The following is a 144,179-nucleotide window of genomic DNA, read 5'->3' on the forward strand; positions in this document are numbered from 1 at the left end:
GAAGATTTTGTTTGAACTGATTCATGAGTAAATCCTCTTTACGCTAGCTATTCATTTTCAGGTCATAATTTTTTTTCAGCATAAAGAGTGGAAATGTGATTATAAGTAACGTATTGAATTGCATTCTGTTCCGGGTTATAAACATATTAATGCCCACTCTGATACTGGAAAACAAAAGCATGAACATGTAATTCAGGAATGCTCATATATCAAACAGCGGTTTTTTTTTATTTCTAGAACTCGTCAATGATGCACAGGACAAAAACAGTTTGGAAATCTAAAGAAGGGAAGTTGGATATGATATTTACCTCAGTTATCATTAATACGTTATTGGTATATCTCTCGTCATATTTGTCATATCATTTTAGCGCACAGTATTTCTTATCATTGATTAAAGTTCCAAAATAAAGCATTAAAAAAATGACGTCATACGTGCTTTTTCCCCTTTTCTGTTCGTTTGTTTGTTTGTTTTTTGTTTGTTTGTTTGTTTTCATTTTATTTTTTTCATTTGATTAAACGTATAGATATTTAAAACTTGAAACTTGAAATTCTAAAACATTGATCGCAAACGTTCTTTTCGTATTAAAATGTATAAAAGCTGCAGGGGAAAAATATTTAGGATATTTCATTTTTGTAACATTCTGGAACCGAGTTCCCATTCCCTGTTTACAATATTGCCTTCCTAAATCCGGACTTGACATATACATGGCTCCTGCCTGCCACACAACCCTACAACTCTCTTTATCTAAAACCTGTGTTTATGATTAATGTTCAAAACTACCTTGCTTTTTCTATTTCTTGAAAGCCTCCTCTTCATTTTTATGTCTGTTGGAGTGCATATTCATTTATTTGAGAGTATAAATGTATTCGTCAAAATCGTGTTAAATTCTAATAAAATAAAACAACATCTTGATAATAGCTACACAACCATAAAAATAAGAAATCTGAAAGACAGGAATGTTACGGAGAAGATAGAGATACTTCAGAGATATAAGGTTTCGGAGGTGTTAGGCACCAAGAGCAGACACGAAGATTAAATAATGCACATGCATTGCATACTTTAAGAAAACGCGGATATACCATTTAATTATTCAACCCCTAAAATGTGAGAAATATGCACTATAGTCTTAAGGATATGTACTACCTTACTGTGACGGTAATCTTCATTTCGAAAGAATTCCGTGCCACCTGTTCAAGAACTTGATATAATTGCTTTAGATGCTGTCGATAAGTTTATAACACATCTAAACGTGCAAAAGAATTAGAACTAGCAGAAGTTAAAGAAGTCTATATATGAAAAAAAAATCAAGGAATTTAACTCTTACATAACCAGAAAGATTATGTAGATTTTCCAAAATGAAAACACTGCCAACATTAAGAATATTTGTTATGTAACATACATAATGACACCTGTCCCAGATTATATCATATTTCACCTTTTGGCCGGATCTGATGATAGCACATCTCTTCAATACGCTTACATAGTATAGGCGTATTGAAGAGATATATTTCAATTAGATTTTTTTTTTATCTAGATTTGCATCCCGGAATACCTGGATCCGTATTCATGAAACCGTAACTCATGCTAATATACGCATTTTGTGCCCAGGCTCAAACAATTTTGAAAAGTGCACTTATCCCGATCAGCTGACTCGATCGGTTGTCATTTCAATGGATTGGCCTAGTTACTTTCCAGTAGGAAGACAAAGGAAAAGAATAATAAAAGCATTATAAGGATTCATTCGAACTGTAATAAAAAGAAAAATGAAGGTATTGAATACGGTAAGGAATTCCGGAAAGAGAAAGACTTAAGATGAGATAAACAAAATTGATAATTTTGGTTTTCTTTTACTGATATGTTGGAAATTGGACGAACAGAAATTTCATGCTTGCTAATGAGATTGGTTTGATGAATACGGCCCTGGTCTTGATCTTGTGGTTTTTGAAGGATCTTCATGTAAGTATATATCTTGTTCCTATTTTGGCCATGTTTTATCGATTTTGAGTTAGAATTACGGCTTCGCTTGCAAAATAGATTAATTCTGAAAAGATTAAAACAAAGGACAACATCAAAAACTCGAAACAACAAAACAAAAGACAAACAAAACTCAGGTGACAATAAAACAAAAGACAACAGCAAAGCAAAAGACAACAAAACAAAAGACAACAACAAAAACTTGAGACACCAAAACAAGAGACAACAACAAAAACTCAGGAGACACTAAAGCAAGAGACAATATCAAAAACTCGAAACAACAAAACAAAACACAACAAAAACTCAGGAGACAAAAAAAAACCAAGCAACAACAACAAAAAACAAAAACAAAAACAAACAAAACAAAAAATCGAGACAACAAAACAAAAGCCAACAAGAAACAGGAGACTCCAGCAGAAAAAGAAAGATATCAAAGGGAATGTGAGGATACACCGAAACCAAAGAAAACACCTCATGAATAAACTGTTTGAGCTACTCCGCACACTGCTTACGTCAAGAGCTTTGTAACTCGGAATGAATTTTCATCCTACCCATGTTTCACTACCATCTTCTCGATATGTTACATATTCTAAACAGGAATGAAGATAAAAAGGAACGGCAGCCAACTAAATATCTGAGGAAACAATCCGAAGTGTAAAGCAGTAGTTCAAACTCTTCATCAATGAAACTAGAATAGAAGGTACATTTTTTGTATGTAACAAATAAGAAGATTTAGAGTAGTGGGGAATGTGACTAGATGTTCCAGATGGGTACATACGTGTTTTACCGACGATACCTGCCATAGGGACATAGGTAATAAACTAACACCTTACCGCAGATAATATCAGCGGAGTGCAATCAAACGGTCCAGTTATGGTCATGGTATCCTGCCTTTAAACTCTTGTTGAAGTAGACGAGATTTCATCACGAAAAATATTTAAAAAAAATCAGTTTTAAATATACGCAAAGCTAAAACAGGATGAAGTGGATTGATGACACTATATCAAAATCGGAGTAAATTATGGTAATTTATAGAACTGTTGGGGAAATGTTGTACTTGTTGGGTATGAAACAATTGTTTACATCATTTTTGGAATAAATCACCTGGATATTACAAGTTATGACGTAATAACAACTTACCTGTCCTTCTGAAGTACATATGCAGTGTGCACTATGACAAGCTGTGATGCAATTCTTCGAATGTCGAATGACGGCATATACAAAATCGGTTCGGTATTCAAAACTCAGAGGGATTGGTATGAGGACGTTTTTTTTATTACGATGATAAAGAAGGATCAATTCCGTACATAGCAATTTCGATCAGTTTTGAAAATGACGAATCGGTTTTGGGAAGGGTCCGTTCCAAGAAGGATCGGATTTAGGAAGTTGCGATGTATTTCCGTTTAGTTTATCATACTGACTGACGTAAAAGAAATGATATACACATCATTATTTATCTGGTGTTTAACAGGACAAGCCAAACCCAGAATGTAAGCTTGTCCTTTGCACCGACCAAGCTATTAGTTGTGGTATATCCATCGAGAGAGATTAAATGCTGGAGAAACTCGGAGCCTGAAGTCAAGATTGAATGACGCAGATTTGGTTTGTCTATGAAACATGTGTAAATATTATATTACTGGTAGTCAACGTGAACGCAAAACCATACCCATTTTCTTTTATTGAAGATAGGACAATCAAAAAAATAACGGCTGAGCGCATATCTTTTAACACATATATTAGTTACTCACTGTAATAATTGATTATCAATTGTTGTGACTTTGGTCATGTTGTCAAAAAACGATTCTAATATGTTTTCTAGAATTGGGTTACATAAAATTGGGCTGCAAATACCGTACTATACATATAATATTTGAAGCGTTTGATCAATAAAATCTGTTTACATCTAAACAATGACGTCAATGATAATTTCCTTGACTTTACATCCCACAATTATATACATTAACAGGTTATGGGTCAATCTACGTAATTTCCGCAAACGAACTTTCGTGTTTCTGGCCCAGGATTAATCACTGCCCTTACAATCAGGAAAATCTTATTGGTCATAGGAAATTATTGAATTAAAAGGATAACTTTCTTTATCCGTATGGAAAATAAGTAAAGGAATACTGATGAAACTTGTGGCTGGTCTCTAGTTTTCAGACAGTTGCCGATAGTTGCTCACAGGTTTGCCAACCACAATACCAGGTTTGGATGGTAGCGGACATATTTTCCTTGGTAAGTGATATTTCCCTTGGTAAGTGATATTTCCCTTGGTAAGTGATATTTCCCTTGGCAGGTGATATTTCCCTTCGTGACATTTCCCTTCGCAAGTGAACATACGTAACAAACAAGAGAAGGGACGACATTATAATATATGTTTTATAAAGGTTTCAGGATTATTCAAAAGTCAAAACGATTTGATTCAACAAAAATAAAAACTTTTATTTCGATTTGGCACAACCACATGAAAATCAATTTCAAAGTAAATTTCCGCAAACGAACTTTCGTGTTTCTGGCCCAGGATTAATCACTGCCCTTACAATCAGGAAAATCTTTCACTTATTGGTCATAGGAAATTATTGAATTAAAAGGATAACTTTCTTTATCCGTATGGAAAATAAGTAAAGGACTATTGATGAAACTTTTGTCTGGTCTCTAGTTTTCAGATAGTCCGACAGTTGCTGATAGTTGCTCACAGGTTTGACAACCACAATACCAGGTTTGGATGGTAGCGGACATATTTCCCTCGGTAAGTGATATTTCCTTTTGTAAGTGAACTCACGTAACAGACAAGAGAAGGGACGACATTATAATATATGTTTTATAAAGGTTTCAGGATAATTCAAAAGTCAAAACGATTTGATTCAACAAAAATAAAAACTTTTATTTCGATTTGGCACAACCACATGAAAATCAATTTCAAAGTAGTGAGGAAATGCTGTGATAACAATAACTATAACATGTTATAGTATTATGATGGTTAACTACTACATGTACAATTGTTTATTTTCATCAATTACATACTAGCTTATACATATTGTTATCTCGCTGACATGACATATACTCCTACTTACACAAAGAGTGACTTAAGATAGAAAGATGTAATTACTAGATTGCTAAAATGTAATATTCACTATTTTATATTTACATATAAATGTTATACAAAACTATGTACTTTAATTAATTTTACTGAAACCCAACTCCAAAATCCCTGGTGATGGACTAGAGAATACAGAATCCCATCTCCAAAATCCCTGGTGATGGACTAGAGAATACTCCAATACTAAAATCTCACAGAAGAAAACACTGTATATATCTTGATCTAGTGGAAATAATATTCACCATGATGATTCTTACAAATTACTAAATTCACATTTGAAAGTGAAGTCCACTTAACCCCTGAAGCAGGTGAAATGTCACTTATATGATCCTGCCAAACACTCGGCAAGCCTCGTGTTTGGCAACTTAAGAATCTTTCCCTCGGGTTGAGATTCCCCTGTCTCACCCCCATGGGGGTGAAAGATTCTATTATTATCTTACCCTGGACAGGGATATCCGCAGTTTTACCGGGTTGAGATTTTCTTATCTCACCCAAGGGAAAAGACAAACTACACATGCTCTTTTCACGTTCTCAACAATTGCATTTCGTCATGTAAACAATACAATGACGCCATGTTGACAAATCAATAACGTCACGTCAACATTTCCTTGCTTTGATGTAACGTCCATATAAGATACATAAGTGGGTAAATAGGGTAAGAGAAAAATAATCATTTACCCCCATGGAAGGAACTGAGATGCCCCTGTCTCACCTCAAGGGGTGAACGATTCTATTATCGGCATATTCGAGATCATATGTCTCCAAATTGGTTCATGAAACATCTGACTCTAATGACATTAGCAAGTATCCTCATTCAGTCCTAACTGAACTTATAGAATTAAGGATTATACTGACTCGTAGTCATTGTTTAAGTTCAAGTTTAAGGGGAATAAAAGTTGCTAAACATCCTATCAACAGCTATGGTCATTTAAGGATGGACTTCTCTGTGTGTGAGCTCCATGAGTGACATTAAATTAAACCACACACGGTAGCATTGAACTGACAAGGTTGTCACAATCCAGAACTATTGAGCATTAGGAGGAGTAGCAACTACCATTTTCATAGACTCTGGTATGTTTCGGCCAGGGGACCCAAAGTTTTCCAAACAAAGGCAAATCTGAACTATAGCCCAAAAGTGAGACAGGGTCAAGGGTACTCCAACTATATTAGAGAACACGGCGAGAAACTTAAGACAGGCACCATTGGCGTCAGAACAAAACAAATAGCCAGATACCTGTTGTTAGCTGAAGTATGTCAAGGGGACATCAGGAAGATTGGTTTGGTTTAGTTCAGTTATGTTTGACGTCCCGTCAACAGCTATGGTCATATAAGGACGGCCTCCCTGTGCAAAGAGCATGCGTGTGGCAAAAATTAAAGGTTATGCTTTTTTTGGGAGGCTGGGGTATATTCGTGTTTATCTCCTTGTGATAGCGCAGAACTGATGCCGACCTCACTGACAACAGAAAAACCAAGGGTCCACTCCCAAAACGGCTGTGTCAAGGGTGGCACAAGGAAATAAGAAAGTTGTTCAGAAACAAGAGAAATGATATGATCTAAAATTTAGTCATTTCTTCAAACCATGACATGGGGCCAGCAGGTACAATTCTTACGCCCTACCAATATTGTTTTTCCATGACATTTTAAGCTTTGTAGTAAAAGCTGTGTAGAAGTTGTGTTGTTTGCTGGACTTATAAAAGACGTTAAAAAGTTCATTTCATTTTCCGTTCAAACAAAGTGAAGATAAAAGGAGACAACATGGCTTCAGGCTTTTCTTTGATTTTTCCTGTTCCTATTCTGCTGAAGATTTAAACAATAAAATATTCAGGACAAAAAAAGGAAGAAAGAACAAGTAAGTAGACACAGCGTGAAAAGTCCTAAAAGAAAGGACAAGAGGTTGTTCCTTGAATTAAAGGAATGTGTGAAACAACCTAGCAGATGTAAGTCCCCATGACATAGCCATCATTAAACCTCACATAGTGATCTGGAAATGCTAGTACAGCCTTTGGATAAAAGATCAAAAGAAAATGTCACAGATCATGTGAATAAAATCAGACTAAAACATTACAATCAATTGTACATCTGGAAGGCAGGGAAGGGTTTCCTGTCTTGAATTGGTGAGTATTGAAAACACGTCAAAACCCAAAACAGGAAATATGCCTAGTCAGATAGGAAAGTCAGCATTGACAGTAACTTCGCTGTTAAAAAGTACGTACATGACACCAAAGCCGTCCAAATTGACTTTGATTGATTGTCATTGGGCCATACACAAACAATAACATATTAACGTGGTTAACAGAAAAAAACCCAGTTTGACTGAAAAGATAAGGACATCATCTGGATATGTCACCAATGTTTGGTTCTGAATCAAGCGGGCCTTATGTGAAATGAATTGTACACCGATTTATTGATCCATAAGTCATCATCTCATATACAGTTCACATCTAAGTGGCCATGTGTTTTACTGGCCAATTGTCTATTAAAATTACACAGAACATTTCCATCAGTTGTACTCTATGATTATGAAGCTATATTGAGGTACATATTTATACTAATAGCACGGTACATTATCAAAACGGGCAACGAAAGGAAATGAAAGAGGAATGTATAAAAACAGCAGTATAACTTGAACTTTGCATAAAAATAGAGGTCAACATCTCTCCTCCTAGAAACAGTGACGCCCTAGTTATTAAAATCATTCAAGTGGAACTGTGGTTTTGGTCCATAGGTTAACCTTTCTTGACTAATAAGATATCAAATTGTTTAATTGTTTTAACCAAAATGGGGGAATGTCCAATTGTTTGAAAAGCTTGGTGCAGTGTCATGGTCAAGTGGAAAAACTGTCAGATACAGCTTTCTCATCTGCAAACAAGATCATGAGGACATTACATATTCATTGTGTATTTGTCTAAAACTTTCAAAAACAGCTTTAAAATAGCCTGATTTAAGGCCTGTCATCCATGTCAACAGAGCCATCACATTCATTGGGCCAATATACACCAAACCATCTTTGGTTGTTACGCAAACAGAACTACGATATTTTACCGGATTCTTCTTTCCACAAGATGATAAGAATTCTACGGTCTTGGGACATCAGGATGAGCGTTTAGTGAAAGATCCCTTCAGTACTTTCTGAGAAATAGCGATAACAAACTTCAATTGTCAAAATCCAAGATGACTGCCTGTCGGCCATGTTGTTTTCCGAATAGTCTCAAAATGCAATATGCATAACTAGGCACAGAGGAGAACCTACATATGAAATTTCAGAAAGATCCCTTCAGTACTTTCTGAGAAATAGTGATAACAAACTTCAATTGTCAAAATCAAAGATGGCTGCCTGTCGGCCATGTTGTTTTCAGATTAGTCTCAAAATGCAATATGCATAACTAGGCACCGAGGGAAACCTACATATGAAATTTCAGAAAGATCCCTTCATAAGTATCTGAGAAATAGCGATAACAAACTTCAATTGTCAAAATCCAAGATGGCTGCCTGTCGGCCATGTTGTTTTCCAATTGGTCTCAAAACGCAATATGCATAACTAGGCACCAAGAGGAACCTTTATATGAAATTTCAGAAAGATCCCTTCATAAGTTTCTGAGAAATAGCGATAACAAACTTCAATTGTCAAAATCCAAGATGGCTGCCTGTCGGCCATGTTGTTTTCCGATTGGTCTCAAAATGCAATATGCATAACTAGGCACCAAGGGGAATCTACATATGAAATTTGAGAAAGATCCCTTCAGTACTTTCTCAGAAATAGCGATAACAAACTTCAATTGTCAAAATCCAAGATGGCTGCCTGTCGGCCATGTTGTTTTCCGATTGGTCTCAAAATGCAATATGCATAACAAGGCACCAAGGGGAACCTACATATGAAATTTAAGAAAGATCCCTTCAGTACTTTCTCAGACATAGCGATAACAAACTTCAATTATCAAAATCCAAGATGGCTGCCTGTCGGCCATGTTGTTTTCCGATTGGTCTCAAAATGCAATAAGCATAACTAGGCACCAAGGGGAGTCTACATATGAAATTTGAGAAAGATCCCTTCAGTACTTTCTCAGAAATAGCGATAACAAACTTCAATTATCAAAATCCAAGATGGCTGCCTGTCGGCCATGTTGTTTTCCGATTGGTCTCAAAATGCAATATGCATAACTAGGCACCAAGGGAAGCCTACATATGAAATTTGAGAAAGATCCCTTCAGTACTTTCTCAGAAATAGCGATAACAAACTTCAATTATCAAAACCCAAGATGGCTGCCTGTCGGCCATGTTGTTTTCCGATTGGTCTCAAAATGCAATATGCATAACTAGGCACCAAGGGAAGCCTACATATGAAATTTGAGAAAGATCCCTTCAGTACTTTCTCAGAAATAGCGATAACAAACTTCAATTATCAAAATCCAAGATGGCTGCCTGTCGGCCATGTTGTTTTCCGATTGGTCTCAAAATGCAATATGCATAACTAGGCACCAAGGGAAGCCTACATATGATATTTGAGAAAGATCCCTTCAGTACTTTCTCAGAAATAGCGATAACAAACTTCAGTTGTCAAAATCCAAGATGGCTGCCTGTCGGCCATGTTGTTTTCTGATTGGTCTCAAAATGCAATATGCATAACTAGGCACCAAGGGGAACCCACATATGAAATTTGGGAAAGATCCCTTCAGTACTCTCTGAGGATTAGCGATAACAAGAATTGTTTACGGACGGACGGACGGAGGGACGGACGGACGGACGACGGACCACGGACGCAGGGCGATTTGAATAGCCCACCATCTGATGATGGTGGGCTAAAAATCAGTTTGACTGAAAAGTAAAGGACATCATCTGGATATGTCTCCAATGTTTGGTTCTGAATCAAGGGGGCCTTATGTGAAACGAATTGTACACCGATTTGTTGATCCATAAGTCATCATCTCATATACAGTTCACATCTAAGTGGCCATGTGTTTTACTGGCCAATTGTCTGTTAGTCTATTAAAATTACACAGAACATTTCCATCAGTTGTACTCTATGATTATGAAGCTATATTGAGGTACATATTTATACTAATAGCATGGTACACTATCAAAACGGGCAATAAAAGGAAATGAAAGAGGAATGTATAAAAACAGCAGTATACCTTGAACTTTGCAAAAAAATAGAGGTCAACATCTCCCCTTGTAGAAACAGTGACACCCTAGTTATTAAAATCATTCAAGGGGAACCGTGGTTTTGGTCCATAGGTTATCTTTTCTTGACTAATAAGATATCAAATTGTTTAATTGTTTTAACCAAAATGGGGGAATGTCCAATTGTTTGAAAAGCTTGATGCAGTGTCATGGTCAAGTGGAAAAACTGTCAGATACAGCTTTCTCAGATACAGCTTTCTCAGATTTCTCAGATACAGCTTTCTCAGATACAGCTTTCTCAACTGCAAACAAGATCGTGAGGACTTTACTTATTCATTGCGTATTTGTTTAAAACTTTCAAAAACGGCTTTAAAATAGCCTGATTTAAAGCCTGTTATCCTTCTATGTCACCAAAGCCATCACATTCATTGGGCCAATATACACCAAATGATCTTTGGCTGTTACGCGAATAGAACTATGATATTTTACCGGTTTATTCTTTCCACAAGATGATAAGAATCCTAAGGTCTTGGGACATCAGGATGAGCATTTAGTGACCTACTGTAGCACTGCTGGAAAGTGAGAATCTGGTTTAGTGTGGGGAAACTTACTAGAGTTATTGTAGGGCACTAGAGTTTCAAATACCTTCAGGGTAATAAAGATACCTGTTTGAAAAAAACGATAAATTTACCGCAGAACCATACTTCATATTAATAAAAGATAATTGTTTGAAAGATGATCCTTTTAACATGACAATTTAAAACAATGGTTATTAAGACAACAGTTACAAAAAATATACAATCTCATAAATGTCTCGGAAAAAGACACAAATCTATAATTTTAGCAGTTAAACTCCATCTAGGTCATCACTACGCCTGCTCTCAATCATTTTATTCTAACTTCAAAATATATATGATCCTTTCACTCTTATTCATTTAAATGCTTACACTCACTCTGATTCAAGCAGAAGCTTTCTGTAACTGATTCAGATATATGTTCACTCTCATTCTCATACACATATATAATGGGGTTTTTTTCTTGTTTTTTTTTTATTCAGACTTTTGGTTAAAACTGCTGCACAAGTGTAAAATCTGAGTCATTTTTATGCTTATTCTCAATGTCTGTAACACATTCATTTAATATCTCCCTGATGCTGATTTAATCTTTTCAATCTGATTCAAATAAATGATTTTTCTCATTCTGATTCAAATATAGGCTTGCTTTCATTCAAATTCCCACTCTTCCTCTTCTCATTCATACTCAGTATATACAAATGTATACATACATACATAAATTCACATTGTAAAGGGTGTTAAGAAAGTCTGTTCCGCAAATGAATTTGCTTAAAATTCAGGTGTGAAGTCACGTATCCCCTTCAAGTTTTAATTGCAGTTAAATTAGTAGTGTGCATATATACCATACTATATACTATATTACCTCCCTTGGTCCAGACTCTTTGGTTGCTATGGAAATGTGTATACACGGAAGTAGCAGATGACAATTTATTACATTTTTGCCAGTGAAATATCAAAAATTATTCATTCTATAAAAGTCATATTTTTCACTAGTGAAAAATATCACTTTTGCTGATTTGACCAATCAAATTAATTATTAGAAAATACCAATATAATTGACCAATCAGAAAACCCGACATATATGTCAGCACCTAGACAAGGGGAACTACTTTTTTGATTGCAAATTATCGCTGTAGGCCTAGTTAGCATACGGGGTAGGTTTTTCGTTGATAAAAAATGTAATAAACAGAATATCTAACGGTGTCTTCAGTAATACCAAATATATTTCACTCGTATGGCTAATATTTTGATATTTTTCACTCGTGCTGCGCACTCGTGAAAAATATCAAAATATTAGCCCCACTCGTGAAATATATTTGGTATTACTGAAGACACCGTTAGATATCCTCTCTATATGAAAATGCCAGCTATGCTGTCGAAAAGTTCATCCTCAGAATGTCCCTCTCCAGAGCAGGAAAGAGCCCAGGCCATGGGTTTGTTAGAATCTAGATATAATGTTAAATATGCGGCTAACTTTCTGCGAAAAACTGAAAGATGTGGAAGGAAGTAGAGGCAGAGGACAGGAAAATATCAGACTAAAAGCTGGAGCCCAGATCTAGAGGGTACGTCCTACGAAAGCGGGCAGTAGGGTAAAACAGGAGATAGCTAAAATGAAATTCAAATGGGGGAAATTGATGAGAAAGCGCTGCACAGACCTGAAGAAGTTTGAAATTGACGTAAATCATGTTTCGGTGTGCAACTATTAAGAAAACGTGAAAAATAACAAGCTGTGTCCACTATTGTCCAAAAATCAACCCCAGAATAGGATGAGGTTTGCTAGAGATCACAAACATTTAACAGAAAAAGACTCGGAGAATTACAAATTCAATGATGAATCTACTAAATATTTATTTCATAGTCCGAATCAACAAATTGGAGGGTCCCAGTCAGATGACTAGCGCCATCAAGTCAAGCATGAAGTCATGATCTGGGGGGTTGGGGTATGGGAGTGAGCGGACTTAGTAAACTCTACATTCTACCTACTGGAAAAACTGTTAATGGACAATATGGCTAGGATAACATACTTAAAAAGTACCTGAAACCAGCTGTATTTTGACAGAAAATTACCGTCAATTATGACGTCGTTTAAGATTTGCGTGGAGTGGTATATCTCAGGAACATGTGTCTTCCTTAATTCACTCAATGCCAAATAGAATAAAAAGTGTTATCACAAAGGTGGTTCTACAAGTTATTTAAGAAATAATTAACGATGATTCGTGTATTATTGCAAGATATACAACGAGGACGAGGATATTTTGCAATTGAATTAATAACGAAGGCCGCAGGCCTGAGTTATTAATTAAAATTGCAAAATATCCGAGTCCGAGTTGTATATCCTGCAACAATACACGAGTCAAAGTTGATTATTTCTATTCTACTATGTACTGTTTAGTTCTGAGATCGACCTCTTTTAATAGAAAAACAGCAAAGAAACCCCGAAAAACCTTGTAATTTATTTCTTGAGTATTGCATTATTTGTTGATGAAATATACAGGCAATACAGTACTACGATCAAGAGCATCTATCATATGGCATTGATTTTGATAATAAAAAAAAAGAAAAAAAAAGAAAAAAAAAGGGGGAGCTTTTGTAGGATTCGAACTCGCGTCGTGATAAAAATTTATTGAAAGACTAACCCATTAGCCCACTCGGCTATGGTAACCTTTTATAAAACGGGTGAATATTAGATATATAAAATTGTTACAGCCGTGACTCCTGACCGTGTATTATTGGCAAGATACACCATTTTTGATTTGTGGAATGGACTTTCTTTTCATCCTTTACATGTGTATGCGTGTAGGTGTGTGTACATGTACTTTCTTAACTGTTGTTGCTTTACATTTCTTTCTTTGATGACATCATCATGACATCACATAGAAAGTTCAAATCAAAACAATAAGACCTCCTATGACGGAGGAAAGTACAATGTGTGTCATATATGAAAATTAAAATTATTAAGTAATAACACAAAATAATAAAAACAATTTGAAACAAAGTAACAGTTCCTTGGACACCATCTCCCAGATGATTGAGGAATAAAAATGCTCCTTGAGTTTTCACATAAAGTATTACAATCCTGAATAAACAAGTATGGGAGAAATTCTCTGGAGACAACTTTTATATGACAATGATAAAAAGATAATTTTCAATTCCTAATCCTCAATAAAAGGCTTGCTCAAAGCCCAAACCACACTTCTGCCGACTCCATCTGATTAAAACACAGATGATCTGATGGTGGCTGGTAAAGATCTTGTAACGATGACTACATTGCTTACCATACAACAGGATTTTTTCAGCCAATCAAAAGGCATCTCTTATATGTACAAAACAGCAGAAATAGATGAAAGCAACAAAACCGCAATTAAAACTGTGTTGGCGGCTTAGAAGCCTCTGATCTGATTGTTTTTCGCTACTTTATCTTCTACTTGAGGAGTTTCAATTGAAACAAATTTAAATTCGCAAACCACACGTTTTGTCAAATAAATAAATCCTTTTATGCATGAAGTGGCTTACTATGAGCGCAACATTTGGGACACATGGAAATCCTTAATTCAACAACTTCACCATGGTTGCCAATGAGAAATTGACCACCAAAATTTTGCCAGCTCTATTTGGATTGGCCGATTACTGAAAGGTCATCTCAACATGATCCCTAACCGGTCACCATCAAATCTTCACAATGTAGTGTATAATGATGATTTCTATTTGAATCAGATTGCTCCACACTCACCTTGACCTTTCTCAATCTCTGTCAGATTAATGCTTGGACCTTTTTAAAGTGGGAATGGGACAATATCAGGTATAAAATATTTCAAAAGCACATCGATAACATGAGGTTTCTATATATAGCCTGTACCTAAGAAATATAAAGAAACACATCCAGGTCCAAGTTGCATCAACATTCCTGGCGATCTTTTCACGAAAGTTCGTAAGTTTTACACTTACAATTATCATAAGTGAAATCTTAAGTGGTTTTCACGAAAGCACTCGTAAGATTATTTTTACTCTTACGATAATTCTTAAGTTTTACACTTACGATCAAAATTACACTTACGAACTTTCGCGAAAAAGGTCCCCTGACCTTTAGGAAATTGCTAAAAAAAAATTCCGGAGACAATCACAATTGGATTTAAGGGGGAAAATCTTGGTTAAGGATCTTTCCTATAATTCTGTAATGCTTTCCTGAGGAAAAGTTTAAAGTAAGGAATATCCTTCAATTAGGGAATGCTGATGTAATTGGAACCAGTAACAATATCAACATTGCACTAATTAATTGAGCATATGTTCAGTATACTTTAAATGCATATATTTAAGTGGTATTCTTATTTTAGCATCTCTCTTTTTTGCGTTAAATCCCAATTTGAGTGCTAAAATAAACATGAATACTTGGTCGGTTAATTTTTTTTTTAGTTTCTGAATTTTTGTCCATTTTTTTTCTTTTGCAAAACACATTTGGTAAAGAAAAAAATTGCCTTAAAAATTGGCGCAACAACTAATGACTGACTGGACAGTTGTGAAGTCTGACCAACTGACCAGTAATAAGGTGTTTGACCTATTAATAGAATTACTGGATCAGGACCAATTCCCAACATTTGCTGTCCTTCCTGTTAGATATGATGCTATCTAGAAATGTCAGTATTTAAGAATCTAGTACACAGTTCTTGTATTGAGGTTCTCTTCCAGACGGTCACCCCTATGGACCCAACACACAGTCCTATCACAAACACTCGTTTCAGGTTCAGTTTGGATTTTCTTTTCTTTACGTCCTTCACCTTATCTGGCGGGGCATATTGGCCAGAGTCCACAATCTGTAAAATAGTTAAGAATATTATGAACTAATATGGAATGAATAAATCAGAAACTAGGAAATGTCTGTGAGACATTAATGCCCCCACTGCCACTTGACACCCTGAAACACACTTTGGTGAGGATCGCATAAGCAGTTACTGAAAATGACATGTTTGGTGGGAAATTTTATTAAAGTGGGAAATTTCATCCATAAGTACATGTATGTATTGTGAAAGGCCTGTATCAACTACCTGCAATCCAATGTTTTTTTTTAAATCATCTCAGCTATGACATTCAAACTGGGTCAATGTCATATTCAAAACATTTTTAAAGAAATCAAACAATTACTTCGGATGGAAAATAATTACTCTCTACACCTTGTGGGTTTAGTTCATTCTTCTGCTTATGATACTTTCAATGTTGGTCATTTACCTAGACAAACTCATTATTGTAGGTGTTATCTCAGCAAACTATCAGCCCTGTGACCTTGAAATTTGGTTGAGGTAATTTATCTTAATAAACTAAAAGTGTTACCTAAGCAAACTTTGAGCTCTGTGACCTTGAAATTTAGTCAGGGTCATTTATTTAAACAAAGTGAAAAGTTTTATCTCAGCAAACTATTAGACCTGTGACCTTGAAATTGAGTCAAGGTCATTTATTTAAACAAACTAAAAAGTGTTATCTCAGCAAATTATCAGGCCTGTGACCTTGAAATATAGTCAAGGCCGTGTATTTTAACAAACAAAAAGTGTTATATCAGCAATCAATCAGCCAAATGCTATGCCTTTTGTCTTCTACTGACCTTCAGAAAATATTTCTCTGGAAGTAGAGCATTGCTCATTGTAAACACAGTGATAATCCTTCATGCAAGCATGCTACTGGCCAATATTCCAATACTCTAGGTATCTTGGAGACATAAACATAACATATGTCACACAAAATAAATTCATATCAGTTTTCAATATCTGATATATTTCCTGTGAGAGTATAAAGGTTTATGATGGTATATATATCATGTCAGACCGTCCATAGACAGGAATATCATTTGTATGAGCCGTCACCCTGCTATCTTCACCGTTGTGAGGACGTAAAACCCCCAAACAAACGAAACGATTTCATGAAGAATGCTTTGAACTTTTTTGATTGAATGCCTGTCAAAATGTGATTTTTATTCTCCTCCAAATTACACCATCATTGCTGTATCACCAGAAGCCATCCATCAGAGTCAGGAGAACTCTTGGCTTCTCGTCTGCAGGGATAGACAGACAGAAGGTGGGGAGGGAATAATCTAGGTGGTGATGGACAGTCGGTTAGCTATAGACCCTTCGCTACCCACCATACTCATCAATCCCACCTGTGGCAGACTCGGTAAATTGTCCACACCAGTATTTATCGGCGATATCGGCTCCAAGTATTATCATGTCGAGAACTGTATTATTGCTTTTTACCCTGACAGGAGGAAGATTATGTAACATCATCCGTCAAGTTTAAAGATAGGCAGGTTCATTCATAGCAGTTCCCCAGTTCTCAAGTCTTACACCCTATTAATATACTGTAAACCTGGAAATATTTGTGAGAGATTTATTCTCTAATGTTAGTCTCCATTCTCAAGCATTACACCCTATCAATATACTTTAGACCTAGAAATATTTGTAAAATATTTATTCTCTAGTATAAGCCTCAATTCTAAAGTCTTACAGCCTATTAATATTCTTTAGATCAACAAATATTTGTGAGAGATTTATTCTTCAATATTACCCTCAATTCTCAAGTCTTGCACCCTATCAATATACTGCAAACCAACAAATATTTGTGAGAGATATATACTCCAATGTAAGCCTCAATTCTCAAGTCTTACACCCTATCAATATACTGTAAACCTAGAAATATTTGTGAGAGATTTATTCTCCAATATTAGCCTCCATTCTAAAGTATTACACCCTATCAATATACTGCAAACCAACAAATATTTGTGAGAGATTTATACTCCAATATTAGCTTCAATTCTCAAGTCTTACACCCTATCAATATACTGCAAACCAACAAATATTAGTGAGAGATTTATACTCCAATATTAGCCTCAATTCTCAAGTCTTACACCCTATCAATATACTGTAAACCAACATATATTAGTGAGAGATTTATACTCCAATATTAGCCTCAATTCTGAAGTCTCCTCTATATCGTAGATGGTACTATGACTTTAGTCACTGTGAAAATGAGCTCGTTTACAGTATACAAATGCAGTTGACATCTTTATAGGAAGTTGACAGGAAACAAAAGACTTTGTGCTCTTCGTTATTTAGTGGAAGCACCAATGCATACTAAAATTTTCCTTTTCAAGAGTGTGATGTGATTTGTGGTGCATTATGATGAGGGTCAGCAAACTACAAAGGCAAAGGAGACCACCTTGTAAGATACCAGTGAATGTTACATATATTTTTTTATAATTACATCAAATATATTGTGTATTAAAACTACATGCTCTTAAAATTACCTAAAATTTAAGCTAAAGCGATCATTCCGAACGGGTGATATGCGTTACTCATATTAATCAAAATCTTTTTGAAGAAACATTTAAAAATAATCAAACCCTGTCCTTACAGATGTTTTGATAAAGAACAATATTTTTTCAACAATAAAAAAATCTAAGACCACCATCACAGATTTTGCATAAATCAATCAAATTTAAATGACTATTCAAACCATATGTTTATCCAACCAAACATCACACGCATGTTCACAATTGCAAATTTTTGTTATAAAAAAAAACCCCAAAGCATTTTAATAAATAAATCAAAGGAAACCTTATATAGATGTACCTATCATCCCTTACTGAACAACACATGTAAATTTTCTTTTATCTGCTACAAACAATAAAACATGCATGGTCTGTCTATATTAAAAAAAGAACTGTAATATTAACACAATAAGATCACGCACTCAAGCAGTACAGGACTCCAGGTTAAAGTATATGATGATATAACAAGGTTGACTGTTCACCAGTAAATACCAGTTACCCTCTCACAGGTGGTCCTAATGTTAATGTACTTCTCTCCATGCTTTAGTAGCGGAAAACTTCAGATATAAAAATATATAAGTGATCCTGTATACTACAACTTTAGTAATCTGAAGTGTTCATGCTTAAGTAGCTGAAAACTTCAGACTACTACTACTTTAGTTTGAACAGCATTATTCTAACATTTGTGATGGTATGAACACAACACATATTGTTTCACGATGTGTTTCTTAGTCTGGCATTCTGTTAGCACCTTATATAATTCATTTTTGACATTGTCCCGTTTCAATTTTTTGAATCAGGGACCTTGACCTTGACCTTAGGTATTTTAACCCCTATCATAAGACCTTGACCTTGACCTTAGGTGTTTTAACCCCTATCATAAATGTGCACATGACATTTTATCACCATATGAAATTTTGGCCTTCTGGATTTAGAGATACTCTGGAAATGAAAGTACCAACCCAAGTCTTATTTTTTCATAATAGTGACATTGACCTTAGGAACTTTTAAAAAATCCTTATTACTTGTCAGACAGGTGGGCTTATCATCAGACATAAGCCTCTCACCAGATGGCTATGGTAGGCACAAGTACATTTCACATTAGATATACATGTATATATATAGCTACTTGGTAACCCTGCCCTGCAGGTAGGGCGTAAGAATTGTACCTGCTGCCCCCATTGCATGATCGTAAGAGGCGACTAAACTTGGGATCTTATCTTTTCTCTTCTTTTTTGATAACTTTCTTCTTCCTAATGTCTCCCTTGACAATGCCCCACTTTTGGCCTTTAGTTGAGCGTTCGCCGCTGTGAGGAAGGTTTTGGGTTCTGTCCCCTAGCCGAGACATACCAGGGTCTTTAAAAATGGTAGTTGCTACTCCTTGCTTATCGCTCAGCATATTTGGAGTGGGACGACTGGTTGGCCCGTTGTCAGTATAATGTGACCGGGTGGGGTGTGCTGCTGGGTGTCTTCGGCAGTATGCTTCAGTGAGGTAGCACTTTAAATCGGCAAAAGTTCCGGCCTATCACAAGGAGACTTAACACGAACATACCGCAGCCTCCCAAAACACACATACGCACCCACCACACTCATACGTGTCGCACGCACGGGAGGCCGTCCTTAAATGACCTTAGATGTTAATAGGACGTTAAACAAAATAAACCAAACCAATACTTGCTAACCATTAACTTTTCAGGTATTAGTTTGCATAGGCAAAAACCAACAGCGATATATCAGGAATTTGTCAATAATTATGCTGTAAGAACACCTCCCTAATTTGAGACAATACTGTTTTAAAATAGTCATCAATCTTCCTTATTACTCTCAAGAAAATATAGCATGTACTAGCTACACTTGAAGCTAACTAAGCCAGCAATAGAAATTGAAACAAACAGAAACAACAAGATTGAGACACTGTAAGGATAGTAATTCTCAATAGTTATAATTTCCTGGGTTTTTTTTTTAAAGTTTGAAGCAAAATGGATCTAATTATTTTTCTCAAAAATAGTGAAAAACAGAACTCTTTGAAAATAATGACTTTTGCAGTAGTACATGAATGAAGAATAGAATTCAACGATAGTAGCTAATATTACCTATTGAAATAGAGGAATTTAAAACAGAGAAATCCCATGATAGTAGCTAGGGTTACCTTTTGTAGTTGTTTGTTGAGGAGTTGTAACTCCTTCTCCAAGTCTGTAACATTTCTACTTGTGTCCTGACTATAACTCAGGATCTGTGTAGGACTTGTACCATCCTGTAAAACAAAATGTCGAAAAATCAGTCCTAGTGTGACATCCGGAGGGCTTGTTTTCGTAAGAATAAATATTTTATTTTCCGCAATGAATTTGCTGTACTTGTTTACAAAAGTACAGAAAAATAACCTGTTTTCTTGCGTTTATTTTTTGGAGAAATCCTGTTACTTATCAGTAAAACAGGGAGATTTTGTTAAGGACAGGTATTGTTTTTATATTTTATGTTTTTATGTACTGATAGTTTTGTATCTTTTATACGTGTAGATGTGAATTCTATGTAAATATATACATGAGGATGGGTGTGTGAGGGTGGGTGTGTATGTATATGTGAGATGTTGTGTATGTGTGTACTAGACCTGTAAAATATCTTGTGATTGTAAAAATAATATATAAAAAAAAAATTAAAAATTAAAAATTAAAAAAAAAAATTATTTTATTAATTTCATACCACACCCCCAATTTATTCATTTAATTATTAATTCTTAGGAAGCATAACTTTTAAGAACAAGTATTTTAGGAATATTTTGTTAGCAGCGCTAAGTTTGATAATTCTTGATATAACACAGAAACAAAATGAGGAAGGAAGACAATTTTTTACTCATCGCCTGTCCGGCAGGGCCTCAAACTCTCAATCGAAGACTTTAACTGTACATGCTCTGCTAAGCAATATTTAAGCTGCAACAACTGCACCACCATGACATCCCAAAAAAAGGTGTTTCAGTGTCGCAGTCCAATACCTCTGACATAATCAGAGTGACAAATCATCTGTCAGATACCACTAATTATATAATTGATAATGTTTTGTACCCTACCTTAGAAGTTAATGTATTTTAATGATGAACCCAGTTGGCTAAACCTCAAGTGTTTACAACAGAAATTCACAATATTTATCATTAGCAACCCTAACAAGCAAAAATTTTAATATTTTCAAATTAAAAATGTTTTTATAGGCAGCTGGTTGTTTTTGAGTTATTATCTCAAACACAGAAGCCCAAGTGGTGCCATTATACAACCATTCCCTCAAAACAGGAACAATTTTCTGATATTCAATTTACCTAATGGTGTCTACACCGAGCAGATTAGCCGAGCTAACAGTAGTGGTTGGGAGTAAGGGGAATGGAGATAATTGATTGGTTGGTATCAGGGTCATTAGGATACTGAAGGAAATAGGGGGATGTTTTTGGCATCAAACTTTGGAATTGTGTTATTTGATAGTCCAGTGTTATATTACATGCATAACATGAAAAAAAAACAAAAACAAAAAAAAATAAAAAAAATTACAGACTACATATCATTTAATTTCATGCATATCGATTTATCAACATAAAATGGATTTTTTTTATTACATGTTCATTTGCATTACTAATCATAGAAAACCAATCTAATACTATTTTACATTTAAATATATAAGAATTCCTAAGCAATGAAATCATGTTTAAAATGATTTTTCATATACCTCGGTTGTTGATTCTTGATACTGCTAAGTTTGTCTGTTTCTATTGTGCAAATTTTCATGGTTTTAGCAAAACTTTGAAGCAAAATGGACATACGTTTTGTGGAATTATGACACAAGGTTATAAGTTTCCTCATATTTTAGTGAACATAGACCTACGTGGAAATTTTTTTGGAGTTATGACACTTTTTGTGGAGGCTATGACACAAGTTTACAATTCTTATTTTAATTTTAAAAAATTTCTAATTTTCAAACAACAGACTTCCATGAAAATTAAAATCTTTTCTGTATATTTCAATATTGTACAACAACTGGACTTTTTGTTTATATGACGCTAAAAAAAGAACTGATTTGTTTTATGGCACATTAGAAACAATTTCTTATTTTTAAATGCTGTCTGTCATGTGAGAAGGTGTGTGATTACTTTGTAATTAACTCTACACCTTTCACTCTGCTCGTTATGTTTATCTTCAGTTAATTGTCTTTCAAGCCCTAAATGTCTAGACAAGTTTGTGATAACATTTATGATAGTTTTAAATTAAAGTTCCATCAGAATACTCCAACACAATATTTGTTTAAGCAAAGTTGCGTTCAATTTCACATTATTGATTAAAATATCTTTAGAAAAAACACAATTTCAATAAACTACACAGATAAATTTGCAAGTTTAAACTTTTTAAAATTCAAGTTCTTGCAAAATTGCTTGAAGCATGGAAGTCAAAAAAATAAATATTTTCCGCAAAAACTGCAGTTTTTTTGTTTGTTTTTGTTTAACGTCCTATTAACAGCCAGGGTTTTCTTTTTTCTTTTTTTTTTTCTTTTTCGTCAACAGACATATCAGTTGTATTAGCAAAGAAACCATCTTGATTCTGATTTTAGTTAAACCATCTTCTTACTACATGCAAGTTCTATACTTTTTTGCTTGTTTGTTTGTAATGTTAATTGCCTCATGAACAGCCAGGGTCATTTTGAGGCAGGATCTCCTTATAGTAGCTGGTGGCTACCTCACAGAATGACACATGGGAGGCCATCGCATTCCATCCAGAGCAATTAGGGTAAAGTGCCTTGCCCAAGGACACAACCATGACAGCACAAACCAGTCTGTTTTGCAGCTTCTCATGAAGTACAAACTGTCACAGGAAGGGTAGTTTACTCTATGTATGCATTACAATCTAGTTATCCATATCATAAACGAACAATGTTCACAGTAATAACAAAAAGCTTCTCTTCTTCAGGGCAGCAAACTTGCTGGGATAGATATGTCAGACATTTGGAATGAATATTTCCATATTTACATAGGTATGAAATTTAAACTTACCTGGATTTCTAAAAACTGTGGTTGAGTTGATATCTGTTCTCTGATAAAACCAACCGTGGAAGAAATGTACTTTATGTGTTTACAAATGTTGGCTACCATGGCAACAGAATCAGCACAACTACAAAGAAAACAAAACAACAGTGATGATTATGAAAAATAAACAATGGACAAATCATAAACAAGCACCCGTTCAAATCACAACAACTTCTTAAATTCACGTACATCAACTAATTAAACAAATGTCACAAATCCCTTAACTCACGTCACAACTCCCTAAACTCATGTCACAACTCCCTAAACTCATGTCACAACTCCCTAAAGTCACGTCACAACTCCCTAAACTCACGTCAAAACTCCCTAAACTCGTGTCACAACTCCCTAAACTCACGTCACAACTCCCTAAACTCGTGTCACAACTCCCTAAACTCACGTCACAACTCCCTAAACTCACGTCACAACTCCCTAAACTCATGTCACCTCCCTAAACTCATGTCACAACTCCCCAAACTCATGTCACAACTTCCCAAACTCATGTCACAACTCCCTAAACTCATATCACAACTCCCTAAACTCATGTCACCTCCCTAAACTCATGTCACAACTCCCTAAACTCACGTCACAACTCCCTAAACTCATATCACAACTCCCTAAACTTACGTCACAACTCCCTAAACTCATGTTACAACTCCCTAAACTCACGTCACAACTCCCTAAACTCAAGTAACAACTCCCCAAACTCATGTAACAACTCCCTAAACTCAAGTCACAACTCCCTAAACTCACGTCACAACCCCCCAAACTCATGTCACAACTCCCTAAACTCACGTCACAACTCCTTAAACTCACGTCACAACTCCCTAAACTCATATCACAACTCCCCAAACTCATGTCACAACTCCCCAAACTCACGCCACAACTCCCTAAACTCATGTCACAACTCCCTAAACTCATGTCACAACTCCCCAAACTTATGTCACAACTCCCCAAACTCACGTCACAACTCCCTAAACTCACGTCACAACTCCCCAAACTCATGTCACCTCCCCAAACTCATGTCACAACTCCCTAAACTCACGTCACAACTCCCCAAACTCACGTCACAACTCCCTAAACTCATGTCACAACTCCCCAAACTCTCGTCACAACTCCCTAAACTCATGTCACAACTCCCCAAACTCTCGTCACAACTCCCTAAACTCACGTCACAACTCCCTAAACTCATGTTACAACTCCCTAAACTCATGTCACAACTCCCCAAACTCATGTTACCTCCTTAAACTCATGTCACAACTCCCTAAACTCATGTCACAACTCCCTTAACTCATGTCACAACTCCCCAAACTCATGTCACAACTCTCTAAACTCATGTTACCTCCTTAAACTCATGTCACAACTCCCTAAACTCATGTCACAACTCCCTTAACTCATGTCACAACTCCCCAAACTCATGTCACAACTCCCCAAACTCACGTCACAACTCTCTAAACTCATGTCACAACTCCCTAAACTCATGTCACAACTCCCTAAACTTTCTCACAACTCCCTAAACTCACATCACAACTCCCTAAACTCACGTCACAACTCCCTAAACTCACGTCACAACTCCCTAAACTCTTGTCACAACTCCCTAAACTCATGTCACAACTCCCTAAACTCATGTCACAACTCCCTAAACTCACGTCACAACTCCCTAAACTCGTGTCACAACTCCCCAAACTCATGTCACAACTCCCCAAACTCGTGTCACAACTCCCCAAACTCATGTCACAACTCCCCAAACTCACGTCACACCTCCCTAAACTCACGTCACAACTCCCTAAACTCAGGTCACAACTCCCTAAACTCATGTCACAACTCCCCAAACTTATGTCACAACTCCCCAAACTCACGTCACAACTCCCTAAACTCACGTCACAACTCCCCAAACTCATGTCACCTCCCCAAACTCATGTCACAACTCCCTAAACTCACGTCACAACTCCCCAAACTCACGTCACAACTCCCTAAACTCATGTCACAACTCCCCAAACTCATGTCACAACTCCCTAAACTCACGTCACAACTCCCTAAACTCATGTCACAACTCCCTAAAATCATGTCACAACTCCCTAAACTCACGTCACAACTCCCTAAACTCATGTCACAACTCCCTAAACTCATGTCACAACTCCCCAAACTCATGTTACCTCCTTAAACTCATGTCACAACTCCCTAAACTCACGTCACAACTCCCTAAACTCATGTCACAACTCCCTAAACTCATGTCACAACTCCCCAAACTCATGTTACCTCCTTAAACTCATGTCACAACTCCCTAAATTAATGTCACCTTCCTAAACTCATGTCACAACTCCCTAAACTTACATCATCAAACTCACTTAATTCAAATGAACTATCAAAATTCACACCAACTCCTTTTATTCATATCAAATCCCTAAACTCACACCAACTTCCTTTTAAACTAACATTAACTTCCTAACCACTAATCAAATGCTGTAATGTATCTCCCCTTTCTAGTATAATTGAGGAAAGACTAAGCAGCAAGCCTGATAACACCATGGCATTACAAACGTAACAGTCAATGCCAGCTGGAATCAAGGACCAGCTGTGTTATAGGGTATCATTCAGACTTCAAAAAGCACTGTATATCAATTAAATTTCTCTCCAATCTCTCAACAATTTTTTGTTCACTTAACAAAAGGTGATATGACAGTATAACAAGGATTTACTATCAAACAATATTAGAATAAAAAGTTTTATGAACAAACAGTAAAAACATAACAAGGACCATTAAGGATTAATGATGGCAGTATAACAAGGTTTACTGTATAATGGTAGCAGTATAACAATGTTTACTGTATAATGGTGGCAGGATAACAAGGTTTTACTGCACAATGGTGGCAGTATAACAAGGTTTACTGTATAATGGTGGCAGTATAACAAGGTTTTACGGTATAATGGTGGGAGTATAACAAGGTTTTACTGTACAATGGTGGCAGTATAACAAGGTTTACTGTATAATGGTGGCAGTATAACAAGGTTTTGCTGCACAATGGTGGCAGTATAACAAGGTTTACTGTATAATGGTGGCAGTATAACAATGTTTTACGGTATAATGGTGGCAGTATAACAAGGTTTTACTGTACAATGGTGGCAGTATAACAAGGTTTACTGTATAATGGTGGCAGTATAACAAGGTTTTGCTGCACAATGGTGGCAGTATAACAAGGTTTACTGTATAATGGTGGCAGTATAACAATGTTTTACGGTATAATGGTGGCAGTATAACAAGGTTTACTGTATAATGGTAGCAGTATAACAAGGTTTACTGTATAATGGTGGCAGTATAACAATGTTTTATGGTATAATGGTGGCAGTATAATAAGGTTTTACTGTACAATGGTGGCAGTATAACAAGGTTTACTTTATAATGGTGGCAGTATAACAAGGTTTTACTGCACAATGGTGGCAGTATAACAAGGTTTTCTGTATAATGGTGGCAGTATAACAAGGTTTTACTGTATAATGGTGGCAGTATAATAAGGTTTACTGTACAATGATGGCAGTATAACAAGGTTTACTGTACAATGGTGGCAGTATAACAATGTTTTACTGTACAATGATGACAGTATGACAAGGTTTTACTGTACAATGGTGGCAGTATAACAAGGTTTACTGTACAATGGTGGCAGTATAACAAGGTTTACTGTACAATGGTGGCAGTATAACAATGTTTTACGGTATAATGATGGCAGTATATCAAGGGATTTACTGTACAATGATGACAGTATAACAAGGTTTAACTGTACAATGGTGGCAGTATAACAAGTTTTAACTGTACAATAGTGGTAGTATAACAGGGTTTTACTGTATAATGATGACAGTATGTCAAAGTTTTACTGTATAATGGTTGCAATATAACAAGGTTTAACTGTACCAGGTATATGATTGCAGAATAATAAGGTTTCCTTTTGCAAACGGTGGTAGAAAAAAGGAGTATCATAGCAGTAGATGAAAATGAGAAATGTTCAGCATGTACAAAACATGCACCGAACATTTGTTTGTCTTGTTAAGAGAATAACTCTGAAATCAAATGAAGTGTTGAAGTGTGTGTTTAAGTTAGAGAAACGATTTGTTTAATTCTATGTGAGAAGGCAGATGCTACAGGTCTGTGTATATTTGAATGAAACGAAGCTGTGTGCTCACGACCTGATCAAGTCTGGTTAGTTAAATTCATCATGTAACAGCACTTCTGTAACTCAATGTGTCTTTAAACTTTACAAATAGTTTTTGTAGACAGAATGAAAATTTATCTATGTACAAGTATGCTGGGTATTGCTAAAACAATACATGTCCCCTACTGGCTCCTGCTAAAGATAGTAACAGTGACCTTGACTTGACCCTAAAACCCTGAAACTCGACATTGATAGCTACTCATACACACATTATATACCAACTTTCACCAACATCCTTTGAAGAAAGGCTGAAAAAAACTGAGAAACTGAGCAGATGGACTGACAAAGGGACAGACAGACAGATGGACGGAGGGGGAGGAAACCTATAGTCCACCTGGTTTCACCGATAGGGGACCAATAAAAAAATTCAAAATGGAAACCTCTATGAGAAAGATTTGAGAAATAAAGACAGAAATACAATGAACATAACAGGACCTATATATCCTGATTCACATTCTGCTTTTCTGATGATTGTCAGGAAGAAAGACCAAGTAACTTATCTTTCAAATTTTTCATATTTTTGTGTGCATGTCAGACTTGCAAACTTTCCCATCATATTGTCTTTTTAGTCTAGACACATTCACATTTCACATTTGAGATATTACTTCCGAGAGAAATTCTGAATCTAAACCTTCAAGTTATAGGTCTTACACTCAACATCTCAAGTGCAGGTCGCTATAAAAGTGTCACTTCCTAATTACAACTCGCCAACAGGTGTCACCACTGTAGCCAAGCAATCGTGAAGTGATGGGGATGTTTAGACGGCAGTATCTAGCATGGTCTGTTTTCTAATGACAAGAAATTGGTCTTCATCCAACTAACCCCACAAGCTCAATACAATGTATGTACATTAATCCACGTTCCACACGTTTGCTGGGTTATAAAGCTTCGGATTCCAATTATTGTGTATGATAAGTTTGAGGTCACGGAGGTCTTACACAAGGAACATTATATTGACCCCTGACATTTAATTACTGTATAAAGGGTAACATTCATGGTGACGTTATTTTTTTGTAATTTGCTAAGTGTAAGGTATAAAAGGGAGATAACTCAGGAAAATGGAGGAATCCAAACTTTGGCTGCCTTCACTTCTGTTAAGGAATTTCTGAAAAGTCATGTTTTCTAATTCTTTAATTTCTGACTCAAGTTTTGTCATGTCTGCAGATTATTTGTGAAATTAATAGATTTATGGTGAGATTTATGGCAGTGTCACTGACCTTGTTGTGGAAAAGTAAGTATACAAGAGGCCCAGAGGGCCTGCATCACTGGTAATTTAAGCAATCATGGCAAAATGCTATCATTAAATCATATATTACAAATGTTTTGTCGATTTGGTATCTGCCACTCAGTATACATTTTATGAGGGATGACTGCCGAGAGCAGAAGATGGCTGACAGAAATCGGTCGCTATAGAAAACAAATTAGCGACCGCCGTTCCGAAATCACCGGTTGTTAGTCACATTAGACAGGTAGTCGCTATACAGAGGGTCGTTATATATTAAAATATCACGGGGAATCTTAAAACCGGTCGTTATAGACAGGCAGTCGTTATATACAGGGGGTCGTTAGAGCAGGTTTGACTGTATCATGCACAACGATCAACAGTTTCCTTTAACTACATTTACCTTTCTGGTTCATAAGATGATTAAAAGCAAAATAAGGTATAAACTGTTTAGCTTTAATAACCAAATTTCTGCTTCCAAAGATGATTATAAGCAAAATAAGTTGAAAACCATTTAGCTTTTATAACCAAATTCCTTCTTTGGACCTAGTTCTATGGCTGTGGGAGTGGGGGTTGGGGATAAACATTTTATATCATATACAATATTCAGTTCATGTTGCCCAAGAGGGAGGGGAAAAGATTTATGTAATATTTAGTTCATGGTGACAAAGGATGATGCAAACAAAATTTGATCAAAACCCTTTATCCATACAGAAGAATGATTTTTTTTAAATATACAACATTGAGCTTCCTTCACCTGATAAAGTTCCAGGTCAAATGTGATAAAAATCTATCAGGTCCTACAGAGGGTTTTTTCAAGGCTTAACCTCTTATATCCCTATTGGGCCCTGCTCCTCTATTCCCAGGGGAATCAGACACCATTGATTAACAAGAAGCCCATGGGCCTTAACGGTCATTTGACTAAACTATTGGTGATTGTGTACTTCACTGAATATCAAATAGAAAAGGCCCTATTCAATTGCTGATTGGCATGGAGTTTTTGGTTGAGAAGTTGTTTGAAGACTTAATTCCTGTAATCTTAAAAGGAGGTTAAGGTTATTCACTTGAACAAACTTGGTAGCCCGTCACTCCAGCAAGCTACAGGTCTAATATCAACTCTCTGGCACTCTTGTTTATCGAGAAGAAGTAATTTAAACATTTCAGTATATTCAACCTCTGTGACCTTGAATGTAGGTGAAAGTCATTCATTTTAGGTGAAGGTCATTCATTTTAACAAACTTGGTAGCCCTTCACCCCAGCATGCTACAGGCCTAATATAAAGTCCTTGGACCCCTTGGTTATTGAGAAGAAGTTGTTTAAAAATTTTAGCCTATTTGACCCATGTGACCTTGAGTGAAGGTCAAGGTCATTCATTTGAACAAATTTGGTAGCCCTTTACCCCAGCAGGCTACAGGCCCAATATTAGTCTCTGGGCCTCTTGGATATTCAGAAGAAGTTGTTTTAAGAATTTTAGCCTATTTGACCTCTGTAACATTTCAAGGTCATTTATTTCAACAAGCTTCGTAGCCCTTCACCCCAGCATGCTACAGGCCTAATATCAACTCCTACGGACTCTTGGTTACTGAGAAGATGTTGTTTAAGAATTTTAGCCTATTTGATCTCTGACATTGAATGTAAGTCAAGGTCATTTATTTCAACAAGCTTTGTAGCCCTTCACCCCAGCATGCTACAGACCTAATATCAACTCCCTGGGAGTCTTGGTTATTGAGAAGAAGTTGTTTGAAAAGCCTATTTGACGTCTGTGACCTTGAAAGTTAGTTAAGGTCATCCATTTGAACAAGCTTGGTAGGGCTTTATCCAAGCATACTACAGGCCCAATATCAGTACCCTGGGACTTCTGGGTATTGAGAAGAAATGAAAAGTTTACACACGATTATAGACCCTTCGTGTCAGATGACCTAAAAACTGGTTCCATCCTCAACCCAAGAATGCTTCAGATAAATTTTGACTAAATCATGTCATTCCTTGTATGGAACAAGGTTTTTAAAGAAAATAATTGCTTCTTTCCCCCCATGCTTCTGATAAAATTAGGTCAATTTCCATTCAGTCATTCATGACTTATAGCAATTTTTAGGAAAAGTTGGCAGGCAGACGACATGCTATGCCATGAAAAAACCTCACTGGTCCACTGAATCAGGTGAGCTTATAAACGAATATTCAAGCTCAAGCTTTATGAAACATTTGACAGGTACACAGACTATAGCATGTATACCCGCATGTACTTTCAGTACCAGAAATTTTGTTCTAAACTCCTTCTTAACAGTTTTTCAAACACTTCAACATAATCTCAATAATTGTTTAGAAGATTTTTTATGAAGTTCTGAAAACAATTTTTTTTAAAGAACTTGGTAAAAATATAATCATTTCAAAAACACAAGCTAAAAGATAAAAAGTTTTTAAAGAATTTTTAAAAACTACTCAGAGGCCTGCCCTGCCAAACTCTATTTTCTGAAGCATAATTTTTACATAATTCAACAGTATTTATCTAATTTAATTCCACCTGACTGAAGGTTAACCGTATACTATCAACTTCATGCATAGCAATAAAATTCTACAAGAAATGGGTTTTATCTCAACAACTTCATTTTTCAAACACCATTGATTCCCATGTTTCCGGACTCTGATGTAAGAAAGATAACTGTTCATTTCTGTTAGGATGAATGTTACTGTGTAATACTGTCAACATATTTCTAACTGTCATTCATAATTGTGCATGTTGATTTTTTCCCCCCAATGTAATCATCAAGGTTCCTAAAATCTATAAATCTGTTACTTTTTATACACAGACATGAAATACAGTGACATATCTTTCCCATTTGACCCATTATTTTACACTCTTGGTGCACAAATAATTTGTAAATTCCAGCAGTTGACAATATGCCAAAATGGGACAGATCAGGTACCTCATATTGTTTAAAGAAACAATCTATCAAGGTAATTCATGTTTTACATCAGAAATGTAATACATTGCTTTCACCGATTTTGTTATTAAGGACATACATAACATATTTTCCATAAACCTAACATCACAGATATCAAAATGTGATGGAGATAAATTTTTGATTGTGAAAGGTCTTCATTTTGACAAATTTTAGACCCTGATCTCAGCAACTCAGGAAGTATTTTAAAGTTTTTAACATATTTGACACCTGCAACCTTCAATGTCTAGGTCAATCCAATTCAGATAAAAAATACAAGAAAACAACACCATATATATATATATATAATGTATATATATTTATCCTGCAACTGCCACCGCATTGTCGAAATACACCCACCATATATATTTTTGCTGTACATACGGCAGTGACGGAGTGAAACTACGTTTAAAAGACGAACATATTTCTATCATTTTTGACACCGTTTCACTTCAAAATGATTACTTTTGATGGTTATTTTATGACTGTTGCAGGATAAATAGAATACATGGTCAGTGTCTTAAAATATAAGCTGTATTTTTGGCTCGGGACAGAAAGACAAAAGTGGCTCACCAAGGCTCGCCACTTTTGTCTTTCTTTACCCTTGCCAAAATACATCTTATATTTTAAGACACTGACCATGTATTCTCTATATATACAGAGGAGCCCACTTATTTGCATAACGCTTATTTGAATATCCCGCTTATTTGCATAAAATTCTCAGGTCCCGATTTTTTTCTTCTTTATCTTTGTATTTTAATCCCGTGTATTTGCATCGACTAAAACACCCGACTCCCACTTATATGCATATAAAAATTCCAAAAAATCGAAAAATTTTAACTGATTTTAGGGTATTTTTGTGATTTTCCCGTAATAAAAGTTTTATGAAATGTGTTTTAACTTACATATTGATTTGGCACGATGTACAACGTTATCTAATCATTGGTTCACACTTCGTCATTACAGTTTACGTTCGATGCATCGATATCGACATTTAGTTATTATCCAGATCATATCAGTAGCATTGTGCAGAAGAATTACTGAATAAAATATTTATATGCCTCATCTTTTGATGAGATTTGTTTATTTATTATAGCATCGATCCAAACCTGTGTTCTGTGCACTTGAACACTCGCTGAGGCAAGTTGCGATCGCCAGGATTGTTTACTAGGCGCGTTGCATTGTGGGGGCATATGTGTAATGAACGACAACTCTTTGTGTGTGTGCGCCATTTTCCAAAACAAATCCAAACAACAATACACATGTCACGGTCATTTAAGAGTCTATTGCTTCAGCAGTTCATCATCTATGATCAAACAACTAATATACTCATAGCAGGAACACAAAGCATCTCGAGACGATAATGAATTTTAATTGAAACAATGACATTGTACATCGTAGTGCCAACCCACGCGTGTATGACCGATATCTGACCCAGAGTGACAAGTAGAAAACAATGAAGTGTATGCAAATATTTTTATTTGTACATTTACAAAGAATAACAACCAATGTATTTCGTATTTACTCTTATATTTTAAATAATGATTTTTTTAAAATATATTTTTAATGCAAATAACGTAAACAATCATACAGCGCCCATTTTGAGTACCTACCTGACGATCTACATGTGTATAAGAGGGGCCAAAACCCAACTCTGCCTATACGAATACTCCGGTTATTTGCATATTTTGTCATGGAAAAAGGGCTATGCAAATAAGCGGGTTGCTCTGTATATGTAATGACTTGAGCATTAATTATATAAGGTTTCTTTCAGATTATGTTGAAGTGAAAATTTATCAAATTCTAATATCTTCTATACTCATGCCTCAAAGATGTGGACCTTACTACAACCATATTTCCATGGTTACAGCTAAAACACAAATTGTAACCCTTTAATACAAAGTTACACTTCACAAATGTCCACAAAGAACCATGTGAGTAATACCCTTATAATTGAAAGTGATTAGAAATGTCCTGACCAATTAGCTATATAAAAGGTCATCTAACCCAACCAATAAAGTTATTGCTAGTGACGTTTGGCTAACAGCTCTGTTATCGTCTTCAGACTTGAATGACCAGTATACACTAAGTGTACACTAAGGTGATAAGTGTTGACAGGTAAGCGCAACTTGTAGTTGTAGTGAACAAGCAAAGTGGCTTCACTTCCAAAGTAGTTGACTTGGTTACTCTATTGAGCGGCAGAGTAAGCTGTAAATGAACAGTCAATTCGGCTACACATTGATATTTAGTACCAGGTCATAGAGCTGTAATCAAAACATCGCTAGCAATAACTTTATTAGTTGTGTTCGATAACCTTTCATAAACCTATCCTTACAAACGTAAAGAATATGTTTCACAATGTCCTGATCAAATTTAGGACAACCTGACTCCGCCTACTGTTAGGTTTCGTCTCACTGACATTAGTCAGTGTCCTGTCGGGGTAACATAACCCCACAGTCTCTTTCAACCCCAACAGTTGTGTGTATGTCATTTTTTCTAAGGAAATATTTTCTAATTCTAAGACGTAAATTAGGCTTGTACGCCCCTTACGTGGAGCCCTGGATGCAATATGGAGAAGAGAGTTTGAAGAATTCACATGAAATTTTAAAGACATCTCTAGGAAGGAGTACAAATTAGAGACATCCCTTACAATGAGTGTCTGGAGATGTATTGCATCAAGGGAGATAACTCATAATTGTATTTGTGTCATTTTGTTTGTTATCCCTTTATAGGAGATTTTTAAAAAAGTAAGCAAATAAAAATAAACTGAAGAAACATTGATGCTGTTTGAGTACTAATGTTAGAAAACCACAGAACTAGATGAGACAATCAACAAAACACCTCTCACAATATATAGACTAACCTGATGTGTTTGGCCTGTACTGAAGGAATACTTGTATTTTCCCATTCTTTTTTATGCACTCCATGTATTCCATCCAGTATCTTCTTTCTTACACCTATCTGATGAATACCCATCTGAAATACATAAAAGTACATAAATTTCATTTATTCTACAAAAATGTAAAACGGAATAATTTTTGTTAACAGAAATATGATATGATTTAAAGACAGCCATGGATGAAATTTTAATCTGTATATGGTAAATGCATAATTATTGTAAATTTCCCCCTCATGTAAATATCCACGTTTACATGTCCAGTAAGTGGGGCACTTCTCTGTAATTATAAGTATGGATAACAAGAGGATCAAGGAAGTAGATATACAATATAAGTAAGAAGGGGGACTTAATCACAACTAGGTCTGATGAAACCTCTGTAACCGAGGCAACACTAGTTGACAAACAAGCTCCTCAGAAAAAAAACCTCACAGGTAAAGCTTGAGTATGTTGTGATTAAGACCCCCTTTCTACTTTTCTCAAAATTAAGTTTCAGAGTTAAATTTCATACTTTTCTCAAAATTAAGTTTCAGAGTTAAATTTCATACTTTTCTTAAAATTAAATTTCAGAGTTAAATTTCATACTTTTCTTAAAATTAAGTTTCAGAGTTAAATTTCATACTTTTCTCAAAATTAAGTTTCAGAGTTAAATTTCATAAATTTAAACAATCAACAATAAATGTGTTCATATCTTTATGTATTTGTACCAATTGCTTATTTAATTGTAAAAAAAAAAAAATTGATAGTCAGCCATATAGTTTTTATATTAAGCATGCCTGGACCAATTTATCTGTGTATACTCAAAATTCCAAGGGCAAGCCTCGGTCCTGATCTTTGTCTGCATTTGTCTATTTTGTTGAATTGTTTCAACCTATTACACAAAAGTACCTTAGGTGAGCTAATACAGTTATATTTTCTTCAAATACCTTTATCAGGTCATCATCAGACATCCGCAGAAATGTGGCGAAGTCCACTTGCTGTCCGCGAAAAAGTGATATAAAGTTAGTGAGGTCCAGGCCGCCGAGAAACAACTCCAACTCCCCACACTTAGTGTACCTAGTCAAACAAAAATATTCAACGATACAAATAAGATAGGATATGGAACATAGTTACATGTACCCTTAGTTCATCATTTTAAAAGACATATATTTAAGCGATCCATGAGGAATCTTGGTGTCCACTATTGTAGGTAGGAGTGTAATTTATTGATTCTTTGTAAGTTTTAACTCTTTTCTTTTTTTTTCTTTCTTTTTTCTTTATTATCCATTCTGTTGATATTTATTTAAAAAAGTGATTGATGCTATTGACAATAATTGTTTTCAAGGATGGACAGACAATGGATGATGGACCATAGACACAGGATGCTTTGAGTAGCCCACCATTTGATGATGATAGTGGGTGAAAAAAATAGTGATAACAAATATTGTTTACAGACGACAAATGATGGGCTATATTCATAGGGAAATTTGAGTAGCCCACTATTTTTTGATGGTGGGCTAAAAACAGCAATAGTTAGAATTGTTTTTGGACTATTGTTTAATGAATTATAAGTACAGAGATTCACTCACCCTTCGTCAGCCACAGGTACCTCTGTGTCCTGGATTAAAGTATCAGGGATGCCCATGAAGGTACGGCCTGCTGTACCCGGGACTGGGGTAGGCAGTTATCCACTGGGGCTACAAGTGACTGGACTGAACCTTGGCCTAACAGTGCTTGTATCTGTAGTAAAGATAAATAGCTTTTAAACACAAAAGATGGTGATGTTGAAATTTCTACATTAAGTTTGGCATTCTCAGTTCATTTTAGAAAAACACTCTCAAGGCTCTTTTTTTTTTTAAATATTGCCTGTTTAAATACTTTTGAGTTTTCCTGTAACTCAGCAAGACCTGTATATACCTTTGAGTTTTCCTGTAACTCAGCTGACCTGTACATACCTTTGAGTTATCCTGTAACTCAGCCAAATCTGTATATACCTTTGAGTTTTCCTGTAACTCAGCCGACCTGTACATACCTTTGAGTTTTCCTGTAACTCGACCAGACCTGTACATACCTTTGAGTTTTCCTGTAACTCGACCAGACCTGTACATACCTTTGAGTTTTCCTGTAACTCGACCAGACCTGTATATACCTTTGAGTTTTCCTGTAACTCAGCTGACCTGTACATACCTTTGAGTTTTCCTGTAACTCAGCCGACCTGTACATACCTTTGAGTTTTCCTGTAACTCAGCCAGACCTGTACATACCTTTGAGTTATCCTGTAACTCAGCCGACCTGTACATACCTTTGAGTTTTCCTGTAACTCGACCAGACCTGTATATACCTTTGAGTTTTCCTGTAACTCGACCAGACCTGTACATACCTTTGAGTTTTCCTGTAACTCGACCAGACCTGTACATACCTTTGAGTTATCCTGTAACTCAGCCAGATCTGTATTTACCTTTGAGTTTTCTTGTAACTTAGCCATATCCACAGCAGTTGAATTATCACAGTGTTTCTTCCTCGGGTCAGCCTTGTTGTCCAGTAGGAACTTTACCGACTCTTCCTTGTTTTTGCTGATTGCCCAGGTCAAAGACTGTGATGGAGACAAACAAGTCATCAGTTCTGTGTTTGTCAGTGTGTGTCACATACATTTAGATTAACACAGAAAGCTTATCATACTACTTTCTAAAATACACTTAAGAATGTATATAGAATTAGTGTGTAAGCAAGAATAAGTTTGTCCACACAATACAAATGTGATATCTGAATTATTATTTCTAATCTTGAAAATGAATTATTTTATTTGTTGGTCTAACAGTATGTCTGAAATTCTAACACTATGAAAAAAGTGGTACAAAATTACTTCACAATTACCTATAGCATTTGCATGCTGGAATCTCTATTGTACATATACTTTGTTTGAAATTTGTTTTATTCAAAATAAGAGGGAAATATAAATGTACTGATCATGACATTTATCATAAATAAAAACATCAGCTGATATAAAAATATAACAATGCACTGGTCATAATCATACCGTCCATCCCCGTGTGTCTTGTTTATCTATGTTAGCTCCAGCATCTACCAGTTGCTTAGCAACACCAACACGACCTTCCCTCACTGCATACATAAGGGGAGACAAATGGTACCTACAAAGGGAAACAGAATTTTAAAGAAAGTTTCCCTTTTTGCATGTTGATAATCATTATAAACAAGGATGGATAGTATTGCAACAGCAATACAAAGTCCCCTGCCTGACCTAGGAGTGCACCTGTTCATTTCCCATTTTTTTAACTGTTATACTGATCATGTATACCAAGTTTCGTTAAAATCGGAGTAGTACTTTAGGAGGAGTTGTCCAGACAAGCCTCAACCAATGAGGAGCCGGCAGCCATTTTGAAAAATGTTTTTTTTTTTAAAAATAAATAAAGGATGCACAACTACATCTTATACTGATAATGTATACCAAGTTTCGTTAAAATCGGAGTAGTACTTTAGGAGGAGTTGTCCGGACAAGCCTCAACCAATGAGGAGCCGGCGGCCATTTTGAAAAATGTTTTTTTCGGAAAAAAAAATGTGGGATGCACAACTGCATGTTATTCTGATAATGTATACCAAGTTTCGTTAAAATCGGAGTAGTACTTTAGGAGGAGTTGTCCGGACAAGCCTCAACCAATGAGAAGCCGGCAGCCATTTTGAAAAATATTAAAAAAAAAAAAAATAAAGGATGCACAACTACATGTTATACTGATAATGTTTACAAAGTTTCATTAAAATCGGAGTAGTACTTTAGGAGGAGTTGTCCGGACAAGCCTCAACCAATGAGAAGCCGGCGGCCATTTTGAAAAATGGTTTTTCGGAAAAAAAAATGTGGGATGCACAACTACATGTTATACTGATCATGTATACCAAGTTTCGTTAAAATCGGAGTAGTACTTTAGAAGGAGTTGTCCGGACAACTGTTGCGTGACAGACAGACGGACGGACGGAGGGTAAACCTAAAGTCCCCCCGTTTTTCAAACGGCAGGGGACTAATAACAGGTATCATGTATATGTTACAGGAAAAGTATTTTAAAAACTTAGTTTAACAAATATGCGGGGTGTGTAGAAACCTCAGCCTTAATTAATACATATTGCAGCGACTCGCGAGAGATTTCCATAATATGCAATCATACAATGAAAGTGTCAACAAAATTAGCTAGGTAACAGGGCAGGGCTTTTTATCACTGGTTTGGGATTGGGCCTTTTTGTCTCATTTTTGGAAGAATATTGGAAACGATTTTCGGGAGTAAAAAGCAAACTTTGAGAATTTGGCTTAAATATGAAATAATTTCAGTTGGGAACAGGGCCCATTAACGGCCCAAAAAAGCTGTCAGAAAGAGCCCTGCAGAGCATCCAGTAGGACAAAAATCTCAAGAGTCAATGTTTTTTTTTTATAGAAACAAAATTTCTTAAAACATTTAATATAACCGTAAAATCAAATCTTTGAAAAAATTTGTTTTAATAAAAAACACTTGGTCCAACGAGTTAGCAGTGTGATCAGTACCTGTCATGAGCATTGACATCAGCTCCTTTGTCCAGAAGTTTTGCCACACACTTTTCAAGGCGTTCAGTAAATCTAGACGTGGAAGCACAGCAGGCCATCAACACAGAATAGAGGTCTATTAACAAAAAATATCCAATTTACCTTAACTCAGCTGACTGACAGGAAACAAGATGTCATAAGACATTCTAATATAAGTAACACAAATCTTATTACACACATAAACATTTACTTGCCGCAGGCTAAAGAAAAATTCGCAGAAAAGAGAAAAGTTTTTCCTTATTTTAACCATTTTGTCTATGATGTTATTCTATAAAGCGCTGAACCTTTTTGCATTATAAAAATTCTCTGGATCTACAGATAAATGAGAAATTAGAATTTAAGACAGAAAGTATAGCAACATTCAGGAAACTTCAAACAAAACATCATACATGCATCAGAAGTTTTAGCCCTATGAATACAGTCTGAACTGGACTTAACCAAGGCAGATGTTAAATACCTGTACATACTGAACGTTAAGCCCCTAGATTGTTTATCAAATAGCATGACATTTTTGTAAAATATCTATGAAGCTAACATTGAAACAAAATTCAGTTTTCCAGTTTTGACCCCCTAGTGTTACACAGCAAATTCATGTTGCCATATGTTGCTTTTGTATTTTGTTTTTTTGTTGTTGTGAATTACCAGTACATAATTACCTGCATGACTGTTTGGGTTTGCTCCACTGTCCAGAAGATATTCCACAACATTGTAAGTTTGCCATATTGGCAGCATACATGAGTGCCGTCCATCCTGCTCGGAGTTCTGCATCAACGTTTAACCCTTGAAACAACCCAACAAAGCTCATTAAACATGTGTAGACCCATACACACATAAGACAAAATATGGATTACAATGGACAATATTGAGTTGTCAAAACTTTGTGAATGGCTGTTGAGGGATTAGTGTTAAAGTGAGAAACTATAAGGCTACCTGCTAGCTAAGGCTGGTGGGAGTTTCCCTTTAGCTTATAGTGATAAGATTTCTACTCCGACAGTGAGAGGTTGCTAGTTATTTTCATTAATCTTTCCTATAACCATATGACATTATGCTCAATATTGATATAATCTGTTACCTATGTAGCCTATTCAAGATCGATTCATCTAACTCGAGGGACAACATTCTGTAATGAATCTTATTTGAGATGAAGCCACAAAGGTGTGGTTCCAGAATGTCAGCCAGAGACTCGGAAATTTTATTTTCTCCAATTTGACTGAATTACCTCCCTTGAGTAATATGTGTCAGATTGACATTTATTGAAAAATAAATCAAAAGTGAACTGAAAATAAAATCATGACTACTCCTAAGTTTCATTCCTTTAGTTATGACTATTACCTTGCTCTGTTAGAGATTTTATCATCTCTACATTATCCCTCAAAGCAGCTGTGCGTAAGTCGTCCATTCCTATAGAGTTTTTGTGGCCTTTATCAGTAGTTGCCTTCAAATCTCTTTTACTCTTTTCTACTGTATCTTTTGGTTTTGAAGGAATTTGTCCAAACCCTCCAAATCCTCCAGCATTTCTATTCTCCTTCTATTAAAAAAAATCATGAAATTCAATAAATACATGTACGATAGATATACTGTAGTTTGATATGTATATTTTATAATATACCGTGTAGGTTTTTTTTATCAAATAATAGTCATGATATCTTAACTTTGAGCCTATACATTTGTGAGACATGTACCCTGTAAACCCCTGCCCCATCTTGCATATAGATAAAAAATGGAGCTATAAACATAAAATTTAGCCACATAGACACTTGTTTGTTTTTGTTTAACATCCTATTAACAGCCAGGGTCATTTAAGGACGTGCCAGGTTTGGAGGTGGAGGAAAGCCGGAGTACCCGGAGAAAAACCACCGGCCTACGGTCAGTACCAGGCAACTGTCTCACGTAGGTTTCGAACTCGCAACCCAGAGGTGGAGGGCTAGTGTTAAAGTGTCGGGACACATTAACCACTCGGCCACCGTGGCCCCGCCACATAGACACACATAGACATATAGACACTATAGATACATAAGGTGTTCATGATCAGTCCCTGCAATTTCATGCATGATGACATTAGAAAATGACATTCAGCATCATGCAACCTTTTCCCTACTTTCTTCACGCAGTCATATTTTCATAGTTAAACTTTATACAATGATAATGACAGATATTGCAAGTTCTTTAGCTAGCTAAAGGTCTAGATCTCTGACTATTTATTAGTGATGACCGACCGACATTCAGCAAACCAACCCTATTTGACACTGCGCAAGTAAATAATCATGATTTTGTGTCTTTGATTGCTATTTATGTGACTTTATGATGGATCCGTAAAAAAGAGGTAATAACATTGCATTGTTAAACATGTTGTGTAATTTAGCTATTTGATGTGATCAAAATCCAAACCTTGAAAATGTTACAGTCAGAGCACAGACTATGAATCTACCTTACGAAGTCAGATGTTACACAATGCCTTTCATAAGTTTCTCCCTGTGTTATCCTCTAACATTGTTGGAGTAGAAAATACCATACAGTATGTTCTATTCTTACACCAGAATGATATATTTTTCACAAGTTTCATGTACAACCACAAAAAAAGATTCATGCTGAAGGGTATTATGTTATGCTTTCACATCACACTACATGATATGACACTGAGTGAATAAGAACGGAGATTTTAAATACTTATCATTCTTGCTTTGTTTTTAGTAACTTATAAGTCCTGATCTGGCTTTCAAGAGGTATAAGGCCTAAACAAAACCAATGAAGCCAAAAATGCTGGTAAAATTCAAGAGTGACCTACATTTTATGTAATGGTGTTGAAATTCTTCAACATGTATCTGCATATACATATTTGACCATTATCTTCACTAATAGCGCAATTATATATATTTTTTTTAATGATGAAACGGATGTAGATCTATATCGCTTCATATCAACTTAATGACTTTTTAAAACTATTATCTATATCTTTGAATGAAACTGGTCTCTATCATTCACACATATTCAAAATATTCCTTCATATTTACAGAGATTTAAATAATTCTAAATACCAAAGTACTATTATAAGTTTTTGAGATTTACCACAGCACTGGTGCCACTTGTTGTCAACTTTAGTGGTGACCAATTAGGCCTAAAAGGTTTTTTTTTTTAAAGTTCAGACTTATTTTATCATCGAGCAGTTATGTCCACCAACATTATTGACTTACAGTGTATGTAAATCCAATCAAATATCTCTTGTCGAACTCCCTGACCGATCTTACTGATTAAGTCTCAACACCCACTAGCCTATGGTCAGCGGTCAAACTTCAAAGTCAGATTATATATGTCAACATTAAAAACTGATGAAGATGGTCCGATGTTTTTATGTGGATTAAATTACTGTCTATAATTACTAACAGCAATATACTCTTACATATGCTCCGGAGCTTTCGATCGGATCCCATGCTGGCTTCTTCTTCACTGCATAGCCATAATCAAGATATAAATCGTCACCGTCTTCGTCAAAATCATCTTCCAACCCACCGGGCATTACATTTATGGGGGCCGCCATTGGTATTTTCTGCAGAACAGCATTTATTTTTACGCTTTACGTTTGCACTAAATTTTCAGCTCATAGTGTAATACACAGCAATTTATTTTTCATAAGCTTGCATATATTAATTTAATCATTTCGATATTTTCTTTTTAAAATTATATATATTTTTCTATATTATTATCCAATCAACAACAGATGTCCTTGAAGTCCGTAGGTGATACACAAACTCTCCACTCTCCGAATCCCATCTTTGGGTAAGATGTCTTTGGTCACCAAGGTCGGGAACTTAATGCGAATCGTTAAGAGCAATGGAGGAATTATTGGAACCATAACGAACTCATTCTGGTAAGATAATCTATGCAACTTGATTATTCATATCCAGAGGTGTACTTAGTAAGTAAGTACAGACTGAGTGCACCTGTAAATAGGGCCCATAAAATCGTTAAAAATAATTTTATAGCAGCCAACAAAAAGTTTTGAGATTAACAATCCACGCAGTGTCCTTAGAAATTATTTCACTGTCCACAAGTACCTGAGAAATGAGGTGATGCAGAATATATCAAAGTGTAACAGGAAAAAGACCTGCAACACTACTCCAACAGGTACTCGTGGACATGATTATGATGTTTTTAATTAAAATGTTGCGTTATAGACGAGTAAATTATTGTATTATAATCATATACTTAATTTGTAAAAAAATATATCGTACCTTGACCTTATAAATACTGTCAGGCGGTGACCTAGATTTCCGATCAATTACTTGCTTACCTTTTAGTATTTATTCTTTGGACCATATCGCTATGTATATGGGGCGCTGTTTTACTATTTATTCCCATTTGGTGATATCACCTATTCGAATAGGTGATATCACCTATTCAATCAGTGATATCACCTATACGAATAGGTGATATCACTTATGAAATTTTATAAGTGATATCACCTATTCGAATGAGTGATATCACTATGGGCCGCCGTTTTACTATTTATTCCCATTTGGTGATATCACCCATTCGAATAGGTGATATCACCTATTCAATCCATAGGTGATATCACTTAAAAATATTATTAAGTGATATCACCTATTCGTTTCATTAAGTGATATCACCTATTCGTTTCATTAAGTGATATCACCTATTCGAATGAGTGATATCACTTATTAGAATTGGTGATATCACCTATTTGTTTCAATAAGTGATATCACCTATTCGAATGGGTGATATCACTTAATGAAACGAATAGGTGATATCACCTATTTGAATAGGTGATATCACTCATTTGAATAGGTGATATCACCAAATGGGAATAAATAGTAAAACGGCGCCCCATATATGTATGCACTGCTTACAATTAAAACATGATATGATATATATGACATGATATAGACAAGGACGCCCTTCTTATTATTAGCTCACCTGGTCCGAAGGACCAAGGTGAGCTTATGCCATACCGTGGCGTCCGTCGTCCGTCCGTCCGTCCGTCAACAATTGACTTCTTCTTCATAACCACAGATCAGAATTTGACCAAATTTGGTCAGAAGCATCCCTTTGGGGTGGGGACTCAAAATTGTATAAATGGTGGGACTGACCCCCCAGGGGCCTGAGGGGCGGGGCCAAAAGGGGTCAATATAGCTATGTTGATATAAACGACTTCTTCTCCGAAACCGAGCAATGGATATCGCTGATATTTGTCTGGTAGCATCACTATGGGGAGGGGATTCAAAATTGTACAAATAATGGGGCTGACCCCCCAGGGACCTGAGGGGCGGGGCCTAATATGGTCAATTGGGCTATATTGATATAAACGACTTCTTCTCTGAAACCAAGCAAAGGATATTGCTCCTATTTGCCTGATAGCATCACTATGGGGTGGGGATTCAAAATTGTACAAATGGTGGGGCTGACCCCCCCAGGGGCCTGAGGGGCGGCGCCAAAAGGGGGCAATATAGATATATTGATATAAACAACTTCTTCTCTGAAACAGAGCAATGGATATCGCTCATATGTGCCTAGAAGCATCACTATGGGGTGGGGATTCAAAATTGTACAAATGATGGGGCTGACCCCCAGGGGCCTGAGGGGCGGGGCCAAATGTGGTCAATTTGGCTATATTGATATAAACGACTTTTTCTCTGAAACCAAGCAAAGGATATTGCTCCTATTTGCCTGATAGCATCACTATGGGATGGGGATTCAAAATTGTACAAATGGTGGGGCTGACCCCCCAGGGGCCTGAGGGGCGGGGCCAAAAGGGGTCAATATAGCTATATTGATATAAACGACTTCTTCTCTGAAACCGAGCAATGGATATCGCTCATATTTGCCTAGAAGCATCACTATGGGGTGGTGATTCAAAATTGTACAAATGATGGGGCTGACCCCCCAGGGGCCTGAGGGGCGGGGCCAAATGTGGTCAATTTGGCTATATTGATATAAACAACTTCTTCTCTGAAACTGAGCAATGGATATTGCTTATATTTGCCTGGTAGCATCACTATGGGGTGGGGATTCAAAATTGTACAAATGATGGGGCTGACCCCCCAGGGGCCTGAGGGGCGGGGCCAAATGTGGTCAATTTGGCTATATTGATATAAACGACTTCTTCTCTGAAACTGAGCAATGGATATTGCTCATATTTGCCTGGTAGCATCACTGTTGGGTGGGGATTCAAAATTGTACAAATGGTGGGGCTGACCCCCCAGGGGCCTGAGGGGCGGGGCCAAAAGGGGTCAATATAGCTATATTGATATAAACGACTTCTTCTCTGAAACCGAGCAATGGATATCGCTCATATTTGCCTAGAAGCATCACTATTGGGTGGTGATTCAAAATTGTACAAATGATGGGGCTGACCCCCCAGGGGCCTGAGGGGCGGGGCCAAATGTGGTCAATTTGGCTATATTGATATAAACAACTTCTTCTCTGAAACTGAGCAATGGATATTGCTTATATTTGCCTGGTAGCATCACTATGGGGTGGGGATTCAAAATTGTACAAATGATGGGGCTGAACCCCCAGGGGCCTGAGGGGCGGGGCCAAATGTGGTCAATTTGGCTATATTGATATAAACGACTTCTTCTCTGAAACTGAGCAATGGATATTGCTCATATTTGCCTGGTAGCATCACTGTTGGGTGGGGATTCAAAATTTTGCAAATGATGGGGCTGAACCCCCCGGGGGCCTGAGGGGCGGGGCCAAATGTGGTTGATTGGGCTATATTGGTATAAATGACTTCTTCTCTGAAACCGAGCAATGGAAATTGCTTACATTTCGATTTGCTTGGTAGCATCACTGTTGGGTGAGGATTCAAAATTGTACAAATAACGGGGCTGACCCCTTAGGGACTGAGGGGTGGGGCCAAAAGGGGTCAATTTAGATAAATTCCATATATACAGCTTCTTCTCTGAAACTAAGCAATAAACAACTTCTTCTCTGTAACTAAGCATTGGATATCACTCACATTTGTATGGTAGCATGGTCATGGGGTGGGGATTCAAAATTGTGCAAATTTCATTTCTTGGATTAAGGTATTTTTTGGCATAAAAACCTCATGTACCCATATAAAATGCCTATGATATACTGCCATAGCAATACCAGTGACAAATATACCTAATCATCATTCTTGTTTCATATCTCATGAAATCCAGGTGAGCGATACAGGCCCTCTGGGCCTCTTGTAATTGGAATTCTCCGACACCATTTGGTGTCTCTAAAGTTTTGGTGCGAACACAATATATGAATAAATGAAATATTTATTTACCCCAAAACACCTAGTTAGTCCCATATCGGTGTTCTATTCCGTCCGTATAAATGCCCCTCGCTTTATGTTGGTCAAAATTTTACACTGTTGACCAGTCATTTTGTAAGTTAAAGTACAACCTTTATTCCCTGTAGCTATTTATCAATTTACTGTATAGTGGCTGTGGGGTACATCATGATATTTTTTAGAACTCCTCAGCAGATTTGGTTCATGTTTATATTCTGCCATAGTAAAATTATCAAGTTGTAATAAATTTAGGGAGAATACTTGTACAATGTACTGGAATCATGGTGCCATCTCTATCTGTCTTTCAAAATATCGTAGTCTGCAAATCATTATACACTTTTTTTCATAAAGTTATAAAACATTTTAGTTTAACAGAAAGCTATATATATTGCTATTTTTTATTGTAATTTTCAGGACTGATGACTTCAAAGAAATACATTTCGTTGGAGAAGACAAACATGGAAACAAATATTATGAAAATGATATGTACTTTTTAGGTAAGTAATTAATTATAAGACATATAAAGAATGTTCCTCAGGTGAGTTTTAAAGTCTGCCCACAGACACCATACTCTAATTACAAAAATGCACTCATATGAGCATTGGTTCCAAGGTAATGTCATGGAAACCATTGAGATCCCCACATATTCAGTAGTGAAAATTTCATAGCATGATGCTGGGTTGAGACAAATGCAATCAATACTGGCTAAGGGTCTGACCTCATCCCTGTTTCAGAAAAAATATTCCACCCTGCAAATATACAACATTCATTCAGATCTCTTGTAGATTTCTTTTAAAACCATACAGATGTATACTGCGCTAAGCCTTATAATTGGAACTTTTGAGTTAATTCTGATATAAAACCAGGGTATATCTACTGGGGACTTGGAAGGAAATTCCTATGGGGCATCATTTGAACTTGCAGCAACATATATACCCAAAAGGGTAACATATATATTAAAATCTGCAATAGCCTGCTTCTTTTCGCAGTGGTTAAGTGTACATATTTTTCATCCAAAATTATCATGAAGCATCTAAGCATACCGGTTATATATGCATGTGGTGGTCGGGTGGCATAATTGTGTTACACACTTTCCTTTCACCTAAGCAGCCGCGAATTGGATTCCCCGATTGGCCGTGGAAGGAATGATGTCACCTGCCCGACCATGTGGGTTTTCCTCCCTTCAAGTGCTCCCATCCGGCCCAACAAGTAGTGGGCTGTTATTGTGATACATTTTACTGATAAATGCTGGTCTATTGTCATGGATTTGAGTCACAATGGAGTTATTATTAAATAAAGACAGAAGAAAGAAGCCTGGTGTTTTTCATTTTGTTAAACTAGTGTCAGGTTTAGAAATTCTTATATCAGAAGTTATGGTCATCCAATGTTGAAATTGTTCTATTCCGTGCAATGTATTTCTAGTTTCTTTTCATTGCAGGAAGAAACCGTGTTGTCCACTACAATGTACAAGCTGTAGGTTGGGATAAAGATGCAAGTCAAATACCAGCAGATTGGTAAGTGTAGACAATGTTTAGTACTCTGTACAAGTACACGTGACCCAGGGGATGTTGATTGAATTTCATTATTCTTCAGTGACCTTGAGCTCCATACCTTATGAGTATTGATCATGAATGTTTGATAAATCATTCAGGATGGATGTTCATAATTTTTGCATCATGGAGTAGTATTAAATCTGACATTCCTTTGTGTCATGTTGTCACATGTCTGCTTACTCACAAAGCATTCACTCATGATAACCAACTACATAAGTTATAACTTGCCATTTACATTTGGAATGGACAATGTTGGGATGTTGGAACATTAAGACTGATTAGAAATGTTCATGTGTCAGTTCATCCTCGATATTCCATAGGTTAAGGTCATGTGCACTCTATTGAAGAGTATGTGATCAAAATTCTTGGAGTATCGAGAATAAATTGGAATATGTTAATTATAACTAGACTTTTTTCTGCTGTAGGCACAGATGGCTACACTATACAACAGATAACCCGCCCTCCAAGGTGCCCCCTAAAGAAAGGATGTGGTTCGTCGAACACACAGAAAACATGACGGGTACCAGTGGAGAGTATGTACCATACAGCACGGCCAGGCCGAAGATTGAGAGCTGGGTACCACCAAAAGCATAGTAGCTGGAATGTGTGAATGGACAAGTGTGTGTTATACTGTGTACTTTGTATAAATACAAATGTTATAAATTGTTGAATTGTTTGTGTGATACATTTTAAATCAAGAGGCCAAATTGGCATGTATTCTCAGTTGCATTATATTATTCAATGCTGTTCAGAAAACATCTCTAATCAATTATTCTTTATTGATCTGGATGGGAATCATGCAGGGGTCTTGATCAATCTAATTAAAATTAGACTTGTAATTTCCACTCATCTACAATACTTTACGATACACTGCAATACAAGTTCTAACGATGCCCCGTAGGAGGCCATCTCAGCATGACCTTTGAGCTCAGCCAATCAATGCGCAGCCTATGAAATTGTCGTTTGATTTCATTCTTCGGAAATATAAATACTTACATAACATTCCCTGAAGTATTCCGATGGTCGATAACAACTGTAAACAACATGGCTTCAAACATTTTGGCTCACCAAGATACCTCATCGAATTGATAATTTAACAAACGTTTGCTGTCCATTTGATTTTTCCTCCATCGTGCGAGAGATAGACAGTGAAGGCAACAGCGTTGTGAAAAAATAGTTTGAAAGGGATTACTTTATGATTATAACGTGTACGGTAACGATTTCGAAATCCAGTTGGCAACACAATCCATCCTGTCGTTGAGATAATGTTTAATCGTTTTCTGTTCTTCTTTCAATGTAACGTCCAGAGGATTAGCAATATATTATATTACCGTGGCCATTATGAGAAATTTTGCTTACATGTTAATCAAGCGCTGAATTGAGTGGCAAATACTAAGGAGACGCAACCGAAGGCTCGTATAAGACTCTTTGTCATTGGTTGATTAATGACATAATTGGCCAGCTTTCATTGGCTTAAATTTAAGCTCAAAGGTCATGCTGAGATGACCTTCTATGGGGTATCATTAGATCTTGTATCAAAGTGTATCAAGTTTTACTTTAGTACTGTAGAGGAGGTCTTGATACTCTTACTACTTATCTCAAAATACTTGCAGTATCTTTCTCCAATTTCGCTATTGGTTCCTTTGGTTCCAAATTTATTTGAACCAGGATATCTTGATAGTTTATAGGAATATAAACTTTCATTTTGGACAGAATCCCTGTAACCTTACGCTTAATCATGTACAAACTTGTTACCTCTAAGATTTTAAAGTATTCAGGATATTGCATATTGTTAAGAACTCCAGAGAATTTTTTTCTTTTTCTTCAAGTAATACTATCCCCTTGAAACAATAGTTTAGGACAGACAAAATGTGTCCATTGAAATCTGTAGCTGAACTGGAGTGCGCTGAACACTTATGAACACCTGTGGCCATGTAGTTTAGTTCGGAGGTCCCGGGTTCGAGTCTCGGTCTGGTCATTGCATTTTTCTTCTGTTACATTTGGCACACAACTAAATACCCATAAAGGTGGTATAGGGTCTTGTGTATGTCTTTGGGGTCTAAGACTTTGTTGAAGGAGTGAGGAATGTAGCCGAAATGGACTAGTCTGAACGCTGGTGGCAAAGTAACTCAAATGGTTAGAGCGTCTGTCTAGAATTCAGAGGTCCTGGGTTCAAGTTCCAGTCTGATCGTTGTATTTTCCTCTCCTGTTACATATCTTCCAAAAAGTGAAGAAATGACAACAAATACATAACAAATATCTTCATGTAGTTTATTTACAGTAGAACTCTATTCAATGGAAACAGGTTATCTCTTGTATATTGTAGGAACATAAGAAAACAATTGAAATGAAATTCATTAAAATTTAGAAACCTAAAGCCGAACAGTAAACTCAGATGTGTGAAAAATCTGTATAAGAAGCACACAACCTAGAAGCAGTATACGGTATCTATCTGGTAACAAGCCTAACCCAACTTGGGTAAGTACTGGCTGTATGGGCTTAATACTGGGCATACATATATAGTAACCTTATTAGATACAAGTCAATTTCCAAACCCAGGTTTCATCAACATTCCTTATCTTAAATTTTCCCTAGGAAAGCATTATTGGATTCAATGGGAAAAATTAGTTGTCCAGTAAGGAACTTTCTTTAAATTCTGTAATGCTATCCTATAGAGAAAAAAATATATCCCTCAGTTAGGGAATATTAAAACTGGGGCCAGGTCCCATCAAGATACATTGCATCTTCATTTCGCTTTTTAAATTTACAACACAAGATTTCATTGAAAATATTGCTAACCTCCAGAATGGAGCTAGGTGAAGTTTACAAATGACTTGATCACAATGCATTTAGATGGCGATGAAGATAAATTTGTGAGTTTCTTTGAGAAATTTTCATCAGTTTAAATTTTGAGCTTAGACATACAATTTTGAACCTAGAACCAGAAGTAAAAGAAGCTATTAACATAATTATATTGTACGAAAAGTTTCCCATTCAATTATTTAAATTCAATGGCAAGACAAATCAAAATTATTAATTGTTTTCTGGCATAAGTCTCCCAAGAAATTATTGCAAAAAGTGAAATCTACACAAGTGGTACCACAAGGTTACATGGAATACTAGGTCTGTCTGGCTCAAGCTAAGCCGTGTCACATTACAGGGCTTTTTCTGGGGGCTTTTTGGGCCCATTCCCAAATGAAATTATTTCAAATTGAAGCCAACTTCCCCAAATTTACAGTTTATTCCTGAAAAAATCATTCCCAATTCACCAATTTTCTTCCCCGAAATGAGACAAAAAGGTCACATCCCAAACCAGTGAGAAAAAGCCCTGCATTAACATTGGTACCAATGAACATTTGGTGCAAAAGATCATTTTAAAGAATTTCATAAATACATGTATGTACTAATTTAAAATGATACAACTATACACAGAATACTCCATTTATAGATACAACAAAGCTGGCCTAGTTCAATGCTTACAAACAAGAGATTCCACAGGGTTCTTGGCACCCACCATTGAATGATCTTTGTTAAACACATTCACCTAAAGCTGGCCTAGTTCAATGCTTACAAACAAGAGATTCCACAGGGTTCTTGGCACCCACCATTGAATGATCTTTGTTAAACACATTCACCTATTCACTCTATTTTCAAGCTTATGGTGCCATGCATCATCTTTTGGAAAATTTCTCTGACTTCTTTTTACATAATTGCCATTTCTTAATTCCCCCATACAAGATTATATGGTTTTCTCTATTAGTTCATGAAGACAGATCATTTCTCTACTTCTCCCTTCCTTCTCCTTTCCTTCTTTTCCAGTACTTCTAAAGAAATGACCATAACAAACTTCAAATGTTAAAACATACGACGGCTACCTGTCACCCATTTTTAGGTCACCTGAGGATCCATTTTGTATCATAAACGATTCACAATTTCGACTTTTCCACAATAACCAACAGGCCCAGGTTCATGACATTTGGCCAGTAGCATGCTGGGATGAAGGGCTAACAAATGTGTTCAAATTATGACCTTGATGTACTCTCAATGTCACAGAGGTCTAATGTGTTCAAAGCTTAATTTAGAAATAAAAACATCAATTACGTATCAGTATGTATTTCAGAACTCAGGTGACTGGTAAGGCCTAAAGGCCTCTTGTTGATTTCAAAATGGCTACCTGTCGGCCATTTTGTTTTCTGATCTGTCTTACAATTCAACATGCAAAACTAGGGGCTAAGGGGAACCTTCAAAAGTAATTTGAGAAAAAGATCTATTCAATACCTTCTGAGAAATAGTCGTAACAATAATTGTTTACTGACCACAGACGAAGAGTGATTTGAATAGTCCACATCTGATGATAGTGGACTAAAATAGCACTTTCTGGTGTATGCTTACAAAATAAGCACTCTGTTCTATAATAACAATGAAGCACATTCAGTTTGTTTTTGCTTACAAAAGAAGCATTTCTCTGTCTGAATACCAGCAGGGAATAAAATACTTTGCCAATACAGTATACAATCTGATCTACTTTTAACTAAAGTTTGATCAACTGTCTATATTCACATTTCAACATAAAAACAGTTTTAAATTAAATTTAAATGGTTTAGATTACATACATTTATATGTACATGTATATAATTATAAATGATATAAATGTATGGCACACTTCAATAAATATATGTAATACCTGGTGTGAAAATGCAATTATTAGCCAATGAACATCACTTTGAATGGCAATGAAGTCGCTTTGTTACCGATAACATATTGCACTGGACTATGATGAAATATTATAATGACTATATGTATAAATTATCAGTAATTAAATCAAGTACCTTAAACAGTATGATGGGGTTTATTTAAAGTGGCAACAGAAAAAGAAATTAGCTACATAAATTCAAGAGGCTTAGTTTTTACTGTTAGCCTAATGCTAATTGAAACGATCTAGGTTGATAACTTCCTTTGAATGCTGAGCTGACAGTCACCTTGGCAAGGTACATGATCCTGAAGCTACTGATTATCTACAGAAACTTAGGATGGCCTGAGGAAAGTAGGTGAGCTTAGGCTTATCAGCAAGTTTGACCCCATTTCATTTAGAATTTGCACAACATCCAAACTGATTAGGTTGAGAACTGTCAACTGTTGTCAAATCAACCAAAGATTTTATAGAGTCCAATCACTCAGAAAGGTTAACTTAAAAAGATGATGTTGATGTGAAGTATTACAAGCAACTTTACCCTGAAATTCATCTATTCTTGTACAATGAGTAAGATGAATATCCTTTGAGTTTACAAACGGATGGTGAAAAACAAAATTGTAACAGCCTACTGTCGCTGGAGACTAAAGCCTCCATGAAATTGACATCAAGTCTGTTTTGTCTTCAGGAAAATATGAACCATCAGGAAAGATGCCTAAGATTATTTCCAAAACATGTTGATGATGAAGAAGAGGGACAAGGTGTGTTGTAAGAGAGTAACTCGATCTAAAGCTACTCATACTGAAGAGCAGGTTTTTTTCTATCAACTTGTTAACTAATTGACAGATATTCTGTTTACTACAGCCAATAACAGAACGGGGGTGGACCCTAAAGTCATGTGCCCATCAATTAGCTTAAATACCTGTCGACTGATGGAAGATACACCATGAAGATCCATGGGTATTTGTCAACACTTGCTGTCATATTTTACAGGTAAAACTTTCAAGGCAAAAATATTCTTAAAGGGACATAACTCTATTAAACGTGTTTTTTCCATCATACATCCTTAAATGAAATAAAGCACAGATATAATGTGTAAGGCAGTGTTAATCCTTAAGGGGACACAATTTAAAGGTGTAATTTCAAAGACAGTAAAATTCCTTTAAAGAGATGATTCACAGACATAAAGAATCTTTACAGAGACATAACTCCAACACAATTTACAGGTGAATTACCTAGGTGGTATACAAGGCAGAATATTTAAATTGTAAAACATGTTTTTTGATGACAAACACAAATCAAAAATAAGATATGTGTTAAGTGGCATACATCCTTAATCAGGGTATCTATGCATGTGAAATGTTGTACAAATATTTGCTATAAAGGTTATACATGTACATTTTAACAATATTTCAAAATATTACTACTGTAACTATGGCAACCTTGACAGCTCAACCAGAAAATGATATTATGATACAACACATAAACTATGTCGACAAAAAACATACATATAAATATATATATATCTTGTATTTAATTGACACACACAATATAATTAGCTGGTCAGTAGAAACATTACAAAGAATTGCATTGTAAGATGGAGACTATGAATACATTCTGTAATACATTTTAACAAACAATACACATGGTTATTATAGTTGTAATCTCTTGTTGGTAGGGGAATCCTGAAATTTCATGAAATATTTTATTATAAGTTTGGAAATATCAGTAAATGTTGTCAAGAACCTTGTATAAATAAAGACCAGGTGAATTTAAAAAAATTTTGGCAGACCTAGAAAGTCTCATAGAGGCAATCCCTAAAAATATCATTAAAACCCACTCAAGTAATCACAACAAAAAGACTTAAATTTGTTCAGTGTCAGTAGTAAAGTTTCATATCAGGTAAACTTTTGACTGATTTCAGAAAGAAAATCAGTCTTTTAAACATTTTACACAACATAACAAATATCCAAGCTGTTCCATGGTTGACTCGCTTTTGTTCCACTCTGTCAAAATGAGCAAACCTATCAATGGTGTCCAGTAAAAACACCAGTCTCTGAAGAAGTTCAATTTCCTTTAATAGGAAATCTCTACATTTGATCTACATTACTGATTGGATGGAATCCGTGACCTTGTTCCGGAAATTCTTCGGGACCGATTCTCTCCCTTCTTCAACAAAGGTGATTCGGATCTAGGTTGTATTTTATGGAAGTATTCGTGTATCTTTTGAAGGCGAGTTTCAACATTTCCCAACAGAGGGCGCTTCAGAGGCTCACCTTCCCAGCACTCCACCATCAAATTCCAACAATTTGCATCAAAAGCTGCAAGTTTCTCTGGGCGTAAACCTGCCGTGAAAATAAGGATGATCAATGATTATCTATTTATTTATTTTTTGTAATTGCGTGAACTTTTTGTAATCAATTTCAAACATTAGGTGCATTTCAATTCTTTGCAATTCTTAATCATTGTGGAATTCCATTCCCGTAAATGGTTATGGAAAATATTTATTTTGGAAACATCACAAATTACAGAAACATGCCATCTGTTATTAATTCTCTGTGTATATAACTCAATTGATCTAGATTTTTTATTACATATTTTCACCTGTTATTTTTGCAAGCATTTTTGGTTTGAAAAGTATTGCATGAAACAAGGAATCTTGTCACTTACCCTTTTTCACTGAAGTCCATAGGTGGTCCTTGTTGTCACACTTTTCAAACGCATTTGGGAGTTTGACATGGCCTGCACACACGTACCAGAACAGGATTCCAAAGGCATACACATCCACACTGTTGTCATAGCGACCGGAGAAGAGCTCTGGGGCCATGTGGATAGGTGTACCCACAATACTTCCGCTCATCATAGCTTCCGGCTTACAGAAACCCAAGTCTGTGATCTTACCGCGGTTATCTTTGTCCAGCTGTTGAACATATCAACATGTTTTAAGTACTGAATAGTGAACTACCAGAGAAAAAAAACAACATTTTCTATTTGGACAGGATTCCAAAGGCAAACTCAGAAATAATAACTATTAATAAAGTTTTCATCTGATGAAGTTTGTTATATTATGATTAGACAGGTCTTTTAATTAAATTTCTTTGAACTTTATCATGTCTCCAATAACAGAGAAACAAAATCAAATTAATAATGAATATAATCAAACCTTGCAGAGATTTTACAATGACTTCAATCTGTTCTAATGATACTTTGACTTACTGCTATGTACACTTACCAGCACATTTTTTAGTTTGATGTCCCTGTGTACGAGACCCTGACTGTGTAAGAATCGGATTCCCTCCACAACATCTATAGATACCTGTAGTCTGTAAAATACAAATAGCAGGGTATGAAAAACTGACTTTGTCAGAACAAACCTAACAACTGGACATACCATATTGACTTTATCAATGATTTGTCAGTACAAACACAACAACTGGACATACAAAATTGACTTTTTCAATGATTTCTACAAAACTGTCAATAATTCAAAGGATATGAGAGGTTTGATTTTGGCGCTCCACATACAGCAGATTATGTACTCACATTGCTGAGTATCTTAACAATGATTCATTAATCATTAATAGAATCTTTCACCCCTTGGGGGGTGAGACGGGAATCTCAACCTGAGGGGAAGATTCTTAAGTTGCCAAACACGAGCTTTAATTACCAAGTGTTTGGCAGCTTAATTATCTTATCCCGAGGGTTGAGATTCCCCTGTCTCACTCCCATGGGGGTGAATGATTATTTTTCTCTTACCCTGTTTACCCTCTTATGTATCTAATATTGACGTTACATCAATGCAAGGAAATGTTGACGTGACGTGATTGAATTGTCAATGTGACGTCATTGTACTGTTGCCGTGATGTCATGGTATTGTTGATGTGACGAAATACAATTGTTGAGAACGTGAAAAAAGTATGTGTAGCTTGTCTTTTCCGTAGGGTGAGATCAGAAAATCTCGCCCCGGTAAAACTGCGGATATCCCTGTCCAGGTAAGAGAAAAACTAATCTAACTAGGTGAGCATGAATACATTTCCTACCTGCTGACCCAGTCCAAGCCTTGTTTAATGGCTGCATACAGATCCCGTTGGAGCCGATCCATGATGAGGAGAACTGCAGGACTCGTTCCCCCTCCATACGTGTAGTCTATCACTGAACCCCTCAGTACAACTATTCGTTCATGTGGAGGAATGTTCCTGTCAATAACAATGGTTCAAGAAATATGTATTTTCACAGAGATTTCTAAAAAGATTTCTTATGAATTAGATGATTTGCTTATTAAAAAAATACATTTATTTAAACAAGATTTTTCATTTAGTAATAAATCTCTTTTTAAAATATCTTCTAATTTCATTTTCAAAAATTTTAAACTCTTTATTATTACATAATGTGATACCCAAAATTAGTACATGTATTCACAAAAAATTACATGATCAACAACATATACTTATAAACATATCTATGTATTACACACCAATAATATAAAATAATTCTGTAAACAAATAATCATATTCCTATTATTGCAGACTTACTTGGTGTAGTAAAACTCCAAAGCAAGGTCATTCCAGTGTTTGTCATCAGGGGGAACAACTGACTTGATGGCACATGGAGAGAAACCCCTCCAGGAGTCGCAGGAGTATACCACCCCGTACTGACCCCGCCCAATCTCACGACTCATCTGGGGCATACCTGAAGATAACCAATACATCAACTGACTGATTTCACAGTTATTGCAGTATATTAAACACATATGATCTACAATATTACCTGGCAAAACATTGCAGATTTTAATTCATATAACTATAAAAGAGGCCCAAAGGGCCTGAATAACGGCAAAATGAATATTTCCAATTTTTATGTTGACCGTAATCTGTTAGTGATGTTTTAGAAAATGGTATACAATATTTCCAACAGAGGTGATATGATACATTAATCTATTGGTTAATCACAATGTAGGGTTTTGTTTAAGTGCTATGTCCAGTCAGTTAATGGTATTGAAATACCGAAAATAACTTCTGTTGGTTTTTCGTTAAATCAAACATAACCAATGCATGTTGCTGATCATGTGACCTTGAAAATAGGTCAAGGTCATTTATATAAGGAACTTTTATAATAGTCTGCCCTAAGTAAAAGCTGACAAAATATCAGCCCTCTGGGTCTTCTTGAACTAGAGAAGGTTTTTAAGAAGAAGATTCTTGGAGTTTTTAACATATTTGACCCATATGACCATGAATACAGGTCAAAGTCATTCATATGAGGAACTTTATACAACTGTGTACTAGATACCTGCAGCAACATATCAGGCCTTTGGGTCTTCTGGAACGTGAAAATAGGTCAAGGTCATTGATTCAAGGAAATTCATAGCACTCCATAGCAGTATCCTACTGGAGCCATGGGTCGTTTAGAACTTGGGAAGAAGATTCACAAATATATGTTTAACTAAATTGCCCTGTGACCTTCAAAGTAGGTCAAGATCATTTATATGAGGACAATTTATACCACTCTGCCCTAGGTACCTGCTGGCAAAATATCAGCCCTCTTGGCCTTCCAGAACCGGAGAAGAAGATACTTTAATATTATTTGACATCTTTGACCTTGAAAATAGATCATCCATATGAGGAAAATTTAATGTACTCTTCTTAATATACCTCCTGGCCAAATATCAGTTCTCAGTTGCTTATAGTTTTCTAGAAGAAATTGAAAGTTGAAGGACAGAGGGACAGCCAGACTATTCACCATACCATAAGCACACTGGTATTTCATGCCATGTGAGCTAATAATGTAGATCCTATCAATTCAAACATTATTACCATGTTTAACCCAGATCTTCTGTCTATTTTGTGGAAGACAGAGGAGAGGTCAGTATTCTTTAATTTAGGAGCCTTAAGCTTTATTCATTTATTCATAACCAAACCTCAAAGGACCAGATATAGAAACAAGATTAATCTGATATGAAAACCTTTATGAATTCAAACTACAGCTAACATCAACAATAACAACTAACATCAACAATAACAACTCAAATACAGTTACCATGCAATATGACATCTTTGAGAGAGGTGCTCTCCAGTGCAACCTTGGCGACTCGAGGGGCATGGACCTTTCGCAGCTTGAGTCTTTCTTCCTCAATCTTGTCCAGTCTCCCTGTGTGTTTCTGTTCTAACTGCCGTAGTGCGATTGCGAATGCATCATGGGATTTGTTCAACCTCTCTTTGATCTGTGATGAAATGCTTTTAGCTAACCTAGAAATTTAAATCCATTTTTTAATTTTTTGCAATCCTTCATTTTTTTTTTAAATAGACGAAGGATCAACTGATTTCCTGTGATCATAAAACCAAATATTGTAATGTAAGTGATGTCTTCTTTTTTTGGAAAAGTGTTTTAATTTGTTTCCCCAAAACATAACACCTGTATACAAACAAGCATATCAGGTATTGCTAAAGCAATACATGTCCCTTACCATCCCTGCTAAAAATAGTAACAGTGACCTTGAACTTGATCCAAAATCCCTGTAACTCAAAATTATTCAGGATATAACGATCCTTTATCATTGTGTGAAATTTGATCAAAATCCATCAAGGAATATGGAGACAATAGAGCACTGACAATGTATTTTACCTGGCTTCACTGAGGTTGGCGAGAATGTCTGCAGCAGCCTTCTTCTTCCATTCTATATCTATCCGAGGTGCTGTGCTCCAAGGCATGGCCTTCACCATCTGTCAGGGGAGACAACTCTCAATCAATGACCATAGACAAAAAATAATGTTACACATTTTATATTTCTATTAATGTTGTTGTATGAATGTCACCAAAATTATGAATTTCTGTTATCTGTATGAAATTATGATTCCCTGTGAACTTCATATCTTACAAAGTGAAAAACAATGTAATATTTAATACAATGGATGGCAAAATTAATGACATCCAAGAGCTACACAACACCTTTATATCCTATACCTGTGTAGCATATATATACTTGAGTATTTCTAAAAAAACAGAATGCTTCATATCAGAACCCAGAGGGGTAATCTGTTTAGTCATATAGATGTTCAGATATATGATTCCATAACAACTGGTAGATTTAATATATGGAAGTTAAGTTAATTGAAAATTTCAATATGTGTCATTCAGAATTCAAGAGTGACCTACATATAGGCCTCTTCTAGACTGGGTCTTCACATAATAATTCCAGTTACCCATTATTGGGGTTTAGACAATGAACTGGAAATTGACAGTATCACACTTATCTATGTATACATTACCTGTTTCATGCGTTCCAGTATGACTCGGAGAAAGGACGAGCTGGACTGGAGACTTATCTCTACTTGGTATGCTGCATTTAGGATCTGGAATAAATCAAAAGGTGGTAATCATAAAGAGAAACATGTTTTACTGACATCAATAAAGATGAATCAGATAAGACAGGTTGTTATTATACAATGTTATTTTTTTAACCTAGTCCTTCTGGTATTTTGGATTCAGTCCGATATCACTGCTGCACCAGGGTAAAGAGTGGTTGGTAAAGTAGAAAATATCTTAGTTAAACTTCGACACACTGAAATACAATAGAATCCCTATCCAAATGCTTATTTGTCTTTGTACATACAGTAATTTTATTTAATTCATGAAATATTGTTTGATTGCATAAAAAATAAATTCTAGTCCCCTACTAATAATGCTCAATCATTGTTGCCATATCAGCTACTACTTAAATTCTCCATTCAGGATTTCATCAGTGCCACTTAATCTATTTTATCAAGTCAAATAAGATGTATTCAGAAGTTCTCAAGCCAATCTGTGTATTCAGATGAGTTGGTAAGTTGGCCTACCTGTGTATTAAGATGAGTCAGTAAGTGGACCTACCTGTGTATTAAGATGAGTCAGTAAGTGGACCTACCTGTGTATTCAGACAAGTCAGTAAGTGGACCTACCTGTGTATTCAGATGAGTAAGTAAGTGGACCTACCTGTCTATTCAGACAAGTCAGTAAGTGGACCCACCTGTGTATTAAGATGAGTCAGTAAGTGGGGCTACCTGTGTATTCAGACAAGTCAGTAAGTGGGGCTACCTGTGTATTCAGACAAGTCAGTAATTATATAAGTGGACCTACCTGTTTTAGAGCCTCACTGGTAGATTTACTGCTTGAACTTTGAGAATGATCTGCATCAAAGCGTTCGAGGCTCTCCAAACATCGACTTAATGTTCCTTCAACAATAAAAATCTCATTTACTTCACTAGATATTGTTAAGAAAAATCTTAAAGTAAACAAGAGGACTAAAACAACTGTACTATACCCCCAACCCCCACCAACTACATGAGTTAATGAAATCACAAAGCAGAGGCCATATGAACAATCTGAATTTTGAGTAGCTTGGCTAGAGAAACCAAATTAGCATTTATGAAGAGTTTCAAGAGTGACCGGATGTTAAAATTGTAACATAATATATGAAAAAAGGTGGAGGATCTGACAACTTAAAATGAAAAATTCTTTTCTGATTTTGTAAATTTCATATGAAATTTAAAGTCAATTTAGATCTTTCAAATTTTTTAATTTAAATTCAAGAGCCAGGGTCATTTAAGGACGTGCCAAGTTTTGGAGGTGGAGGAGTACCCTGAAAAAAAAATCCTCTGGCCTACAGCCAGTATTAGGCACTCGGCCCCTGCGGCCCCAGATATTTCTTAAAATAGCATTTCATCACTGCATGTGACATGAAATAAGGCAATATTCTCACTCAATATCCCTTTCATTTTGGTGAGGTCATAATGATGTATGTGTTGCAAAGCTATGACATCACAGTTAAAACAATAGAAACTTATAACCAATAACAGCACAGCTAGGTGTTGTTACATGTGTCATAAAACAATTGATAAAATGGGTGTCATGACATTGATAAGATGTTTGAAATGATAAACTGACCGAACTCCACAGAACAAGATTATACATATTAACTCTGTATCAAGGATTTTCTGTTTTACCCTTCTACAATGAATTTCCTAATTGATCAGTATCAAGGATTTTTTGTTTTACACTTCCATAATAAACTTCCTCATTGGTCTGTATCAAAGATTTTTTTTACACTTCCATAATGAACTTCCTGATTGGTCAGCTTTGTTTTATTTCCTTATCTGTTACAGATTAGAGACTTCCGCGGTGATTTGGTACACCACCAATGTAACCTGTATGTGACTCATCAAACCTAACTGATAACATGTAGAAATACTTGTGTATTCAACCATTTTTAAGTAACTGTTACACAAAGTTGTTGTTTTATCCATGTAAATTGCCTGAATGATATATAATACTGAGTCAAATATGTAAAATGCATGACCAAATAAAAATAAGATGTGAATTTTTCCATCCATCACTTGGGTGATGGTCAATTTATTTTAATTCAATATACTGTAAACGAACACATTTTAGTGGTAATTTTATTTCGGTCCTTTTCACTCTGAAAGCATTCCACTAAATCATGATTGTCAAAGTGTTTTGTTATAATGATCATTTTCTTTAAAAGAGATTTTTCCTGATAAAAACAATCTTTTTTAAAAACAAAGAAAATATTTCTGATGAAAACAGAATATATTCTTTTTCATACTGCCTCTACCTGTATCCTCAATATCATACTGCTGTACAGAATTTCTTATCAATTTTCATATCCTGTTCTGGCTACAAAATCTGTGAAGGCCTAATTACCTACAGGATAGAGTCTGTGTTATCTGTATATTGATCAGTTCATACACCAGTATACATATATATATCAGGATTTTTTTCATCTTTATTACTGACAAAAACTGTATTGAAACACACTCAATAGAATTCTTCTGTTAAGGTTTTTTTTTTTTGTTCCACATTTTGTAGCTGTCATAGTTTTATGACAAACATCCTGTGTCAAGATTAATATATGTAACATACATGTTGATGTATATAGTTGGTGTATACAACTTAATTGTTTTTAATTTCTAAGTAAATGTATACACCATCAATACACATTCTCACAAGATTTTGACAAAGTGAAGATATTTTATATTTACAAATTTTTAAATGCCTGATGATTAACAGCTTTTATGTTGGATTTCAGAACTGATTTAGCCATTTTGTCTAGGGTTTTCAGTTTCAGATACAAAACACAAATATAAATTTTGTGTTAATTTAAGTTTATACAAGCACATGTCCTCTACAATCTTGAGTTTCTTTAACTCCAAATCCAACCGTCAGATTATTATATATTGTAAGGTCCTACGGGGCTTATAATGCTTTTTGAAGGGAATTTTCAGGTTGATGTTACAAATGTACAACTTCATATATCTATGTAAATAGGTTTTATATAGTAATAAGCAGGAGAGTTAACCTTCGGTAACGTTTGTACAGCAGTAATTAGATGATGTCATTATGCATGAATATTAAGTATGTTGTTAGTAATCACGTGACTATAGTGACCAATGGTCAAGAGTTTAGGTGACGCCAATATCAGTCTTTGTCTAGCAGTTGAGGAGGCTGGTGGAATTACGTTCATGTTTCTTTTGACGACCCGCCCTCCTGCCCCTATCTGTCGCCAGAGTGTATATATTTACCAAGTGTTAGTAGTGTTATACATTTATATGACATAAATTTCCTGCATGTCCCTGGGACTCAACCATCGATGTGCTGAGTTCCCCAGGCCACACGTTTGCCATTTTTTATTAACCTAATTGGGCTTTACCCATCGGACCTGCTGGGTTCTCCACAGGTTTTTAGTACTAGTACCATCCTGCATGTTGTGGGCTCCGCCCATCTAACCTGCTGGGTTCCCCACAGGTTTTCCTCCATATTTACCTTAAGTTTGGCTTCGCGCATCTGAACTGCTAGCTATATTTAGGGTCTCCACCTGTTTTAGCGCCATCCCGCATGTCCTGGGCTCCGCCCATCTAACCTGCTGGGTTACCCACAGGTTTTCCGTTTGATTACCTTAGTCTGTGGTTTCGGCCATCTCACCTGATGGGTCCCCCACAGGTTGTAGTTCCATCCTGCATGTCGAGGGCTCTGCCCATCTAACCTGCTGGGTTCCCTTCAGGTTTTCCTCCATATTTACTTTAAGTTGGGCTTCGCCCATCTGAACTACTAGCTATATAGGGTATCCACTGGTTTTAGCTCCATCCCACATGTCCGTGGGCTCCGCCCATCTAACCTGCTGGGTTCCCCACAGGTTTGCCATTATTTTTAGTTTGTGATTTGCCCATCGGACATGAGTGGTTCACCACAGGTTAGTGCCATCCTGCATGTCGTGGGCTCTGCCCATCTAACCTGCTGGGTTCCCCACAGGTTTTCCTCCATATTTACCTGAAGTTTGGGCTTCGCCCATCTGACCTGTTAGGGTCTCCACTGGGTGTAGTATCATCCTGTATGTCCTAGGCTTTGCCAATCTAATTAATATATAACCTGCTGGGTTCCCCACAGGTTTTTCCTACTTGTTACCTTAATCTTGGGCTCGGCCTTCTGACTGGCGTGGCTCCTCTCAGGGGTCTTCACATCTGACCTGCTGGGTTTCCCTGGCCGACAGGTTGTCTATGGGCTCCGCCCACTTTATCCAATAAGTTCCCCACAGAATTTGTCGGGTGTAATTTTAATGGTTGTTTAGAATCGAAATGTAAATCAATTCTGCTAAGGTGAATAAATAGTCTTGTGTTATTATAGTAAGATTATTGATTGTGTGCCAAATTAAAGCTTGTAGTGGCAATTTCATAGATGTTTTATATATCATTAACACTGTATGTCTGTTTTATGATCAAGATATTGGTAACAACTAACAACTATATCTTGTACATGAACAGTTAATGCTGTTAGTTCAATTTATGTCTAACCAAAAAATTTGGACTACTCTGTAGATTATCCCTAATTAATTATTGATTTCGGGGCCTTATAATTCAACATATTTGAATTTTACCCCCAATTCGGATTTATATTCAAACTTGTACAACCCTGCACCTATGGGGATTTCCCAGGGGCTCGGTTATCACTATGGATTGGAAATTACCAAGTTAATTCCAAATTTACCTTAAGGAATAATCCTACAGAGTAGCCCCTAAGAATGCCAAAAAATTATAATGTGTTGATACATGAAAGTAGAGTTGTTCAATAAATGTAACTTTTATAGCTTATGTGACTTGTGTTATTGTATAAATTTTCTTTTGTTACAGTCACGACCCAAGATTTAACCAAATAGTCACTCTTTTTATTCAAACTGAAAGTACACGTCCTGATACTTTAGTATCTGTGTAATTAATGATCCACCAAATCTCATGTTCAAAGACCTCAATGCAATGGACTAGGATTAAGGCTTTAAGGTTTAAAGTAAATACAAGGTTTTTGGCAAGGAATTTTCAAGGTCATAGAAGTAAATACAATGCTTTTGAATGCCATATATAGCAAATTTCAAGAACTTTTAAAGGTATGGGCTAGGATTCAAGAATTTTCAAAGTGATCAAACTCAAGGCTTTTGAATGCTAAATAATTATACCAAATTTCAAGGACTTTAAAATTCTACATAAGACAATACTGAAGCAAGATAGTAATATTTTACCTTTAATCAGCAACTAATCGGTTTATCCCAGAGAACTTTTTGTGACATTAAAGCTTTTGAATAAATTGCTATTTTGATCACATAGTCCTGTTTAAAATGTTTTTATTCACTCTACCAAAATCAAAGGGATTTCCAGGTGGCTGACTCCTGTGTGGGCTAACAATATAACGCTGAGATACACTAATGGAAAATTAATGTCATGTAGGTATCTATACAGCTAGCAACATGAGACTGCCACACGTACATTTATCCATCATAAACAACTACCTGGTCCCCACCTCAACACAATCACATACAGCCTTAATATCATACATCCATACTGTATTCAGTAACATACCGAGGTAAAACTCCTAACATAGCCCTAGAAATAAGAGCTACTCAACAAATCTTGAAATGATATCTAAACTCTTGGCTTATAGAGATGATGATTTACCTATGATTTCACTTATAGATACTGGGTATATGTATAATGCTTAAGTTTTTCATGGTAAAATTGGATGACTTTTCTTTTTTTATTGGCCATACTAATGTCAGCCAATGCTATTCACACTTGTAGTAATAAACATGCCTACTTTTAGTCAAAGGATTATGTGTTGGCCCCCTGAGCTTATCACAAGTTAGAATAGTATTCAATAGTTTTTCCCTACCAGCATAACCAGCTATCAATTTTATGAAAACTTTTTTTTTGTTCAGGTTGTCCAGCTGCTACAAATGTTCTATTACATGGCAGAGTTTCAGCTTAAACTTAAATTAAACATTAAGAAAATACACTGGCTAGAAAGAATTAAATACTGGGAAATAAAAGTAAACAAGAGGCCCATGGGCCTTAACGGTCACCTGAGATTTGAAATATTTCAGTTTATTTAAATGAACCTTTTTGAATTCCAATAGAAATCAAAACAAATCAGTCAAAAATGTGATTTCCCTATATAAACTATAGTAACACAATGGTGACAATGTTTACAAAATAAGAATGAATTCCAATAGAAATAAAAGTCAAAAATGTGATTTCCCTATATAAACTATAGTAAAGTTTAGCCCCACCCCAGGGGCAAACTTGAGACCCCAGGGTCCTAAATTCACAATTTTGGTAAAGAACCTTCAAACCCAGCCATCTATGAAGTGTATTTGATTCCAGCATATCTGAGAGTAGAGAAGAAGATATTTGAAGTTTTAGTCAATTTGGCCCTTTTTTAGCCCCGCCCATCAGTCCCTGGGGGTCAGTCAGGGTCAACATGTGCATGCCATCAAACTGTCATCTCATGCTGACAATGTTTACAAAATTAGAATGAATTCCAATAGAAATAAAATAAATTAAATTCAAAAATGTGATTTCCCTATATAAACTATAGTAAAGTTTAGCCCCTCCCCAGGGGCAAACGTGAAACCCCTGGGTCATGAAGTTTACAATTTTGGTAAAGCACCTTAAGACCCTTCCATCTATGAAGAGTGTTTGATTCCAGCATATCTGAGAGTAGAGAAGAAGATTTTTGAAGTTTTAGTCAATTTGACCCTTTTTGGCCCCGCCCCTCAGGCCCCTAGGGGGTGGGGACCATATAATTTACAATTTTGGTTGACCTTTAGCCATAGAAGCTGTCTGCCAAATTTCATAGAATTTGGTTTGTGGGTTTTGGAGAAGAAGTTGAAAATGTGAATTGTTTACGGACGCACGACGGACGACGGACGACGACGGACAAAAGGGGATTAGAATAGGTCACTTGAGACTTTGTCTCAGGTGACCTAAAAAGGGACAGAAAATGACTGTACATGTATTAACTACTGAGAACAAGAGTGACTGAATTGTCTACTGGATAATGAAGGTGGCTGGATTATCTACTGGTAATGAAGGTGGTCAGATGATCTACTGGTAATGAAGGTGGCCTGATTATCTACTGGGGATGAAGGTGGCTGGATTATCTACTGGTAAAGAAGGTGGCTGGATTATCTACTGGGAACAAAGATGACTGTATTATCTACTGCGAAGGAAAGAAAGTGACTGGATTATCTACTATGAACAAACATGGCCGGTTTATATACTGGGGATGAAGATGGCCTGATTATCTACAGGGAAATTAAAGAGAAAACTACTGGCCTAAGGTCAGTATGAGGCAACTGCCTCACGCCAGTTTCGAACTCCTGGCTGAGAGGTGGAGGGCTAGTGATAAAGTGTCAGGACATCTTAACCACTCAGCCACCACGGCTACTATAGAGGATTCAAGTGGGAGTGCATTGGACAGACATAGGCAACACTACATGCCCCTTACCCCATTTTATACCGACCCGTGAGGGGGCATACAAAAATAAAATCACCCAAATCAGGAAAATTGTTTTGCTACTTGGCATTATATCTGGAATTTGAAACCCACATAAGTCAATTACAGTAAGTGTGATGACCAATAGCTATATATAGGCCAGTCCTCTGTATAAGTGTAATCAGTAAGTTGAAGGTCAAGGAGTATTTCAGCGGTCATTGTACTGTATATGTAATCACTCTACTGACCACTGGCCAGTCTGTTATAACTAATAATAACACCTGTTGCCATTGGGTCATTTGACTGTCTTCAAACTAAAATATATTTCCTCATGTCTAGAACATTGTCAATGTATACTAGCTAATATATATATGTTGAAGAGGATTACAGGCAATAGATGAGAGATTAGCCAATCATTGAACAGCATGCAGCCTGTAGGTTTTTATCAACCAATGATCATGAGGTAGAGGTCAATTATATCATGGTACATTGATTACAAGCAACAGGAAACAATAACTTTAGATAATTATCTATTGCTAAACAGCATTTCCTATTCAGATACGTTTCTACACAAGATCAAGGTTCCTAAAAATATGTTACTTTCTTACTATCCTATCCCATTCCTATTCCAATTTTTCAGCTTATTCTGATCGAGTGCATGTTTATGTATCATAAATACCTGGTGCACACCTTTACCTGGATATTCTCATAAAAAATTCCACTGTTTTGTCGATTCTGTTGGGTTTTTTTTTTTTTTTTTAATTCTTCAGATAAATTAAGATAACATCAGAAATTTTATTATACAGGTAAATTTTTAAATACCTGTATAGGTATCACGAAGCACATCCACTGATCGGACCAGGTTGCCGGCGATGGCCTGGTTGAGAGCACCTAGGACTAGTTCCTGTATTTGGTATGTACATATCTTTAGGCCCTTGGTGGTCAATATCATACCCTGATCATCAAATTCCACACCTGTAAGATAAGGCTTTAATAAACAAAAGAACACACCTGTGAAATAATGCTTAATTAAACAACAGAAAACATCTTTAAAACAGTGCCAGGTGGGTATATGACAGTAAGCAATTCCATAAATTATTCACCAGTTAACAAGAGACCCAATGGGTCTGCATTGCACACCTGTATGAAGTTTTGATGATTTTCTGCCTTTCAGTGAATCAAAGGATATTTATAATGTTTTAATAAAGAAGAACCTACCAGCCAAACATCTCAATTTTTTTTTTGTATACAGTACATGAGAACTGACCCTTCTGAAAGTTCTGACTTTGAACAGGGATCATTGTCATTTTCTTCGCAAGATTTCTTTATTACATTTAGCCCCATAGATAGCTGGAATGGGAGCATATTTCAGCCCCTGACCCCCTGTAGATATACTAGATTGAAAAGAAATATTTCAGCTTCTGGATAAACGGAGACATATTTCAGTTTCTGAAAATAGCCAGAATATAATCCAGGTAGGGAACATGTTTCAGCCCTGTAGATGGACAGAAAAGGACAGCCCTGTAGATGGACAGAAAGGGAATCTGTTTCAGCCCTAGGGCTGTAGATAGAAACATGTTTCAGCCCTGAAGATGGACAGAAAAGGAATCTATTTCAGCCCTGTAGATGGACAGAAAAAGACAGCCCTGTAGACGGACAGAAAAGGAATCTATTTCAGCCCTGTAGATAGAAACATGTTTCAGCCCTGAAGATGGACAGAAAAGGACAGCCCTGTAGACGGACAGAAAAGGAATCTATTTCAGCCCTGTAGATAGAAACATGTTTCAGCCCTGAAGATGGACAGAAAAGGACAGCCCTGTAGACAGACAGAAAAGGAATCTATTTCAGCCCTGTAGATAGAAACATGTTTCAGCCCTGAAGATGGACAGAAAAGGACAGCCCTGTAGACGGACAGAAAAGGAATCTATTTCAGCCCTGTAGATGGACAGAAAAGGGCAGCCCCGAGACAGACAGAAAAGGAATCTATTTCAGCCCTGTAAATAGAAACATGTTTCAGCCCTGTATATAGTAAGAAACATGTTTCAGCCCTGTTTATAGTTAAAAACATGTTTCAGCCCTGAAGATGGACAGAAAAGGAACCCATTTCAGCCCTGTAAATAGAAACATGTTTCAGCCCTGTATATAGTAAGAAATATGTTTCAGCCCTGAAGATGGACAGAAAAGGAACTCATTTCAGCCCTGTAGTTAGTTAGAAACATGTTTCAGCCCTGTAGATAGTTAGAAACCTATTTCAGCCCTTTAAGATAGTTAAAAACATGGTTTAGCCCTGTAGACAGACAGGAAAGGAACCTATTTCACCCCTGTATACAGTTAGGTTTCACTGTAGATATAAGAAAGGGAACATGTGTAACAAGTGTGCCAGGATGTAGCGGGATGATGTTTATACTACAGTCTAGTGATCCAAAATACTACAATGTGAAGATAATAGAAGCAAAGGTCTTTTGATTTTAACAAAGTTCACCCTCAAAATTCTATGATGATATAATATATATATAATCACTTTGAAGACAAGATAACTAATCCATATTGGTAGCCTTGGAGATTAAAGATGAACAAAGATCAGCATCAAGTTTTAGAACAAAAGAAAAACTGGAATCCAATTACAGCCGCTGGATAGGTAACCTATTGTTATACAGTGGAACTTCGTTAACTCGAAGTCGACGGGACCACGAAAAAACTTCGAGTTATCCGAGTGTTCGAATTAAGCGAGTTATCATTTTTGGTGAAAAGTTTGGTCAATATTTGTCAACATTATATAATCATAATAACTTCGCTCTGTCGCTCATCAGTTTAGTGTGAAGACTGGTCAATACATGTAAATATATATGTAATGTTTCGTTATGTCACTTGTAATTTGGTGTAGTTTTGCCGATATACAGTCACGATAAAATTTCTTTCACTTAGTCACTTCAAGAACGATCTGATGTGCAAGTCATGTTTGCAAAATGTACACGATAAAACGGAATTCGACAAAATAACAAGTTATTAATGTCAAAACAAATAACCGTTTAAGTTTAACACAGATTGCATACAAAACGTAACAGAACCATTACCTTTTATTGGACATATATAAAATACTGTTTGATCGGCCTACTTACTTTTTATTGATAACCACGCCATTTCCATGTGTATTAGCACCGGAAGTTGGGCTGCGCATGTGCGTATAAAATGTTACTGTAACTGAGTTGGCATTTTATCCGATTTAATAGACAGCACTGACCGTTACAGTTGTACTCTGAACACCTCGGCAGTAATTACGCCATTGTTTCAGCAGTTTAAAGATTTAATAGGCGCCGGTGACTGTGTCATTTCTACACCTGTAAAAACATCAGCCGGGTAGATCTACCGGTGTGTCAGAGATTAGTTCCGCTTGAGCGAACGGGTAGATGAGTTGTTGACTATCGTGTGTACTGATATCGGCGACCGCCTTGGGAAATTACCTGATGTAAGTAAAGCAGTACTTTTTATCACAAAGACTTGTTGTTATAAGATTCAACCGACAATTTCTTTTATGAATTTATGAAACACTTATAATAGCATGTAGGTTAGTAGTGCCGATATGTTCAGTATTACAAACGGAATTTAGCTCTTAAAAAATGTCGGCGTTTGCCACCGATCGACGAAAATTATACTTCGAGTTATTCGAACATTTCAAGTAGGATTTTTATTGTTGGGACCAAATTTTTACTTCGTATTATCCGAGTTTTTCGAGTTATCCGAATTCGAATTATCCGAGTTTTTTTTACTAAGATAAAGAGAGAATTCGGCCGGGACCGGCGAGGTACTTCGAGTTAAGCGGGGTATTCGAGTTATCCGAGTTCGAGTTAACGAAGTTCCACTGTATATCTAATTTAATCAACAGAGAGACAGATGATGATTCAGCAGTGTTTGATGATCCCACTGGTTCACTGACTGACGTTACATCTGCTACTGCTGTTCTGTCACATATAAGCCTCATTATCATCACTCCTAGCCTTGACCTTTGCCAAGTCATACCCACACCTCACACTAGACACTTAATCTAACCCTATAACCACGAGTACTCAATGCACCTGACTGCAGTGGTAGACATACCACATACATATCTAATCACTTTGTATGCATGATCACTTCTTCAACTTCAATTCAACTTCAATGTGTTACATGACAAAAAAATCATAGATAGTAATCAAGTTATCAATTTCATTTAACATGATCAGGGACCAGTTGTTCAAAAGGCTAATCACGGTTTAACAACAATTTTAAAATCCAGATAAAATCGTTTCTGGTAAAATTAACTTGACAAAATTCTATGAGACGATAACACTAAACAGTCTCTTCCTACCTACCTATTTTAAGGAATATACCAGCAGGTTTTGAAGTAAAGGAGAAATGAGATTTTCCTTATCAAGTGATTATGCTAATCACCTTTTGAACATTTGGGCCCTGGCCACAAATTAACTTTAAAAGATTAAAACAGACACTTTACCTAATTTTATTACAATACATGTACATGTCAGGGATTTTGGGAGTTTGACATTTTAATCCTGGATTTTTTTTCTGTGGGACTCTCAAATGTATCTCTTAGTATTGGAAGTAATTATCATAAGGACTCATCAAAATTTTTTAAATAGTGTTCTATATTAATCATTACTTACCTGAAAAGATCCTAAAAATAATTACCTGGTGACTCATGTAATATGTACTAAATATGTATATACATGTATAGGCAAATATGTACATGGCTATCAAATGAAATAAAATTAAAAATATATATTAAAAATATTTTAAAAACTGTTAAGAGAAATCACCGAGTCAGTATATGTATACCTTCTACTCCATCGCCAGACTTTCATGATTTATACATAGAGATGAAATATCAAATTTACAACAAGAGGGCCTGTATCGCTCACCTGGTTTAATGAGATATGAAACAACAATGATACTCAAGTATATTTGTCGCTGGTCTTGCTATGTCAATATATCATTAGCATTTGATATGGGTACATGTACATTGGTTTTATTATAATTCTAAAAATACGAAGCATTTATGCCAAAAAGTGCACCAATCCATGAAATGAAATTGACTGTAAAATTGGCCCATTCCCATAGGGATGCTACCACACAAATATGAGCGATATCTATTAAAAGAAGCATTTGTTATATCAATTTAGCCAAATTGACCCCTTTTGGCCCCAACCTCTGCCACCATTTGTACAAGCTGAGCTAATAATTGATGAACCGTTTTGTCTGCATAACTGAAAAGGTCTCTAGACAACGTTTTATTGACAGATGCTGAGAAGTATGATATATACTATGATTACCTTACCTAAGAACTCATAATCTGCTGCTTTGTCCACCAAACTCTGGTGAATTCCCTGGATCGTCTCTGATATCATCAATTTAATCTCATCGCCTTTCTCTACAGAAATCTTCATCAGAGATTTATACAACTCTGACTCTTTCTCACGCGCAAATTCCAGTTTTTTTGGTGTGATCATCATGTCACGAGCCATGTCGAATGCAGAGACAATGAACATATTTAGACATCGTTCATGACAGTTGTTCAGGACGGTTGCAGCATTTACAAGATACCGCTGAATTGTTTGTTGAACAAAGTATACAATCCTGGAGGAAAACGATGAAAAGTTATCGATAAGTTCACTGTCAACCTCGTAGTAGTCAGTAGTCATAGTGTTGGTAAGGTTCCTAGCACCTGGGCTTTCGCTCAAATATCCAATATCACAGAGTTGACGAAATACAGTAGAAGATGACAATATCACAGCATTACACACACGTTTGCAGAGAACCTTATCCACAGACGATGACATGGGAGATACACAGTATTCGGGTCCATCAAAAATAGTCGAAAGATTCCGGTTTTCATGGTCGTCAAGCATATCTTCACAACCATTGCAGTTTGTTGCCTGTTTTTGATGTGATACATCAACATTGAGATTAGTGTCAGCAGTATTTCCTTCACTAGAATCTGACAGTTGAGCATTTATCCCGACGAAGCACACAGGCTGGAAATGACTTATAATCTGTAGCTTCTTCAGGAAACTTAAATCCTGAGGAAGAAAAATATGAAATACCAATAAAGTGTCAAAATTCAAGCTTAAGTGTTTTCTTGTTTTGAATATAAAAGAACATTTTCACATCTGTAAACCTTGTATTATTATAAGTCATTCAGTTGTATATCATTGAACTACCGTTTTTGTTTGTGAATAGATTATATCTAAACTAGTAATGGATTTTATGCACGATGTCTGGGTCACAACACTTTATTACCTTCATCAGACAAATGATGTGTGAAACATGCGTACACTGAAGTGTACTAGATTGAAATAATAAAAAGACAGGTCTCAGGTCTCTCCGGCTAACTTGATAATGTCATTTTTTGTTTATTGCAGTGACCTGATCTGGACCGATAATTTTTACTATTATGAATGGAATGACTAGAAAAGCATTATAGACATGCCACGAAAATGTTAAATACATGAGAATTAAATTGAGATCTCAATTCATTTACACTTCAAGCATTTGTATGTATAACAACTTACAAGAGGCTAAATAGGCCTGTATCGCTCACTTGTTCTGCTGATTATGAAGTGAAGACTTTGTTGGGATTTTTAATTTTTAAGTGAATATGGTGATTTAAGTCATCAATATAATTATACTCAAGTTCATACCTTTATTTTCAGTAAATGTTACATGTCTAATATTGTAACCAGGGATTTTTTGTAATTCACGAACAAGTATTTGAAAAATTTGACACGTTTTACTCCTGTGACACTATCAGCAGGTCAAAACAGTTTATTTGAACACCCTTGGTAACCATTCAGTGCCTTCACATGTTAATCAAGATTTAAACACATTTTCCCTTGCGACTTTAAAAGTAGATCAAGACCAACCCAGGGTTGCCACCCTCTAGAGAGGCCGAAGTGGGAGATTTAGCGCAGGGACATTTTATCGACATAAAATTGTTTTTGTGGAGTAATTTTCATCATGAAGTACCCAATATTGTTTTATTAGTCTAACAGGAAAAGAATTATATATTTTTAAATACACATCTAGATGCCATATAGTAAGTGATATTAAGAAAAAAATATATACCGTATTTGACCTAATAAGGGCGCAGGGCGCGGGTAAATGACAGTGGGGGCGCCCTTATTAAGATTAGTTATTCTGAAGTTTTATGAAACAGACTATACCTTATAGCAGAATACCCAAGGTTGTGGAAACGGTAAAATATTCAGTCATAAAAATATTCCAGATGAAGATATCTATTCATTATCATATATTAAGCTTAAACATCACTTGAATACTCCTGTAAACTTGTAAACCATGCCAGCTGATCTTTAGACCAGAGAACGTGTGTTCCACCATTTATGTTCAAATGGAACTCTTTTGTGTTCTATTTATAGAAACAGGTGATTTCCCAGATCATATCAGACATCGTTTTCTTTGACCTAATAATTGATTTACAATGTCTTTTACTAGCTTTCTGTTCTGAACAAAAGTTATTTATCAACAAGAATGAAGTCTTTACTTTATCTTCAAATAAAGATGGTAAGTTATTATTTGTATGTGTTTAGTTTTGGGTGCTGAGAACTTTGCACTGACATGTCATATGTAGCCTGTAGGAATACACAAAATGTGGCAAAAACATGTGTTCCAGTTACTTAATTTGCTGAAGAAAATTGAACACATAAGTAGTAAAATATTTCACATGAATTATTACTTTTTAACACCATTTTGACACTCAGTCATAGATTTATTTCCTTGAAAAAAGGTAGGGGCGCCCTTATTAGGGTAGGCGCCCTTATTAGGTCAAATACGGTATAAGTGTAAATTCAAGCATATAAATTTAGAAAATACAATGCTTATTCAAACAATGACCCAAAGCAGTTACATATAGGCCTACATGCATTTATATTTAATATTACAGGATTTTTTTAGTTTTTTGTTTTGTTTGATTTTCAGTTTTGGTCTAACTTATGATTTTTAATCATTTATCTATTTTAAATTCTCAATGTTTTTTCTCTCTCTCTCTCTCTTTATAGATATATATATATCTAATTTATTTGCTGGTCAACTCTCTCTTAGTAACTAAACGTGATATAAAAAATCTGAAATTTTATAGCGGCTTCAGGCTCTTCTTTTACTATTACCCACTCAAAGATGGCGGTCCGTACAAATGTCTTGCTAATGTACAGTACGATGTTTCCACATTCATATCATTTTCATGTGAGTAATCATTTTCGGTCGTTATAAGTGTTTGTTTTTGAATTGATTGTTTTTAAATGTCATCACAAACATTATTAATTAACCGTGCAATTGCTTAAATGACCAAAGGGTCTGAGACTTGACACATAGCTGATCCCAGCTGGCCCGACTACAGACTAGTTATAGCTAGCCCACTCTTAATTATGTCGAGACTAACTGCCTTCACACCTGCTGTGTATACATAAACAAGTCATAACCCTAGTGTTCTGATTGATAAAGAGTAAGACCAGACATGATTGACAATAGTTTGGTTTTGTTTTTGTTTAACGTCCTATTAACAGCCAGGGTCATTTAAGGACGTGCCAGGTTTTGGAGGTGGAGGAAAGCCGGAGTACCCGGAGAAAAACCACCGGCCTATAGTCAGTACCTGGCAACTGCCCCACGTAGGTTTCGAACTCGCAACCCAGTGGTGGAGGGCACCTTAACCACTCGGCCATCGCAGCCCCAATAGTAGGCACTGCATGGATGCCATGCAATCTGGTACATTAGTAATGGCTTGACGCGAATTGGAAGGAGAATTTTTTGAAAAACGTGATAAAAATCTCACATTGCATGAGAGAGGTCTTCGTTGGAGAAAGCTTTCAATATTGTGAGTCTGTCTCTCCCACCAAGGACATAAGAGGTGGCAACCCTGTGAACAAATTAACATTGGTTTTTGAGAATTTGCTGAAAGATTTTAAGTGAGTGGTTTTTGGCCTCTGTGACCTACGAGTCACCCTGAATAAAGTTGCAAGCCCTTCATCACAGCAAGCTACTGGTCCAATATCATGACCCTCGGCCTCTTAGTTATTAACAAGAAGCTAATTAAAAGGAAAAGTCATAACACCTCAGCATAAGTGTAACCAGGGATAATTTGAGGGTAAGATATTGGGATTTATATGTACATTATACTATATGTGATTGATAAAGTAACCTACATTTTCTGTCAGTTCCTGGGTCTGGAATGCATACAGCAGAATTGGTGAGACTTTCTCACAACATTTACTGTACTTCTGTTGAAGGTCATTCTCAAGGTCACTTATGGAAGGAGACACAATCACCTTTGCTCCTTGTCGGAGCATTAGGTGATTCAGCGACACTTCTAGCACAGCAGTTCCGTTAGCCCCGTCTAAACTGGGGTTCTCTGAAATCTCAATGTCCTCTATCGGTATAGTGCTCCAAGGCCTCTTATATGCTTCCAAGTTCTCTGCCAGATCGTAACCATCTGGAAGCGATAAGCCGATAGACAGATTACTTCCATATTTGAACTGAACCATACGATTATTTCCATTTATGTCTCTGTTATCAAATTTCGGGTAAATGTTTCTGTTGAAGATCTCATTAACCACACAGGATTTGCAGTGAGCGTTCTGTCCAAAAATTACAATGCCTGGAGGTTTTCTTGCTGTGGCAAGGATTTCTTGCTCTTCTTCCTGCAGAAGCTCTGCAGAAAACAGCTGACCTGAAAATTAAATGAAATGCAACATTACAATAGATCATAACATAGCTTTTAGCCCAATCTAATATTTATATAAACAAGCTTACTGGTGTTGTTAAAGTGATACATGTCCCTTTATCGCTACCAGCCACTACTGAAAATAATAAGTGACCTTGACCCTGACCCCAAAACCTTGAAACTCAAATTTGTCAAAGATATTATGGTCCTTTATCATTGTGTGAAGTTTGATCAAAATCCCTCATGGAATGAAGCCATTAGATCACTGACAAACTTTGGCATTGTACATAGGTACAAGAGGAATGAAGAGAAGAAACCTGAAGTTCTCCTGACTTCACCAGTAGGGGACCCCAGTAGGGGACCAGACTAATAAGAAGGATGGACACTGAAATAGTTGGTTTATTGTGTTGGACATATTTCCAGTTGCCAGACTAGGTAGTGTGGTATATTGTGTGCATATATGTGTGCAATTTCAAAGTGGTTATACAATTCTGTTCTGAATACACCCATCATCAGAATGCAATAATATGAGATCTGGTGTTGTTGTCCATAATAATTCAAATATAAGCTAATATTATCCAACAACCAACATACATTTACACCCAAGAAATCTCAAAAGCAGGTATGTATTATATACTAAATTTGCACTCTGATATTGATTGTTTTAAATTCATGTATTTCCACTCTGCTAGTTAATTTCATGTTTAGAAACTGGCTTGTATTTCATACTAGTTTTATAAAGCCTCAGTACACATGGAATCACAAGCTGAAACTTTCATTTCAGATACTGAATATACACTGTATTCAGTATCGTAACATATTTAATCATGATACAAATGAATAATGCCAACAAATGATACAATGAGACAATGATACATGAAATTTTAATACTCAATGCATTTCAGATAAGATAAGAGAACTATAGTATGTTTAATCCTAAACGTCACAATGATCATGACCAGATTGTCAACCAGTCAAAATCTTTTCCTTTTTGAAATAATGTAACCTTGATCACACGTCAGTACGACATTTGAAACAAAATATCAACACCATTTTACATCTTCAAATATTTAAACATGTATTCATGAAATTCAATAAAACCGTTTTTATACACAGTTACGCCCTACTAAACTTGTAGAACTACTGCATCTTGTGACCCAGAGGTCGCATCTACTCACCAGCTTCTGACTTTCCAGATTCATTTATATCATCAAAACACCTTTTTGTGTCATCTAAAATGATCTGTAGCCTCTTAGTACAGCTGATGAAGCGATTGATTTCAGTTGCCAAGCTTGCCATCCTAACAGAAAAATGAAACTTCAGAAGTGGTCCCTTCCGCCTGCTATCTCCTCCATTTTCATTTTCCTCTGGTATTAGTCGCGCGTATTGCGTAGAGTTATCTCCCTTCCCACGATCGGCTCGCTTTCATTTATGCGCTCGGTGCAGTTTACGTTGCTTGTAGCCTTGCGTAGAGGTCCGGATTGGTTCGCTTTCATTTATGCGATCGGTGCAGTTGCTTTTACCCTACTAACGGTAAAAGCGTTTGTGTAGGTTTACTATATTGAATGTTACTGCATTATACAAAAGTGTTTTCCCATTGAACATGAAAAAAATGTTTCTGAATGGAAGTCTACTTAAGTTCATTTTAGTTGTGGGATAAGATTGTGGATAAATGAAATGTCCTCATATACCTGTCAAATATACATTGGTTGGTCAGGTGACACATTGGTTACATATTTGCCTTCTGCCTAGATGCCCGGGGTTTGATTCTCTGATCAAATGTGAAAAGGTATGCCTGACCACATGGGTTTTCCCCGGGTACTCCGGTTTCCTCCCTCACCAAGACCCCTCACACTTTTCAATCGGTACCAACAAGCATGATTAATAGAAATTGGTATAATTTGTTTGGCAATTGTTGTAGAAAAAATAAAGTTTATATTTCAATATACATCGAGATGGGTTTCATATGCTTTAAATATATCTGGGAAAATAGAGCATATTTTATCAGCATTTTGTGCTAATTTGAAAGGGTTGTGTTATAACAGAAATTATTTCTTGCACTAACACTCCAATTCCTTTGTCAGAATTAACATGTATGGACACAGAATCATGAATATTCATCAGCCTGTTCATGTAGTTAATGTACTCGAGATGAAAAGATCATTATGCTCTTAACAATTAGAAATTACACAATATTGTTGTGTGAATACCAGTTATCTCCCTTAGATGGGATGGCACAGAGCCATACCATTTGAGGGAGATAACTGTTATTCACACAACAAGGGCCTGTTCGTTTATGCTGACAAATCCGTTCATCAGTTTTTAAAAGTAATATTCAAACATAAATCTTGACAGACCTGCACAAGTTAATACAGGCCTTGGAAGTCTTTGTCAAGGCTTGTCTGAAAACAATATAAAATCACCAGGTCCGTCTTTATTCATAAACAAACAACAACAGTCCAAGTGGTCTAACCGTTTGGACAACGATAACGAAAACAGCCCAAGATTGTGTAATGAACAATATGCCCCAAGTTAGTAGAATAAGTGGATCCAAAAGGTCTTAGGATAGTAGGACACTTCAAGCTTGAATTTGTTTAATTACAAATGAAGAACATTGATAAGGTGAGAGAACCAACACTCCCAATGTATCAAATTGCAGCACTGCTCCTAGATGGATACCAAATGGTATTCAGTAGAGGTCCTTACCATGTGGTGAACATAATATGTAGAAATAAAGGATCCTCAACATCCATAGCAGTTGTGTTCTTTTATTATGGTTCAGGAATTGTCTACATGTTTCGACCGCTAGGCGGTCATCATCAGGACAATTTTACATACAAAAATATCGTTCTAAGGTAAGCTTATGCGGTGCATGTACATGACGTCATAAGTAACAATGACCTGATTTATTTGCAATGAGCATGGATACTTATAAGTTAGATTGGAAGATGCCGTAGACTGAATGAATTTGTCTGTTGAGTCATTAGAATAATCAACATTCTCATCAAGACAGAAAGTATCATCTAAGTTAAGAGTTTTTAGTGTCCTCAAAATAATTAAGTTCGGTTGGGTAGGCTAGATAATTAAATAAAGAATAGTGAGAGTTTTTAGTGTCCTCATCATCTGATGAAAGGTACAGATCTTCAAGTGTGGTATAATCACTGGAATCAAATGAAGAACATGTAACAAGAGTGATTTGCTTTTGTAAACAGCTTTATAGTTATTCAAATATTGGAAGTACAGTATTTTCTTTTCTTTTCTGAAAATCAATTAGATTCCCGATTATTAGGGGTATACTGATCATTTCTTCTCAAATACATTTACTATATGAACAGGTTGGTGAATATTCATCATTCTGTATCAATACATGTCAACAATGATTCGGTGTGTAATACTGTATCATTATAATAGGATGTATCAGAGTTCATGACTATTTACAATATTAGGCCCTGCTTCTCTGGCCATAGAGGGCCAGATCCACTGTTTATTCAAATTGGTTCTCATTCACCTAAGGATGTTTCAGACCAAATTTGGTCAAAATGCTCCGAGTGTTCATGAATAGTAGCAATGTTTATAAAATTTGATGGACAGACGACCAACGCTGCACCATAACGTAAGCTCACCTGGTGAGCATATAACTGGAAAGCTAAAAAGAAAAACACATTTTAACAGTAAAATTATATTTTATTCTCATGATGTCTTTGATAAAAATGAATCAGACACAAACAGTTTTCAATCTAATGAAGTGTTTGAAATAAACAATTTAACATTCACAAAATGACAACGTATTGAGTAATCTATACTGGAAATGAAAATCATTGTCAGAATTAAACAGACACTAACAATGGAATAAGATAACTGACATGTTCACCATGAAAAAAAAAACTTTATTTGATTCATAGAATACTTTTATTTGCATTTATTTTTAGCTATCATATATCTTGAATTCATCTCAGCTTGAAATACATACATTATACATGTATTAACACAAGAGTTCATTTTAGATTGATAATGAAACACCTTAATTTCCATATTTCCTTAGGACCATTGAAAAAATGAAAACAAATAAGACAATCATAACATAAAGTGTGATACAAATATGGAGTGATGAATGAATTTTTCAGGTTCCATTTTTATTACTGTTTAGAAATGATTACCAGATCAATCAGACAAAATGAACCAGATTAGTGATAACAGGCATCAACAGCATATTTTTCATAATCCCGATTAAGGCATCAAGAGTTATCTCCCTTCGTCTTTTTTCATCTTAATCAGGTTGTAGTACACATTAAAGACTGTTCAAAGGTCATTTGTTTGTTATCATGATCCTTTAAAATTCCTTCAAGGATTTTCTTCAGAGAATTTTCCATATATCTGCGGAGTAGGCTCATCAATGCTTCTCAACAACACCATTTTAAAAAAGGCTCATCAATGCTTCTCAACAACACCATATTAAAAAGCACTATCATGACATCATCAGCTGGTATCCATCGATTCTTTCTTCTCATCATCTATGTGAAAAAATAAACAAAAATATTATTAAAAAATTTTTTTAATTTATTTTGCAATAATAAGAACACATTTTTTGTTACTTTAATTTATACAAAAGAATTTTCTAAATATGATTCACCAAGACTAATTAATCAGGTCCCAAGGCAAATACAGATAAGAGATTGATAACTACAATGTACTTGCCCAGAAATAATGTATTGTTTGTAATAATCAGGGATTTAAAAGACAGTCATCAATACACTGTGAAAATAATTACCCCACGAGTATGTGTATACACTGAAACGTATATAAATGTTAACTGCATAATGTTTACAAGGCAGTTATGAGACATTTAATTCTTGCCAACTAGGTCCAACTGAGACAACCACAAAATATTATCTCTGTTATATTTAACAACTCTCCAGTGTAATTTTTGGTGGAGGCTTTTCACTTCATGTGATTTCCTTTGTTGTTTTAATGTCAAAATTCATATGAACTTGTTATTTCTGGTATTTTTCCATGCAAGCTTAGATAAGACCCTCCCTTAATGTATAAGCATACATCACATTATTTGGACAAGAGTGGATTAACAGGAAGACAACAGATTGGAAGGGCGATGTTTAGAAATGCCTACCTTCCAGGATCTTTTCCAGTTCATGGATGGATGCTATCAGCACGTGGAACTGCTTCCTCCTCAAGTCAAGCTGGAAACATAGATTGACATCATTGATAGAAAGGACAGAACTTACCGAAGTAGATTTAAATCTATAGAATATTTATTTACTGATGCTAAATTATATATTACTATATAATGCTCAACAATACATTGATTTAACCCAAGAAATGCAAGTTTGCAAGCATAACTGCCAATCGATCAGAATCCTATAATTATGTAACAGCTGGTATCTGATTATCTTAACTTGATCATTACCATTATGTAAATAATGCTTACACAGCTTGTAGAATTTATCAATATTTAAGGTACATAGTATCAATTGTTATACTCGCACAGATGTATGTCATTGTATGATTTAAAATATTTTAGACATATATCCTGACAGACATTCATATATATTAAGTATAATTTCATACACAAACAAAATTGGTCCAATCCGTCATAACACTTGGATGGCAATACATAATAACTGCCTCTGTCCCAAGTATGGTCATTTTTTTTTCTTTTTTTTTCTCAAACAGATATTCTTGATACAATCTATTTTAACAATATACCTTATCTGATGAAAAACATGGTTAAGAAAGCAATGTACGACAGAAAGATTGGCAAATCTAAAACATTTGAAAAGTGAACCAACCTTTTGTTCCAGTATTTCCTTGGATTCCTCAAGGCTGGCTACTTCCTTGTCCAAACACTGGAGTTGTCTGTGTAACGAGAAACAATGTCAGTTACTTATTAACAAATGTATCGAATACAACATAGGTTTACCAATATACCTCCACTTCATGGGTCTCCTTTATGATGTGTATCACCTCAACAGCTTCGAACATTTTTATCTAATGCAATTTTCAGCCAATTTTTAGTGTCGTCATTGAGTTCAAAAGTAAAGTGGCAGGTACGGGGCAGGTAGGGAGTGAAGCTGACTTTTTTCATTCACAAGTGTGATACCTCCTGTCAGTCTAGTTTTCTCCCCTTGACAAGTTTCTTCCTTATTGTCTCCCCCCCCCCCCCCCCCCCCACCCCCACCGGGCCACATCCTTTCTTTACCTTTACTCAATTTCCACCTCTCTATCTACTTGTCTCCCCTTACCCAGATACCTCTTATTGTGAAACCTCCTCTCCTTACCTATTTTTGTGTGTGCTTAATTGTCTTCCTTTACCTAGTTGCTTCTTGTGTATATAATTAATTGTAATCAATTGTACAATATTTAGTATTCTCTATTACACTGTTGACCCATGTTTGTTAGTTGCCCTTGTGTTCTCATGAACACAATTATTTTCCATTCCCCTGTTGTCTCTTGCATAATTATCTCCCCTTTCTTGGAGTTCATCCTCTGTGTATTTTTAGTTTTCTCCCCTTATACAGTGTTTTTTGGCATTCTTATGTTATTGTCTCCCGTTAATAAGTGATCATAGCCATTTTCGGTTTTGCTGTCCAAACGGTTGGACCACTTGGACCGGTGTTGTTCATTTATAAATAAAGACGGACCTGGTGATTTTATATTGTTTTTAGACCAACAATGATGAAGACTTCCAAAGCCTGGATTAACATTTGCAGGACCATCAAGTTATATGTTTGAAATATTACATTTAAAAACCGAAGAACCGGTTTGTCTGCATAAACGAACAGGCCCTAGATGTTTAATTAATACATGTAGCTGACAGAGTTGCCCCCATTGGAATTTATTTGAACTCATAAGTGTTCCCTTATGAATGTGATTATCTCCCCTTACTTTGTCGTGTCCTGTCTGTCTGGGTGTTGCTGAATCACCTTGGCCAAGGCATCATACTCTGAAATTGAATTAATGATAAGTATATTTCATATTCAAATGTCTCATATAACAGAGGTGGCTTAAATCTGTAGGTAACTGTTTGAAAATGTAAGATACTTCATGCAATTGACAGCTGACAGCAGAATATATCTTAACTACTTTTAAACCTTTAACACAATCTTACAGAAATGTATAAGTCAACAGACAAAACTTTTCATATTGATGTATTTGATTGACAAAATATTAAAAAACCAACTATTAGTTCTGACATACTTGTAGTCAAATCACTACAGTACAGCTGGTAATATATGCAGGGGATTTAATTTCACTACATTCGAGGCCATTATTCGAGATACATAAAAGAAAACCAAGCAAACTTGGTCTTACTTAGACAACTGCAAAAAAACCTTTTAACAACTATACAGTATTCACCTTGTCTGTTTTTGCGTATTCTTTTTGCTTGCTGAACTTCCTTTTTGCATTCTGAAATCTTCTCTGTTGCCTCCTTTATCTTTTGTTCTAAAAATACATAAAATATGTCATAAGTATTATTGTGTACATGAAAATAATGTCTATATAAAGATAAAGAAATAAATAATAAAAAAAAATTGTCACCATTTTAAAGAAAGTTGGTAAATAGAGATATAGAGGTTTATAAGTCGAAGAACAGTGAAAACATTTAACAGTTGAGTGCTCTAACAGGAACTAACCTCAGGTCTCGGGCGTTCAAACGCTCAACTAAATGAGCTGAAGAATAATGCCCCATTAGCTGAGTAAGAGTGACAGTGTTGAACACTTTATACAAGCCACACTGACCTTTCTCAATCTCATATGCTACAGAGTGGTAGTGGATGGGCAGCCCATACCAGTAAAAAATAAATACGTCAATAGTAGTCTCAGACGGTATGATGTCAGCTCTGGTGATTGTAGTGAAAAATCTGATAACAAAACATCATGTATTGCTTGGCACAGGAAAATAAAACCCTAAGACAAGCTAGGTGACTTTTGATAAAAACATTAAACCTTAGATACTTCTCTGTGTAACCATTTGTTGAAGGACATTGACTGAATAATTCATTGATGGAGATGCAATTAGCAAGACTGTTGATATCAAACTAAAGTTACACTGACATTTGACATTCAGCCAGTGATCCTCTACATCCCCCTCATAAAGTAATTGTGTGATATTTCATTCATTTCTTCTACTGACATATATTTTTTTTTCAAAATGCTTGGTTGATCAACACACTCTTGAAATAACTTAATGTTGAACACAATATTTGATTTTTTTAGCATAATATCAATAAAACTTCTCTATTACAATTGTAATTTCATGCAGGGGTTGATTCATTGCGAGTGCCTAAAATTTCCAATAGCAAAATGAATTTTTGAACTAGTAAACTTTATACCAGTATTTACATTAATTTGAATACAAAGTAAAGTAGAAAAAATACAGGAATCACACAACTTATTGGAAAGATTTCATTTTTCATAAAATAATATAATTTCTAATGTTGGTATCTATTTTCCACTCATACACTCATATTTTCACTATTTATGCTCATGTATCACGCATATGAACAGATTGTCGGAGAGAACATACTAGCAAAACGAGTAGACAAAATTTTAAACATTTCCTGCAATTTGACTGGCATTTTGCTAGTTATAAAGAGTTAATTTCTAACCCTGTTACATGTCATACATTTCTCAATTTAAACTTTAAAATTTTCACACCATAAAATTCCCAAAGCAAGAGGCCAAATCACAGTTCAACAGTAATAAACTGAGTACCTATCTGGTTACTGAGCTGGTCGTAGTTGGTCTGCTCCTTCATATTCATCTGGTACACTTTACCAGACTTCTCTATGGTGTACTCCGACTGAGACAGAGTTGCCAGGATTCGCTGATAGTTTGTTGCACTGAAATAAGTACAATTTACAATGAGACCAAAAAAAATCACACATTCATGATTATGATTTAACTTAACAGAATCATACCCATCTTAAAGTATCGTGCCAAAGAGCATTGCCTGTTTCCTGTTACCCTACAAACCCATTTTTTTTTGCGTATCCATAACTTTTTTAAATTTTTTTTTAAAATATTTTTTATTGTACATCTATTGCAATTTTCAAGGAAGCACTATTTAAGTCAAAATTATGTTCTTCAAGATTCCTTGTAAATATCTTTGCAAATACATGGTATAAACATTTTATCCTACCCACCATCCTCTTCACTAGCCAAGGGTTCATTTCATTTTTTTTTTAGATTCAGCTTTGTTCTCTTAGTTTTCAAATTATCTGCCCTGCTGGCTTATATCAGGGCATCCAATGAAATTGTGTTTTACAAAGGGTTGGCAATCAGTGTAACACAGGGACTTGGCACAAATTTACAATCCATGGTCCATATATTATACATAACATACACAATGTTTATAAGGAATGTGGGTTGAAAATTTGTACCAAATCTTTGTAAGTGTAAATAGTAATGGCAGCAACAAGTATCAAGTTGCCTTGCAAAATATGTAAGTTTTTTTGTCAAAAAAAAAGAAAGAAAAAAAGAAGGAGGACAATGATTGGGGAAATATTTTCAATATTTGATCACTTTGTACTATAGATAACTGAATATATTGTAAATGTAACAGCCAACAGATATACATTGGAGGCCAGTGTTGAACAATATCTTAAAGGTTAGAAAAGCTTTGCTTATAAAGAGTTAAAACTCAAGTGTCTCTAATAGATGGCAGTGGAAGGAGTATGGAAACAAAAGGCCACAAAGAGCTGTAACGGTCATCTGACTTAACACCCTGGTACTTTGTAGTATACCTACTCAGTAGCACAGACAATAATAGGTAACACTTGGTTAGAACCATCTCAGAATAATTTCAGGCAAGTTTGAGCTGAATCCTACTGGTAGAACTTGAGAAGTTTGAAATATGTTTTACAAGATGGTGGCCATCTTGCATTTCAGACTGAAACATTTGGCCAGGGACCATTTCAGGAACATTTAAGAAGTGTTTGAGCTGAATCCCATCATTTGAACTTGAGAAGAAGTTTGAAAGCTTACTGGGATGCTGTATCAGTTTACTGGGATCATGCATGATATGTTTTTAAAGATGGTGGCCGTAGAAGCCATTTTGTCTCAAAAAATAACAATACTTAGTCAGGACCAGCTCAGGTTCATCTAAGGGAAGTCAGAGATGAATCACCTAGGTAAAACTTGAGAAAGTTTGAAATGTGAAAAGTTTACACAACAGAGGACGACGAATGAAGCACAATGACTAACAAGGCTAAATCTGCCAAGGGCGAGCACATGAAAAGGAAATGAACCCTTGGCTAGCAGAGATGACCTATCTAAACTTTTATTGATTTTTTTAGTGAGCATGTAAAAGGAAACAAGCAATTTTTTAAATACTTGACAACATAACCTTACTAAGGGCTTTTTCCCGCTGGTTTGGGAAAGGGCCCTTTGGTCTCATTTTGGGAAGAAAACTGGTGAATTGGGAAAGATTTTTTCAGGAGTAAACTGTTAATTTTGGGAATTTGGCTTAAATATGAAATAATTTCAATTGGGAATGGGGCCCATTAACGGCCCCAGAAAGCCCCCAGAAAAAGCCCTGTGAAATACTATTCGGTGATTTTTTTTCAAAGAACCAAGTGAATCATCAATAGGAACAAATAATAACAAATCAAACAAATGTGATGTGGGGTGGCTTGTGAACTATTTTTAACACTCAATCAGTACTCTTCTAACACATTAAACCCTGTGTCTTGAGACAGGTGAAAAAGGCAGTAGTCCTGCTGTTACCTTTCCTCATCATTTTCGGTCGAGTTACAGTAACGGAGAAATGTCCTCATTAGGTTACAGATTCGTTTGTCATCATTTCCTCCATCACCTTCAATCAACAGTCGCTTTTTGATGATGTCATCTGGAAAATCAAATGAAGTTTGAATATTATTGACCTCATTTTCTGCTTACCATGTTCTGAGAAATCAATATCTTACTGGCAAGCAAAATTTTTGGTGGCACCACTTTGGTAGGGACAAAGAAGAAAATGATGTTACAAAATGTTTGTGGTGTAAATGAATAAATTTAACAAGCAAAATCATACACATCATAAGTACCTTCAGGGATTTTCCTTCAATAGAAACATGGTCCATTTAAAGGACCCAATCCCCTAAAAAGGTCTCGTGGAAATTCCCAATTTGCCATTAAAAATTCCAAAATTTTGAAATCACTTTTGAACAATTAAGTATGTTTTTGTACAAAGACCTATATTAATGCAATTTTGAAAAATAAAAAACAGCTACAGATAACAAAATGAAATCTAAAATAATATGAAGTCAATATTCATCAAAGAAAACCTGAAATTTGAATGAATTTCACTATTTTTTGCTTTTTCCAATTCAATGGACCCTGGACCCAGTTGAAAAATTGCAGGAAAAACCCTGACCTCACTTTAAGTCAGGATCAATGACACATTTGTAAATCAATCTAAATGAATTTCTACACTATGCTGGAAGTGAACCACAAGTTATCCTATCACCAATTCTGTGATATATCGGTACAAGTAACTTACACTATTTAAGATACCACAGTTGGTATAATATGTCAATGTCTCTATAAGTAACACACATATGTACATGACAGCTCAAATGGAGATATTGTCTTTAATTAGTGTCCATGAGCCCATATATATACAGTATACTTAACAGGAATTTTGTTCTGCAGTTGGACTAGGTTAATTGTCAGTGAAAGACACATAATTCTGTTAAAACATTTAGATTCCAAAGTCTCAGGTTTGAATCCTAGATTGATCACTGCACTATTCTTTTTCTTATAAGTTATAAAACTGGAGGGATATAGCAAAATTGGAACAGTGGTGAGAGCATCTAACTACTAGTTGAAAGTATGTGTTTAAAACTTGGTCTAGGTGAATCACATATTCCTTTTCCTGTTAAATTTTGAAATTTTCTCAAAAAGGAATCAAAGCTGACGGTAACAAAAAAATATACCACCAAGTCTGGGGCTCAATTTAGTCATCTTTTAATTTGTTGTCTAGTTTAATGGGCTCAAATTAGTTATCTTTTAATTTGTTGTCTAGTTTAATATGTATCAGATATAAATGAGTGTATTGATAATTTGACAGCAAAGGTAAGTACATGTGGCTATGCTATTAATGTATGCTTTATTACTGAAATGAAAATAACCTTATTACAACATGTACACTGTTTAAAAGTTTTAGAAAACAACAAAGCTATCATAAGTAAATTTACAATAATTGTGAAACAAGTTATATCAACTTTTATTTATCATGCATGTTGTGTTGGCTCAGATGGAAGTGTGTGAGGGGTCTTCCTGGGGGAGGAAACCAGATTACCTGGTTGGTCTGGCAGGAGACCCAATACTTTTTCACGTCTGATTAGAGAATCAAACCTTGGCCACTATAGCTATAGCTAGGGTTCACCCGATATATGGCCATCAAAATTAGGATTAAAATAGGGTCATTATATAATAATGTCAATACATGAATGTTACTGGGTTTTTTTAGTGCCCCTTTAACACCTTCTATCTACCAGTATGTTGAGTTTTATTATGACATCCCCAAGGAACAAATGTATTGTTAGAGTTGCATCTAAGTGTGCACAAAAATTCTGAAATGCATAATCATCATATCAAAAGGATTTCTATTTGATATTCCTTCCTTGCCTAAAATACAAAAAAACTGTATTATATTTAATCAGATGGAACAGATTTTTACCAGATATGTCAGGTCAGGACCATCAGGTACAGTTTTGCAAACACTAGTACTGTAACTTGATGATAACAGGTTGGTAATTATAATATATAAATATAACTCCCTCTGAATGTTGGGACTATCTTGATCAATCAAGACAAGAAAAATTTGTACATGTATTTTACGATTGGGTGTGCCCTACTAATTATCAATTATTAATTTTCAAAATTTGGATGTTTTTGATGGCAATCACGATCGTAAAATGCAAAATTGTCTTGTCTATATCAGGCAGAGGAACTGCTTTACGTTTCATTCTATCTTGTTTTTCATCACGACGTTTCGTCCCAACTGGTGAAGCAACACTCTATAGAAAACATGTTGTTCCGAAATGACCTCCGTTTTTGTTTGTCTGTTGCGACTACAGCCGGCATATTGCATCTAGACTCATAATCATTTTTTATAGATTCAATGTACAACTGCAAGGTACAAAAATATATAGAGGTGTATTCTTATATACGTGCAAACTACCAGAAATATACCCGTATTTGATTACACGTGTTTACATGCGTCTTACCATCAGTCACAGACATTTTCTCAAGTTTACAAATTCAGGACCCCTTAAGATTTAGAAAAATAATATAAAATAAAAAATGTCAGTGAATTAGAATTATGCGATTTTATAACAATGCCACTAATTAGGTAGAACAATACAGGTACGATTCTTTTCAAGTCAATTTATTTCAGGAATAATTATCTATGTTGTTTTGAATGGTATAAGCGGAAGCACTTGTGTGGTTTTGCGGATTTTCCCGAGTCTGACGTCACAGAATCTTCGGTTGGCTCCGTTCTGGCAGAAAGCAACAAGAAAAGTGCAAAATGGCGACCCTGGACGATAGTCCGTCGCTATTTGCTGGCCAAGCATGGGGCAACTGGGCCGATAATGTGCCTTTCTCGCCAGAAAGTGGTAAGGTTACATATTTAACAGCAGGATTCTGAGATATTTACTAATATCAATGGCTACATTTTGAATAAACATGATTTAAAAATGAGTAACATCATTGCCCCTCATTTCATGGTGATCTCGATTTGCACGAAATGTCATATAAAAACGATGTTTTTTCATCGTTTAGGTGATGAGAGCTCCAAAAACAGTGACGATGACACTGACCATAGTATGAAGCTCAACAGAGAAGGTAAATAAAACTTTCTGGTTGTCGATAATTATGTACAACACTCAATTTATTTTGACAGCGCCATGCATGGCTAAAATTGTAAAAATTGTGTCATTTGCATGCAAATTTGATTCAAAACTTATGTTTGGATCGACAACTTGTCAAGTTTTAAGAGTAATTTAATTATAAAGCACTTCTTAGTTGTATGGTGTTCGAGAGTTTAATTTGGTATTGGAATAGTCAACATATCATTTGAAAATCATGTCTGTAATTGTAAAACCAGGACACACTTGTTATACTACCACCGTACGCAGGGAGTGTTAAAATGTAAAAAGAAATTAACAGATTAATCACATATAAAATGACGTAACAATGTTAAAACATCTGTAATTTATGCTGACATGTTTATATGTGGAAGCATTGCCTTGTTTAATGTGTTCATAAAACATGTTCAATTGTTTTTATCTTATTGATTTTAACCAGGATGTTTTATGGTGGCATGTTCAATGGCAAATGTTTTCATAGACTCAGATTTATAAACATGAATAATTATTGATGCTAGTCACCATTTTCAGTTTTAAATTTCACAATGTCTTTGGGACACATTTCGAAAGCATACATGTTTCATTTTATTTTGTTTTCCAGACCTGATTCTAGTGTATTTTCAGATTGCCGAAAAACAAAGAAGAAATTTGCAGCTGAAGCAGAATGTGGCTGGCATTGTTTATTTTATTTATAACATCAACTAAAGTAGTGTGATAATAGAGATGTGAAATTTGACATTGTACTTCTGCATGTCAGGGTTAACATAAACTGTTTCTACTACTGTAAGTTGCAGAATTTTCAAATAGATTTTCGATAAAAGCAACAGCTTAATTTACAAAATTATATATTAAAAAGAACTTGATTAACAGTTATAGGAACAGTTTGAAATTTTATCTGATTTACACAGAACTGTAACTGGTTGGGAGCATCCTCCTATTTGATAGGATGTGCTGAAACTTTTGACACATTTTCTAAAGTCACTGGACAAAAATCTTCTGATATCAGACCTATTTGTGTAAGACCCCTTGTGTAAGACCTATTTGTGAACAGGTAGGTAGAGCTAATTCTAAGTTATTTGAAAGAATAACTTAACAAAATGGCATTGATTTCCTGATGAAAAAAAAATCAAGAAATATAGATAGTAAATTACAGCTGTTAACAAAAATCTCAAAATTTAAAAAAAAAAAAAACAGAAAGAAAAGCCCCAACTTTTCACCTGTTCAACAACTTGGTTGCCAAAAATATTATTGATTATAATCAAATCCTTCAGGTCAGAAAAATAAAATTTGATCACATTTGAAAAATTGATTCTCTATACCTGTGGATGATTTTACGATCAACTCTGATTGAATAATATTGTGGTTTATGGTTTATCGAAGTGTGAACAAAGTAAACAATGTGGTTTTAACGAATTTGCTCTTGAATAAATTAGTGAGGGAAAACATGCCATTTTCTAGGTTTTTTTTTATTATCATTTATATATTTTTTTTCCAACTGCCACAAACGTGTCGGGAGTATCAGTACATCCTTATAAGCAAGAGGATATTCCATACCTGTATATATTTCCTCCTTAAGTCCCTGATGTGTAAACCTAAAACTAGATTATTTTACATTTTTCTCTTTGGAGTTCTTTGAAAGGAGAAAGTGAACTCATTCATTAGAGATGTAACACAGCATTTGAAAGGTCAGTGTAAATAACTTTTGACAATGTAACCCCAATATAATTTTGTCCTCAAATTTCTCAATCGTTGAAAGTCTAGATGTCAATAGTTAAAGGCTTCATTGATTCCTGTCTGATCTCAGAAAGTCATGAAAATAGCCTGGAAAGGAAGCATAACCCCAAAAGGGTAATAAAATCCTGCATCACATCGAGTGAATTTTTACTGATTAACTGATTTCATATGATTTCAGACAGCACACGTTCATATTCAGCACGCAAAATTGCGGGAGATAAGGAAATACTATTCCAGAGCTTTTTCTGAGGGCTTTTTAGGGCCATCTTAACTATTCTTAACTAAAATAATTTCATATTTTAGCTAAATTCCTAAAAGTTGCAGTTTAGCCTGATGAAAAAAGTGCATAAGCATACAGCCAGAAGGGAAGATGCTATTAAGCAGAAAGTAAGTTATGGCAGCTACAAAGGCTACCTGCAGCCTGCAAAAGAAACAACTACTGCCAATATAAAGGATTTGCAATTCAACAGTTGGCTAGTCACTTCTTCAAAAGTAACTATTCAAGAGTAAGTGATGGCTGCTGATGACGTAGAGGTAACTATAGTCATGTTTGCAGTTGAAGATTAAGAAATTTACTTAGAAGTGTAGGGAAGCCTATGGTTGCAGGACACTTCACTTTGCCTTTAGCCTACCTTAAAGTAAGGATACGCTATGGCTACTGAAGAGCAGACTGAACTTCATTGAAGTAAGGATCGTCTATGATGGCTACATAGGAGGCTGAACTTCACTGAAGTAAGTGCAGGCTTTGGCTTCTGCAGAGGAGGCTGAACTTCACTGAAGTAAGTGCAGGCTTTGGCTTCTGCAGAGGAGGCTGAACTTCACTGAAGTAAGTGCAGGCTTTGGCTTCTGCAGAGGAGGCAGAACTTCTCTGAAGTAAGTGCAGGCTATGGCTTCTGCAGAGGAGACTGAACTTCACTGAAGTAAGTGCAGGCTATGGCTTCTGCAGAGGAGACTGAACTTCACTGAAGTAAGGATAGGCTATGGTTGCTACAGAAGTGGCTGAACTTCACTGAAGTAAGGATAGACTATGGTTGCTACAGAGGTGGCCGAACTTCACTGAAGTAGACATGGTTATGGCTGCTGCAGAGGAGACTAAACTTCATTGAAGTAGGGATAAACTATGGTTGCTACAGAAGTGGCTGAACTTCACTGAAGTAAGGGTAAATAATCTATGGCTGCTACAGATGAAGCTGACTTTCCTGAAGTAAGGCTAGACTGGCATAACTTCCCTGGAAGTAAGGATAGGCTATGGCTGCTGCAGAGGAGGCTGAACTTAACTGAAGTAAGTGTAGGCTGTGACTGCTACAGAGGAGACTTAAATTAACTGAAGTAAGGGTAGGCTGTGACTGCTGAGGAAAAGGCTTAACTTTTGTGAAGTAATGATAGGCTGTGGCTGCTGCAAAAGAGATGTGGACTTCACTGAGGTAAGGATAAGCTTTTGCTGCTCCAGAAAACACTTCACTTCACTGAAGTAAGGTGGCTAAGTCTGCTGCAGAGCAGGCTAAACTTTCCTGAAGTAAGAGTAGGCTATTCTGTGCTGCAGAAGAGGCTTACTTTAGTTGATGGACTATTGTTCTTCCCAATGTAACAATGTCTATGTGCCGCTGTCAGAAAAAATCAGTATATTTCAGTTTTCACTTTACAGTACCCATTTTGATCATCTGTGCCAAAGAATCGAGATAAAATGTATTTTCCCCTTGGCGCTGTTGAAGTGCGGCAATTGCTTTTGAAGGTGGCAGTTCACAGACTACGAGATCTGCTGTGACCCATACACTTGACCAACCTGTGTTTAAAATACAAGCAACTAAATTAAAATTTTCATATATTTACTCATATACATAAGGGGCCATGATAGCTCAGTAAGTTGGAGCACTGGCCACATAACCTCAGGTGAAGATCTGAGATGAGTTGTTTGACACTCCCTACCCATGCGTATTTGTATTTCTGGAGAAGCTGAAAAACAGGTCAGTCTGTCAGTGTGCTGTCATAGTTATGTCCTTGGGCAAGACACTACCCTTATTGTTCTGGATTGCATGTGATGGACCTTCCCTATGTTGTTAAATGAGGTAGTCACCAACTACTATAAGGAAACCCTGCCTCAAAATGAAATGACCCTGGGTGTTCACAGAGCAGCATACCCTGGAAACAAACAAACAAAACATAGTCCTTGATATAGGCGGTGCAGGTGTCGGCAAAACTATATAAATGTTGTTATTTTCTGGCTAGTTGAATTTTAACAAAAAATTGATGGAAACTGAGAACATTACTGAGCTACGGTATCATTTTAGCGAAAACATTAAAAAACGAAAGTTTACAAGTGCAGACATTATCAACACAACATTTTGGACCATACATTTATTTAAGAAGCATGCTGATCAAAAAATCCTTTTGCTTTAACGGAAATAAACTCGCATTGCCCAATTACTGAGCTGGAAAATGATTTGTCTGGAATATTCAGCATTTGAATAGCAGCGATGTTATAATTTGGTGTGTCAAATTTCATGCCGGCACCAAATCAACCAAAATAACCCCGAAAAATCCTAATTTATGATACTGCCTGACGCATATTATTTTCACAGACCAAATGCTTTGTACCATCTTGAATAATTAAGAATTATATGTGCTCAAAAGGTTTTAAACTACTGTTAGTATGTTTTGTAACAGAAATTTTAAAATTGCAGTTTTTTTTCAGGAAGAGGAAGGAAGTTTTGCTGATTGTTTGATTGCTGTAATGAATGAATTGCTGAAATAATTACCCCTTTTAATCATTTATTTTTCAGGTCTAAACATATCGTCTATCCTTTTTTGTGTTGTTGATTTGTTGTGTATTTTCTTTCTAGCAACTCTACACATTCACTTGTAATGCTGTTGAATATGGCCTTTACATTGTAATCCTATTTAATATGACCTTGACATTGTAATCCTATTGAATATGACCTTACATTGCAATCCTATTGAATATGGCCTTGACATTGCAATCCTATTGAATATGACCTTTACATTGTAATCCTATTGAATATGACCTTGACATTGTAATCCTATTGAATATGGCCTTGACATTGTAATCCTATTGAATATGGCCTTTACATTGCAATGCTATTGAATATATGACCTTGACATTGCTTTTGAATATAGCTTCCCATTAAATAAGTTTTTTATAGGATGACTAGTGAGAAAAATCATTGTAAATGGGTCACCATGGACCACAAGGTTTCTGAGTGTTGGAGCTAAATGGTATTAAACTAGAGTAGATCTGAAGTTTTCTTTTTGTAGGCCCATTGTCCTTGAATAAACTGTTCATTCTCAAGATTGCACTTTGTCTATGTGCTATGGACTGACATCTTTTAGTCTATTTTAATGCAATTTATATATATATATATATATACATAGTTCAACTTGATGACATTGTGTATCGCTTAAATACGTAAACATAAATGACACAACAAGGCAATTCCGGTTGAATATCGCTAACGTTTTCAAGCCGTGTATCGGCCGATGGTTGAACATAATTTGCATGATTCCTCTAATTTGTTGTGCATGCATGAATTTGAGACTGACCAGGAGACACCAAATGGTCACTAGACAGACACCGTTACTAATTTGCATGTCGAGATGACATGTTTTGTTTGCTGTTTCTCAGGAAAAAAGTACAAGATTAATGAATTTTTCGTTAATACTGCGTGTAACTTTTGCTGCTGTTAATTATCATAATGACAATATGCAGATGCCATTAAAGGGGAGGAGGTTAGGAGAATATGTATGATCAAAAGGGTTGTTATAACCCCATATATTTAAGTTGGTACAAGTAAGATGTATTCAAAGCTGGCAATAAATGAGCTGGAATTTGAAACTATCCTTGCAGTATCATCTATCATTGCAAATGAATAATTAGATTTGTGTTGACAATAAATTAGCTGGACATTGAAACTCTCTTGTTTAGGAGTGTACTATTAATCAATTATTGCAAATAAATAATGCATGTACAGGTACTTAATATTCAAAATAGTGCATTTGCATGCACAAATCCTTAGTTATTGCATTCAGCATTGGTTTTAAAGAACATTTCTAAAAACAGTGCTTTCTGATGTCAGGTAACCAGCACAATTTATGGCCCCAGTGGTGTCGGGTTTCGAATGAATCTTCTGCTCTCTGGAGTTCAAAGTGAAACTAGTGTTGTGAAGAAAATATTTTCTTGAATAAAGCCATAGCTAAGTAGAAGGCAGTCAATATATCTTGAGTATGTTATGAAGTACTTTTGGCTTATTGATCAGATGATTGCGAACTTGACGGGAGTCATATTGTTAAATGCCAGACATTAAAAGATTTCATCTATAATCTTATATTTGCTAACTGTCGGTCTGATAATCTATATCACTGCTATAGTCATTCAACCTGAAGGATGATGGTTTTTATTTGTCGTCTGTAAAGCAATAATTAGGTAGTATCAAATTCAACCATGTTGTTTGTGCTTACCAGAAAGTCAATTTGGAGTAGATTATGTGATGCAGTGATTAATTGATCAAGGTTGCTGCAGAATTAACTGTAACTGAATAGAGATGCCATCAAGCTTTATAATAATCAATATCATCTATATATATCATTATCATCATCAGTAACTGTTATTACACAGAGTGTTAGGGTATGACAAAATGTAGTGTTCATAAAATATAATGCAGATTTAAAATTTCACAGGGCTAATGTTTCACGGTTGTCTGGATTGAATACAAGGAAAATTTAGTGGTGATGGTCTCGACCTAGTTTGTGGGTATTAAATTTTGGATACATTGTAAATTCAATGTGTATAATTCTTTGCTGGGTATTTATTCTCGGCCTATATTTAATGAACATGAGTTTAATTAAATCCTCTTCAAATATTACCAACTATACAGTAATGGGTTTTTGTGTCTTTTCTATTTACAGGAACTGTTTCCAAATCTTCTTTGTTTTGCCAATTTAATATGTTCTTGAATCTGAATGTTTTGTGTGTTCCTCTTTGCCAAGAGAAATTTGTACTAAAATGAGACATTTTCATGTTCAACTCTCCCCAAATCTTCTTAATTTGTGCATGATCCCCATGAGCCTCTTTGAAAATAGAAACTGTTTGTACCTCCAACACTTATCATCTTTACCACAAAAGCATTTTTTTCTGATATGAACAAGAATATGTGATCAATTATTTAGGATGGATGGGAATGGCAGCCTTGAGTTATTGACTGTGTTAACCCTAGAGGTCAGGCCATTGTAGTTAATACAAACCATGTACACAATTGATCATTGTTTTATATATTGAATTCAATTCAGCACAGCAATTCCAGGAATATTTTTTTTACAAATGAAAGCAGTATTATATTTCATAGACACTATCAATAGTGAAGCTGTTATCTTCATGTCACATTTGTAATTCTGGGATTCCACTTGTGATGGGTATAACCGAAATGTAATTATGGTATTCATTGGAACCTAAAATTAGGTATTTTGTTGACCTTGGGTGTAACTTTAAGTAGGCTGTGTGTATTGGCATCTAGATATCAAGATTCATTAGCATCTTGGTTTAGTATTGATCAATACAACAAGCCTTGGATTTATCCCTTGTGTAATGATAGGTGAGTTACACAATCTCCCTTGACAAAAGAGATGTACAGATTGAAAAATGGGGAAAATTTAGTGGTGCTGGCCTTGGCTTTGTAATCATCCATTGTTTGTGGAGATGGTGTAGATTTTCTGCTGTATGACAGTTCTATTATATTTGGCCTGTCATTTAGTAGTGTACATTGGTATTGATCCGACTGTATGTGGCTATAATACCCAGACAGATATGTAAAGCATTATCTAACATCAGGCCGCTTCATCAGCTACTGACATGCCAAGTGGCCACCTCCAATGGGGGTTATGAGAAGGCATGCTAAATGTTGAATGGGGGAGGGGGGATTGACACACAAATAACAATTTAGCCTGTCACTCTAGGGTCTATTGCCTAAAATATGGCCCACTTTGCAACATACTAGAGCCTTGGACTGGTCAAAGAGGTACTATTAGAGTCTAAGACATACCTCCTGAGGGAGTGATCTTGGGGAACGCAACATGCATACTGGAGACTGGGACATGCTTCTTGAGGGAGAGTGACATACTAGAGTCTGGGACATTATCTGAGGGAGAGGGACATACATACTAGAGACTGACATGCTGATTGAGGGAGAGGGACATACTAGAGTCTGGGATATGTTCTAAGGGAGTGGGACATGCATTCTAGAGACTGGGACATGCTGATTGAGGGAGAGGGACATCCTTGAGTCTGGGACATTATCTGAGGGAGAGGGACATACTAGAGACTGACATGCTGATTGAGGGAGAGGGACATACTAGAGTCTGGGATATGTTCTAAGGGAGTGGGACATACATTCTAGAGACTGGGACATGCTGATTGAGGGAGAGGGACATCCTTGAGTCTGGGACAATATCTGACGGAGAGTGACATACTTGAGTCTGGGACATATCTGAGAGAGAGGGACATACATAATATAGACTAAAAATTTCATCTGAGGAAGAGAGACATACCTCCTGAGGGAAAGGGGCATCCTAGAGTCTGAGATATGATCTATAGAAGTGGGACATGTATACTGGAGAGTGATATACCTCTTGAGGGAGTGGGACATACTTGAGTCAGGGACATGATCAGAGGGAGCAGAACATGCATACTTGAGACTGTGACTTATACCACTTGGGAGAGAGACATACTTGAGTCTGGAATATTATCTGAGGAAGGGGGACATGCATACCAGAGACTGGGTCATACCACTTTAGAGAGAGATCATACATGGTCATGAGTGAACGTTTTCAGTATTAATAGTGAATTCACTATTTTGAAATTTTTGTTTACATCATTATGTATTTCCTATGTATGTCTGTATATGAAAGTGTTAGATTCTTTCCCATACATACTAGAACCTTGGACATGATTGAAAGGAATGAGACATGTGAGAGTCTTTGATATATTTTGAGGAAATTGCACATTCTGAGGTAGTGAGAAATACATATTAGAGTCGAGGACATACCATCTGAGGGAGTGGGACATGTATTTTAGAGTCTGGGAATAGCACATACATACTAGAGTGGTACTGTTTCAGAGAGTGGGACATACATACTAGAGTTTGGGACATAACATTTGTGGGAGTAGTACATACATACTAGATTTTGTGACATGATTTGTAGGAGTGGGGCATCTGTAGATTGAGTCTGGGACATTATCCATCTGAGGAAGCGGGACATGTATAATAGAGCCTGGGACATATCATCTGAGGGAGTGTGATGTACATACTAGAGTCTGGGACATCACATTTGAGGGAGTAGTACATACTTGGTAGGGTCTGGGACATACCATCTGAGGGATTGGGACATACATACTAGAGTCTTGGACATACCATCTGAGGGTGTGGGACATGTATGATAGACCCTGGGACATTATCCATATGAGGGAGTGTGATGTACATACTAGTCTGGGACATAAATCTGAGGGAGTGGGAGATACATACTAGAGTGTGGGACATAAATCCGAGGGAGAGGGACATATATACAAGAGTGTGGGACATTATCCATCTGAGAGAGTAGTACTTACACAAATGAACTTTGATTTTGTAGATGTGTTATGTGGAGTCTAGACATTCCATTTTATTGCACATTTAGTTTTCAGTGGTTGAGCCTTTATTGTTTGAAGTACTTAATGAGTATGTTATGAATAATTGATCTACTTTACTTTCTGGGAGAGCTTTTGTCTACTCAATGTAGACATTCACCGAATAGTATAGTGATATTGGTTTATTGTGATTTATAGTAACATTTTCAGGAGTCATTGCTGTTCAGAGAAAATGGACTCGGGTTTCCGTGGTGTGCTGTGTTGTCACTTCTTAGAAGTTCATATTGCATTCATTGACAGTCCTCATCTTATGCATGGAATCAGCATCAGTGAATTATAGATTGTTGATCTCTGTATCTCAAAGGTACCTTTTGATTCATTTCAGATATGGGCCTTTTTGGAGAATGTCCATCTCAAGATGAATTCTACCTTGTTGTCTGTGAAAAGTGTGACAAAGTTGTCAAACCTAAAGCATTCAAACACCACCTGCGTAAGTAAAGACTAGTAATGTATTGATGATCCAAATTCCTTGATTAAGAAACTTTCCCTACCTTGAGGGTGTGACAGAGAAATCTTCATCCCAATTGGCAATATTCTTGGTTGACTTACCTGAGGTTCTGCCAAGAGTTACACAATCAAGAATATCACCCTTAGGTCCCAAAAAGTACTGAGGAAAATCCAACCAATTTTTGGTGGTTTGCATCTTAAGACCATTTATATTAAAAGACATTGTTATTATTAACCCTTTTTGATGGAATATACATACAGGATATGATTTTACAATGGTGCGCACAGTATTTGACATTGGTGGTGCCCTTATTAAAGGTATTTATTCTGACTTAAATATTGCAGAGAGGTTTGTAACAAATTCAGGCCATTTATAAGATTGTTATGAGATAATTCATTAACTAGTACATATCATAACTTTTACACTAAAAATTAAATTCTTAAGTCATTAACTAGTACATATCATAACTTTTACACTTAAAATTTTATTTCAATAGCATATGTTTTGATGTGATGTTCACTCACATATTGATGTGTGTTACAGGAAATAGGCATGGGGAATGTGTAATTCCAACCACCACTCAGCTGTTGATCCAAAGGTCGTCCCATTCCACATCAAAACTCTCGGCCACCACTCCATCTCCAACAAAGTCATCATCTGCATTCAAATTAGGAGCTTCAGTGCCAACAAAGGCTAGTGTCAAAGAAGTTCCTCCTGCAATCAGCAATGCACAGAAAATGGGAGCAGTTCTGAATGCCAAACTTAAAAAGAACCACACAATGCCTGTTGTGAAAATGGAACGAATGGACCTGAACAAGTACTCAGGCACTCACATAGAACCTAGTGGCAAAGCTCCGTTAACAAATGGGACATTGAATAGTCCAAATGTTAATATGCCAGGAAGTTTGACAGGCAAGACTGTGACTAATAGTCCTGTCAAACCAGTTTCACCTATCTCACCTGTATCGCAGGCAATGACATTGGCCTCACTAGTCGTGAGTAGTCCGTCTGTGTCAGTGGCTAGTGCCACTTTAACTACTGCCATGACAACGTGTGTGACAACAACCATGACCACCTCCACGGCACTGACATTGGCACCGTTCGTGTCTCCTTCTTCCTCTTCTTTATCCAATGACAACATCTTAGCCACTAATGCTGGTAACACGTCAGTGCAAAGTGCCAACAGCAGTTTAAATAGCAGTAGTGGCAGTGACATCAGTCTGGGAAGTGTGCCGTCGTCTCCGATACAAACCCCCAGCAAACCCAGCGGTGGCTCTTCTGTGGCCACCGTAAAGACAGGGAGTAGTAAAACAGGAAGCAGTGTTAGTAAAACATCGAGTGTTAGCAGTATCATAAAATCAGCAAGTACTAGTAGTGTAGCTAAGTCTGGAGGCTTTGGCAGTCACGCTAAAGGCAGTAGTAGTGCTGGATCTCTAAGTAAGTCTATCCGTGGCAGTGGTTCATTCAAGTCTGGTGGCAGCAGTAATAGCAATAGTAATGCTATCAAGAAGAAGCCAGCCATACCTATACACAAACCAGATAAACTCATCCCATGTAAAGGTAAGTCAAATATTAGAATGGTCTCAGAATAACCTCTTAGAAATCCTGTATCTTACACTGTTGAGCTCATTGATGGTCATATACATGAGCAATTTAATTAAGCCTTGTGTCGGTATAGTAGCTGGAATACAGGTGAAACACAAATTAGAGGTGAAATCATTGCCATATCAATGAAATTGCTAAAATTTCTGATCCTCTCAAACTTGGAAAGTCCTAACAACTAGCTAAGGGTATTGAAGATGTACTAGTAATAGTTTATAGAGTTGAGATATTTTTACCAAAGCAAAACAAACTGCTGATAATGCTAAATTAAACAAATCATTTAATTAAAAAAAATATATGAATAATAGTAACATATATATATATAGGGAAGCTATCAGCCTCTATCATTAGACTGTGGCATCTTGTAAGTGACTTTGAAATTTAAATTTGACATGGTGCAAAATTCTGTACCAAGAATTCAAAAGGGAGTGACTTGAACTCCTTTTGTACAGAAGAGGATGCCATATTGAAGTTTGCTGGAATGTATACATTTCATTGAAATAATTATGTAACTTGGTAACTTACAGATCGTGAATTTGATGCAAACAAACATTGTGGAGTGGTATTTGAAGATTCAGGCAAACCCTGCACACGCTCGCTCACTTGCAAGGTAAGACCTCCACAAGGGCTGGACTGATCAACCAATAATTCATTATAATGAACCTGTTCTTGCATGGACAGTTCAAATTGCCAATACACTTACAGCTTAACATCCATCATTTTCCTTTCTGCTTCTTCTAGAAAACTAACATCCAGGGTTAAGACATTTTATAAAAAGGTACCTTGATAAAAGGAATCATTTTAACTTAACTGATAAAATTAACATCGACCCACATTCCAGGTCACAAGGGTCAAATATTTAACTTTGCAAGCAACATTATCTGAGAACCATAAGGTTAAGACTTTGGTGGTTTGTAGGCCACAGTGCAAGTCTTTTACAATGTATTGAGTTGTGAATGACATCAAAAAGCTTGCATGTTTTTTCAGAAGACCCGGCCAGGACCATTCATGATCAGCTAGTAGGTAGTAGAAAGCTATGAATACCCTAGGTCACCTAAACTTGTTCGATAAATAAATTATTTTAAACTGGTTTAAAAAAAACAACTTCCCTTGTGTAGGCTAGCTCAATTTTATATCTTGAATATCATTGTAGACGCATGCACTGTCCCTGAGAAGGAAAGTGCCTGGGAGGAGACAACCATTTGATGAGCTGCTGAAGGAACATCGAGCTGCCAAAGAGGCCTTCCTTAAACAGAGAGCTGAGCAGAAGGCAGCTCAGCTGGCAGCATCCATGGTGACTGGTGGTGGCAACACTGTCAAACCTGCACAGCCACATGGTGCCTCACCGTTAGTGCCACTAGACCGAGGTTTGACCTCCAGTAAGGTTGGCCACCATAGCACTTCGTCTTCAGTGAACACCTCCAAAGAAAGCTCCCTACAATCACGACTACTTCAATCTGGAGCCATGTCTCCACAGAAGATCTCGAGGCCTGCTGTCGTCAAACCCAACAACATCTGTCTCTCCAGGTCGGTATGATGTAGAACATCTTAATTCACTCAAAACATGTGTTAGCCATGGACCTTTCAAGCAATGTTTTATACCCTTGTTGTGTTGATGAAATGGTTGACAAGTACACCATCGATTGTTCAAAAGATATCTACCAGGAATAGCACAACTCTTGACAGAAATAGATTGATTGAAAATATAATGTAAATTAATGATATAAATTTGATAATTTGATATTGACTTAAGAAACACCAGTCTTTATATTAACTTTGATAATTACTGCTGACATCATACTTTTATAGATCTAGTGGCTCAGGAAGTCTACATTCACCATTATCATCTGCCCATCGTGATGAAGTAGGGCCTTCATTAACCCCAGCTCCCGACCCTCACAGCAGGCTTAGTGATGGGGAGGGGGATGAAGAGGATGGAGAAGCTGACAAACCTGACCGGTCATATCTCCCTATCATCCACGCCCAGCAGCCGTAAGTATTAAAGCTGTTTCGCCAATAAAATTTGGTCTGATTTATTTCGTATGCCTGTTGTGTGTGTTGTTACATGTTACTTGTTACACCATTCTCGGACCAAATCTCTGCATAAGTCATTTTCATAGTTTAAGATATCAATAGTTACCTACTAGATTGAAGTTTCTGGTATTTTTAAATTCAGGAATTAGTTATGTTTTATGAAATTCAGTAATTTCAATATCGAAAAAATCTCTGATAGTATCAGCTGTGTTTGCTTGATTATGGTATTTTGGAAAAATTTCATGAAATTCAAGTTAAATGAATGATGATTAAGATCATCAGTATATTAAAATATGTTAGTAATAAAATCAAATGTCATAAGTCAGAGGTTAATATAGACCATTTTTACTACCAAAATTAGGTAGTTTTCCCCACTGATGGTGTTTCTCTTTTCAAGAAAAACAAATTCCCCATCAAGAAAAATTCCATAAAACGGGGAAATTCTCCAAAACTGGGGAAATCCCCCTGATGAACTATGTAAGAATTATAGCAAAGAATAGATGTAAAATGTTAAAATTTAAAGTATAATTCAAGACTGGGTGGCCCTTCATTTCATCTAAATTTCATAATGGGTAGTATTCCCCAAATCTTAGATTAACCCCTGTAAGTTGTACCATTATGTGATTATTTTTTCTTCGACAGACGTGTACATTTGGTGCCAGACATCATACCTTCCACAGTCGAGGCTGTAATGTGTTCAATAGACGTGTAGATGTCCTTCGTGCAGCTTTCCTGAAGGTGTTAGAGCGTCAAATCAATCCTCCACCTCCAAAGTAAGACTCATTAATCCCGATATGTCTAAACAAGTTGACAGGTCCGTGCTGGAACATTATCTTCACGAATTTGAATTAGGGCTGTTCAGAGCACCCGAGGACCAAGACAAGGTCAAGTTTGATGAGAAACATGGTGGAAATATGTGTACCTTGGTACTCGTTAAAATAAGAATCACTCCATCATCCTCTTGTATCAACAGTCAAAAAGGAAAAAATACAATATCCCAATCATTTATTATGTAATTTGCAACACATTCACAAACAATATGGTTATGATTTTGATTTTTCACGACCGATTTCACCGTGGGAACCTTCGTATGATTTTGATTTTTCACAACCGATTTCACCGTGGGAACCTTCGTATGATTTTGATTTTTCACGACCAATTTCACCGTGGGAACCTTGGTTCATGTCTGACATGTACCTGCAAGCTTTTCCAACGTGTGGATAACAAGAGGCTATCTGACTGAGATCATGTCAGGCTTCCTACTTGGCATACACAGTCAATATTTACACATGCTAATAAGTTCATTCATACCAACACTACAGCAAATTTTTGAACTATTTGAAGTAAGTTTTACAGTTACTTAATGTTGATAATACAATGAAAGTATGATTAGAAAATGTTGATTTTATTATCTCTTCTCTGTTTTAAACAATATGAATTGTGTATGGTGAAATGTGTCGGGTACCTATTCTGTCCCCCTGACTGTCCTAATTTGTTGTGGAAAAAAAAAACTGAAAAAAGTGTGACTTATTAAGTTGCTTAACATAAATATCCTTTTTTTTTCAGAAAACTTTGTGTGGAGTCAAATTTACCAAAAGAACCTCAGTTCCTGTCCAATTCCAAAGATCCTTATGAGTTTAACCTAATTGACAATGGTATGGGTAGTGGAGGAACACAGCATGTAAATGCTGTGGTGAACTCTACAGTTGTAAACAAAAACAATGTGAAACCAAAATCTAAGCCCTCCAGTAGCAGTAGCAGTAGCAGCAGTCGCAGCAAGTCACGGGAGGGTGCGGCAACCACCTCTGGGGGCTCTCGTAGCCCTGCCCACTCAGGAACTTCTACGTCAAGTAGTACTGGGGCAGTGAAACGCAAACGTAGTGGCAGTGGTGGCCCTGCTTCTAGTCCATGTACCACCTATAATAACGTCATCAGTGGCAACACCATGACCATTAATTCAAGTATCACCGCGCTCAACAGCCACACTAACAGTAGTCCCCTTACTGCCATAGCAATCCCTAGTGTCAATCTCAACTCCGCCACCCTCAGTCATTTCAACACCAACCTGGCCGGCAGCAAAAACCAAAAGAACAATGTGTATAAGGACTTTGGAATTGTTGTTCGGAGCATAGATCCCTCGGCTCTAGTAAACGGCCCTTATGTGATAGGGGGAACAACTGCTCAAATCATTGATGAAAAAATGCTTCAACAGACTCACATTATCTCTGGTGGGAACAAGGCCAATCCAGCCAAATTAGTCAACAATGTTGAAGCACTGCAGAAAAACAATTTAATACCTGCCAATGCTATCCTTGTTGACAGTGCTATGCAACCTGGAACAGTGCTAACACCAGTTTCCGTAGGCTCTATAGGGTCTGTCCCAAGCAATACAGTCATATCTCTAGCCAACAGCTCCATGTCTCAGGCCCATCCCAGCCCTTCAACAACTCCAAGCCCGCTCTTCAGATCGGTATGTAAACAAATTGTGGGGTGTCTTAGTTTTAAATATGACTAGATTGAGATTTAAATATGACTAGATTGAGAATATTCTGATCTATGAATCTCAAAGAAAGAAAGAGCATGAAAGTGTAAGTAATTTTATTTTGAAACAAAATTTGAAATCAGCCCTTCATTTTAGTAAATGATATCCTTAGGCATAATGCAATTTTGGGTTCTAATGTTTGGTGAAATTTGTGTAAATCTTCTCTTTGGCTGTATAAGAAGAGTAAACCTTTTACCTATTAAACTGTTGATGAATTCCAACTGAACAACACAGTTAATGTTGGTTATGTGTATTGGTACAGGGTTCTCTCAGTCCACAAGTCTCCTCGCCTTTGCCAAATGGAATCACTCCATCAGTGGCAGGTAAGTGTTTGTTTCTTCACACTAAAAGTGCCTTGTAGGAATATAAGATATGTAAACCAAAAGTCTTATAATGCTTTAGACATGGTCTTGTGTACTTGATTCTCATAAACCAAGCATAGCAATGGATAAAAAAAGGCCAAGCAAATATTGTTTTGTGCTTGTCCAGTGTCGAACTTGGTTGCTTTCAATTATGTGTAAAGAGACAAGAAATATCTGTGTGTATTAAAAATTATATTTGTAGTTCCTTGTACAGGGTTATTGCTTTATCCTTGAGAGTTTGTTTTTGACTCCTCAGAATTAAATTTGGCACTTGCCTGTTTTGATTCCTCAGATTTGTGATTTGACATCTGCAATGCTTAAGGTAATAGGTCAACTAAACCCTATGTTTGCGAATGCAATAGAACTAAGAATATTGATAAAATGAGAGGAACAAAAAATGATAAACATGGCCAAGAAAACTTGTATCGGTTTGTCAACCTCTCATCACTAAGTTGTACAGACATATTCAGGACAGGTCACTGATACTTGCTGTTTACTTTGCAGATAAAAACAGCAGTAGTCATCGACACACCCTGATCCACCACCATAAGGGCCCACAGAAGCCCATGATGGCCCAGTCCGCCCTGCCTGGGGTGCTTTCCACTGCCCAGGTCATCACTTCCAACAACAATCCACAAGTGTGTGCTAGTCATGTCTTCACACAACTTGCCCAGCTCCAGGTCAAGCCCGGGGCCAAGGCAGGACCCAACAAGGTCACCATGCAACCGGTGTCCTTGACCTTTCCATTGACCAACCTGGGAACTGTGACTGGTCAGCAGCCTCAGACGCACACCCTGTTTATTACGAGCAGTGACGACGGAACGCGACACGAGCTCCAGCACCAGCCAGTATCTAACTCCCCATCTAGTCTCATGTCCTAGCCCCGGCTAGTAGTGTCAGTGCTAAACAGTCACCTCTGTTGTCTTTCACCAAGTCATGACTGTCTTATATGGCCTTACTGTTTTTTGATAAATTTCAGATTCAGACATCAACTTCAGGCCTAATTACTTGATAGAATCTTGATAATCCTTGTGAAGACCTCTGAAGATTCGACATTTTACATAACAGAATAATATGCTTTGATAGATTATTTAGTTAGTATGTCAATTATTGTTTGGACTCTGCATGTGTGTGTATGCTATGAGATGTTAAATTAGTATAAGGTAACTAAAATTACTCTAAGCTGTTTAAGTGCTAAACAAGATTTTTATCTTAGTTTCTGAAATGTTATAATGAGTTTAAATATCAAAATTTGTGAACAAACTTTTTTGCAGAAGTCTAAAAGCATGCGGTTGTCTAATTTTGACAAGACAAATATATATAAAAATTCCTAAATATTCGTTAATCTTCAACCAAGTCAGAATAAAATGGGGACATCAGACCATGGCAAACAGAAAACACTACAAGATGATCTCATAATTAAGTACCATGAAATTTAATGGCAGCAAATATTTAGAAAAAATGCTTCAGCAGCTGTGAAGTTTCATTCTCGTCATGGATACCAATGCTTACATATTTTGTATATTGTTTCTCTTCAAGGCCTTTATGACAGTCATGATGGGTACAATTGTTAATGACTGTCATTTCGATGTATTTATACCATAGAGGTTAATGCTAGGTTCTGGTTTAAAAGGCATGAAAAGCAATGGGTTATTTTACCAACTTATTTATTTATTGTGAAAAAAAACACTTTTTGCTCACTGGAAATTACTTATTGGATTTTGGATATTTTTTGTTATTTGCACTATCAGTTTGCTAGTATGTTCTTGATATAAAAAGTCTAAATTCTGCCTGAATGTCATCTGATATTCAGTAACACAACTTTGTGATATAATTGATGAAATTCAGCTAAACCTCTTGGTTGTTTTGTGCAATGACTGTTAAATGAAGGCAAGTCAGCAAATTTTTGTAGCATTTCATATTATCTCTAATATTTTAATATGTATTGAGATCAATATATTCAGTAATTCATTATGAAGTATTTTTGAAACAAATTAGGTTTTTGGTGCAGAGAACAGCAGTACGAGTTAAATAACCACCAAGATTGTGACTGAAGCAGTTTATTCTCTCTTTCCTTTCTATTATCAGTGTATTTTGTTTTTAAAGAATTAAATGAACAGACCAAAGTTAGTATTGTGATACATAAAAAAATAAGTTTGAATTCAGGGGGAAAAATGATAATCAGAAGATCACTGAATGAATTTCCAACATGATTTTAAAACACTGATTTATAACAATATTGGAATACATTGTATGCATCATTACACTTGCACAACAAATTCATAGAGGAGAGGTATCAAGGCTGAGATTACAACTCAAAACATTCTGATAATTCAAGATAAAGAGAACAAGTCTAGGCCACAATGTATAATTCTTTTTGAAAATATAAAAGTTATTTAGCAGTTAGGAAACTGACTAGGTAAAACATTAATATGATTCCATTAAAACAATTTACAAATATTTCCGCTAATTTTAAAAGAAGTTCTTTATTATTCAATGATTAGTGTTGTCTTTTGGTGAAAATAAACTAAATTAGTGTAATCTTGGATAGATATGTACTAAATTGAATTTAGTGATTGCAGCCTGGGCCAGATATGTACTAAAGTACTAAAGTTATGCAGTCTTTGGCAAAGATGTACTAAATTGAATAAATTAGTGCAGTTCTGGGCAGATATGCATTAATTGAATTATTAGCACAGTCTTGGCCAGAAATGTACTAAATTAGTTCAGTCTTTGGTGGAAATGTACTAAATTAGTGACCTACTGGTGGAAATGTACTGAATTGAATTACATTATCACTACATTATTTCATTAGTGTTGCTCACATGAAACTAGTTAGTCTAGTGATTGGATTGACAGTTTCTTTTCATTTTGTTTTGTTTAATGCCTTAATGACTGACTACCGTTATACAAGGTCTGTACGTTTAAGAAAGTTGTCTCCCATTTACGAGTTAAAATTTCTCTAAGTTTCAATTTACTGCTGTGGAAAAAAACACAAGTGATCCTGTTTCTCCTAATTATCTGTGATATTGTCAGTATTTGAAACTAAAAGGATGCAATTCTTTTTTTCTTTTCTTCTTTTTTTCATATTTCATATCAAAAGTTTTCAAGAAAGAAACAAGTATTTGTAATCTCATGTTCTCTATTGATGAACACTTGGTTACGTTGTAGCTAACATCAGTATTTGAATATGGCTACCCTGTAAATATTCATGTATTTTGATTAGTGAACATTTCTGATGTATAATAATTCTATTTATTATAATAGATGGTCTATTATGACTTGTACATTCGAACAGTAAACTTTGTTATTGTTTAAAAATCTGTTTTCATCAGCTCCATATTTATTTGTCTGTTTCAATAATACTGATGCCCTTCTGTATTTAGTAGAAACGTAAATAATATGAATTTTGAATGCCAGTTACCATTAGCTCTTTAATTTGTGAACAATCTGAAGATGGTATCTTTTGGCTGTCCTAATACATGTATATTGTAAGGTATGCCAAAACTATTTTGTATTATTTTGTTGCGTCCTTAATCAAGCTTGTGGAAACTTGATTTCCTTGAAAGTACAGCATGCTAAAATACTCGCGATGTAGTTGTGATCTCCAATTCATACCTATATTTTAAGGTTATTAATTAAAACAAGAAGTTTATAATATTTAAGAAAAAAATTAAATTTGTTGTCATATATGTAGAAATGTATGACCGACTGGTCCCCCATGAGGTAATAGAAACTTATACTAGGCCAACATTATAACTTTTGTTCAGAAAATGTGTTCATTGTTTTCAGTGGTACCATACCAAAGGCGTTACTGGTACACTAATATTTGGTTAAAATTAATGTTATTGAATATCTTCCAATACATTAATGTAAATTACAATGTGTTTCTGAAGATAAACAACGAAATGTTACATTTCTAGTCATTATCTTTCCAAACGAATGTGTTTGATATGTAATTGTGTAATGACATGGAAAACCAGTTTAATAATTACACCAACAAACTTTCAGTATGCACAAAATATTCTCAGGTCTGTAGATCTGTCACAAACAGGAAATGTAATTAATATGTTAGTTTCTGGCGTTATTGCCGCTATTACAAATATTACAATAGGATAGGAATGATCAGACAATTAAGATCAGAATGCTAAAGCCTGTAACTATCTTCTGAAGTTAAGTGTTTTTTGCCAATTTTGTTCTGTGATGTATAGTAATGGTAGCTATCAGATTCACATGCTGATTGAAGAGATTATATTTGAATGTTTGTATATGAAAGCAAGGCGTACGGATGTGGTGTGGGAGTGAGTGGATAAACGGATCAAATTCATTTAATAGTCAGACGTATTTATTATTGGATTTATTTCACAACATTGACAAGAAATAAAAAATGCAATCTCTGTTTTCATCGAATCCAGCTGAATATTAGTATTTATATTTTTGTTGCTGTTCTCATTTGTTGTTTATTTTAGAAAGTGAAAATTGTATTATTAAACTCACGATCAATTGATTAAGACTAGAAGGATTTCTGGCTGCATACAACATGTATTGGTCAATGTGTAGATTGTGGTAAATTTAAATGACAAGATATGTAATAAATGAGGTGACATTTTCTTTCTGTATACATAATGTATATTTTTAGCCCACCATCTTTTCAACCACTATTTGTCCATGTTGGCATTGTCAGCTTTTGTTAACGCTATATCTCAAGTAGCGCTGTAATATGTTCGCTCCACTTGATTGATCCCAAGTTGTGCATGTTCAACATTTAGACTTATCGGAAAAACCCAATAGCTGACAGGTATCCATCCTGGATTTTGAGTCTAATATCACTTTTATTAGAAAGTACTTAATTGTTGTATGTTTGGGGGGGGGGGGGGGGGGGGGGGGGGGGGGGGGGATTAAAGTTCCCCCAGGTTTCTGGTTGTACATGTTCAATTTTGAGATAGATATGGAAATGGCAGACAGACAAACATCTTTGATTTTAACAGTTAAAAAGTTTATTGCTATTTCCCTGCGGATCATTCCCAAATTTATTTCTTTGTTCTCTCTCTCTTGTTTTCAAGTGCTATCACATTTTGTCAATACCATGTTGATAATTAAGAGGAAGGAGGAGAAATGTACAGAAAATATCTCTCAGTCTTACATAAAACCTAGATGCCATACGATGGTGGGCACCAAGGTCCTTGTGTTATGAAATGGGCCATTTACAAATCAACACTGCCTGAATTATTTTTTAAACAAAACATTGTGACTTCATTACTGTTATGATTTAACATTAAACAAAGATTGTTTCTGGTCACAATAACTGGTATTTATTTTACATTACAAGTGGACTAATTCTGAAATGGTGCAGAAATATTCATGTTGCTGTTATCTACGCAAGAAGTCATATTTCAGTGTCAAAACATGGTAATTTTTACTTTCGTAATTTCCTCATATCTTTTGTAGAATGAAACATTGAAGGCCCAGTCAACATATCATTACACGCTTTGTATGGTTGAAACTGTGTGAAAAGTGTATGGATGTGTGTTGTTTACCATTCACCCCAGTGATAGCGGTGTGAAGGTCACGGCGTGCTGTGTGATAGGCCCAAAAGACCGTGGACGGCCTCACTGGGATTGTCCGTTTCTCTGTATTTATACTTTAATATGAATGAAGCTCAATTGTATATAGTTTGAATCTGAGCAATTTTGTTTATCGAGTGCTTATATCTTTAACATGTTCGGCTGGTATGTGGCCAAAAAATTATTTAAGGGTTGTTTAGAATTATGTGATAATAGAGTTAAAAGAGAAAACAAATTTATTATTTGTAAATGAAAATTTGTTTACAAAATATTTATAATTCTTTCAGTAAATGTTTGCAGTAAAGTCTACTGAATTTTGCTTAGCAAATTTTTATTGTAAACCGTATTATTATGATAGGTTTCAAGTCAACTTCAATACAATATTCCCACAATAAGGTTAAAAAGTGAATGTTATTCTGTTTTGATTGACATCATCATCCACTATTTTGTGTACAAAGCTACTTCAGATCTTACTCAGTTATATCCTAATATTTAAAAACAAAACTTTAAATATTATATACTTCTTTTAAAACTGCAGGAACTACCTTAAAAAATTGAATTAAAATTTGTCCATGATTTCAAATGGAGGCTTATTATCTGTAGAAGTAAATTTGCTATTGATTTATTTAAATGAGTGGCAAAGATGGTCACATTCAAAATGGCCAAAATAAAGAAGAATTTACACATTGTTTTTGTTTTCATATAGATGCCTTCTACACTAAATTCTGAACTTTCTCTAGATACTGGTTTTATATGAGATACATATGGGGAAAAATTATCTAATGCTGTAAAAGTTTGGCGTGTAACTTATTTTGATGCTGTTACCACAAATTTGAAGCAAATAAATTATGCTTTTTTGTGGAAATGACTAAAACAAACTTAATTTCTCTCTTAATCTTTATTTTCAAAGTGTACTTTTCATGATTAAATCTATCCTCGACTAGAGCGAAAGATAGAAAAACAACAATGTTAGTATAATGTATAATGTATTTGATATGATCTGTTGTTAAAGTATAACTGAAACCGGTGTGCACCAGACCAAGATGTCTTTGTCATTATTACAACCAGACATCCATCTAGTGATGAAGAATAATTTTCAGTCAGTCTTTTCTATATATTTGAACTTTTATTCAGTCTTCTCATACAATATTTATTATCAAAAGCGTATTAAGTATCAATATTCTAGAGCAAAAGAAAACCAATGAAGTGGAAAAATCCCTCTCATCCAAGTTACTGGATTTCTCCTTTTATGCTGCCATACTTCCTCTATTGTCGCTCCTGAAAGAGACACCATTGATAAAAATTTTCCTTAATGTGTTAATTTACCTCCCAGATTATATGCAAATATTGAGAAAAGCTACTTGGGTTTGTTTATGTTTGTACGTAATTTCACTTTTTACCGTCGTATATCCTGTGCAATTTTGTCAGAATCCCAAGACACTGCTTGACACTTGTGTTGTATGGGTGATCAGGAAGATTTGTGTTGAGTGATTAACGTTCATTAGATCTTTATAAATAACACTGGTTCAGTGTTTATATTTAGACCGATTCCAACTTTGATGCTAAAATGTTTAGTTATTACAATCCCTTATATCTTGTTAATATGATATTGGCAAAAATATTGTCAAATATCTTGTTAAGGATTACCAAGTCTCAATCAAGTTTCAAGCTTTTGAGCGACTTGTATTTTTTAATAAGATTATCGGATATTGGAGATTAAAGTTCTTTAAACCTAATTTTATATCATAAGATGGATGATATTATTACACAGAATTTGAGTCTAAAATATAGGATAGCCAGGAAAGGCAAAGTGTAAACCCCTTACAGTGAGATTCTTTAGCTTCTCTTGTAAAAACTTCCCTGAATTAACTTCGGATTTGTTTTATGTACATTGAAATATTTAATTTATTTCCGACATGTTTTGTGATGATATTTAAGACTCTTTTTTTTGTACAAAGTTCATGACTTTTCTATACACATTTTCAATATTGGTCATTATTATTAATATAAAGAAATGAAGAATGTACTTAACTAACAGTGATATATACCTGGAACTTCCTCATACTCCAGTACAATGGCAATCAGTCGACAGGTGGAGTGGATCGGTAGACATTATAGCCAAATTTAATGTGTTCTTTTAACACAGTGACTCCAGACACAGTTCCCAGTGCCCCCAGTGTGGCCTCACCTCATTCCTGGTTACAGGGACATGCTGTTCCCATAGCGACCAGTTGTTTCCATGGTGATAGGGACTGGATGTTGCCGATGTTGGTACATAACGGCCAACATCTGGTTTGCTCATCTGAAATTGTGATTTGTTTTTTTATGATAACTCATTTGCATATGTACCTTCAGGGATCATTATCTGATATGGAATTGTATTATACTATTAATTCATTATGTTATGCATGGGTCTTGTGAAGACAGATTTTTTTTCACATTTTGTAATATATAATAACATTTCTCCTTTCTGGTACCTCATGCATTATGGTTATCATGTAAAGTATGACTATGAAATATGATTATTATATATATAAATACTTATATATTGAATACACACTAATGATGAAATAAATTTTTACATGTCATTGATGAAGTAAGAAAAAATGTTTGTTATTAATTTGTATTGACTAAACTAGCATTAGCTATATTGACATGGCAGGTTGATGAAGCACAAAAAATTACCAGATTGGCAATTCAAACAGATGACATTTACTGGTTTTATCAGCTCACCATCCTGGTTGGCTTTTCAGGTAATCCATCGTCCATCCGTAAAAAGAGAAGATAAAAATCATTGTTTTTTTGGCTGAAAGTACTGGAGGGAGGAAGGACTTTTCTCAAGCTTCATATTTAGCATTTAGTTGTTTAGCCTGATTGGGAAAACAAAATACTGACAGGAGGCCATCTTGGATTGTTAAGTTGAAGTTTGTTATTTCTAGACAAGTTCTGGAAGGATATTTTTGTAGTTGTGTCCATTCAATTTGAAGTCTGATCATGAAAACAAGGTGGCTGGCAGGCGGCCATCTTGGATTTTGAGAGTTGGTGTTTATCACAATTTATAGAGAAATTCTGGAAGCATTTTTCTTAAACTAAGTTCCCCTTTGTCTCCTGTGCCAATAAATTGTTTAAAGTAAGAAAAAAAGCCGACAGGCTGTCATCTTGGATGTTGACAGCTAGTATAGGCTGTTATCCTATTTACAAGTACTGGGAGTAATTAGGGTAAGGTGTGTTAAAACAAAATGTTTGACAAGAGCCACCCTTGATTGACGGTTGAAGTTACCCCGGGGAGGGGTCATTTCTTCAGAAGTATTGATTGAAAGGTTATTTCTTAATATTAGATATGGTCCGGCTAAAAGATGGCCGATTGGAGGTTAGTATTTTGTGAGAAGAACTTGATGTTTCTATTTTCAGAAAAAAAAACAAGTCAATATTAAAACGCAAACAAGTTCCGTATATAATATAAAATTACGGACCTTTAATTCTGTCAATTTGGTGATATACTAGCCCGAGTTTCCTCTGGCCCTGACACCATGTCTGGTGTAGGCCAGTGTCCTCTGGCCCTGACACCATGTCTGGTGTAGGCCAGTTTCCTCTGGCCCTGACACCATGTCTGGTGTAGCCTACACCAGACATGGTGTCGGGGCCAGAGGAAACTCGGGCTTATGAATATACAGAAACAGCGACAGGCAACCATAATTGATTTCGACATGTTGAATTTGTTATCGCTATTTCCTAAGAAAAACTGGAATCATAAAAGAGGAAAGAAGGGAAAAGTAAAGAAAAATACAATCTAATTAAAATCTAGGTGGTCATTATCACTACGTTACATGAACATCTAACAACATCCCATAAGGGGTCACGTTCTGATGACCTCTGAGATGCGTGTATTTAACTTTCAGGACAAACATGCCCGTAATCCTATCTTCATGCAGTTGGGCTAATTGACCCCATCCTCTAAGTACCAAGTGTTTTGCAATTGTTAACTCGTTCGAGTGTGTCGGCTCGAAAAAATACGTATTCTGATCCAGGAAACCGGAATAACTGTACTTGTACAAAGGACAGTCAACAAGGCCATTTCCGGCGAGAATTCAAGTGAAACAGTCCTACTTTTTCGCTGACATAGGGAGGCCTATGCCCTTGGAAATTATGTTTTTTTATTTAAACATATTTCATTGTCAAAACACAAATGGGATTAGACACAAGTATAACACTTATAATCCGTCTTTTCCCGTATAACATAAATGATGAAATGAATATACATGACCGAAAATAATAAGGACAATTGATGATGATATGAACATGTAAAAATATATATAAGATAAAATTTACCATATACATATGTCATATTATGAAATCACTTTACCCGCATGTCTGGATTGAATAGAAGTTAATTTACAATGTAAAGCTATGTAGAGCAAATTTCTTGCTCTAATAGAATTTTCAACTCATTGTTATTAAGAGCAATAGTGAATGCTGCACATATACACTGCATGTATTACAAATAAACTTCAAAGATCAGAGTAAATAACTATTACTGATAAACATATTCATATGTATGCAATTCCAGATAATATAAAATAAATATACAACCAGATTGTTAGCTTCGATAGACTATTGAAATACATTACATTTAACAGAAGGAAAATAGTTTTTGCACTTGTGCTGTAATAACTAATAACTATATCAGTAAATAAAGATTATATGTCTATGGCGTTTTCATACACAAGGAATACCTGTTTTTCAGTTTTGAACAAATCGTAGTCTTATTTTAGAGGGTGTGTGCACTTATCTAGGAGATAATTTTGGATACTTTATAATTTCAAACGAATATTCAATAACAATTTAGACGTACCCTACAAAGCACTAGCTAATGCCGGCTAGGAGGTTGTTGTATAGTATATAAAGGACGAAGGCCGTTAGCCTCATTATCCATATCTTAAATTGAAAAAAAAAACTTAGTTGTGTCCGTTCCAAAACGGGGCGTGGTGAGTATTGCCGTAGTGGACGGTTTCAAAGCAATTTGCGGGACTCTGAGCGAAGGATTATCTCATTATGATACATGTTAATCCGATGGAAATAGCCTTCAAAGGACGTAATCTTCAGTTTCACATCAAATCATCCTGTAATATAACGATGGGCTGTCGGTATCCTAGGAATATAAAATGGTTAATTACAGGGCTTATCGAAATTCAATACTATTGAAATTGTACATGCCTACAGTGCTTTCAATATCTAGTTAAGATGCCCGTGGCTTCCGAACCTTTCATATACCAGATTTAATACAATTAAATATTGGTTCTTTAGAGCCACATATCCGGTCTCGCATTCTCGCTCTCTCGACCTTACAAGGAATGTGAGATTTGATATTTGGCCCTAACGAGCCACCATGGTTTAGGCCTAATCTCGCGTTTTCGCTCTTTCGCATTCTCGCGTTTTTGCTCCCTCACCGTCGCGTTTTCGCGTTCTCGCATTTTCAACCTAAGGTCGAGAGAGCGGGATTGCGAGATTTGATGTTTGGCCCTTGCGAGCCACCATATTTTTGCACAATATATCATACATATGAGCAGATATTTAGGGGTTGTCAGGTGAATATCGTGTTACAAGGAATCTTCGATTACCTCCCCCTTGATCTTTGCCCTATGTAGAGATATTCTTAGAACTTTCGCTACTCCTGGCGGTAGTTACTGTAAAAGTACTGGTTTTAGCGCACTCAAATTAGCGCATAACCGAAATTCGGAAACAGATAAGCACAATGTTTGAAGCACAGGCGTCTGCATCTGACCATTATTTATAGAAAAACATACTATCTCCTGCTCCTACTATACTAACCAGATACAGACGCCTCGCTAGTCACCGAGTGGTTTTCAAAGGTTGTATTACGTACATGACTAAAAGTTATATATCTATACCAATTCGACAGACGCCTATACTAAATTCATGGGATAAGGGGGTTAACGCGCACAGAAATTATATAGGCTACAAGGCAGTGTAAGTTAACAGTATACTAGAAAACAAGCTATTTAAGTGTCACAAAACGGGGAAACATATACAAGTCACTGGAATATAAATCACACATATATACATAGGTCGCACACTAGGACGGTTTAAGTACATGTAGTTTTTTTCTGACCTTTAGAGGTTCGTACGTGAGAATCCTAATCAGTATTTTGATATAATGTTGTGGAATCTTCCTGCCAACTTGATTTCATTTTTCTGAGGTTTAGCATATCATCACTAGACAGCTGTATAGCCTTCTGGGCCCAGTTGTTCATAAGGTGATTAGCTTAATTGATAAGTGAAAATTTAATTTTTCCTTTGCTTCAAAACCTGAGTGTGTGTAGTCCTTAAAATGGTCAGGTAGGAAGAGACTAACGAGTGTTATAGCTTAATAAAATTTGGTCAAGGTTAGTTTAACTCAAAATGATTTTATCGGGATTTTAAAATTGTTGTTAAATTGTGTCGTTTAATAAAAGTAGCACCTTCTGGACGTCCGGGCTGTGTTAGTACACACAGAACACTGGAGTAACACCTTCTGGACGTCCGAGCTGTGTTAGTACACACAGAACACTGAAGTAACACCTTCTGGACGTCCGAGCAGTGTTAGTACACACAGAACACTGGAGTAACACCTTCTGGACGTCCGAGCAGTGTTAGTACACACAGAACACTGGAGTAGCACCTTCTGGACGTCCGAGCAGTGTTAGTACACACAGAACACTGGAGTAGCACCTTCTGGACGTCCGAGCTGTGTTAGTACACCGAGAACACTGGAGTAGCACCTTCTGGACGTCCGAGCTGTGTTAGTACACACAGAACAATGGAGTAGCACCTTCTGGACGTCCGGGCTGTGTTAGTACACACATAACACCGGAGTAACACCTTCTGGACGTCCGAGCTGTGTTAGTACACCGAGAACACTGGAGTAGCACCTTCTGGACGTCCGGGCTGTGTTAGTAAACACAGAACACTGGAGTAGCACCTTCTGGACGTCCCGGCTGTGTGAGTACACACAGAACACTGGAGTAGCACCTTCTGGACGTCCGAGCTGTGTTAGTAAACACAGAACACTGGGATAACACCTTCTGGACGTCCGGGCTGTGTTAGTACACACAGAACACTGGAGTAGCACCTTCTGGACGTCCGGACTGTGTTAGTACACACAGAACACTGGAGTAGCACCTTCTGGACGTCCGGGCTGTGTTAGTACACACAGAACACTGGAGTAGCACCTTCTGGACGTCCGGGCTGTGTTAGTACACACAGAACACTGGAGTAGCACCTTCTGGACGTCCGAGCAGTGTTAGTACACACAGAACACTGGAGTAGCACCTTCTGGACGTCCGAGCTGTGTTAGTACACACAGAACACTGGAGTAGCACCTTCTGGACGTCCGAGCAGTGTTAGTACACACAGAACACTGGAGTAGCACCTTCTGGACGTCCGAGTAGTGTTAGTACACACAGAACACTGGAGTAGCACCTTCTGGACGTCCGAGCAGTGTTAGTACACACAGAACACTGGAGTAGCACCTTCTGGACGTCCGAGCTGTGTTAGTACACACAAAACACTGGAGTAGCACCTTCTGGACGTCCGAGCAGTGTTAGTACACACAGAACACTGGGGTAGCACCTTCTGGACGTCCGGGCTGTGTTAGTACACACAGAACACTGGGGTAGCACCTTCTGGACGTCCGAGCTGTGTTAGTACACACAGAACACTGGAGTAACGCCTTCTGGACGTCCGAGCTGTGTTAGTACACACAGAACACTGGAGTAGCACATTCTGGGCGTCCGAGCTGTGTTAGTATACACAGAACACTGGAGTAGCACCTTCTGGACGTCCGGACTGTGTTAGTACACACAGAACACTGGAGTAGCACCTTCTGGACGTCCGGACTGTGTTAGTAAACACAGAACACTGGAGTAACACCTTCTGGACGTCCGAGCTGTGTTAATACACACAGAACACTGGAGTAACACCTTCTGGACGTCCGAGCAGTGTTAGTACACACAGAACACTGGGGTAGCACCTTCTGGACGTCCGAGCTGTGTTAGTACACACAGACAGAACACTGGAGTAACACCTTCTGGACGTCCGAGCTGTGTTAGTACACACAGAACACTGGAGTAGCACCTTCTGGACGTCCGAGCTGTGTTAGTACACACAGAACAATGGAGTAACACCTTCTGGACGTCCGAGCTGTGTTAGTACACACAGAACACTGGGGTAGCACCTTCTGGACGTCCGAGCAGTGTTAGTACACACAGAACACTGGAGTAACAACTTCTGGACGTCCGAGCAGTGTTAGTACACACAGAACACTGGGATAGCACCTTCTGGACGTCCGGGCTGTGTTAGTACACACAGAACACTGGAGTAGCGCCTTCTGGACGTGCGGGCTACGTTAGTACACACAGAACACTGGAGTAACACCTTCTGGACGTCCGAGCTGTGTTAGTACACACAGAACACTGGAGTAACACCTTCTGGACGTCCGGACTGTGTTAGTACACACAGAACACTGGAGTAGCACCTTCTGGACGTCCGAGCTGTGTTAGTACACACAGAACACTGGAGTAACACCTTCTGGACGTCCGAGCTGTGTTAGTACACACAGAACACTTGAGTAGCACCTTCTGGACGTCCGAGCTGTGTTAGTACACACAGAACACTGGAGTAACGCCTTCTGGACGTCCGAGCTGTGTTAGATCACAGATTATGAGGACCCTATAATCAATCTTTCCGTTTGATGCTGCTAAGCCTTCCCACCAACCTGACCACGTGATTTCTGGATTTTAACAGTCAATAATACACCTGAGTCCCACTTCTGATCTTTGGAGCTGAAGTCACGAGACCTTAATCAAGCATGTTTTGTGAAAGTGTCTAAGGTTTTTTTAGTACTTAGCTCTTTGTTGTGATAATGAAGAGCAGAGAAGGATGAAATGCTCCCTAGCCTCAATATCGCATTTACTAAAAGGACAAGCTGCTTGGGTAGGGTATTAATGGAATTTGTGTTCCTTCACCATGACCTTCTCAGCGTGTCTTGGGATAACGCTCAGGATATCCAATAGAAGATTGGTTTGATGCTCAGATATCATACGGAAGATCTGGTTGCTTTATATGCACATCAGAGATACCGATATGGCTTTCCTGACCGTAGTCTTCCATTGCTGTTTCGAATGTAGACTATCGAAGAGATCAAATGCTGAATGTTGATTATATTTAACCAGCAGGCAGCGTATTGCAACGACCCCGCTATGGCTTCCTTCATTTCACGATCACCTGCCTGACTGCTATCTCCTGTTAAATTGTACCTGAATGGTACCCGGTATGGAGAGTGATGTTACGAGAGAGGTTAAGTGTATTCGAGTCGGCTGCAGGATTTTCAATTGGAAGATAATAAGGACGATGATTTCCTGTTCGGGAGGGTAGGAGAACAGTTTCGAGCCCGTAGGTCATTAGCGAGGCTTTGGATACGTATGCACCTCTAGCCCAAGACACGCTAGCCGGCACAATGGCTTATTTCGGAAGCTCCACCATTCAGGCCTTAGACAGGATGCGTGGCTACTTCTACAGGATATGAAGACATGCACATCTTCTCAGGCAATTACGGTAAAATAAGGAATTCGGCAAGGTACAAAACTATCACTATGTCTATAAAAATCCTACAACAATGACACCCTGGAGTGCCTCCTGAACAGCTGAAGCGGACCAAGGATAGGGACAATACAAGTTGGAGCCCCAACAGTTGTGGACAACATCGCTTGCTGGCTAACGATCCGACAAATATCCAGACTTCCTTGGACATTGTCTACAATTTCATCTTGAGGACAGCTCCAACATTAACGCCAAGAAGCGCGAAATAGTTGTATTCAATGCGCCCAAATCCAGTATCATGAAGGACTGGCTGATAGGTGACAACACTATCTCTGACATCGAGACAACTGATCTGGGAATCCTCCTAACCCCTTTGCCATTTGTGCGTTTGGAAGGCTTCCCATGGTGATGGATGCTGTGTTGATCGAGTGGCTAAATCAAACGCGTGTTCTATATTTTTGACTGGACGATGATCACGCCAAGACATATTGTCGGAGAGTTGTGGTTACCATGGTGAAGAGCTCTCTACAATCACGTGTTGATATGGAACATCATCACACTGGTGCCACATTGGTTTCCTCAACGTATTGTCAGATCAGCAGGTGATACCTTGTTGGGTTGGACAGGAGTGTTTACTATGATATTGACGAGAGTATGGTTATGGGTTATGTGTGTTCCTACAGTGACGGTTTTGTATAGTTGGAGTGATATGGGCGATAAAGATGTAGTGAGGTTGTGTATAGTTGGTGTGATATGGGCGATAAAGATGTAGTGAGGTTGTGTATAGTTGGAGTGATATGGGCGATAAAGATGTTGTGAGGTTGTGTATAGTTGGAGTGATATGGGCGATACAGATGTAGTGAGGTTGTGTATAGTTGGAGTGATATGGGCGATAAAGATGTAGTGAGGTTGTATATAGTTGGAGTGATATGGGCGATAAAGATGTAGTGAGGTTGTGTATAGTTGGAGTGATATGGGCGATACAGATGTAGTGAGGTTGTGTATAGTTGGTGTGATATGGGCGATACAGATGTAGTGAGGTTGTGTATAGTTGGAGTGATATGGGCGATAAAGATGTAGTGAGGTTGTATATAGTTGGAGTGATATGGGCGATACAGATGTAGTGAGGTTGTGTATAGTTGGAGTGATATGGGCGATACAGATGTAGTGAGGTTGTGTATAGTTGGTGTGATATGGGCGATACAGATGTAGTGAGGTTGTATATAGTTGGAGTGATATGGGCGATACAGATGTAGTGAGGTTGTGTATAGTTGGAGTGATATGGGCGATACAGATGTAGTGAGGTTGTCTATAGTTGGAGTGATATGGGCGATACAGATGTAGTGAGGTTGTGTATAGTTGGAGTGATATGGGCGATAAAGATGTAGTGAGGTTGTGTATAGTTGGAGTGATATGGGCGATACAGATGTAGTGAGGTTGTGTATAGTTGGAGTGATATGGGCGATAAAGATGTAGTGAGGTTGTATATAGTTGGAGTGATATGGGCGATACAGATGTAGTGAGGTTGTATATAGTTGGAGTGATATGGCGATAAAGATGTAGTGAGGTTGTGTATAGTTGGAGTGATATGGGCGATACAGATGTAGTGAGATTGTATATAGTTGGTGTGATATGGGCGATAAAGATGTAGTGAGGTTGTGTATAGTTGGTGTGATATGGGCGATACAGATGTAGTGAGGTTGTATAGTTGGAGTGATATGGGCGATAAAGATGTAGTGAGGTTGTGTATAGTTGGAGTGATATGGGCGATACAGATGTAGTGAGGTTGTGTATAGTTGGAGTGATATGGGCGATACAGATGTAGTGAGGTTGTGTATAGTTGGAGTGATATGGGCGATAAAGATGTAGTGAGGTTGTGTATAGTTGGTGTGATATGGGCGATAAAGATGTAGTGAGGTTGTGTATAGTTGGAGTGATATGGGCGATACAGATGTAGTGAGGTTGTGTATAGTTGGAGTGATATGGGCGATAAAGATGTAGTGAGGTTGTGTATAGTTGGAGTGATATGGGTGATAAAGATGTAGTGAGGTTGTGTATAGTTGGAGTGATATGGGCGATACAGATGTAGTGAGGTTGTGTATAGTTGGAGTGATATGGGTGATAAAGATGTAGTGAGGTTGTGTATAGTTGGAGTGATATGGGTGATAAAGATGTAGTGAGGTTGTGTATAGTTGGAGTGATATGGGTGATAAAGATGTAGTGAGGTTGTGTATAGTTGGAAGTGATATGGTCGATAAAGATGTAGTGAGGTTGTATCTAGTTGGAGTGATATGGGCGATAAAGATGTAGTGAGGTTGTAGTATAGTTGGAGTGATATGGGCGATACAGATGTAGTGAGGTTGTGTATAGTTGGAGTGATATGGGCGATAAAGATGTAGTGAGGTTGTGTATAGTTGGAGTGATATGGGCGATACAGATGTAGTGAGGTTGTGTATAGTTGGAGTGATATGGGCGATACAGATGTAGTGAGGTTGTGTATAGTTGGAGTGATATGGGCGATACAGATGTAGTGAGGTTGTGTATAGTTGGAGTGATATGGGCGATACAGATGTAGTGAGGTTGTGTATAGTTGGAGTGATATGGGCGATAAAGATGTAGTGAGGTTGTGTATAGTTGGAGTGATATGGGCGATAAAGATGTAGTGAGGTTGTGTATAGTTGGTGTGATATGGGCGATACAGATGTAGTAAGGTTGTGTATAGTTGGAGTGATATGGGCCATAAAGATGTAGTGAGGTTGTATATAGTTGGAGTGATATGGGCGATACAGATGTAGTGAGGTTGTGTATCGTTGGAGTGATATGGGCGATAAAGATGTAGTGAGGTTGTGTATAGTTGGAGTGATATGGGTGATAAAGATGTAGTGAGGTTGTGTATAGTTGGAGTGATATGGGCGATAAAGATGTAGTGAGGTTGTGTATAGTTGGAGTGATATGACCGATAAAGATGTAGTGAGGTTGTATATAGTTGGAGTGATATGGGCGATAAAGATGTAGTGGGGTTGTATATAGTTGGAGTGATATGGGCGATACAGATGTAGTGAGGTTGTGTATCGTTGGAGTGATATGGGCGATAAAGATGTAGTGAGGTTGTGTATAGTTGGAGTGATATGGGCGATACAGATGTAGTGAGGTTGTGTATAGTTGGAGTGATATGGGCGATACAGATGTAGTGAGGTTGTGTATAGTTGGTGTGATATGGGTGATAAAGATGTAGTGAGGTTGTGTATAGTTGGAGTGATATGGGTGATACAGATGTAGTGAGGTTGTATCTAGTTGGAGTGATATGGGCGATAAAGATGTAGTGAGGTTGTATATAGTTGGAGTGATATGGGTGATAAAGATGTAGTGAGGTTGTGTATAGTTGGAGTGATATGGGTGATACAGATGTAGTGAGGTTGTATCTAGTTGGTGTGATATGGCGATAAAGCTGTAGACAAGTTGGCCCTTGTTAATTAACTTACGATGATAACGTGTGGACGTAGCGTACCCAAAATGCTTGACGCAGAAAAGATACTGTGTAAAGAAAGCTTAATCAGCTCAATCATAAAGTAGCGGAAATGTTCATCGCTTATATTTAGAGAAGGATGTGAAATGATACTTTACTAATTTTTAAGTGGGATATTATCGATTTGGAATTGAAATACGGCAAATGTACATTTGTAAAGTGTCCTATTCTCGTGGTGGTGGTGGTGGTGGTGGGCAGGGTAGGGTTGGAAAATTCGTTTCTCCTCTTGATCCACAGAAGTAAACAAAAATGAACTAAACCACGTCATACAGTTGTTTCGTACTACTAACACCTTCCACTTTGTCGGAGTAAGCACTAATAATGCGTATGTTATAATTATCAAATTCAAAGTGGACTCAACACAAAGAACAGTTTATTTATATATTTCCTGGAGGGATGTAGGTCAAAATGTTATACAATTATGATTCGGAGAAAATGTCATGGATTTTACAGTTTAAGTGCAGGGTTCATTTGGTAATGTATTACATTATATAGGTTTGAAAAAATAAGTGAAGACATGAAACCAATTGTGTGGTGGAGTATAATGTTTTATGCATTATGTGTAATTTAAATGATATTTGTTATCTATCATTGGAAATGTGAATTATTTAATATAGGAATAATTTGGGAACAATTTCCAAGCAATTATCGATAATGATGATAGTTTAAAATGTCACCCCATCACATCGCCGAGGATACCACAAAAACGACCACCAGTCTGAGGGATTTCAACAGAGGCTGACGTGTCCGTCATAACCGGGAAAAATCAACAAGTCTACTTCAAGATGGAAAGGGCCAACATATTTTTCTTCGCCGTTATGCTGTTAGGATGTCATTCCAAAGGTAATACCTGTGATTTTTCAGTAGGATAGATGTGTTTACAATGTATATACATGTATATGTATTTTTCTAATTATTATAATAACGTTCGGAGATGTGGGGCAAATAAAATGTGTGATATGTTTTACATGAAACGTAAAAAAGATTAAATGTAAATTGAATTAATTGCAAAACGAATTTGGTTACATTTAGAACTTAATTAACGATGTTAACGATAATAACATTTTCTCTGCAACATTATAGTAATATTTGGTTCGAGTCCGAATGCAGATTCATTGGAAAAACTTGATGAGGCGACCAAAAATCTGAAAGACTTATTCCGACGGGATGAATACGATGATTCCGATATGTGTTTGACAGCGGTCTCTTGTATTGTTTCTTCTGATATGAGGTTGTATTCTGGCACCGTTTATGAGGGTATACAATTCAGCATGGGGAAATTCAGTCAGTTGTGCAGGTACGTCTTTATTATATACATGTATATATAAAGTAGGTATGTTGTTTTACTGAATGTATGTTTTATTATTTACAAAAAGTACATAAATTCTGTTTTATTAACTCCATTTCTTTATCTACTCCATATTATGAAATAAGTGTAATGGATTTCTTTGGTTGTTACCTAATCACTTCAATCAGGCTGACATAGCAAAGATTTAAAAAAAAAATCATACCGTACAGCGGGAAATTTCAGCGGGGCTTTGATTTGGCGATTTGGCGGGTCCGTATATAGATCGCCAAAATGAAGAAGAAAAAAAAATATATCAGCCCCTACGTCGATACAGAAGGAATAAGGGCTAATATTTTTTTCTACAAATACTAACCAGATGCAGACGGCTGTGCATATACTTCAAAATTGCCTATACCAGATATGGAATAATATGAACGTTTGCTAAACGAAACGATATGAAAAATTTTCAAACGACTTATGAAAATTTAAACAATCTTCTCATGTAAACAACATTGCTTATAATATGGTACACGTTTTCTTTGTGTGTATATTTGTTGTCCTCTAAGCTGTTTAAAGTGATACGATATTAAACTAAGGTTAGTCGCCTCAATACATGTATATTTATCATCACAATCGTTTAGCATATTAAGAGAGTTTCCCGCTTCGTTCTTCTGATTTAATTGCCTTTGCTCTCCCTTTGAGAGCATGACATTACTTGAATAAGTCGATGAAGCAGAAGATATCTTCCATGTTTACACGTGGTTATCATCCTGATTGTTTTGGATACAGGAGTGCCGAGGAGTACTTGACATGTTACGATCAAGCTGCCCAAGATTACATGTGTGGGTACCAATCAACCGCCTATGCAAATATGTCAAGATTAATGCATGAGCACTTCTGTGAAGATCCTTCGGGTAAGTTCCCATCTAACGGCGATTATCTTGTATCTTGCATTTTATTTGTAGGAGGCGAGTAAAAGTGCTAAAACAAAAAGGCCAGGTTGATCATGGTTTCCATAAAAGTTGTCTGGCTTTGAATTCGGTTGTCGCTCCTTGAATCTTCAAAAGAAATGAATCAGCTTATTAAGTCAGGTTTTTGTGCCACTAATCGAATGTAGATACGGCTGTTGGAATATATTTGTCTTGTGTCATTTCTTTCTATGTTTTCTGTACTTTTGTTTCCTCTGTGACTTTCTCGTATCCTGCCACGTAAGCGACGTATTCTTTGACATTCTTTATTCGAGTCGTACGTCAAGGAAAAATAGCATAATTTGAAAACTGAAAATTGTGTTGGGTACATGCCGCATGTGTAGCGCATGCGTGTCATAACAGTTGTTTATTTGACGTTTGTACGAAGTCAAGGGTGTATGGTTACGGCGTTATGAGCCGTTTGTATGGCTACGATGCGTTTATACTGAATCTGCTGTGTAGTGCGGAACTGTGGTTAAAGCTTAACGCGTTAAAACTAGTTTTAACGCGTTAAATGTTATGTTTAACGCGTTAAATGTGTTTAACGCGTTAAAGCTTCACGCGTTAAATGTATCTCGTTTTTGACATGAACGGCCTTTCATAGAATATGTACGTTTACACGATGTATAGATGGTATTCCAATAAAAGTTTCACTACCACGGGAATACACGTTCCAGATTTCAGATTTGTATTGATCACTCAAACACACACGTGTGTTAAAAGAGGTCAAACATAAACAGCAAATTGTATACATGACGGAACACAACAAATCTCATACACTCTTTATATTTTGTTCAAGCCTTTCAACAAACTTACTTACATTTGAGAGCACACGAACATTACATAGAGAAACTAAACCTTTCATTTTTGTCATATTAGGGTATGTACAATAATAATTTGGTATATAAATTTCTAATTTTGCATACTATTTCATGATTACAGATAAATAAATAATGATACTCATCACCAACACTATTGGAGCACAAAGGACAAATTCTATCATTACGATGTATACCAGCCCATCGTCCCGTTTCTACGGGCAAATGTAAATTTGATGTACGGAATTTTAGAATATTTTTTTCGTTCTCTTACATTCAATTTAGTAAAATAATCTTCAATTAGACTTAAACATGGAGTACATATGTCCTCTAGATGACACATCCACATCATTTAACCATTTCTGAATATATGGGTCCTGAAGTCTCTGCTTTAGAATAAGCTTTAAATTATCTTCAGTTAATGTACAAGTTTCCTGTAAACTCCATACAAAGTTCAAACCAGTATCAAAAAATAAAGTTTTCACATAATTTATCCATTTAAAACTCGTGTTTCCATTTTCATGTAAGTGGTACATTAATCTATAAATATTTCTAGACAACTTATTAGAAGAGATTAAATTATACCAGAACATAGCCAGAAGTGCGAGGAACTTCAGAAACGTCACACGCAAAATTACGCAACATCATTGCACCATACACCATGCATACGACTTATTACATCATAACCACATGAGTCTTTAGAAGTTCAAAATTAAGTTTATTTCTTCTGTTCAGGATGTTTTGATCAGAAATATATAATATAGTTCGCGTTATTTCAAATTATTTTTCAGCGCTGCAGTCAGTGGTGCAGTGTTTTAACATGCGATATATACAGACGATGGGGTTTGGGGAATTCAAGGAATATCTAGGCTGGGAGCATGCTTTTGGGTTCATAGGTAATAGGACCTCACCGGAAGAAAAATCAGAGAAAAAGTGCAGGTATGTTTACTTTATTAATTAATCAGTGCGGGTATGTTTACTTTATTAATTAATCAGTACAGGTATGTTTACTTTATCAATTAATCAGTACAGGTATGTTTACTTTATTAATTAATTAGGGCGGGTATGTTTACTTTATTAATTAATCAGTACATGTATGTTTACTTTATCAATTAATCAGTACAGGTATGTTTACTTTAGTAATTAATCAGTACAGGTATGTTTACTTTATTAATTAATCAGTGCAGGTATGTTTACTTTATTAATCAGAAATCAGAAATGTTTGCTTAAGCAGGATTGAATTATATATATATATATATGTAAAGAAAATAAAAACTCGACAAAGTCTTGAGCGTTTTCGTCGCACCTTGGCGATTCTGCAGACTAATATAGGCGATGAAAGCGCTTAAGACGTGCCGGTGAGTTTTTTTTTATCTTTATGTATAACTTCATCCGTAGGGATCATACTTAACAATTTATATCTATTATTAATTTCATTATAGGCTACAAGGGGAATATTTCTATGTGGTCATGGACCGCATTGGCAACAAATGCGGCTCAGACGTGTTCACGTTTTTCTGCGATATGTTCACGGAACCCTCGCTAGTTCAGTTGTTTGAAAACAGCCTTCGATTTGAAATCTGTCCAACCGAAACATACAGGTACGGTTGTCGATTTCATGAAACGAGAAACAGTCATCAAAGAACTAGTTGTTAATGAATGAATCTTTAAATATCCATATTACCGTTCTATTCTCCCTGTGAGTGAAAATACAAATTATTTCCCATTCATTCTCCTGTAGATTACTCGTGAAAATGGGGAAATAAAGATAATCTATCTAACCATGTATATAGGCTGTGTATTTGGTGCTAAGATGTTAAAACACAAAGTAACATTATCTTAATAAATGATAATTTCGTTTTTCAGTGTCTGCCGTTACAGCTACAGTTATAACTGGTCGCCATCGAAGTAGTAAATCAAAAGCATCTAAGTCGCCATTCTGACCTGTACAATCCCGCCGTGGACTGTCCAACTGTCATCAACAATGTAGAACAGGGATGCTATGGTGTTTTGTAACGTAACCTTAATAAACACTTACATTGCATCATACTTTTTTTTATTCGGTTTATTAGATATAGCAGGTACATATAGCACACACACCTGTATAATGTTAGAAGTCCCTGGGTACAATCGTTTATGTGTGGCCGATTTCAGCCATGTCGCATTGCGCCATGCGAAGAGCGCCAGTGCGCCATGCGAAGAGCGCTAGTGCGCCATACGACAAAATGAATGCTCTTCGCTTGGCGCACTGTCGCTCTTCGCATGGTGGGAGCGGGATTGCGACATGGCCGAAATCAACCACCATACATACATTATTTTCGACCATAGGAATTACAGGAGAATATGTAAGAACTATGAAAATATTTCATGTTTATGATAGATTTTGTGATGGTGGGATTATATTTTATTATTAATGCAAATCGTTTTATGGCCTGTCAACATTACATATATCTGGTTGCGCATCACGAAGTACTCTTGCAATTACAGTACATTATTTTCATTTTTCCTTATCTCCTTTTACCACATAAAAAAAAAACCAGACAAAGCGACTTGTTAATTTTCCTGCTTCGGCACATAAACCGCTCATTCAAAATACAAAGAATCTCCATTTACCTAAATTAAGTAACATCATTATCTTTTTTGTATAACTCATCTTCGACATTTCCACGGATAAGTGGTATTTAGTGATATCATTATGGAGCCGATATTAGCAAGAAATAATGGATTGAAATAATTGAACAACTTTACTCTCAAATACTTCAATTCATCAGCTTCGTTGCATCTATAAATAGTTTCAGAAATGCCTAAATTATACAATTCTGATGACCTCAATTTTAGGATAGTTAACTCGCCTGACTTTATCTCGTTGATGAATTCAAATAAGTTTACTACATTTTTCTCATCAAATCCATAAATTATGATTCTCATACAGAGAGATGAATCGGAGGGTTGGATACTACTGTTAATAACGAATGCCCGGTGTCATGCAGTCGTTATGGACAGGGGTCTTTGTATACAAATGGCCGCCATCCTAGGACAGATTTTATCATTTCCATTTCAGAAAATATTGTATATCCATTGCATAGGGGACTAATTATTGGATCGTTTTCCCTTCATTTAAACCACTTGTTTTCTTACTGATGTCTCCCTTAATTAACACTGCCTTACTATAGGTCTTTAGACAAGCCTTTGATGTTCCGAGTGAGGTCAACTAGTTAATATCCTCGGACGGCCTAATGCCAGTCGTTAATATAGTCCTCCTTGCCCAGGCCCCACACTGACGAAGGACAAACATTGAACCCGAGGAGACGACATGCCATTGTGCCTGCGGCTAGATATTTTTGCGAAATAGATTGCGAATTTCTGCGATAAGGATCAGATGTTGTTCCTATTTAGGTGGTATCCTAAACGGACCAAATGTGTTGAAAACATTTTAAATAAAAAGTTAACGTTATAACTAAATACAACCAAACAAACATATTCTGTCACTTATAATTACCGAAGCATCGTGTGTGACACACTTTCTGGACACTGATCATGCGCATCCTCGATACTCCAGGAACGGTCACATTGGCTTTCTTCAAGGCATCCTCGATACTCCAGGGACGGTCACATTGGCTTTCTTCATGGCATCCTCGATACTCCAGGGACGGTCACATTGGCTTTCTTCAAGGCATCCTCGATACTCCAGGGACGGTCACATTGGCTTTCTTCAAGGCATCCTCGATACTCCAGGGACGGTCACATTGGCTTTCTTCAAGGCATCCTCGATACTCCAGGGACGGTCACATTGGCTTTCTTCAAGGCATCCTCGATACTCCAGGGACGGTCACATTGGCTTTCTTCAAGGCATCCTCGATACTCCAGGGACGGTCACATTCGCTTTCTTCATGGCATCCTCGATACTCCAGGGACGGTCACATTGGCTTTCTTCAAGGCATCCTCGATACTCCAGGGACGGTCACATTGGCTTTCTTCAAGGCATCCTCGATACTCCAGGGACGGTCACATTGGCTTTCTTCAAGGCATCCTCGATACTCCAGGGACGGTCACATTGGCTTTCTTCAAGGCATCCTCGATACTCCAGGGACGGTCACATTGGCTTTCTTCAAGGCATCCTCGATACTTCAGGGGTTACGATCATATTTTATCTCTTTATTTTAAACGTGTGACCATTTTATTTCACATACCGTCATTGAAGTCAGTTATACATTGTAATTCGATGTGTTCTAATGGTCTAAATCTTGAGAAGAAGCACCGGAGTATTAAGACATACGCTATCCTACTGAAGTTCGGCGACAATGTTATTTTTCTGCATTCACGTCGGCAAAAAAAACAAGAGGCCCAGAGGGCCTGTATCGTTCACCTGGATTGCATGAGATATGAAACAAGAATGATGATTAAGTATATTTGTCACTGGTATTGCTATGTCAATATATCATATGCATTTTATATGGGTACGTTAAGTTTTTATGCCAAAAAATGCTTTAATCCATGCTTTAAAATTGACTTTTGGCACAACCCCATAGGGATAATACCACACAAATTAAACTAATTGACCCCTTTTGACCCCGCCCTCTGCACCCCTCACCATTTGTACAATTTTGAATCCCCACCCAATAGTGATGCTACCAGGCAAATATGAGCAATATCCATTGCTCGGTTTCAGAGAAGTCGTTTATATCAATATAGCCCACTTGACCACATTTGGCCCCGCCCCTCAGGCCCCAGGGAGGTCAGCCCCACTATTTGTACAATTTTTAATCCCAACCACAAAGGGATGCTCACAGTCAAATATGATTAATATTTATTGCTTGGTTTCAGTGGAGAAGTTGTTCATATCAATTTAGCCAAATTGACCCCTCTTGGTCCCGCCCCTCAGGCCCCCTGGGGGTCAGCCTCACCATTTGTACAATTTTGAATCCCCACCCAATAGCGATGCTACCAGGCAAATTCTGATGTGTGGTTATGAAGAAGAAGTCAATTGTTGACGGACGGACGGACGACGGACGCAACGGTATGGCATAAGCTCACCTTGGTCCTTCGGACCAGGTGAGCTAATAAATAAATAAATAAAAAAAATATGAAATTGACATTTCTGAGAAAACTGGTCAACGCAGTAGCTAATCAGAACGTTGTACACATTCGACAATTCCTTTCCCCACAGAAACAAGTTTCCCATTTTGACCCTAGGCTTACCAGCTTTTCAATTTTCAAAAGCTTCTTCCACATTTCGGTTGAAATTTAAGAAATTGGGAAACATAAACTTCTATTTCATAATCCGTCCGTTTATTTTGTGCTTTTTGCGCCATCTGCCCATCAAATTCGATTTCAATGAAATTGGTAGAAATATGTCCAGAAAAGCAGAACTCCACTTTGATCCCTCCCTCGGTTCCAAAGAAGATGGACGCATTTGCATGTATATCTTTTGATCCAAGATGCTACTCCTATAAATTGGACCATAATCAAATACTTACCCCTTATTGAATACTTAATCCACATAATCTAAAGATCATAAGAGTGATAATGGTACTTAGCAAGGCCCAAATATAATCAATATTCCTCACATGAAATTTACAAAGGTAAGCATTACAGAATTTAAGCAATGTTCCTAAGGAAACTAAGATTTTCCTCTTAATCTAGTTAGTGTTTCATATGGGATTTATTTCTTTAAAAATTGATGAAATTGGGATCAGGAAAGTACTTGCAGAACAAATAACATTTAACACAAAATTAAAATAAGATTTACATTTTATTTTGTCATAGTAGTAGTTATTTCCAGAATCTCTACATATATATATATATAATTTCAATAAATACATTATCAAGTGCACATTTCTATGTTACAAATAACTTACATACATGCACCAATATCTACATTGTGCACTAATTGTGTTGATGCATGCTTAAAAAAATATCAGTCTATAATGTACAAAAATGCTGCTAGAACGGACGTACAATCACTTCTCACAGAGACTTGCATTAGAGACAGACAGGATCACAGTCTATATCCAACAAAATATAGTTTTCATTGTTACATCATTGTGTGTTTTAGTATTGTGACTGGCTGACACAATTAAACAGATATAATGTGAGGATGCACACCATATTTGATCTTATGACGACCATCGCTTATAATCTCCCTTTCATTCACCATAATATGGCCATTTTCAGAGAAATCCACAACTGCAAATGACTTGCATATAACGGTAGAATATGGCCGTCGTTGTTGAGGGCTATTTCAAGTAAAATACCTAGGTCCTCAATGGAAGGACTCCTGGTTTGTCAAACAGGTGTGCTAAAAAGTAATTAAATTCATAAAAATACCATGTTGTAGGACACGTTTTTCTCTGGCAACAACCTTTTCTTTAGTTTGGGATTCTTCCCTTAGGATATCAGTTTTACTGAAATAGTCCTCAATCAAAAACCAGTTTGTAAATATCTCTGAAAAATACATAATATTTCAGAGATAAGAAACTGATTGCGTCCTATCTGTGGTGATTTCACACAGAAAGTCACAAATGATTGGCAATGAAATGAATCATGATTTGTGTTTCTCTTACACACCCAACTTGAGAGTAATCATACAACATTGTACAGGAAGGGAGGTAACTGTATCTTCATTTCAACAAATGTACAACTTTATATAACTGGCCTAATTATTTGTGTGGACAAACCAATTCAATTTTTTTAGATGTTACATTTCAGGAATAAGTCTAAACAGACTTGCAGATGTTAATACAGGCCTTGAAAATATTCCTCAATAAAAATAAAATAACATAAAATCACCATGTCCATCATCATTTCATACATGAACTCTGATCCAACTGTTTGGACAGTAATAAAAAAAAATGGCCAAGGCCAATAACCATTTTTATTTTGCAAGCCACAAACTATGAAAGTCAACCTGAAATGAATACACACATTTTCTTTCTCAATGACTTTCACTGCAATCATTCATTTTCAAAGATACCAAATGCACACGCCCCACTTGCACACTCCTCACTCAAACATCGTACAATAAATTCTCTCACAACCTCACATCAAATAAATCACAGGTGCTTTAAGTTGTTTTCCATGCCGTACATTTTGGCTTTGAGATTTTTCAGTTCTCCCATAAGTTTCTTTGAACGTCCAGCAGTAGCATGAACATTTCTCAAGACCTGCATATCAATGTCATCTGGGCGCTTCATGTCCATATCCTCCGCAAAGCCCATTGTCACCTAAAGTGTAAGCATTATTTACATGTTAATACAAGTTCATCAGAAAATAATCTAGTTAAAACATTCATGTATATACTGAATACAGCAAAAAATGTCTTCAAATGATTCTGTTCTTCACTATTTACATTGATCAAATAAAATTACTTAATCAGAACCTCTTAAATGAATAAATTGAACCTTAGCTGTTCACACAATTGGCAACAAGTCAATGTACCATTTTAAAAGAACATCAAGACATCAATGGACTTACAGAAACCATTTTGAGGGTTTAATGAGATACAACAGCCTTCTAACTATAGGGCATTAACTCGTTAACCCAATAATTTAGCAATTTTGAGACAAATAAACCAAATGTTTCAGGATATGGTTTGGACGCACAGTTATATGCATTGAGATGAGTACCGTGCCCTCTAGCACAGTGTGGTAGCAGGGATAGAGGCACAAATTAGAAATGAATTTATTATAAATATGCTGTTGACATATGCAAACCTCCAAACTCACTTTATATAGTTGTCGTTCTACATCCTTTAACCTAGATCGAAGATTTTTGATGTCATTTTTGAAACCCTCTACTTCCAGATTCCTCCTGCGCTCAAGGTCCTGATATCGCTGGTTCATCAGGGCCAGTCGTTTGGTCATCTTGTCACTACGGCCCTGTCATGACAAATGAAAGAAATGATGTTTTTATCCAATATCTTAGATAGCATTCCTGACAATAGGAAGTTATCTTTTTTATTTCTTAAATTTAGGAAGGTGTATCCACAATTTCCCTGTTGCCGAGTTTTTCTCCCTAATCTCGCCCTCCTCCTTGGGTTATAAAAAGAGGAAGGGGGGGGGGGGGGGGGGGGGGGGGGGGGGGGGGGGGGGGGGGGGTTCTCTGTAATAACAATTGAATGATGTCACAGCAACAATACAATGATATGATGTAGACAATTTGATCAAGTCACATCAATGTTGTGCTGTATTGATATTACATCAATATTGTCTATGCAAAAGAGCAAGCCAGGCAAGAGAAAAAATAATCATTTACTGCCTTCAGAGCAAGAAGCCCTCCAAGAAGTAGGTTTTTTTAAGCTACTAAACAACCTTGGCAAGTCTCATGTTTGTGAACTTCAGAAACCCCTCTTCCTTCATATTTTGACCCCAGGTGAAAGATTCTATTAATTATAGATATAAAACATTGGCTCTTGGCTCGCTAATTCAGTATGTATGAAACTAAAAAAATTCTCTAGTTTGTTTCCAAATGGTGCCCATACAACTAACGTTACTCTGAAGAGACAATAAAACTATGTGATGAAATACCTTGAAGACCTCCCTAGTGACATCTCCTTCCTCACGTATCCTTGACAACTCGTCTTCCAGCTGTATCACCTGTTCCCGATACATTTCTGCCAGCTTCTGTGACTGTTGTAGTTGATACTCAAGGGCCTAGAAAGATTAATACCAATGTTAAATTTACATAAGCTATAAAATCTGATTTTTGAAATTTTCAAATAAAACATTGCATGAAGTTTTATAATTTTTATTTCCCTTATTATACTTGTCAGAATAGAGAACCATATTAACTAGAAAATGTCCTCAGGACATAAATGCCCCTGCTGCCACTAAACACCTTATAACACACTTTGGTCAGGATTGCATCAGCAGTTCCTGAGATTAGCTTGTGATATTACAACGGGATAGGACGGATATGGGTAACACTATATTCCACCCCCCTACCATTACCTATAATACCTAGTACCTACCTTAACTTCTTCTGCATGATGAGCTCTGCCTTCATATGTACCACCTTCTGTCACATTTAAAATAGATTCCTTAGATATATTGAGCTGCTGCTTGAAGCCATCCATCTCCCTGAGTAAACGGTCTTTCTCCGCCATCCACTGTCTCTCGTGAGACCTGCCCTGGTATCTCAGCTCAAGGAAGTCCTTTGTGCTCTCATATAACAGATCTTGTGTTTTATGAAGTCTGCAAATAAAAAGTGAACTTTTCTTAATTTACACTTGTGAAAAAAGCTACATCAACTTATGATAAACCACTCTTTTTGGCCCTGGTGAATGCGGGAGATGGAGTACCCAGAGAAAACACATATGATCAGGCAAGTATCCGTAAACCTTTACACATCTGATAGGGGAATCAACCCCGGCCGAATAGGTGAAAGATGAGTTCGTTAACGCTGAACTTGATTTGTAATAAATTCAAAGAAAAGTCAGGAAGAGGTTTGCAAAAAACATTTGGCCATATGATAACATTTTGTGTATTGATTATCATTAGTAGTCTTTACAAATGGATAAAAACTATTCAATATTATAAATTACTTTCTAACTCAATCACCATTTAAAACTAAGAATGTGAAATTCTTTTGTAAAAAGTTTGAACACCATTATGAAAACCTTTCTTTATCATTAATCTTACAGGACTATACTTTTTTTTATAAGTTATTTGACAGGACAATAATACTACAAAATAGGCCCACTACAATTTACAATTAAGAATACTTCCTATATTTTTTGCTTAAATGTAAGAAAATCTTCGTAAAATTGTCCCCCTTGTAAGACCCCTGAAATTGACTAGCTTTGTAGACATACTTCTCTGTGAGTGTGTGGATCTTGGCTTCATCTCTCTGTTGCCTTGTGGCCATTTCCTCTTCCTTGACTTTGCGGTCCTCAGCCAGTGCCTCAGTCTGCTCCTTGGCCAGTTTGGTCTGCTCCTGGAGCTGAGCTTGTAGAGCCTCGACTTGGAGGGCCAGTACCTCATTGTCGTGCTTGTATTTCTCCTCAGGGTTCGGTGACATAGACTGTCTTCTCTCTGATAGAGGGAGCTGCTTCTTTTTGAGACCTTTTCAAAATGGTTAATAGAATTTATGTAATCCAACATACATGCAGTTATTTTGGGACTCAGATATTTGTGTCCTAGACTAGTGCTTTTGCTGTGAGACTCACATTTTGAGTACATATTATAATATCTTTTAGTGATAGGACTCATCAAAAATTTTGGAAATGGTGTTCTGGACTTGCCTGAAAAAAATCACTGTTAAAAGTATAAAAGTAATATAAACCTTTAGAAAATAGTATTTTAATTTCCTCTTGGGTACAAATGGTGAATTTTGAAACAATAATTCCTTTGTGATAAACCTATATCGCTGTTAAAGATAGAATGGCCAAATTGATACTGCTGGCATCACTAAATCATATTTCGTCTGAAATGTCTATGGATTCCCAGATTTTGTCAAAACCCTGTTAAAGCTACCTCTGTTCTGTCTCGACTCAGCAGCACTCTGTGGGCGGTTCTTGGTCTTTTGTTCCACAATGGCTTTGGCTGGAGGTTCCTTGAGGAAGTATGTAATCTCGCTCTCAGTTGTGCCACTCAGACTCAGGAGCTGCTGGATTTTCTTCTTGTCTTCCAGCTCTCGTATCTGTTATAACATAAGTAAAGAATGTCGATGTATTTGTTATTGAAGAAAAAGCAGACAAAGTCTAGTGTAAGGGGCCCACAAGGCCTGCATTACTCACCAGGATGTATCTCAATCATGGCAAAACATTCACATTTATAGTAATATTACAAATGTAGCATTTCATGATTCCAAAAATAATCATAGCAAAACCAGTTCAAAAACACTATACTTTTCATTCATATTAACTATTAAAGGGCAGACTTTCTGTTATACAGCACTGAGTCCTGAACATCCAATTATGCTCCAGACCAAATTTTGACAAAACCCCTTTATCTTCAGCAGAAGGATTTAAAATTTTACAGCTATTTCCCCTGAGTGATCTTCATCCTCTGCTCTTTGGAGCATGGGGATGGGGAACTCGACTAGTAGCAATTTAAATGAAAAGTTAAACAGATAGAAGGATGATGGATATTACACCACAGAATACTAGGCAATCCAAAACTTTATTTAGAAACCCAATAAGCGATATAAAATCCCACTTACTCACTGTCCAGAAAAGCTGTAAAATATACAATTTAATAATCAATTACTCATTTATATATCTATCATAACCACAATTCTAATGAGATTTCAGTTTAGGAAAAGTGCTATAGTAATCTGCTAATAAACCCATGACTTATGGAAACAAGCACTAATTAATGGTCCTGCAATAAGCCAAGCCCCTTCTGTTGGTCAAAGTTACAGGATATATACAGTACGTTTTCCTACTACCCGCCATGAGCACGTGCTCTTAACTCTATTTTCATGAACTTGTGTGATAGAGTTAGTTTATTTGTAGACATATCAGAAAGGCTCCAATATAGTTTTAATATAACAAAGTACATTGTACTATGTTCCTTGGCGATTGTTGAAATCTTAATAGTAGGTACTCAATAAACCTTTAATCTGTCGTTTTCTGAGTACAACCGTAGCACATGTTCCCTCTCTTGGAATAGGTAAATCTGCATATCACTTAGGGCCTTCTGTAACTCAACAATCTCCTCCTCTCTCTGTCGTAGCTCCCACTGCAACTTATGCTGTGACCAAAGAAAACATAATAATAAAAGTATCAAATCTAATACATGGAAAATCAATCATGAAAGTCCAATTACAGATCATGCCTTAATCCTGTTTACAAAAAAAAAAAAAAAAAAAAAAAAAAATCACCGACTCTTATGACTCTTAAGGTCTTTCATGGGTAACGAGCAAAAATATGGACAAGCACAACTTCATTGCTGCAATTACTAGTATACATTGGGGCATTAATACAGAAATTTTGAAGACTTTTTACCGAGCAGTTCTCAAATTATGTTACTATAAACATGTGAACACACTACAGCTCAAACACAGCAAAGGTTTTTCAAGAATTCTGGGAATATTTCTTCTTATTTTTGCTAACTTGATCAATAATTAATGTTAAAAAATGCTTAACATCACGGAAGAGACAGATAATAAAACTTATGTATATCAAAGGAAGTTTTATTGTTATATTTTACATTTTTCATATTACTTCTGCTCCGAAATCAAATTTCGATCATTCACTATTTATTTTTGAACAGTTTATCGATGTGTAAAATATGAGGGGCACTCATATTTGTCTTATTGGATTTTTTGCTATAAGCATAGTACTCATTTTAAACAAAAAAAAAATTTTTACCGTTTATTTTTCCTTCTATAGGTTATAACTTACCCCTACCCCCTTAAAATCAAAAATACGGCAAAAGTCCATTTTTCAATATTTCTCTAAAATAATAAATCTATAATAGAATTATTGCATGGAATTATCAAACAGGTTGATATTTATGAAAAATACAAAAAAATAAAGAATGTGTGTATATTTGTAAGGAAAAAACATGGCAAAAATTTGATTATTTGGCCAAAATAGTGCGGCAACAATTTTTCAATATTTCCGCAATCCGCGTTTTGGCATTTGACGTACATGTACAAATACCCGCCTAACCCTTTCTTCTTTTCCCCTAAAACATTGTTTGAAGTCAGCGGTATTGGCCCTAGTCTGCAATGTTGACATGATTTTAGATTGTCAATCAATACTTGGAACTCTGATCTTCGCGCCAACTGGTACTGCTCACGTTGTTTTTCTGTAACTTTTCGCCGGAAAGTGGGCAATTTTGGCTACTACATGAATCACCTAGACAAATATGTCCACTTTCATAATCATGGTCCACGATTACATTGTTCTTTTTCTTTCTGCTGCGTTTCGGTTTGGCTGATACAAAGCGACCGCATCCGTCTCGACGGTACGCCATCTTTGATTTACTTTCGATTACGGGAGAGTTCCACAAAGAACGACAACTCAAACGGGGATTCCCCCAAATCAGAACAGTGACGGAAATATCCGATCAGTTACGATTTCGTTACCCATGAAAGACCTTAAGCCTGAATTTTGCATTCCAATGAAAGTCCTGTTATGGATGTATACAATTTTCAGAATTCATATGTATACAATTCTATACAGGAAATGCTGAGAAATTTTATCTTACTATATCACTTACCTGTTCCTCATAGGTGATTTTGTATTCTTCTAATTTGCTGACCATTAAGTCATGTTCTTCATCATATTCTGCAATCTTTTTTCGGTAATATTCCAGCAGTTCTCTTGAAGGGCGAAGTTGACCTGTTATATATAGCAAACAGTAATTACAATTCCTGTATAATATCTTTTATACAGATTACACTACAGGAATAGTTTTTTAATGATTCAAAAATATAAATCAATTAGACTATGTCAGACACAATAAAATCTTTTTAAACCTGTCTACATTAATCATTTCCACGGTAAAAAGTGAAATCCTACTTCATTAGTAATTTATCCACAATGAATATCATACTGTCATAAGTAACTTGACTATTACTAACTGTGACTAAATCCATTACCCATCTGCTATGAATAATGATATTGACTAAAGAGGTAAGCCCTTGTAAATTTCTAATTGATTCTGCGGAACTAAAACTGATAATAGCTGCTGTACTAAGTAAATCAAACCAACCAAGCCTTTCGTTGATGGTAGGTAAATCTGGACTGCCGTTCTCAACAGGATAGCTCTCATCCTGGTCCGCCACAGAGAAATCCATAGCTGTAGAATTGTTAAAAGATCTAGACACCTTTGGAGAACCTCTTTCTTTCCCTCCACTGAAACATGAACAGGTACATGTATAGAAATCAGCTCCATGGGGTCGAACGATTTACCCAAAAACACCCAAAAACTACCCCAAAACTACCCAAACACACCAAAAAGCATCTCACAACATCAACACATTACATGGAAACACTGTTAGAAATTAATATGTATATATTAACACATCAAATACAGCTATTGATAGCTTCTTTCGTTGACTTATCAGCGTAGAAGAACGTGGAAAGAACTATACGTATCCAGTTGATATCATGTTTATTCAGTACATAGTATGCCACAACAATTATGACATAGGTGAATTGCCAATGAAGTGGCACAAATATATATAGTTACTCATAATTATTTTAGTATGTAGATATCGGTCAAGATCACAATACAGAGTTATCTCCCTCGCCGTCAAAACCCTACTCGCCGGCAAGTCAACAAAAGAAGGTAACTGTATTCGATATGTTAATAGACTATATACATATCATTTTCTAATGACGTTTTCATGTAATGTGTTGATGTTGTGAGATGTTTTTGAGTAGTTTCTGGGTGTTTTTGGGTAAATCGTTCTGCCGGTTCAACGCTTTCATTATAACACAGGGATTTGTCACAACTTCCTAGCCCATGTGAAGTTCACTATATTGTCTTGTGTACATGTACATACATGACTTTATATTATATCATTTAGGAATTTGTGTCAGGTTCCTGTGTTTCATTATCTAACAAAGCTAGTTCCATGGTGAACATAACCTCGGTTCTTTCACAGTTGAGAGAATTGATATTGGGGTGTGCTGTCATTTAGTGTCAACAGACTTTGATCATGAACACTTTGTCACAAATTTGATACTGATGGACAAGCTGGGACAATGTTGCTGTGACTGTGACATAGTTACTTTGCTGCATACTCGAAAGATAGAAAGCCATAACGTTTTATGAAGTGTAGTAGGAAGAAGTAATGAAAAATACCATGACCATGCTGGACAAACGCCGACAGTAATTTATAATCAATGTTACAAGATAACACATATGGATTGAACAGGATATGTAGCTAGCTACTGGTATTCATAGCTGCAATGAAAATTTAAAAAATCTATTCAATTCATATATTTACATAACCTTGATTTAAAAAATTTATATCGAGAAAAGGAGAAATTTTATTAAAAAGAAAAATTTGTCATGTATACGACGAAATGCCAAATTATTAGAACAGCCGGGAGAGCCCGCCTATGCACCACGCCATTGTTTTAATGTTGTTCCGCATTTTCCGGTCTTTTTTGTTTAATTTAGACGGGTTGTTAAAAGAACGAA

General features: G+C 36.4%; 7 protein-coding genes across 8 annotated transcripts in view; 3 read left to right on the forward strand and 4 right to left on the reverse strand.

Annotated features, from left to right (window-relative positions):
- Window positions 1-4,486: 4,486 nt before the first annotated feature.
- Window positions 4,487-48,458, forward strand: LOC117330682 (NADH dehydrogenase [ubiquinone] 1 alpha subcomplex subunit 12-like). 2 transcript variants are annotated; one of them, XM_033889124.1, is made up of 5 exons: window positions 4,487-4,724; window positions 42,684-42,821; window positions 46,653-46,735; window positions 47,677-47,752; window positions 48,217-48,458. In XM_033889124.1, the coding sequence occupies exons 2-5, from the start codon at window positions 42,736-42,738 to the stop codon at window positions 48,383-48,385; spliced, it is 414 nt and encodes a 137-aa protein (XP_033745015.1). In that variant the 5' UTR covers window positions 4,487-4,724; window positions 42,684-42,735; the 3' UTR covers window positions 48,386-48,458. The 2 variants fall into 2 exon arrangements, with proteins under 2 accessions (XP_033745015.1, XP_033745016.1); XM_033889125.1 differs by lacking the exon at window positions 4,487-4,724 and adding an exon at window positions 42,372-42,493.
- LOC117331182 (ankyrin repeat, SAM and basic leucine zipper domain-containing protein 1-like) lies at window positions 14,385-42,491 on the reverse strand. The gene is given in 13 exon segments (XM_033889780.1): window positions 14,385-15,576; window positions 20,227-20,331; window positions 23,101-23,218; window positions 34,360-34,472; window positions 35,319-35,448; window positions 35,999-36,111; window positions 36,830-36,964; window positions 37,409-37,520; window positions 38,918-39,032; window positions 39,613-39,661; window positions 39,663-39,736; window positions 40,289-40,484; window positions 42,354-42,491. Coding segments are annotated over 13 exon segments (1,587 nt in total). The 3' UTR covers window positions 14,385-15,387.
- A 1,588-nt stretch (window positions 48,459-50,046) lies between the features above and the next one.
- On the reverse strand, window positions 50,047-78,387 carry LOC117330680 (dual serine/threonine and tyrosine protein kinase-like). The gene is made up of 14 exons (XM_033889122.1): window positions 78,192-78,387; window positions 76,496-77,019; window positions 72,619-73,360; window positions 68,112-68,264; window positions 60,591-60,685; window positions 59,744-59,827; window positions 59,100-59,197; window positions 58,515-58,723; window positions 57,014-57,170; window positions 56,522-56,677; window positions 55,714-55,804; window positions 55,152-55,401; window positions 51,427-54,826; window positions 50,047-51,335 (listed from the first exon to the last, which is right to left on the reverse strand). Exons 1-13 carry the CDS (start codon window positions 78,310-78,312, stop codon window positions 54,588-54,590), a joined length of 2,919 nt encoding a protein of 972 aa, XP_033745013.1. The 5' UTR covers window positions 78,313-78,387; the 3' UTR covers window positions 50,047-51,335; window positions 51,427-54,587.
- A 2,883-nt stretch (window positions 78,388-81,270) lies between these two features.
- On the reverse strand, window positions 81,271-90,323 carry LOC117330681 (THO complex subunit 7 homolog). The gene is made up of 8 exons (XM_033889123.1): window positions 90,261-90,323; window positions 87,757-87,877; window positions 85,744-85,871; window positions 84,385-84,471; window positions 83,914-83,971; window positions 82,818-82,884; window positions 82,139-82,208; window positions 81,271-81,524 (listed from the first exon to the last, which is right to left on the reverse strand). The coding sequence occupies exons 1-8, from the start codon at window positions 90,274-90,276 to the stop codon at window positions 81,490-81,492; spliced, it is 582 nt and encodes a 193-aa protein (XP_033745014.1). The 5' UTR covers window positions 90,277-90,323; the 3' UTR covers window positions 81,271-81,489.
- A 220-nt stretch (window positions 90,324-90,543) lies between these two features.
- On the forward strand, window positions 90,544-111,589 carry LOC117330683 (ataxin-7-like protein 1). The gene is given in 12 exon segments (XM_033889126.1): window positions 90,544-90,650; window positions 90,817-90,879; window positions 100,652-100,756; window positions 101,318-102,334; window positions 102,904-102,986; window positions 103,530-103,903; window positions 104,186-104,340; window positions 104,343-104,368; window positions 105,053-105,183; window positions 105,977-106,880; window positions 107,215-107,275; window positions 107,819-111,589. Coding segments are annotated over 12 exon segments (3,384 nt in total). The 5' UTR covers window positions 90,544-90,562; the 3' UTR covers window positions 108,196-111,589.
- A 15,124-nt stretch (window positions 111,590-126,713) lies between these two features.
- LOC117330684 lies at window positions 126,714-131,124 on the forward strand. The gene is made up of 6 exons (XM_033889127.1): window positions 126,714-126,844; window positions 127,085-127,298; window positions 128,079-128,203; window positions 129,867-130,014; window positions 130,518-130,676; window positions 130,942-131,124. Exons 1-6 carry the CDS (start codon window positions 126,787-126,789, stop codon window positions 130,985-130,987), a joined length of 750 nt encoding a protein of 249 aa, XP_033745018.1. The 5' UTR covers window positions 126,714-126,786; the 3' UTR covers window positions 130,988-131,124.
- Window positions 131,125-135,767: 4,643 nt separating this feature from the next.
- The window catches only part of LOC117330687 (coiled-coil domain-containing protein 77-like), a 9,248-nt gene continuing 836 nt past the window's right edge, over window positions 135,768-144,179 (reverse strand). The window contains exons 2-10 of the mRNA XM_033889131.1: window positions 142,740-142,882; window positions 142,245-142,366; window positions 140,631-140,768; window positions 139,548-139,713; window positions 138,887-139,136; window positions 138,044-138,266; window positions 137,601-137,726; window positions 136,800-136,952; window positions 135,768-136,298 (exon numbers count right to left, since the gene is read on the reverse strand). Of these exons, the coding sequence (XP_033745022.1) occupies window positions 136,128-136,298; window positions 136,800-136,952; window positions 137,601-137,726; window positions 138,044-138,266; window positions 138,887-139,136; window positions 139,548-139,713; window positions 140,631-140,768; window positions 142,245-142,366; window positions 142,740-142,882 (1,492 nt within the window). The 3' untranslated portion in view covers window positions 135,768-136,127. The remainder of the gene's footprint in view (window positions 136,299-136,799; window positions 136,953-137,600; window positions 137,727-138,043; window positions 138,267-138,886; window positions 139,137-139,547; window positions 139,714-140,630; window positions 140,769-142,244; window positions 142,367-142,739; window positions 142,883-144,179) is intronic.

Source organism: Pecten maximus, chromosome 7, assembly GCF_902652985.1.
Source record: "Pecten maximus chromosome 7, xPecMax1.1, whole genome shotgun sequence".
NCBI lineage: Eukaryota > Metazoa > Mollusca > Bivalvia > Pectinida > Pectinidae > Pecten > Pecten maximus.

What these genes read in the sequence shown, in the direction of transcription:
- LOC117330680 (XM_033889122.1), bottom strand. Translation starts at nt 78,312, where the DNA reads ATGGCAAGCTTGGCAACTGAAATCAATCGCTTCATCAGCTGTACTAAG. An exon ending in ATCTGGAAAGTCAGAAGCTG is followed by an intron (nt 77,020 to 78,191) that starts GTGAGTAGATGC and finishes TTTAATTTTCAG; the next exon opens with GTCAGCTGTTTTCTGCAGAG. An exon ending in ATGGACTTCAGTGAAAAAGG is followed by an intron (nt 54,827 to 55,151) that starts GTAAGTGACAAG and finishes TTTTCACGGCAG; the next exon opens with GTTTACGCCCAGAGAAACTT.
- LOC117330684 (XM_033889127.1), top strand. Translation starts at nt 126,787, where the DNA reads ATGGAAAGGGCCAACATATTTTTCTTCGCCGTTATGCTGTTAGGATGT. An exon ending in AAATCAGAGAAAAAGTGCAG is followed by an intron (nt 130,015 to 130,517) that starts GTATGTTTACTT and finishes ATTTCATTATAG; the next exon opens with GCTACAAGGGGAATATTTCT. An exon ending in TGTCCAACCGAAACATACAG is followed by an intron (nt 130,677 to 130,941) that starts GTACGGTTGTCG and finishes TTCGTTTTTCAG; the next exon opens with TGTCTGCCGTTACAGCTACA.
- LOC117330681 (XM_033889123.1), bottom strand. An exon ending in ACCGAAAATGATGAGGAAAG is followed by an intron (nt 85,872 to 87,756) that starts GTAACAGCAGGA and finishes TACTTATTTCAG; the next exon opens with TGCAACAAACTATCAGCGAA. An exon ending in CCAGCTCAGTAACCAGATAG is followed by an intron (nt 84,472 to 85,743) that starts GTACTCAGTTTA and finishes ATGTATTTTTAG; the next exon opens with AACAAAAGATAAAGGAGGCA.
- LOC117330682 (XM_033889124.1), top strand. Translation starts at nt 42,736, where the DNA reads ATGTCTTTGGTCACCAAGGTCGGGAACTTAATGCGAATCGTTAAGAGC. An exon ending in ACCATAACGAACTCATTCTG is followed by an intron (nt 42,822 to 46,652) that starts GTAAGATAATCT and finishes TGTAATTTTCAG; the next exon opens with GACTGATGACTTCAAAGAAA. An exon ending in AAATGATATGTACTTTTTAG is followed by an intron (nt 46,736 to 47,676) that starts GTAAGTAATTAA and finishes TTTTCATTGCAG; the next exon opens with GAAGAAACCGTGTTGTCCAC.